Source organism: Silurus meridionalis, chromosome 23 (assembly GCF_014805685.1).
Source record: "Silurus meridionalis isolate SWU-2019-XX chromosome 23, ASM1480568v1, whole genome shotgun sequence".
Lineage (NCBI taxonomy): Eukaryota > Metazoa > Chordata > Actinopteri > Siluriformes > Siluridae > Silurus > Silurus meridionalis.
In genome coordinates this window covers 16928507-17049663 of record NC_060906.1, presented here as the reverse complement: position 1 = coordinate 17049663, position 121157 = coordinate 16928507, and the positions used below count along the sequence as shown (strand labels likewise).

The 121157-nt window shown below is 37.1% G+C and overlaps 5 protein-coding genes and 1 long non-coding RNA gene across 8 annotated transcripts; 5 read left to right on the top strand and 1 right to left on the bottom strand.

Moving 5' to 3' along the window:
- Nucleotides 1-41583: 41583 nt before the first annotated feature.
- On the bottom strand, nt 41584-42763 carry rps29 (ribosomal protein S29). The gene is made up of 3 exons (XM_046836466.1): nt 42607-42763; nt 42093-42192; nt 41584-41692 (listed from the first exon to the last, which is right to left on the bottom strand). Exons 1-3 carry the CDS (start codon nt 42666-42668, stop codon nt 41684-41686), a joined length of 171 nt encoding a protein of 56 aa, XP_046692422.1. The 5' UTR covers nt 42669-42763; the 3' UTR covers nt 41584-41683.
- Nucleotides 42764-51246: 8483 nt separating this feature from the next.
- LOC124377443 (alpha-1,6-mannosyl-glycoprotein 2-beta-N-acetylglucosaminyltransferase-like) lies at nt 51247-54833 on the top strand. Its single transcript, XM_046836928.1, is given in 3 exon segments — nt 51247-51468; nt 53115-54137; nt 54140-54833. Coding segments are annotated over 2 exon segments (1338 nt in total). The 5' UTR covers nt 51247-51468; nt 53115-53353; the 3' UTR covers nt 54694-54833.
- Nucleotides 54834-65612: 10779 nt separating this feature from the next.
- On the top strand, nt 65613-70133 carry hsp90aa1.1 (heat shock protein 90, alpha (cytosolic), class A member 1, tandem duplicate 1). Its single transcript, XM_046836882.1, has 11 exons — nt 65613-65764; nt 66798-66950; nt 67041-67407; nt 67527-67660; nt 67765-68064; nt 68159-68324; nt 68432-68622; nt 68739-68886; nt 68967-69235; nt 69331-69664; nt 69765-70133. The coding sequence occupies exons 2-11, from the start codon at nt 66798-66800 to the stop codon at nt 69872-69874; spliced, it is 2172 nt and encodes a 723-aa protein (XP_046692838.1). The 5' UTR covers nt 65613-65764; the 3' UTR covers nt 69875-70133.
- A 129-nt stretch (nt 70134-70262) lies between these two features.
- On the top strand, nt 70263-76516 carry hsp90aa1.2 (heat shock protein 90, alpha (cytosolic), class A member 1, tandem duplicate 2). Its single transcript, XM_046836881.1, has 11 exons — nt 70263-70477; nt 71588-71737; nt 72246-72612; nt 72808-72941; nt 73023-73349; nt 73452-73617; nt 73740-73930; nt 74382-74529; nt 74636-74904; nt 75035-75368; nt 75785-76516. The coding sequence occupies exons 2-11, from the start codon at nt 71588-71590 to the stop codon at nt 75892-75894; spliced, it is 2196 nt and encodes a 731-aa protein (XP_046692837.1). The 5' UTR covers nt 70263-70477; the 3' UTR covers nt 75895-76516.
- Nucleotides 76517-79702: 3186 nt separating this feature from the next.
- On the top strand, nt 79703-105323 carry ppp2r5cb (protein phosphatase 2, regulatory subunit B', gamma b). 3 transcript variants are annotated; one of them, XM_046835758.1, is made up of 16 exons: nt 79703-79897; nt 80611-80670; nt 82855-83017; nt 92115-92314; nt 97591-97701; nt 97812-97904; nt 97980-98110; nt 98200-98259; nt 98491-98599; nt 99175-99228; nt 99652-99822; nt 100218-100345; nt 101437-101538; nt 101627-101699; nt 102778-102894; nt 103203-103339. In XM_046835758.1, the coding sequence occupies exons 1-16, from the start codon at nt 79862-79864 to the stop codon at nt 103227-103229; spliced, it is 1635 nt and encodes a 544-aa protein (XP_046691714.1). In that variant the 5' UTR covers nt 79703-79861; the 3' UTR covers nt 103230-103339. The 3 variants fall into 3 exon arrangements, with proteins under 3 accessions (XP_046691714.1, XP_046691713.1, XP_046691715.1); XM_046835757.1 differs by having other exon boundaries at nt 79706-79897; nt 103230-105323; XM_046835759.1 differs by lacking the exons at nt 79703-79897; nt 80611-80670; nt 82855-83017 and adding an exon at nt 89164-89709 and having other exon boundaries at nt 103230-105323.
- Nucleotides 105324-111254: 5931 nt separating this feature from the next.
- Nucleotides 111255-112535, top strand: LOC124376592. The gene is made up of 2 exons (XR_006923859.1): nt 111255-112083; nt 112171-112535. It is a non-coding gene; the product is annotated as an uncharacterized LOC124376592 (long non-coding RNA).
- Nucleotides 112536-121157: the final 8622 nt, after the last annotated feature.

Genomic DNA, 121157 nt, shown 5'->3' with positions numbered 1-121157 from the left:
GGTGGATGGGGTACAACAGCGGAATACCACATTAGGTTTCAGTGGTCTTAGCCAATAACAAGAATCTGAGACTATCATAAGCACAGACTTAATGGAAGTGAAAAATTAAAGATTGGAAACGCAAAGGTGAACTGTCCCAGCAAAAACATTTACTTGCAAATGTTAATATGCACTCCAGTTTTGCAGAATCTGAAGTGGTTGTTGGATGCATGCACTGCATTATCACACCTAGTTTAAATACTTTTGCTGCATAAATCAGTTTTTGTTTGGTTCTGGTACCTTCGATGAGAACACCCAGGTAATTTTCAATATACATTTTTAACATAGTGCCCTCCCTCTTAGGCAGATGCTTCTATTAAGGCAATTTTTGTCAAATCTACACTATCACCTGCTTTGAGATACCTGATCTCTTTATAGATATGGACCTATTCTGTAGGGCACATTTCACTAAGGAATAAAGACCACAACGTTTCCCAACTTGTCATGTCAGTGTGCAGGAAATTGAATGAAATTTCACAGATTTTCATTTGATAAGAGAATTATTATATATGTGCTACTAGCTTGTCTCAGCACGGTAAAGGGTTTGTTCTCCACTACCAGACCAATGAATACGAGCGGTACCACTGGCTTACAGCCTCTGAGGAGCGGTACAAATAGAGTCTGCATCTCTGGTGAGTAGGTTGTATTTTATTTACAATTTAATGTTTTTGTCATGTTATTAGACAAATATTGATTCTGAACTGCTTCACATGATGTAGGTGCACAGTTGCGGTTGTAGTGTAGAGGTTTGGAGTCTTAACTGGGTTTCTTGCTTTAGTAAAATGGTACCCTTCATATGTGAAATTCCTCTCTCTCTGTAATGCCACGTTGTTATACTGCGTTTTTGTATAGTATTGATGGTTTCTATAATCGCGACGTGATAGTGGTGGTACTAAGAGGTGGATTAAGTCGGGTAAGTCCTCACTGAAGGCCCAGGTACCAAATGCACGGCCCGCCACTGATATACTGTATGTAGTGTGCGTATATATATATATATATATATATATATATATATATATATATATATATATATATATATATATATATATATATATATATATATATATGTGTGTATGTATATGTGTGTGTGTGATGTATATACAGCATATAATTGTGTGTGTGGATGTGTGTGTTACAAATACAAGGATAAACATCCTTTACCCATGTATTCTATATGTATATGCATATAAGTGGCATATATATGTATTTGTGAAAAAATACGTTACAAAAGTAAAAAAGTATAAAAGCAAGTATTATATATTTCTGTGAAATTCAAAATGAACATGCATGCTATATATGTGCTTTGCATATATTGCTATATATCAGATTTATGTATGGGTTTACTCTTTGCACAAAACTATGCACTGGATTCTACTGTGACTGTACATTTTACATGTTGGACTTCAGCCACAGATTGTTATTAATTTACTTTAATAATTTTTATTATAACATTTTTTATTATTAAATTGAATTTAAATTTAAGTACATTTTACTACATACTTGGGTTCCTCAATTTAAATAATACTTCCCTACAAGATGAATATGTACATAAATGTTACTGTATAGCTTATTTTTCTCATGAATGTGAAATTGGGAAGCAGTAGAACTTTATGAACAAAAGCTTATGGGATTTCTTTACTATAATAAATAAAGAACAAAAATTACATGTAGGCATAGAGACAAGCAGTCTATTTTCCAGGTGTGATTATAATTCAGTAAAAATAGGTCATGTCTAGTCCTAGTAGTACTAGTAAAATTTATTTTGTTTTCCTTCAGATATATGCATTATAACTTTAATGTTCATTTAATCAACTAGTATATATTGCAGATAAAAAAAAAAAAATAACGTTTGTGTGTGTGTGTGTGTGTGTGTGTGTGTGTGTGTGTGTGTGTGTGTGTGTGTGTGTGTGTGTGTGTGTGTGTGCGAGTGCGTGTGAGCAAGCATACACTGGTATGCATAGATTTGTATTCAGCTGTTCAGCCCAGCTCAGGCCCAACTCAGGTTGCTATTTGTGCATCTCCAGTTCCACAGAGGTAGAGAATGAACTCACTCCCCAAAGCAGATGGCTGAGTTCTGTTATGCACAGGAAAAACGTATCCCATTAGCTTCTGAAAATTAATGGGTTTTACATTTTAGTGAAGAGCCTTGAATAAACCTGACCAGCCTGCCGGGGATTTGGCATTACTTCGTCTTTAATCAGCACACCATTCTGTCAAACATCTCCCAAATGCCATTGTAGGCTCACACAATTCACACTCCTTCTCTTCAGCTCACTATTTTTTCAGAAGTAGCCCAAGATAAATGGCCCAAGATAAACAGATAAAATATTTAGAATAAAGGATTGATCCATGTCAAAGGGTTATATATATATATATATATATATATATATATATATATATATATATATATATATATATATATATATATATATATATATATATATATATATATATATATATATATATATATATATATATATATATATATATATATATATGTGTGTGTGTGTCAATCCCAATTCTGTTTTGCCAACTTCTTTCTCCTTATGCCCCTTATGCCCTCTTGCACTTCCTCATTCCACCACCACGTCTCTTTGTCTTCCTTTCTATTTCCAGATGTTACAACAAGTACCTTTCTAGCTGTCTCCCTTATCACTTCAGCAGTAGTTGCCCAATCATCCAGCACCTCCTCATCACCATTGAGCCCCTGTCTGACCTCTTCCCTGAATCTCACACTACAGTCTTCCACCTTCAGTTTCCACCATCTTATTCTTCTTTCACTCTTCACTCTCCCTCTCTTCTTTTTCACCTCCAAAACCATCCTACAGACCACCATCCGATGCTGTCTAGCTACACTGTCCCCTGCCAACACCTTACAGTCTCCAATCTCCTTCAGGTTGCATCTCCTACATAGAACATAGTCCCTGTGTGCACCTTCCTCCACTCTTATACGTCACCCTATGATCCTCCTTCTTCTTAAAATAAGTATTCACCACTGCCATTTCCATCCTTTTAGCAAAATCTACCATCATCTGCCCTTCCACATTACTCTCCTTTTACCCATCACCTCCTAATTAACTCTTTTCCCTTCACCTACATGCCCATTGAAATCGACCCCGATCACCAATCTTTCATTCCTAGGTACACCATCTACTATTTCATCCAACTCACTACAGAATTTTTCTTTCTTCTCTATCTTACAACCTACTTGTGGAGCATAAGCACTGATGACATCTATCATCAACGCTTTAAATTCCAGCTTCACGTTCATCACCCTATCAGAAACTCTCTTTACCTCCACTACATTCTTACTGTACTCTTCCTTTAGAATCACCCCTACACCATTTCTCTTTCCATCCACACCATGATAGAACAGTTTAAACCCACCTCCAATGTTCCTGGTCTTACTCCCTCTCCACTTGGTCTCCTGAACACACAACATATCTACCTTTCTCCTCTTCATCATATCAGCTAACTCTCTCCTTTTACCAGTCATAGTACCAACATTTAATGTAACAACCCGAACCTCCACCCTCCTACACTTCTCCTTTCCCTGCCATCTCTGTAATCGTCTTCCTCCTCTCCTTCTCCTCCTTAGGCCAACAGTAGCCCAATTTCCACCGGTACCTTGTAGGCTAACGATTTTTTTCTTAGGTAAAGCTTCTGATCATCATCACTGTACCCTCCAACTTTGTATATCTGCTATAAATGGATATTCAGTGCAACCCAGACGAGGATGGGTTCCCTCTTGAGTCTGGTTCCTTTTAAGGTTTCTTCCTTATTCCATCTCAGGGAGTTTTTTCTTGCCACAGTCCCACCGGCTCATCAGGGACAAACTTACTTATAAAGAACATCTTCACTTTTAATCACCACATTATTTGTGTAAAGCTGCTTTGAGACAATGTTCATTGTTAAAATGATATATTTATACAAATAAAAATGAATTGAATTGAATTGAACTGGCTTGTGCAACCCTAATGGCTGGGTTTGTATCTCTTTAAAAATAAAAATAACCAGATTTGATATGGTATTTACAGATATATTGATGCAGAAGTATGGGGTAGTATAGTGTAATTTGTTTATTATGTAACAAATTATAGTACATAATTTAGCAAAAAAGAGCAATTTGCACTATTGTAATGTATAAGCAGTATTTATGTATGTGGCGTGTGGATGAGCATGCACGCTGTGCGGCAATGTCCAACAACATCGATAAAAATGAGAGAAACAAGAGCAGAAACTGCACTTTGAAACACCCACAGCACAGAATAAAATACAGGGACATCTGAACTCTGTCAACTGGTGGCGAGAGAAAGGCATCTCACATGCATCCTGGCAGTGTCCCAACATTCGACACGTAATTCGACATCATCATCATCGTCATAAGGCTGTCTGTTTACAAATTAGGTTTATCTTGAATGCATTTCAGGGTTAAATTCTTTCACACTTTCTGATGTAAAGTTCTAATTCTACACTCTATCTAAACTATTTCATTTCCTTTCTTGCATCTGTTCTATGGATAATCCTACATACAACAGTTGCAGAGAGTTTAGAGCACTGCCTATCACTCCCTGTTAAGGCTTAAATGTTATTTCCCTGTACTATTTGAATAGGATTAATTTTCATTACAGAAAAGCCATAGCTCTCTTGTGCAAAGGTTAATATCTTTTTGTTCAAGTTCAGTAAACTGAGGTTTGATGTCACTGCTTTCAAGGTGCTGGCATAACGTTGCACTAGTTTTGCAAACCTATGAGGAATAGTTATTACAGCAAACAAAGTAGGCCTCAGCTGGGATTTCACTAGCATGTGTTCATTCCATACTTGAATGGAATGGTTGAATGAACCGTGGAAATGCTATAAAGTCATTTGAAACAGCTCCGATTAAATTATTTGTTACTAATGTTACATTTTTTATTCAGTGCTCAAATTGTTATGACTAGGCAAAAAATGCACATGCCTATGGGTTCAAGTGCACCACTGTCTTATCATGTTATCTGTACATCTGTGGTACGCATCACCCAGCCAGCCCTCTAGTGGAATGAAATCCTGATTGTCTGTAGAGCATCACTGCTTTTCAATGATGCCTGACCACTGTATTAGATAAAAGAGCTGTCTAGAGTGAGGGTTTTTTATTTGATATACCAATAGTCCATTTACTGGAGAACCAAAATAATTTTCACACAATAAATTTGTACATATAATTACAAACAAAAAAGGATGTATCATTAATAGCTACAAATACCAGTTCATTTTTAGAAAGGAATTTTATTGCAATGACCCAAAGCATACATTAAAAATAAAACAAAGAAATATCCTAACCAAAAGAAAATTTAAGTTTCAAATGATCTAGCCAGAGCTCAGACTGAAATAAAAATCCGTGGGTTGACTTGATGCAGGCTGTGCACAAGAGATACCCTTACAATTTGATGGATCCTGAATGTTTTTTGTAAGAAATAGTGGGGGAAATATTGCAAAGTAAAGATGAGCCATGCAGATAGATAAAGTGATGCAATAAAATCAAAATGTGCTTCAATAAAATATTAGTTTAGGGATGTTCAGACTTTTTCAACCAGGTTATTGTAACCTCTTATTTTTTCTTTTTTGAGGCCACATCATTTATAATTTAAATTCTAGATGGTTTAGAAATGCTCTCAGAAATTTGCAATTTGTAAGGAAGATTTCACACTCCAAGTACCATGGTGATAGTGAAGGAGTTACCAAAAGTTTTCAAGAGAGACATTGTTAAACATCACATAAATATTAAAAGGTACAGCGTATCATTGCCATTCCTCTACTTCATGCAATCCTCCTCAGAATGCATATCAAAAACTATTTAGACAAATCAGCACTCTGGTTATATTGAAAAGCACAATAAAATTTTGTTTTTAAAAACAGATAAAAAATAGAGTTCTTTCACCTAAAAAGTAAGCAAAGATTCTGTTTGTCATGTTTGTAGAATACAAAATAATACATATTGAAAAGATTTGTTTACAACAAGTAATCTGATGTCTGAAGTTAAAAATTCCGGTTTTATTTTGGAATTTGGTAGCAGCACTGCTGTGTTCTACTTGGACATGAAGCCTGCATCTGGCCTGGAAATGATGGTAGTTTTCAGTTCATCCAGGTTGCATCCTATCAGTGGATGCAACACATATTTTTGTCTGAAGAGGATATGCAAAACTGTTTTCAGCTACCACCATCTTTGTTGGTGAAGTACTTGGTGAGCCAATAACACCTCATTCTGGAGGCCTTATTCAGAAGCATGAAACTTGCAGGTGTATTTTATCTGTTCTGTAAGAGAGCACAGTGAATCAATTTATCTTCTGACTGACAGGGGGAACTGGTTGCTTCTGTAATGATATACTGTGTGTAACAAATGCTGCCTACTCAGATAGTGTTGGGAGGCAGGAAGGCATTCAGTCATGTCCAAATAAATGATTGGATATAGTGCAGTCTGATAAGATACTTCCAGCTGGCCAAATTTTGCAGGCAGTGTACTTGTAAGTATACATGTAGGATGTGCAGTAGCAAATCTGGAAGAACATGTGGTCAGAAAGAAAAGGCCTAGTTACAGAGAGGAAACAGATTGTATACAAACGCAAGTTATTTGAAGGTGTTTTCTATTTAGGATTTTATTTCTGATGGAAAAAAATATTTTTTTTAGCCACATCTCAACCTGCATGGGCCATACAATTTACAAGCAAATGAAAGCTTATTTCAGTATCTTGGCAAAGTTATTGCATAAACCATTTGTTTACACATACCTTTGTTCAAGTTTACACACAAATGCAGGGATTAGGGTACTAATGTGACTTATCTGGTTCAATATAGTTTGATTATATAGAAAACATTTACAGGGTTGCATTAGAGTTATATTACAGTGCAAGTCGAGTGTCTCCCCAAGGAACATGTCTGATCCACAGCACAAATTCCAAACGAGAGCACATATAGGAGAATAGCAACCTGATTAGCATTGTGTATCGAGCAGCCTTTGTATGGGAGTGGAAAATCAAAGATACATTAATTAATGGAAAATATATTTGCACAGATAAATACTGAATTTATCTAAATATACTGCAGGTAAGCAATTTTTGAGACTTTAGCCTTGAGATAAAGCAATTATTGTACATTGTATTGATCAGTCAGTTGCGCAGAGCTTAAGAGATGGCATAAGTATTTGAAATATTAAATTTTCTCTTACTGAGCTGCTTCCTCAATATTAAACATATTCCCTATTGGGCTAGCTCTACTGTAGTTAAAATTTTCAACTTTAAATTTTAGCTTCAATTGCTCTTCTTCATTTTAATCATATAATATCTGATTATATGATAATATCTCTTATTTTTAGGATACTATCTCCTAAGAAAGAAAACGCCTCTCAGAGTATTCTCCCCAAGTACATGCACAACATAATACACTGACTACCAAAATGGAGAGTATACACTTTCTTCCTTCTAGGAGGCCTAGGAAAAAGAGGAAAATGAAAAGATGACAGCAAAATAAGTGAGACAAATGAATTCATTTGAATCTCATGCAGTGACACTGGCAATGTCTGGGAATGAGAACGTATCACTGCAATTGCCAGTAAAGCGTTTCATCTCCAAACCTTTCCATGACAAAAATAAAGATAAAAGCCTTTCAAACAGCATACTTTGCTATACTAATTAAAATGATTAGCATCAAAAGGATGGGGAGCTTGGGCTTTGTTACCAGCATGCAACAGCTTCACTACCCCACAACATCACACATTATACCATTAGAAATCCCACTTATACATATGTTTTTCTATGTTGCCTGAAACATTTAGTTTCTGCTCATTTCAGTGTCTTCTGCTGACCCATTTTCCACTCCTCTTTTATGTCATCTTCTGACAGATAACCTTTAGACCCTCACACATAGACTATTTAAAGAACACTTGAAAGCCACAAATATAGTGCTGCTATATGCAGGAGTCATTTTTCTCTGTCAGTGAGTAAGTGCTGGGAAATATAAGAAAGTCTAGTAGGCTCTGCAGTAAGTTCATTTAATGAAAAGTACCAGATAGTTAGGCTGCCAAAAAATAAATTGACCTTAGTATAAAAAGATTCTATCTTAGTTAAGAATGAATGGAAGGAAAAGCTTTACAATACCAAAGTAAAGATCTTCCAGATCTGAAAACTACTGGTATTTCTTAACTGGGAAATTGCAATTATTTTGGTGCAAAATAAAACCCTAACCAAGTATAACTTTGACTTGTACACACAGTTTACTTCCTGATCATTAGAGTACGTCCAAACAGGAAAGGTGTTGAAAGAGTTTTTTTTTTTTTGGGGTTAGCAGCGACTGTGTGGAAGGTTATAAATGTTTATTATCCCAGAGATCATTCTGAAATTGCATTGTGAGTGGGGAAGATTCTCACAGCCCTGCAGGCTGAATATTAGATTTCTCAAAAAGTCAACAGAGAGCCTCATCATTAAAGTGAATAAATATTCTCGCCTCTCAAAGCTATTTCAAGTCCTGCTTGCTTAGCTGTGGCTTTTTTATTATCAACATTATATTGCTGACACACTATTTTTTGCCTCATGGTTTCTCGTATAGGACTGAACAGCAGAGAGCAAGTTAAGTTGCCAATAACACTGTAAAGACTTAATTGGACATGAACACCTTACTTTATATGTCTTCCTTAAGCATGCGGCTGTGAAAAAAAAAGGTTTGAAGCATGAGCAGTCAGAATCATATTAAAGGTATATTGTGGATGTCATCTGTGTTGTAATGAAGTAGGAAGAATTTTCAGTAGATTGAAATAAACAGGCATCAAAGAATGTGTAGCCAGTGAACTCCATTTTTTTCACTGGTTCAGTCAATTATTTCAGATTTTCCAGCAGTCAGCCATAATTCAACAATATTAATATGCTTCCCTGGATGTTTTTCTCATTAAACTCATCCTCAAAATTCAATTTTAAATCTTTAAAAATCTTGAAAATTAAATTAGTGATTCGATGAAATCTCACACCTTGAAATTATGTTTGTTTTACTCATCTATAGGATTGAACGAACAAATAAATAAATAAATGTTACTTTTAGTATATTATCAGTAGTAGTATTATCCCTTTTTTTTTTTCTTTTTTTTTTTTAACATTCATGGTTGTTTTACGGTTATATTTAGGAGGAAAAAGCAAGGATAGAGAAAGGTGAAAATGTTGAGAGAAAGCCAAGTTTTAAGATGAGTCTTTGAAAAGGAGCATGGAGAACAGTCCCAAATGTCTGCTGGGGACTGTGTTCCAAAGTCAGGGAGCTGTAGATGTAAAACTTCACTGATGTCTGTCAAGTCTTAGGCACCACCAATAGATCACTATGGAAATGTGGTGGGGTGTAGGGCTGTAGGAGCTCAGAGAGACAAGTCATTTATGTGTGAGAAGTAAAGGTTAATACTTGTCTTGCTGTAAAGCAGGTAGATGTTGCAGTATGCATGTAATTTGTGCTGAGCGCTGAGTAAGAGGAAGGAAGTCTGTCTAGCCTGAAGATGGACAAGCATCTCATTCATGGTGTACTCCTGCCTGTCTCACAGTGTTCCCTGGAGAGGCTAGATTTTCCTTAGCCAGGATTCATTGTGATCATTATAGATTAATGAATTAATAAATTAATTTCTATTTAAGATCTTAATATAAATGAGTGCATAATAGAGTATGTAAGTATGAGGTTCCAATTTTCCAATTTAAGTAATAGTCGAATTTATAAAAGCTGATATAGAGAAAGATCTGACATAGGGTTTGAAAGAAAGTGTGTTATTAACAATTATGTGAAAAATGAAAACATTTGTAAAGGGTTCAATGTGGTGCTTTCAATTTTCTTGGACTTGATGCCTTTATTTTCTCTTTCACTAATATGTAATCTGTGTTTCAATATCAACATAAGAACAACAAACAATCCAATTTCACCCTCTTATTTACACCTTGTATTTTTGTGCATTATCAACTTATCCCCTGCAACAAGCAAATAAGCCAGTAATCTTTTTATTTTATAGATTCTTAATGCCATTAATACAAGCAGCGATGGGTTGCTCACCGAAAATACAATGCATACAACTATCCGAGGACACAATTGTCTTACAATTGTCATTGATGACTTTTTCTTTTTTTTCTTCTTTCAGTTTCTCCCATTAGGGGTCACCACAGCAGATCATCCTTCGCCATACCCCCTGTCCTCTACATCTGCCTCTTTAAAATCAACTACCTGCATGTCTTCCCTCACCACAACCAAAAACCTTCTCCTTCTTCTTCCTCTTTTCCTCCTTCCTGGAGGCTCCATCCTCAGCATTCTCCTACTGATATACCCCATGTCCCTCCTCTGCACATGTCCAAACCATCTCAGTCTCACCTCCCTCACCTTGTCTCCAAAACGTCCTACATGCGCTGTCCCTCTAATAAACTCATTCCTAATCCTGTCCATCCTCATCACGTCCAACGAAAACCTCAACATCTTCAGCTCTGCTACCTCCAGCTCCACCTCCTGTCTTTTAAACAATGCCACTGTCTCTAAACCAAAGCAGGTCTCACCACAGTCCTATAAACTTTCCCTTTCACTCTTGCAGATACTCTTCTATCACAAATCACTCCTGCCACTCTTCTCCACACACTCCACCCTGCCTGCACTCTTTTCTTCACTTCTCTAACACACTCTCCATTACTTTGCACTGTTGACCCCAGGTACCTGAACTCATCCACTTTCACCACCTCTTCTCCCTGCTGCCACACCACTCCATTGCCCTCCCTCTCATTTACACACATGTACTCTGTCTTACTCCTACTGACATTCTTTCCCCTTCTCTCCAGAGCATACCTTCACATCTCCAGGCTCTTCTCAACCTGCTCCTGCTCTTATTTTCACTGCTTTCACACTGTCCTCATACATGTGATGCACCACCCTCAAATCCTTCTGTAACACACCTGACTTCCTCATACAATCTCTCAGCATCCTGCCATACACTTTCTCTAAATTCATAAACACAAAATACAACTCCTTCTGACTTTCTCTATACTTCTCTATCAACATTTTCAAAGCAAATAATGTGTCCGTAGTGCTTTTCCTCGGCTTCACCATCTACACATCATCCAACCTTCTCTCTCATTTTCCTCGTTTAATAGCTGCTCAAAATACTTTCCCCACCTTCTCAACAGACTCTCCTCGCTAGTCAACACACTTCCGTCTCCATCCTTTATAGCACATCTTTCCCAGCCTTTCAGTCCCTCTTCCTGGCCAATCTGTACAAATCCTTTTCTCCTCCCTTAGTATCCAACTTCTCTTACAGCTCCTCATATGCCTTTTCCTTTGCTTTAGCCACATCCCTCTTCACCTGCTGCTGCATCTTCTTGTACTCCTGCCTACTTTTCTCATCTCCTGTTATTCTGTTTTGCCAACCTATTTCTCCTTCAGCTTTCCTGTACTTTCTCATTCCACCACCACGTCTCTTTCTCTTTCTTTCTATTTTCAGATGTTAAACCAAATACCTTCCTAGCTATCTCCTTATCACTTCTGCAGAAGTTGCTCAATCATCCAGCACCTCTTCACCACCACCAATCCCCTGAACCTTACACTACACTTCCTCCTTCTGTTTACACCATATTATTGTTTTTTTCCTCACTCTCCTCCTCTTCTTCTTCACTTCTAAAGCCATTCTACAGACCACCATCTGAGGCTGTCCAGCTACACTGTCCCCTGTAAACACCTTACAGTCTTTAATCTCCTTTAGGTTGCATCTCCTACATAGAATATAGTCCACCTGTGTGCACCTTCCTCCACTCTTCCTCTATGTCACCCTATGATCCTCCTTCTTCTTAAAATAAGTATTTACCACTGCCATTTCCATCCTTTTAGCAAAATCTACCACCATCTGCCCTTCCACATTCCTCTCCATAAAGCTATACCTACCCATCATCTTCTCATCACCTCTGTTCCCTTCACCTATGTGCCCATTAAATTCTGCCCAAATCACTAATCTTTCTTACCTAAGTACACCTTCTACCACTTCATCTAATTCACTTCAGAATTTTTCTTTCTCCTCCATTTCACAACCCACTTGGGCCGCTTAGGCACTGATGACATTTATCATCACCCCTTCAACTTCCAGCTTCACGTTCACCACTCATCAAAAATTCCACTACACTCTTACTGTACTCTTCCCTCAGGATAACCTCTACACCATTTCTCTTTCTCTTTAAATCCACCTCCAATGTTCCTGGCCTTACTGCCATTCCACTTGGTGTCCTGAACACACAACATATTTACCTTTCTCCTGCCCATCATATCAGCTAACTCTCTTCCTTTACCAGTCATAGTACCAACATTTAAAGTACCCACCCAAACCTCCACTCTCCTTTACCTCATATTTTCTTGCTGTCTCTGTACATGTCTTCCTCCTCTCCTTTTCCTTCTACGGCCAACAGTATCCCTTTTTCCACCGGTACCCTGTTGGCTAACAATACCTGTATGAAATTTTGGTTCGTGATCCACATATTTGATTTGGCAAGTATTTATGCTGGATGCCCATCCTAACACAACCCAACCTTAATGACTGGGTTACAATTGTCATTTATGGCAATTGTACAATTTTCCTACAATGTTAGCACTGTCTCAACATACCTGTTGTCATGTCTAAAGAGGGTGTTTGTCCTACTCCTTGTTTGTTATCTTGACTGTTTATGTTGTTTACACAATGGACTTTGTGAGCTGATGTTGAAAGATGGCCAATGACACGATTGGGATTCATGTAAGGTGCTACATTATGTTGTGGTGAAAGCTTTGAGAAGCTATAGAGAGAATTTATTTCATCTCCTGCAGCCACCCTGCCAAGTCAAAGTTAATTAGTTTATTTATGAGGGGACTGGAGAGAGTGGCAAATGAAGACTTAGCATTGTTAGTTATACAAACAGAATAGCATCTCAGGCCGATTAAAGCAGCCTCTTCACTGCATCATTCACAGTGAATTAATTACCCAGGAGAGAGCACAAAGCGGATGTCCTGTTGTTACAGCAATCGGACAGATTCACTCTGACATGAACTCTGGGAAATCCAGCTGGAGTGGTTGTGCAATGGTTACCTGCGCTACACAACCAAACACTTCATTTTTGGTGCACAAAAGAGATGCCGAAATGTACTCCGAAATCCCATTCGGATAACAGTATATTGAATAAAAGCAAGGAGCGCTTCATTAAATTCTACTCTTCAATGCACATCATGGCTTCTTCTGAAGGAATATATTTTGAATGCATTATGTTTAGACTGCAAATGCTAGGAACCTCTTTGCATTACACAATTATAGTGTTTGTATTCTGAAAATTAAATGTCAAGAGAATTAAATGTTAAGAAGAGAAATGGGATTGATGGATGGATGGACGGATTGATGGATGGATTGATGGATGGATGGATGGATAGATGGATGGGTGGATGGATGGATGAAGGGATGGATGGATAGCTGGATAGATGGATGGATGAATGGATGGATGGATGGATGGATGAATGGATGGATGGATGGATGGATGGATGGATGGATGGATGGATGTTCCACTTAATTTAGGAGTTTGTGCTCATTCAGATACAAGGATGTTATTAAACTCAGGTGTCAATCTATATAGGGTAAAGAGGCCTAGGGTGCAGCCAGCATTCCAAATCATCCCAAATGTATTCATTAGTGTTAAAGTCAGAGCTCTGTGGCAATCAAGATCTTCTACTCCAATCCATGTAAACCATATCTTAATGGACCTACTGCATCCAAAGACATACTATACAATTGTGTGCCCCCAACATTGTAGTAAAGTTTGGGGAAAAAACACATACAGTATGCCTGGAAAACTCAGGTGTCCCAGTACTTTAGTCCATATAGTGTAGATCTATCATCAGCTTTTTTCACAGCAATATTTGATTTTACCAAAATATTATTATTTTTGCGCTTGCTTTGCAGTACTATAATACAATTTTGGATCAACATATCCTTGTCAACAGCAACTCGCTACTTAAGGTCAGTTGAATGTTACATTTGAGTCCACAATGCTTTCCTAATCAAGGATTCCAGACATCCTCTGTGTTGAGCTAGTCTTATCAAAGTGTAAACAATGCATCAAGCCCTCTCTTCTATTCACCTTTTAATCCACTTCATTAGTGAGCTCGGCAAACCAAGAGCAGTCTCACAGGTACACACATATGGGGGAGAAAAAGAAGCACAGAAGTTAAACATCTATCATTCACTGCAGGTTCAAAGGGCTTTTGAATCAATATCTCATACTTTGAACACCAGAGAGTGTGCCATTTGCCCCTAACAGCATGCCTTGCTTCCCTATTCTAACGCTCGCATTTCAGGATCATGTCCCAGCTGAACCATGTGCTGAAGACACGTGTCTTTATGAACGGGGAATGATGGAGTCCCTTTTAAAATACGGTTCAGCAGTAGAGGCAGCTGGTGGTTTCTAAAACAGATGAAGCTCAGAAGTCTATTATTGAAGTATAAATCTATATCTGTGTATGCTCTGTTTTAGATTTCTGTTCTGTTTCATCTTTCATCTATTAGTCTGTTCTCCTGTTTTAATTCTTAGTCTCTACTCATAAAATTGAGCATCAAAAAACTTTTCAGAATCCTAACAAGAGATTTTCTAGTGTCCGCCAGCTAAGCTGCTAACTAGCCTGTTAAATTTAAAAGAAAAATACATCTATAGACTTATAAATATCTAAATAACCAAACTTAACTTTATAAAAATATAACAAGGGTTTCAAATGTTCAGAAAGTCCTGGACAGAGACAAAGACTAATTGTGTGATTTGTAAAACGAAATGTATTTGTAATTTATAAAAGTGAGAGAAATACTATGACGCAACTAATGAAATACTAAATTTCTTTTTTTTAGTTTTTTGTGCGAAATGACAAAAAAATGATTTTCTTGTAAAGTGTTTTCTTGAACAAAGAAGACAGCTCTGTTGCATGTACAATTATTTATTGTTTTTATATTAAAACTGTGGTCGGATTGATAATCATACACACTTAACCCTAGTAGGATTAATCCTAATCCCATTTATGATAAAGGGGGCTATAATTCTAATTGTATCAAATAACGCAAATTCATTTTAACTGCACTAATTTTATTAATGTGCGATTAATGCAGCGTGCATTTCAGTTTGACCATTTATATTCAAAATATATAAATAAATATAAAAGAGAAGAAATGTAAAACATTCATAGCAACACACATTTATTCACAAACGTATATTTACTGTATATATAAAAATATATATTTATTTATATATATAACTCCACCGAAAAAAAATTGTTTTAATCACTAAACATTTGTTTTGCTATGCGCTGAGTTTCAAATCAAGCACCAAAATCATCAATAATGCACACATCTGGCAATTAAAATCATTTGTGTGGAAACAGCAAAAGTTGCATTTGGTGTCCTGATGATTTACGTAATTAAAACCACCCTTATTATTTTTAAAACATTTACAAGTATATTTTGTCTTCATGTTCTATGTTCAGTTTTATTTTACTAATAATAAACATTTGCAAAAGCATTCATATTTGTCCATAGACATGTGTATTATATGTATATGTTTATTAGAGTATTGAAAACTTGAAAAGTATTAATTTGAGGTAAACCCAAGAGAAACGGTATGAAATGAAGAGAAGCATATTCATGGATAAAAATATATAAAAACCTAAGTCAGTGAAGTTTAAGACAGTAGAGAATATCTTGCTGGCCTTGACAATCTCCCTGAGACAATATGAGGAAGAAACACCTTGACAGGAACAAGACTCAAAAGAGAACTGATCCCCATCTGGCTGGCATCTGATTATAAATACTTCAATTATAAATCATTTAATTCTATAACAGTATGGTCAGAACTAGCAGTTTTGTTACCAGGAAACTGTTTATGGTTTTAAAATAGTTTGTTTTCTTGACGTTATTGACCGTCAACCAATGGAGACTTGAGTACAAAATTAATTGCAGTTGCAGATCTAAAGCTATCATAGCAACTGTAACCCTTAACCATCAAAGAAAAAAAATTTCATTTCAATTGCTGTCCAAAGCCAACCCTATGGTTTCTGATTGTATCTTTAGGCTGTCTATATGGTTCCGTCCTCAGCAGCAAGTGGTTTTTTATCAATCATTTTCATTATTTATACACAATAATTTTTTTTTTGCTCAATTTATATGGTCTTTCTGAAACCCAATGTTGTGCCACAAAGTGCTGATTTAACACAAAGTAATGCCAAAAAAACAAGTGAACAAATCTAATTAACAATATTAAAATAGTATAGATAGTACGCCTTAATTAGTTGTAATAGTATTAGTAGTTTTAAGGTGTAGAAAATAAAAAGCAATATTGTGGAAAGAAATTTGATGGAAGCAAAAGCCACCCATGGAGGACAGTGTGGTGTGGAAAAGTGTAAGCTGTCTGCCGCCAGAGATTCAGAGTGTGTGAGATGGGATGTAAGGATGGAGAAATTCAGAAAGATATATGCAGGAGCAAGACCGGCTTTGAATTTAATGAATAGTAGTCTATTTTGAATGTGGGAAGAGACAGGAAATGAGTGTAACTGATACAGCAGGGGTGTGAAATGAGCAGATTGCCGATTGTGTGTTAGTACTCGAGCGGGTAAGTTTTAAATGTGGTGAAGTTTCATTTATTTACATTTACATTTATGACATTTGGCAGATGCTTTTATGCAGAGCCACTTATTAGAGTGCATTAAATGCTCTATCAATAAATACATTTTGAAACTGGTTCTGTACATTCTGCAACTATGAATGCTATCTGTCTAAAACTGTGTTAGGAAGGAAGACCAATTTAGCATCATTACTCTTTTGCAAAGGGCAACAATGTCAAGTCAAGTCCAGTTTTTCACGATGGACATTGTCTCAGGTAGCTTTATAGAATTTTTAAATGAAAGTGAACGATTTGTATTTATCCCTGATGAGCAGCCTGGGGCGACTGTGGCAAGGAAAAACCCCCTTTGATGTTATGAGGAAGAACCCTTGAGAGGAACCAGACTCAAAAGGGAAACCCATCCTCATTTGGGTGATATCAATGATATAACAATGTGCAGCGTGATGAAGGAGAAACTTGATTAAAAAAAATCTGATATGAGGAAAAGTGAACATGTAAAGAAGAATATCTATTTTCTGTGAGATTTAACAAATGCAGCATCTGTATGAAATTTTTTTTTTCAGATTTGTGGCCTATTAGCAATACAATAGCACAAATAGTAGTTGTCTTCATATTGTATACATATTAACATATAAGGGATAAACATAGGTACTAAACATATAAATTAAAATACTATAACCTTTTTATATCTATAAAGCTGCTTTGGGACAATATGCATTGTGAAAAAAAACTATACAAATAAAACTGAATTAAATTGAATTGATTTAAATAGAATAAAATGAATATAGTATTTTTATGAATATATAAAATTTAATACAAGATTAAAAATAAATAAATGAAACAATTTGCTACTTTGAATCAAATATGAATGTTTTTTATTAAGAGACGTAGTAGGGGGTGTAGATTTTTCTCTCCCATTTCTTTTTCACTGTATTGTTTCTGCCCTGATTCCTGCTGTTTCCTCAGTCTGTCTCTGTACAAAACATTACTAAAATATTAATAATGATATATCTCACAAAGATAAGGGTCAATTTAATTTATAATTCCAGACTGAATTGTTGAATAGCACAGAAAGCGCATTAAAATCTAAATACTGGATGTAATAAATATATGCTGCATGTACTTTGTAGCTATATTGTAAATTTTAAAGGCAAAGTGTGTGTGTGTGTGTGTGTGTGTGTGTGTGTGTGTGTGTGTGTGTGTTTCTTATTGTTAAATGCCATCTATCACTGTTTTGTGGACAAAATCTCAATATTCGTGTTATTTATATAAATCTTTTCACCACCACTACATACAGCTAAGATCACTGCAAATGGTGTGTGTGTGTGTGTGTGTGTGTGTGTGTGTGTGTGTGTGTGTATATATATATATATATATATATATATATATATATATATATATATATATATATATATATATATATATATATATATATATATATATATATATATATATATATATATATATATATATATATATATATATACACACACACACACAAGTGATAACAGCTGTATGTTGTTTAAACATGCAAAGCCATCATGTAGTCCTCTTCTAAAGCTGGTTTACAAGAAAGCCCATAAACAGTTTGCTGAAGATAACCTGTCCAAGGGCATGAATTACTGGAACCATCTCCTTGTTTGGTTCAGATGGTGTCCAGTATGTGTGTCAACACCCTGGTGAGAAGTACCAAGAAAATTATGTCTTGCCTACAGTCAAGCATGGTGGTGGCAGCATCATGGTTTGGGGATGCATCAGTGCTGCTGATACTGGGTAGCTGGGGTTCATTGAGAGAAACATATATTCCAACATGTACTGTTACCTTCCGAAGCAGAACATGATGGCATCCTTACAGAAACTGGGCCGAAAGGCAGTTTTCCCCCAAACACCAAAACCAAGATGACAACTGCCTTGCTTAGAAACTGAAGGTGAAGATGATGGAGTGGCCGAGTATGTCTCCATACTTGAACCATATTGAGCACCTGTTGGGCATGCTCATGCATAACATCCAGCAGCTCCATGATTATCATTATGGAGGTGTGGAAGAGGATCCCAGCAACAACCTGTGCAGCCATGTTGAATTGCATGCCAGGGAAGATTAAGGCAGTGCAGGATAACAATGGTGCTCACACAAAATATTGACTCTTTGAACACAGTTTTGACATGTTCACTTAGTCAGTTATTTTGACAGTAATTGGTGTATGTTGAGTTATTTTCAGAAGACATTAAATATGTACTGCTATGCAAGCTGCACATTGACTACTGTAAAGCATATCCAATTTCCATTTCTATAGTACTGTCCCTTGAGAAGATACTAGAATGTTTGCTTAAATGTGTACTTACCTTTGTGATATACTATATATATATATATATATATATATATATATATATATATATATATATATATATATATATATATAAAGAGAGAGAGAGATAGCGCGATAGAGAGAGACTGATATAGGGAATAAGTAAAACAAGTCAATTTACGGGATTTACTCAAAGCTCTAAGCACATATTCCGTTTGAGTCCACAAATTTTAAGCCAAGAGCAGCATTTTGTAGCACTATGATCATCTGTGACATTACTGAATTATTAAAAGCCAACAGAAATGTCACGGCATCTATTTGTAGGTTTGCCTGCAGAGCACCAGCATGATTAAGCTTGCTTGCTGCTTCTTGAATCACACATGCATGCTCAAACACACACTAACATACAAGGCAAATTACTTAAATAGCCGGTATGGGGTGCCCACACACAGCTTAATGGGGAACATTATAGTGGTGTGATAAAAGCTTCTCTGTGTGCACCCTGTTTGGGGAAAACACGGTTTTATGATAAACAATAATAAATGAGGAAAAATCAGAGCTGACATTTTGTAAGCCAAATATTATGTCAAGTTTGAGATGTCAGGATGCAAATCTTAGAGGTGCAATGTAAATTCCTTTCAAGAATGAAATGCCTCTGATTTGCACCTAAATGCCTTATGAGATTCATAGATGCATGTTTATAATTCTGTATGCATGCAGCTTCAGGGATCAGCCATGTCCTTCTCTACTATATTTCAGATATTCCGTTAAGATTGCACATTAAAAAAATAAAGGAAATCAGGGTACAAACATATAGTTGCTATTTTCAGCTCACTGTTGTATTAGATACTATTTATAGACTGTGTGTATTTGTGGGTGTGAGAGGGTATGTGAATACTGTACATTACGTAAAACCCCTGGCAAAAAGTATGGAATCACCCCTCTCAGATGATGTTCATTCAAATGTTTAATTGTGTGAACAAGCACATATGTACCACAAAACAATTTTCATTCAACAATCCAAACTTCTGGCTGTCTAAAACACTAAGAAAGATAACTAGAGCCAATTACAACTGTTTTTACAGATCAAACAGAGGAAAAAAACATGGAATCACACAAATCTGAGGAAAATTTTATGGAATCACCAAATAAAAACACTACTAGTACTTTGTTGCACGACCTTTAGCTATTATAACAGCTTGAATTCTCTGAGGCATGGATTTAACTAATGACAAACAGTATACTTCATCAATCTGTCTCCAGCTTTGTCTTATTGCAGTTGCCAGATCAGCTTTGCAGCCTTGCAGGTTAAAACACAGGGTTTTATACAGTTGGTAAATGCAAGAGCTCTCATAGATAAAAGCCCATGATGTTCATCAGATATGTATCAACACTTACATATTAAAGCCTCCTCTAGCAAGCAGGAGAAAAGCTTCAAATTGTGTGAGGCATCATAAATGGACATCTATATTATGAATGTAGGAAAATACCTAATTAAATCAAACTAATATTCACTGCAATATCCTGTGTTGTTGCTAACAATCTTCCATTGAAACGGGAGAATGCTCATGAGATTTTTCATTATTCACTGCTGTTTTCCAGCACCTTTCTCTCCCACACAGTAAGCAAAAGCGTTTCAATTCTTTAGTCGTTCTATTCAAGGAGCACTGCGTTTTGGGTTAAGTTAGCTGTGAAATGCTTAAGTAGTTGTAACATTTTGAGAACACGGTGCACAGAGTGACACTCTAGAGCTGCGAATATTTCTTCATATTTCTTCCATATTGCTTAATAAAGGTGTTTAACTGTCATCAGCACTAGTGTTGACCACCTTTGGGTGAACTACAGATCTGATAAAAAAAGAAATCCTTTGCCCTTTGCTTGCTGGCCAATATTTTAAAGTTTATATTGGTTTTAGCTCCTGTTTGTTTTGCCAAAGCACAACAACAACAACAACAACAACAACAACCTAACGTCTTTTTCTACAATTTATGTCAAGAAGAAACCAACAGCCCATTCTATCGATGCTCAATGATTGTACAATGTTTGAACATTAACATTCAGCATAGGCTCTGAAAATACAGTAGCTGACTCATTATATCTCTGCTGTTGACTCTGAAGGGAAATATCCTTAATTATATTTCTCTCTATTCGTTGTGCTATTCATCTCTCTATGGCAATGGGATGGGATGGGTGTCTCTTGTCTGCTCCTCCTTCAGCTCTGTTTTACTCGACATGCTGTGTTCCCTCATTTGCTTCATATAAAATGTTATTTTAGAACTCCTGCCCCATGCTTTAGGAATGTCCACATGTCTATTTCAACCTTGTCAGTCTATGTGACTGTGTTATGTTTGCTGCATGTGCTTTGGCTGTGCTTTGCAGCTTTGGGTTGAAATGTTTGTTTGTATATCTTGTGATTAACACACACCAACAACTACCTTTTTCTAAATAGTACAATGTATAATAGGCCAGTAGGAAGTCAGCACAATTTATGTTTAATCCATTTTCTCTTAGTTATGGACTTATCACTTCACTTTATGTATCGTTAGAGGAAATTTTGGTTTGGTTTTTTTAGCCTGATTGAGCTTTAAAGCTGAAAACCACATTGTAAAATAAAAAAAAACAAGAATAAAATACAAAGTAAACACGATCAATTCTTTATTCATATGTATGTTGCAGCTCAACCTAGACATAGTGTTTTAACAACAATTGGATCTGCAAAAGGCTGGTGTAGGTGTTTTGTTCATTCTAACTTTGGATCTTGGATTTCAATAGATAGAGGATTTGTGGTTAGAACCTGCACTCACAAGGACTCTTACTAAATAAGATTACATTTACATTTATGAAATTAAGAAGACACCTTTATCCGTAGCAAATTATCTAATATTTACAACTGACCAGTTGATTGTTAAGGGCCCAGAGCACCTAGGTGGTCTCAAAATTTGAACTCATGACCTATCAATTAGAAATGCAAGATAACCACTAAGCTAGCATTTCCCTTCCCCAACACATCCCTTATAGAAGGAGTTGAACTGAACGATATAGAAAACATAACCTGGTGTCAGTTATTAAGTTATTATTAAGTTAATAAATTTATTATTATTATTATTATTGTTATTATTATTGTCCTTGAAAATTTGGCAAAGTAACACACATACATTGTATATACTGTATAGAAAAACAGGTTTGACAAAAAAGTCGGTTTGTTCAACACATAGCACTTTCAGTTTTGCCCAAAAATCTCGATCTTGGATTTGCCCACAAAACCTTTTCGCACATCACAGCTGGGTCACATTCATGCTTTCTGGAAAACTCCACACCTGCTTTTAGTTGGAACTTTTTGAGCAACAGCTTCTTCCTTTACCATCCTCCCATACAATTCAGTGTTATGCAGTGCTTTTGAGGTGGTCAACTCGTGCACCATTATTCCACTCCCAGTCCCTGAACTCTGTAGCTCCTTCAAAGTGATAGTTGTACTCTCTGTGGCTTCTCTCACAAGTCTCCCTCTTGTTAGAGCTGTGAGGGTCAGCCTTTTCCTGGCTGTGCCTGGGAGGTGTGAATGAGCTTCCACTTCATTATTGATCTAACTGTGTCCACTGGGATATCCAAACACACACAAAAAATTTCTTTTCCCAATCTATACATTTGTATTACCTTTTCCTCTAACTTTTGTAAAATCTGCTTATTTTTTCTTCAGCAGTCCTCAACAAAAGGGTTTTTATATATAGAAAGTTTAATGGATCAGAGGTGGATGACATTGGTAAGGTAAATGTGTTGCCTTATGTTAGAGCAATTTCTTTCACTGGTGGAAACAAGGAACTACCAAAAGCACAGGGGCTGAATACTTGTGCAAACAAAATACAGTATTTTAGATTTCCTTCTTACCTTAAAAACATTTGGACACCAATCTAAGGTTACCTTACAATAATAGATTTAAAGTTTCAGTGTTTTACAATACATTAACATTATTGGCCTATTTGACTTTTGTTTTTCTTCTTTTTTGTTCCTCCAATTCCTTTAGGCACTTTACACTTGGTTGACAGTAAACCCAGAGACAAGGTGAGGCTATCTTGACTCCAGACAGGACAGATGCTTATTCAGCCTGACAGTAAATGATAAGCTCTTATAAAACCCACATGTGATCTACAGCTATGTGAAAGCGTTATCTAAGCAAAGACAATTCCTTGTGTTTTTCCCCCACTGTGTGCATTCATACACCTCAGTGAGCAGTCTGCTCCTTTGCCTTCCCTTTTTCTGTTTTGGGCATTTCCATTGTAGATCCTGAGGTTGAAAGAAGATGCTTTATATTACGTCCATATGACTTTCTTTACTGCCATTATCACTCTGCTTACCTTAATCTGGTGAAATATGAGAGCTAGTATAAATCAAATTAAACTAGCAGTGTGTGAACAGAGCAGAAATAAACTGGAAATGATGCAATCATTTGGAATTACTATGTTAGATATAGAAATGGCCCTGTTGTGTTGTTACTTCAATTATTTTGATCCTGTGATAAGAACTGAACAAATCTCGCATAATTAGTCACTAGGGCTTTTTTATTACTCTGTGCTGTTTTAATGGTGTGGGGGCGGCAATGCGCTACACAGACTGCCTTATCTACAAATCATTATTTACATTTTCCCAACGAATAGGACCAATGCAAATAACAAAGTCATTTTAAAGCACAGTGAAATGTTTTATATATACTGTATATATAGAAGGCCTCTAAATGTTTAACCTCTAAATGCAGCACCTGCTTAATGCAGCACTGTATTACTGACCTAATATATCATCCTATTCACTGATTACAGAATGACCTCTGCTGCTGTTTGCCATCATTTTAATGAATTCAAATATCCCTTGTTACTCTAGAATTATTATAAATGAGGAAAGCCTTGACAAGCATGCAAATTATGCCATTAGCACGTGTGTGTAATATATGTCAATTAATCATGTCAAGAGGATGCACAAGCAGCCTTCTGGCTAGCATTTAATCCTGAAAACGCAAAGCTTCTGTCCAAAGAGGATCGAGAGGGGCATGTTTAGCAATGCTATTCTGAGCATGGGATTTACAGACTTGCTGATCGGATTAGAAGATGCTTTTATGTGATCAAGATGGTAAATTAAAAACATTTCACTCAGTTTATGCCTATTAATCTGTCAAAAATATATCTAGTGCTGTAATTGCTGTTGAGGATCTAATCAGGCAAATGTGGATGGGTCATTTCATGTAATAACAGTTTGTTTTTCAGAATATTTTAAAAAGTACATTCTTTGACCAAAATTCAAATGAAAACATGTCTTTATTTAAGCCACTCGGAAATATTCAGGAGTTGAACATTTCGGGTATTCTTATTCATTCCATCACTATACAATGTCTTTGAATACCCAGTGACATGCGCCTAACATTTACAAATTAATTTTTTGTGCCTGTGTAAATGTTATCAGAGCTATGTTTGTGAAATCTTCACATTTTCTTCTGTTCAACCGTTCTGTGTATTGTACTTTGGAACGTGAGTAATTTCTTTCTCTGTGAATGTAACCATGAATGCAAAAGTAATTTATTTCATGACACACTAAAGCCTACATTTAGCCTGATGGACTACATTTATCCTTTCTTTCATCTACATCACATGACCCCATCCACATTAGCAGATGAAAAAGAGTTAAATGTGGGGAAAATTAAAATATGTCACAGCCATCGACTTCATCAGGCTTGTAAAATGGATTTTAAATTACTTCAAGCCGTCATAACATTTTTTATTCAATTTGTCATTGTAATTAGCTATTAAGCAGAAAAGATTTAGTTCTAATTTCTAGATAATTAACTAAACTGAATTGCTTTCATAGTTAAATATTTAAAATAAATCTAAATCAACAATTTTGCTACGTAGGCCACTGTTTTGAGGGTGTCTGCATAGGTAGGGCATGTCTCATGTTCCTCTTCGTCATAGTGACGCACGGGGACAAAACCATAAATAAAATGGCATTTATGAATATTACAGATATCTTGCAGATGCTCAGAAGATTAAACTACTTCTTTCTTTTTCTTCCAAACTGATTTCTTCAGCATTCTTTGGAAGGAGAAATAAATAATATAGTGTTGCATGTTAAGTGTGCCTCTATTAAATGACTCAACTAAAAGTTTTCCAAGGGCCCAGATGTTTTCATTTTCATATCCTTTTCCTATAGATTCAACTCAAGTGCATCTGAGTAACCAATGGCAAAAGGTTTTAATGTTAACACTCTGCTTGATCAAGTGTAATTAACACTATAACAGACAGACCACTTACCTGCTATCACACAAAAAAAAGAATGGTTGGAAATGATAATCTGCTGATACAAATCTCTCTATACCTGCCTGAGAGTCTGAAAATCAAAACATACTGAATCATTAATAAGAACTGAAAATATACTAATGAAATTATTATATCTGGTATCAAATTAAAAGTATAGGGCATATGTTTGCTTGTGTGTGTGTGTGTGTGTGTGTGTGTGTGTGTGTGTGTGTGTGTGTGTGTGTGTGTGTGTGTTTGTTTATGCACCTTAAAATTTCTAGCGGCTGATGATTTGCATTTAGAATAAGTTTGAACTGAGTTCTCAAACATTTCATGATATTAAACTAAGGAATTATGACTCATAGCCAAATCATGTCGAGAGAGGTGTGTGCGCTTGCTATAGTAGTCAGGATTATATTATATATGAGGTATGTTACATAAAGACTTAGGTCAGGTATTCTGCATTGTTAAAAGCCCAGTACAAGTAGTACAGTATATGCTGTGCTAATGGCACTCAAGGACAAGGTTTTTCAGAGCCCAGGGTTTTTATATTTTTTTTTTTGGACTGTCAAAATTTATGCGTTAAAAACATGTTAACAAAAATTCATTTTGATTGCACTAATTTTATTAATGCAGTGCGCATTTCTGTTTGAGCATTTTTATTGCAAATATAAATAAAAAAAAACAAGGTGAAATTAAACCTTTTATGCAAAACACATTTACTCACAACGTCCTTTCTTTGCTCAGATATAAAAAAAGATAAATAATTTTTAATCACTAATCATTTGTTTTGCTGATGCTCCAACTCTTAAATCAAGCACCAAAATCCACCATGATACACATCTGCCAATTAAAACATCGTAGCATACCTCCGTTTGGTGTCCTAATGATTTACGTAATTTAAAATACTTTACTTAATAATTACTTCAAAACATTTACAAGAATATTTTGTCTTCAAGCTCTATGTTGAGTTTGGTTTCACTAATAATAAACATACATTTGCATTGATGTGTATATACATAATGTGTATATTATTCTTAAGATAAGATAAGATAAACCTTTATTCTTCCCACAGTGGGGAAATTTCTATGTTACAGCAGCAAGACAAAGAAATAAAAATAGATGCTTCCTGACAGATGTTGTTCTAGGTTGGTTTTTTTGTGCAATATTTTAATTGTGCAATACAGTAGATCCTTAGTGGGATTGAGATCAGGACTTGGGGACTGGGCCACTGTAGGACATTTACCTTTTAGCTCTTGGTCCATTACATGCTGCTTTCAGAAATATTACTGTCCTATTGAATTTCCTTCCAGACTTCAGGTTTTAGCACACTGATGCAGTGTACAATATTCTACAATATATATAGTAATATTTTTCTTTAATTTGCTTAATCCATTCTTCCGTTAATTGTAACAAGATGCCTGGTCCCTGCTAATGAGAAACTCCAGCACAGCATGATGCTGCTGCCACCATACTTCACTGCATGGGAGGTTTTAGGTTTTGCTCCACACATAGTGTTTTGAGCTTTGGCCAAAAAGCTTTACCTTGCTCTCACAAAACACACAAAACCTTTTTCACATCGCAACTGCGTTGTTCACATGCTTTTTTTGCAAACTCTAGATGTGCTTCCAGATGGTATTTTCTGAGTACCTGCTTCTTTCTGGCCGCCCTCTCCCCACCCATACAAGCCAGTGTCAGGCAGTGCTCTTTATACAGTTGACTCAACTTTTAGTAATAATTGATAATTGAGTCTCTGTTATATTAAAACAAAATATCACAAAGCATGAAATGTCAATGAACCATTTACAATTCAGTAAAGGCAATAACATTTACTCCATCACAGTACAAAACATTCAACACTACTTTATATACAACAGATATTTCACAAACAACAATAAGGGCATGGATTTTATAGCCAATATTTCTTTAACAGATTGGTCACGGTACAATGAAGAAAGACATGCAAAGAAAAAAAAATCCAGTTCATATCAAGCAATACCATCTGAACCTGATTCAGCCTGACAGAGACAAAAGGCCAGAAGTGGTATTCCGGTCATTTTATTCCACCCACTTGAAACAAATGTGTTTTGCTTTTCTGTCATATGTTTCTGTCTCATACTTTTTTTTTGGCAGAATGCACCTTTATAAAGCAGCTGCTACTGCACCTGCCCCCTAAAGCTGGCAGATTTATTTCTTTTTCATGTAGCATCTCTGTGAAAATGTAGTCGGATAGTTGGGCTTTTAATACTGAGCATCCATTATAAATGTTGTGTAATAAATGAACACATATAATTATAGGTTTTGTCATTGTTATCTTAGCTATTTTGGATGCTTCATCCTTTATTCTGTTATTGTTACTGGCATGGATTTTGGCATATTTTGACACATATGTTCTTAATTCCATACTTTAGAGTGTGATCAAAATTCAGTTCAATAGGTTTGCCATTTATTCACTATCTGTTATGGTGTTAAACCAGTGGCTAAGTAGCAGTCCATTCACCTGATCGGCATTGATATATTCATGTGTATTCGATGCTACTGTTATTAACCGAAACATCTGATGAACCCATAAACAACAGAGAGTACATACGTGTCACCTTGTTTTACATTTTCGAGGTTTTTACATACAAGCAAACAAATAATACCGTATATGCAGACATTCACACATTCGAGATTTCAGTGGCCAATGGAGAGGGTTCATGTGAAGGATTTCCTCATGGTAAATCTTCCTCTCTGATGCCTTGTTCACTAGCCGTGCAGAACACTTCAAATGGCATGGAATATTTAATTAGCTCTGCCTCTGCTGATAGTGTTATCATGGCTGACTCTCAGCATAGGCCATTTGCATGTCTTTTTAACAGTGGGGTTGAGAAGCTTTCTTCAGGGGATAGATATAGTCAAGGACCTTAAGCTCGTTCTCCCCACATCTTCTAGCACCAGCCATCTACTCTATTAGCATGCCTTTAAATGCTTAGGCATATTTAAGTGATGCATAAGGACACCAAAGGACCAAAGGTATTGCTTCAGAATTGACAGCTAAAGATGAAAGTTGCAGAAACTTTCCAACATATTGTACATAGTACCTATACATTCATTTCCTACTCCAAAACTTCACTTTTTTAAGAGACCTCCTACAGGATTCCAGTTACCACTAACTTCAGGGATAAGTCAAGGCTATAAGGAAATATGAAAATAAAAATAGCTTTAGCAATGAGGCAAATTTGATAAAGTACAAACTGGGATTTGATGAATAGCAGCTCAAATGTCCATCCTCATATTTCACTAAATTTAGGAAATGGAAAGATAATACCAATAAGAGAGAAAGAAAGAATAGAGAAAGCTTGCAATTAAATTAAGCACTTACGGCTGCAGATTTAATGAAATATTTACAACATAGTTATTTGCATGTCTGGTCCTCGTTTATTCTGCAGGAAACATGTTTGCATGTTCTGATTCAGTAAAAAACACAGAAATGTAGACAAAGGTCAAGCCATGAGGGGGAGCTCAAAGGAAATAAGTGTATTTATATATATATATATATATATATATATATATATATATATATATATATATATATATATATATATGTGTGTGTGTGTGTGTGTGTGTGTGTGTGTGTGTGTGTGTGTGTGTGTGTGTGTGTGTGTGTGTGTGTGCTCTTAGAGGAAACAGAAGTGAGCAGGTACAAACCCTGTGAAGTGTTACCATGCCAACCAGGCAGGGAAGAACATTTGAAATGTGTTTATTTTGTAATCTTCAAAATAGATGGCAAGCAGTGAAATGTTCAAGAAAGCTGTGTGTCTGGAAGTCTAAATCAGGACTACAAAAGGGTCTGCATCACTCAGCTTCTAAGTCTGGTTTCCAGGATTTTTCAGGTATCCCTGTTCTGTAAATACAAATACCTTAGAAGTTTGTCATTTTAAACAATGATGTTGTAGTGTACTTCGAAAAAATTATATTTCAACATATTGTTTATAGGTTGTGCTTCGAACTGTATATTCTAAATGCTCCTTCCATACAAACACTTGTCTGTTGCAGGGTAATGAAACTTCAATATAGTAAATTTTATTTTTATAGCAGTTTTAACAGTGGACATTGCCTTAAAGCAGCTTTATAGAATGTAAGAATTATAGAAGAAAGTTTACTTGCATTAAGACTTGTCTGTATTTTTCCTGTTGAGCAGCCTGGGGCAACTGTGGCAAGATAAAACTTCCTTAGATGGTATGAGGAAGAAACCTTGAGAGGAACCAGAATCAAAAGAGGAACCCATCCTCATTTGGGTGACATCAAGAGTGTGATTATAAATAATTAAAATATTAAAACACCCATAACACTCTGTTAAAACAGTTTTATATCAGTTCCTGACAGTTGCACATAGGTTACCGCAGTAGTATGTTATTATAAAAAACGTCAGATGCTAAAGGCTAAAGAGTCATTATTAATTAATAGATGCCGAAGATTTCTTAAGATTTTGAAAAAATACCATCAGAGAAACAAGTATGAGGCTCAACCTGTACATAGAAACTGTACAATGCCTATATTGTGCAAAGAAAATCATTTTCATAATATTAGGTGAAAATGTCCTGACAATTGTTAAATGTATTTCGCATTTCTTATTATAAAAGAAAATAAGATTATTCAATCCATTTCCATACATTTCAGTCATTTAAATAAAGATTTAAAATGTTCTTCTTCCTATGTTTCTATGTTTGGACATTTTTACTGCTAAATAAATGCTTGAAATGAGCTAAACATTTAAAATTGGTTTTGTGCCATTTTATAATAGGAGATGCAAGATATATTTAAGCATATTCAAGATTTATCAGCTTGCTAAAATATGTTTACTGTGAAACAATAGATGGAAATGGAAATTCCATAGAAATGGAAAGTGGAAAACGTTATCCCTATTCTGGTTTTAAGGTAAGATTATAAATGTTTTAATTGCAAACATGCAAACAATTAGAAATCAGTTTTAAAAAAAGGTTTTGTATGAATTTTCTGGTTTATCCTGCTCTCAAAAAGCATTCCAGTAATTGGACTGGCTGAACTCAATTGTCTGTATGTTTTGTGAGTGTACATCTAAGTGTGTTTATGCCCTGTAATGAAGTGACCTTCAATCCAATTGTTAAAAGGATTGGCTCTGGATCCACCTCAACCCTGACCAGGAAAAGTGGTTACTAAAGATGAATACATTTATTTACTTTGAAAAATACTTATGGTATAGGAGACACATTGCTACTGACTCATTAATGTTTTATGGCTACAACGCTTTTCTTCCTTTATAAGTCAGGGTTTTATCACTCCCTCAGCACTCTGCGATGCTCCAGTCATGCATCTACCTTAATCGAATCAAAGCCTTTTTTTCTGAACATGTTGTGGTGCACAATAATGCAGTTTGGCCAATAATTTGGAAAAGAGCAGTGGCTGGATTTAAAGTGGCTCTGCTGGCTTTTATTTCATCTGTGTTAATGTTAGTGGACATGAATCCTGCCAGAACCCCTGGAGTGGTTGAGAGAGTTCTGTAATTGGTTTAGACTTTTAACGACATAAGGGCAATTTGGTAACAAGTCAATCGATAATAAATATGAATAATGACAGAATTTTGGTTCCTTCAACTACTTGCCTGTCTACAAAACGACACATATACACTGCCTGCATATTGCTTTATATCGTAATTTATTCACGCTGCAATACTACATTAAATTTAAATATGCAGTTTATGTGCATTTTAGATGTCTTTTAAATCGGGCAGCTATGCCTGAGGCAGTTTTTGCATTCAAGCCAATCAAATAGAAACAGTAAGGAACATTTTTCATATTTATAACTACCTATATATGTTTTCAATATACTCAAAAACATTCCATAGACCCCTCTGTAATCATGTCATAGACCACAAGAAGTCCACAGCCCCCCACTAAGTGAAAAACACTGCTAAAGCCTAATAGGCTATAGGTGGAGAAAAACCATGCAGGGAGGTTTAGTAGGTGTATAGCATTTTAAAACTCAAATTCACATCCAACTCATTCCACAATACTCAAACTGTGTGTTTTAGCAATATCTCCTTTCCATATAAAAATGCCAGAAGATCATAAGGTTAGGGATAGGTTGATAAAAGATACTGCATGTTTACTTTTCCTTTATCCCCTTTGTTTTGTCCGGTTGGTTACGCTTGCAGATTCTATCCATCCATTTTGAGCACCAGTTTCAGATTTTATCCTAAACGACCTATTACACAATGCATCTATTGTTTCATTTATTCATTTTCAGTAAATTGCTTCCTCCAGAAACACTAGGAGTAAAGGAGAGATTACACTCTGAATGGGACACTAGTTCTTTAAACAGCACCATGCACACATACATTCACACCTAGGGGCAATTTGATCCAATTCACCACTACCATGTTTTTTTGGAGGTGGGTGGAAACAAGAGAGAGACCCTACAGAAAAAAAAAAACATGAAAAACTTCACACAGATAGTAAACTGAGCTCAGAATCATACTGTGAACCTTGGAGCTATGAGGCGGTAATGCTACCCACTCCACCATCCTGCCACCCACATAGAAAACAATTGAAGCATAAAAGTGGTAAAGAAGCTGACAGCAATACGAGAACGCTCATACCAGGGTCAATGCTAATCATATCTTATTGCTATGAACTGATCATTTGGTGCTTCACGATGTGAGCAGCTCTTCATGGCTATTCTAAGCCACGTCATATAGTATATATGTCATGAGTCATATGACATAGTATTGAACGGTTAGTTTTACAGTGACCTTTTTTCTTTCACTGGGAAAAGGGATGTCTAGTCAGTTGCAAATAATACATATGCTCATTTTTACCCCAATGTATTTAAGATATGGAAGATTAGATATACAAGTGTTGAACACTAGTGCCATCTACTGTAGGGTTTTTGTGCGTTATTGCTTGCAGTGAGAATAATATTAATGGTGTTTATCTATTAACACCACACAAATTATAGTTATGAGGCATTTCCTATAAAACATATAGAGACATACATTAACCTAAGGACTATATATTTTTGGGATTTATTTATATATAATTTTTAACTAGGCCAATTTGATGTAGACACAAAAGCATTGGAAATCCTGCCGTCCAACGTCCTGACCATTGCACCTCATTTACTAAAAATGTTTATTGGGCTACATGTTGCAGTTCCCATGTTCACCACTAGTTACAGTAATGAATCTATGGAGTAAAATGAGTCAGAGCATGATTCCCTCACTCCATATTTAGAAAGGCATGTACATCAATGAAACAACATTATGTGACAAAGAGAAAAATCTCATTTTAAATCATTGTTCGCTCAAAAGAGGGAATTGGTATTTTAGGAGATTTTAAAATGTATGGGGTTGTGAATGAAGACTCCATTTAATTGAATGTTAGTAACTAAAAGGCTGATCTACTTGGTGGAGTTCTGGCACTCCTGACCCCCATGAAAAGTCACAGGTATCTGGTCTTCAGGTATCTTTAGTTCTTATTTCTAACCCTCCTTTTCCTGTTGCAAATCTTATACTCATCTCTCATGTTTTTTTTTTTTATCCAATAATCACCAATAAAACATTTAACGCGATGTTTTTTTAATCCTCCTCTTCCTTGTGATCATTTTTTTTTTATTTCCTTTGTAAAATCATTTGCATGTGGTTATGTCCTTATAACATCATCGTTTAGGGTGTGCAAAAACACTGATGGCTGATTTCATGTAATTCTGGCTTGAAATTGCTATAAACCACTTCATATCATTTAGGTCTAATTGTAAAACATAAAATGACAAACTAGTAGCAATAGATCTCTAAAAATATACAGTGTATCCGGAAAGTATTCAAAGCAATTCACTTTCTCCACATTCAAAGCTCAAATATTAATTAAGTACAATTTTAAAAGTTTTGTTCAAATTCAAAACATCTGATTTTACTCAATATGCTTTTATTACTGCACTATTAATAGTGTATATGTGCTGCTCTCAGAGCAATAAAGTGCTTGATTTTGACTGGGAAAGGTGTAAGAACCCAGTGTCAGTAGTACCCAACTTGTTCATAATAATGTTATTTTCATTGTAATATGTGCATTTACCAGGTCAGGCGTACAATTTTAAATTAAAATTTGTGTAATTTTTTCAGGAACAAAACAAGGAACAACTCATTACAAACAAAATGAATGGTAAGCATGAAAAATTATATTCTTCCTGTGTGTAACTTTTTTTTCTCTTTAGGGCTTCCTGAGACTTAATATATTTTGAATGTTTTCCTTATTCCTTTCTTAGGTGAGGTTCCAGGGAAAATTTTTAAACTCTTTGTCTAACTATATATAGTTAAAAATATGATGTTCAAATACACAAATGATACTTATTGTGTTTTAGTAATACACTTTTTCAACTGACAACTTTATGTATCAATTTCAACTGATATATTACATATAGCTTACCTATCAAGAGAGGTGAAATATAATGCTTAGTTTATTTTCTGTACCCATTTAATTCTACACCTTTTTGATTTCGGGAAAGTTAAGTTCTGATACCTGAAATGGGGAAATTGGGCCATATTCCCTGTATATGAGCAGCTTTCAGTCTCTTCTGGAAAACCAGGAACTTCCTGATGAGTTAAATAAAAATACATGATTTTTAGTACATTTCATAAATGTGTATCATATACATATATAGTTTTGTATTAATATATACAATTTGATCTTTTTACCATATTATTTGTTTGTTTGTTTATTTTTTTTATATTTTTGTGACTTGGTCAGATCATGGATGCTATCTTTCACCTGTTCAAGATGGTACTATAATGTTGTCTTGTCAAAGCACACATACTGAATTAAACTGTTTACTTTTACCTCGAATTTAATCTAAAATTTAAAAAAAATACAACATTTAATTTGTATTTTAGAAGAGAACTGGCTTAGTGGCAATCGATAGCCATACCTCAAACCATATTCTTGAAGGGAGGGTCGGGACAACAGGCCATATTTTTGTTAATGTAAGAATTACTTTTAAAGTGTTCTTTTCGTTGAGTGTGAATAAGATGTATTTTATAGCAAATATCAATAGCAGTGTGGTGGTTCTATTGCAGTGACGTAAAATTTATCAAAATTAGTTTTGCTATTTAAGATGGTGGTGTTTCATGTAGACTTTTCTTTCCATTGCAGAATAACATTCTTGAAAAAGCAGATGATATCATTGGTCCATACCTGGATGAAGGGAATCAGTGGACTTTCTTAACAAGTTCCTCTAGCTCTAAGCTGAGTATTCTATTCTATTGCACTTTATGTGGCGAGGACACTGGTCCTTTGCCCTGTGTGTTCTGTGATTGTTGTTTTATGAAGCACCAGGGTTCAGGAGGAACGTTGTTTCTTTTCACTGTGTAATGCGTCAGCTATATATGGTTGAAATGACAATAAAAGCTTCTTGACTTCTATTGCTCTTTTATGTATTCAAAAATTAGTATTGTGGTCATGAGTCATCTCGTCTTCACTCTGGACTACAACACCTGCAGATAGTAACAACTCCCATTCATCCTCTCCTGCAATAACTGTTTTCCATTTACCAGTCCCCTTTAAGGTCAAGTCAATCGATACATCAAAATGCAGCCTGCCAAATTCCTGCCGATCGCGCCAAGGTTGCTTTTTAGGTTGTGATGAAGTTAGTTCCAATTAGCCCCAGTCCAGACAGAATTACATACGTAATTAGGTGTTGAAGTATGGAAAGGGAGCCATGTTGGATCTGTTTGCTCAGGGGTGACTGTTTGCTCAGAGGTGGAGTGGTAACTTGGTGGTTAAGGTGTTGGGTTACTGCTCAGAAGTGCCACCCCGAGCCAACTGCAGGTCTCCACTGTGCTGAATCGGCACTGTACACTCAATTCAACTACAATTGTGATTCAATATATGTACTTTTACTCCACTAAATTTTTATTGACAATGACATTTAGCGATTACATTCTGCACCTCTGTTGAAAAAGCAGCTTTTGTTTAAGTTGAATAACAATAGTGACCATCTCTGAGACTGGGAGGTGTATTGAATCAGTCAGCTCTAAACAGTTGGTTTTACTTTATCTAAGATTAGTTACTTTATTTTTATTTGTCCATCGAATACTAATAGTTTGTCTACTTTGTGACATTAAACTGTACATTTATTTGCTAATTTAAGATACCTGTTTGAAAATTGCTTTATTACTTTGGCTTTTTTAAAGGACTTGTTTGGCCTACATTTAATATAAGTAAAATACTCAAGTACTGTTCAAATCACACACTCTACATTTTACTCGTCATACAGGACATACTTGGTGACATAACTTGTAATGAGTAAGTTTTGCAGTAAGGTATCAATACAGACAGAATTACATGGTGTTGAACTATGGAAAGGAAGCCATGTTGGTTCATTAGGTCCAGTGACTTTTTGCTCAGTGGTCAGAGGTGGCAAAAGTATACACATCGTTTACTTAAGTAGACGTACAGATACTCATGTTTTAAAAGACTCCAGTAAGAGTTGAAGTACTCACTACACCTTTTTACTCAAGTTAAAGTAAAGAGTTTTTGGGCTCTCTGTATATGCGTATAATACATACACAATACCTATAAATTACAGGACAATACATTTACATACATATAATACAGAAATATAAATTACAGAACAACTCTGAGAATGTCTTTATGTGGCCCAGACTTGAACCTGAATGAACATCTCTGGAGAGAATAGAAAATGGCTGTAAACCGACACTCCCTATTCAACCTGATGGACCTTGAGAGGTTCTGCAAGGAAGAATGTGAGAAACTGCCCAAATGTAGGTGTGCCAAGCTTGTAGCATCAAACTCAAAAAATTGGTGCTTCAACAAAGTATTGAGCAAAAGCTGTGAATACTTATTCAATTCAATTCAATTCATTTTTATTTGTATAGCGCTTTTAACAATGAACATTGTCTCAAAGCAGCTTTACACAGATAATGTGGTGATTAAACATAAATATGTTCTTTGTAAGTATGTTTGTCCCTGATGAGCAACTGTGGCAAGGAAAAACTCCCCGAGATGGCATAAGGAAGAAACCTTGAGAGGAACCAGACTCAAGAGGGAACCCATCCTCATCTGGGTTGCACCAAATGTCCATTTATACAATGTTGTGGGGTACAGTGATGATGATCAGAAGCAAACTGCACTCCCGAGTCAGTGCAGCAGACCGCCGACACCAACTACAGTCCAATCCGTCCTCAAAGCACCCGTTCTACTCCGGAATTAAGAGACCGTCCCGAGCTGCACAGAAGTGTGAAGATCCAAGGAGGAGAGGGGCAGGAACACTGGTCACTGGAGCCTCAGGAGCATGTTTAACTCGACCGAGAGAGAGAGAGAGAGAGAGAGAGAGAGAGAGAGAGAGAGAGAGAGAGAGAGAGAGGGTGACGGAAGAGAAGGATATGGATTATTAAGTGTAACTATTGGTGTATGAAAGTTAATGTCACTGTGCAGTTTGGACTCCGGCAAGACTCGCTATGGCAGCATAACTAAAAGGGAGAACCAGAAGGTAACACAGACATGAGGGATCTCTGGGATAAGAGACGACCCACCACACCACCGTCAACAAACCTGAGTGAACGTGTGAATGTGAGGGGCGACAGCATACAAATATACCAGTTCACCAAACACTCTATATCCATGTTCCCTCCAGATCTGTGCCTTTACCTAAGAGAAATCTACTGATAAAAGGCTTGACTAAATAAATACGTTTTCAACCTCGACTTGAACACTGAGACTGTGTCTGAGTCCCGAACACTGATTGGAAGGCTGTTCCATAACTGTGGGGCTTTATAAGAGAAAGATCTGCCCCCTGCTGTAGTCTTCATTATTTGAGGAACCAACAGATAGCCAGCACCTTTTGATCTAAGTAGGCGTGGAGGATCATACTGGTACAGAAGTTCACTCAGATACTGCGGTGCGAGACCATTGAGTGCTTTATACGTCAGTAGTAATATTTTATAATCAATGCGAGATTTGATTGGGAGCCAGTGTAGACTGATTAAAACAGGGGTGATGTGGTCATATTTCCTAGATCTAGTGAGGACCCTTGCTGCTGCATTCTGGACTAACTGAAGCTTATTTATGCACTTACTCGCACACCCAGACAGTAAAGCGTTACAGTAGTCTAATCTAGAAGTAACAAAAGCATGAACCAGTTTTTCTGCATCCTGTAACGACATCATATTTCTAATCTTAGCAATATTTCTAAGGTGAAAGAAGGCGATTCTGGTGATATTATTCACGTGAGACTCAAAGGAAAGACTCGGGTCAATAATCACACCAAGGTCTTTGACAGCCGTACATGCTGAAACAGAAACACCATCCAGAGATGCTACGTAATCGGAAAGTTTACTTCTAGCTGCATGTGGTCCTAGTAAAAGTACTTCCGTCTTATCTGAGTTGAGCAGAAGAAAGTTATTAAGCATCCACTGTCTAATGTCCTTTACACACTTCTCAACATTGTTAAGCTGATCTCTCTCATCTGGCTTTGCTGAAATATACAGCTGTGTGTCATCAGCATAGCAATGGAAGCGAATCCCATGTTTATGAATAATTTCACCAAGAGGCAGCATATATAAAGAGAAAAGCAGTGGGCCTAAGACAGATCCTTGAGGAACACCAAACTTTACCTCATAGAGCGTGGAGAACTCACCATTTACATCCACAAACTGATAGCGATCAGTCAAATAAGACCTGAGCCAAGAGAGAGCTGTTCCTTTATTCCTACAACATTCTCAAGTCTAGCAAGCAGTATAGTGTGATCAATGGTGTCAAAAGCTGCACTAAGGTCGAGCAAAACAAGTAAGGAGACAAAACCCTGATCAGAGGCCAATAACAGGTCATTTACCACCTTAACTAGCGCCGTCTCTGTGCTATGATGAGGCCGAAATCCTGACTGATACATTTCAAAATGTTATTCATAAGCAGATGTGAGCATAACTGCTGTGCTACAACCTTTTCTAAAATTTTGGATATAAAGGGGAGATTTGATATCGGTCTGTAGTTGGACAACTGACATGGGTCAAGGTCAGGTTTCTTAATAAGGGGTGGATAACTGCCAGTTTGAAGGATTTGGTACATAACCAGTGCTAATGGAAGAGTTAATTATTTTTAAAACAGGTTTGATTACCTCTGGAGCTATCTGTTTAAAGAAACTAGTAGGCAAGGGATCGAGAATACAGGTTGATGATTTTGATGAGGAGATTAATGAAATTAAGTCACTCTCATGAATAGTAGTGAAGCTTTGTAATTGATTGTCTGCTATAATGACACTGCTGTCTACAGGGTTACTTGTAAAATAATTTGGATTTATATTAACCGTCTGGATTTCTTGCCTGATGTTTTCAATTTTATTATTAAAAAAGTTCATGAAATCATTACTACCTATTGATGGTGTGCATGTTAGCAGTGCTTTTATTCCCTGTTAATTTTGCTACCGTGCTGAATAAAAATCTAGGATTATGCTTGTTATTTTCTATGAGGGTGGAGAAATATGCTGATCTGGCAGCACTAAGAGATTTTCTATAATTTAGGAGGCTCTCCTTCCATGCTATTTGAAATACTGTTAATTTTGTTTGACGCCATTTACGTTCTAGTTTTCGAGTGTTCTGTTTTAAGGTGCGCGTATGATCATTATACCACTGTGCTAATTTTTTCTCCCTGATCATTTTGGTCTTAAGGGGAGCTACATCATCTAGAGTGTAACGTAACGTTGTTTCTAGATGTTCAGTGGCCCAGTCGAGCTCTGCGGGGTCTGACGGAGATCTATCTAATATCGTAATATCGGAAGATTATTAATAAAACGCGCTGCTGTAGCTGACGTGAAAGTATGCTTAACACGGTAACGTGGTGACGTAGAAATGCAATGACTAAGGCAAATTTTAAACGAGATTAGATAATGGTCTGAAATAGCTTCAGACTGTGGAATTATGACTAAGTTTTTTATTTTTAATCCAAATGTTAACAACAAGTCGAGAGTGTGTCCACCACTATGAGTGGGTCCTATAACATTCTGATTAATTCCGACTGAATCTAGAATGGACACAACTGCTGCTCTTAAGGAGTCTTCCTGATTATCAAAATGAATATTAAAGTCTCCAACAATTAATGCTTTGTCTAAAGAAGTAGCTAGATTTGTAATGAAATCTGCAAATTCTATCAGAAAATCAGAGTAGGGCCCTGGGGTCTATAAATAATAATTAGTGGAATTAACTGACTTGACCTGCTTTCAGACACTGAATATTTTATGTTGGTGTAGAGAACTTCAAATGTTTTACATTTGTGTTTAGTCTTTTGTGTGACGTTTAGATTATTATTATAAATAGCTGCTACTCCGCCTCCTCTGCCATTTAGACGGGGTTGGTGTATGTAACTATACCCAGGAGGACTCGCCTCATTTAATGCTACATATTCATTCGATTTAATCCACGTTTCTGTCAAACACATTATATTAAACTCCTGGTCGGTAATAATTTCGTTTATAGTCAGCGCTTTTGGCGTGAGAGATCTAATATTCAACAATCCTATTTTTAGATCAGAGGTGCTGGCTGTGCGTTCAGTCCTATTTAATTTAATGTTAATCAGGTTACTTAAACAGACTTTCTGATAATTCCTATATTTTGGTTTTGCTCGGGGGACAGACACAGTCTCAATATGGTGGATCCTGAGTGACGACTCTGTGCAGCTAGCAGACGGTCGGTTTAGCCTGTCTGTCTGCTCCCTGGCCTTGGCTCTAGACAGTCACTTGTTAACTAGTGCTGTTCTGAGACTATGACCTATACTACAAGAAATGAGAGCAGCACCTTCCCGGGTGGGATGGACACCGTCCCGTCCTAACAGGCCAGCCTTGCCCTCAAAAATGCTCCAATTATTAATGAGTATAACTTATGTACATGTGATTTTTTTTAATAAAAAATTTGCAAAGATTTCAAACAAACTTCAAGTTGGCTGTCATTATGGGCTATTGTTTATAGGATTTTGAGGAAATTCATTAATCGAATCTATTTAGGAATAAGGCTGTAACATAAAATGTGGAAAGATGAAAGCACTGTGAATACTTTCCAGATGCACTGTATATATTTATATGAGTATTGAGTGTTTGAGTTGAACTGTTACAATCTGAACTTAAACACACTCAATACTCGTTTCACTCATACACATCCGTGTCGTCAGCACCACCCATAAATAATAACTGTTTACATCTTGTTTTGCACCACTTTATTGCTGCTCTTGCACAAAAATTTGCTCATTTTCAGATACACTCGTAATAGCTCTCTTTTGCTCATTGAAGTGATTAATCTTATACAGTAGGTTTACTAGTCAATGCTATTGTGTTTTTTGTGGTTAGGAGAACATAATCTGTAGCTGTTTTCTGTATGTAGCACTACCTTGTGTGCTGTGTCTTCATGTTGTTTTATGTAGCATTAGGGTCCTGGAGAAATTTTGTCTCATTTCACTGTGCACTGCATCAGCTTTATATTGCTGAAATAAAAGCTTCTTAGCATTTTGTTTATATTATACATGCCAGACAATGCTCTTAACTCAAAATCAGATGTTTTTTTTTTTTAAATAGCACCCACCATGAAATGAGAAAATTGAGAGAATATGCGAACATAACGTAGGTATTAAGTTGTGCCGCCAGACTCGGGTTTTTAATTCGGTGTTAAATTATAAATTAAGGGGTCATTTGTATCTTGACCGCTTCACAAATGAAGGTCTACAGTAACGATCTAAACATTTACCCCAAATATTGTGCATAAATGCACTTGCATCATCTCCATTATAAACAGTGCACCTGGATTGTAGAGGACCATCTCTCAACAATCTAACATCCCTCTCAGCATTAGATGCCATTACTATACAAAATGTGGATTACAAATTGTCCCATTACAACCAAATAAGTCAAATAGTTCAAGATCAATATATGGTAATAAATTCCATTGGGAAATTGTATTTAACTTTGTACTTGAACTGTGACTTTCTGTACCTTTCATCTAAGTGTGTAAGTGCAGCAAGAAACTTAACTTTTAACATTTAACTTTGTTAAACAGTAGAAAATGCTTGAATAGCCAAATCAGTATGTACAGTTTTTCTACAAAGCTTGATTATAAAACTAAGCTTTATTCAGAGCTCAGGGATCCTTCTGTCTGCTCGTGTTGTGAGAGTATGGGGATGCTCACTTTCTGCCGAATTGCTAAACATTTTCTCTTGCTTTTACACATCAAGTCCTGGGTTTTGAGATTTTCCACCACAAACCTACTCTTACATTTAAACTAAACTTGATACCTTTCACCCTCAAATGAAAAACAACAGATTTAACCAGAAAACGTGTTTATTTGCATTTCAGTTGACTTTACAGCGAATGCCTGGAAGGATGGTGTTTCCACATGGCTCTGGTGTAGTCGTCAACATCTTTAATCCAACTGAAGAACACAAAAAAGTACTGTTAAAGCATTAATCCCATAACGCATATTACCCAGTACAAATTAAATCATTTAAGAATCAGGTAACTAATCAAAGCTTTTCACATTTCCATGTCAGAAAAACAGAACAAAACGTCAATTGTGGTCTTTTTTGAAAACTTCCATTGGTATTTCATCCCAAAAGGCACATTTGATGAGCTCCAAATTAGACTTGGGGTGGAAATGAGTGCTTCAGAACAAAACCAAAACAAACCAAAAGCAGCAACTTTAAGATGCAACATTATTTTGGAAGAAGCCAGTGGATGTTTCTGAACTATAAAACATGATTATGAAGTCGTAAAAAGTAAGTCAGGTGCCTCCACAAGGCACACAAACATCATGGAGTAAAAGGAGTACTTGCCTTCACAAAGCCGATGTCTTTTGCGTATTGTCTGAAGCACTGGCGGCACATGTTAAGCCCATATTTGCGGATCAGACCATGTCTGTTTGAGCACACACGGCTGTGGGGAAAATAAAACAAGAGGTTCAGGCTTTTAGAAAATAAATACATAAAGATTATAGAAAGAAATGGCGCCGTAACTCTGACCAGGAACATGCACTTCAACATGCATGAAGCCGGACAAATAAATCAGTAGATTTCAGCAAATAACTTTAACGAGGTTCTAAATGCGCAACAAAACCCGGATGCATTGACATTTCTTGTTTGTGTAAACACATTAACACCCGATAGAATGCAGCTCAGTAGTAATCGGTCAAACCCAAACCAGCCCGAGCCGCCATGTTGGAATGAGCGCAACATCCATGCGGTCTAAACACGCTCTTTTTGTAATGTGATTAAGTCACTGTGGCCTACAGGGAAAACGCTAGAGCAACGAAAACTACTTAAAAATATGTAAAATATCAGATTTACTGACCAGGATCGAGATCCCTGACCGAATTTTCTAGGGTGACTCCAGTAGAGCTGCTGATGGCCCATCTTGTCTCTTTCGCTCGGGATGTCGAAAAGGAAGGAAATGAACTACGCATGCGCGAATAAGACGGTCCTTCTTCTGGGCAATCAATGCTGATTTTACAAACGGGAATGTGATTGCTGCCCCTTTTGGTCATTTCGGATATTGCAAGATTATTTTATAATCGTTCAATTGGTTTTGTTTCTTTGTTTGTTTGTTTGTTTGTTTGTTTGTTTGTTTGTTTGTTTGTTTGTTTGCCTTTAGTTCAATTCAATTGGTGCTTAACAAAAAAACAAGTTTATTATTTCATGCAGCAAAAGTATTTCAACAATTTGCAGTTGTATTTTCTCAGTTTATCAGTTGTTGTTTTTTTTTTTCAAAATTGATACATGCTATCTAATGACAGCTGTATAATATGATTGATAAATAACTTATGGGTATAATATACCCTTATATATAACTTATGGGTATAATAGTATACCCTTATGGGTATACCTTATGGGTAAAATATGGGTATTATCAAATTTTTAGCTAAGGATAATTTATTTTAATCCATCTTTTTTCCTAGTTCCAGATAGCCCTATAGCTTTATTGTTGTAGTTTAATAGATACTATAAATACAGGTGTTAAAAGTTAGTAAATATTTTAGTACACAGTCCCAGCTATTGCAGTTAAAAATCATCAGAACCAAATATAAATAATTTAGTGTTCATGTTCTTAGTTTTGGCAAAGTCATTTAGCTTGATGCCAGGCAGATGAGGACCGGAAATAGAGGAAAACAGAAAAACTGATCAATTTGAAACACAACAGAAGGGTGAAGGAAACACTCACTGCGTCCAGTTTACCTTCTTTCTGTATAATTAAATTGTACAGAAATTATTGCACCAAAAGCCCAACAAAAATGACAATTTCGCTATGATATAAATCACATGCTGTTTGATAAATGTCTATATTTGACCTCTTTTACATCATACATTAATTAATTAATTAATTAATTAATTAATTAATTTATTTATTTATTTATTTATTTATTTATTTATTTATTTTTGTTTTACCTTTTAATTATTTTACGCATCTTAGACAGGAGCAGTACCATTTCTTACCACCAGAGGACTCTATTGAGAACGTAAAATATATTTACTAATTAATTCTTAATATAAAATCATACATTTAATACAGTTAAAACGGTTCAATGCTTCAAGTATTTATCTATTTATCATTATTAAATACACTGTAGTTGTAATGCTGGAACATGTTCAGGTTTGTTAGTTCCAGGAAAATTAAAATGCAACTGTGGATGTGATTGTGAGGTGTCCACAAATCTTATTTATATTGCATAGCTTTAAATTCCTTTTATTTTTTTATTAAATATCAAAACCTTAAAAATTGCTAAATGGGAATAACTTGTTTTTAATAGAGAAACAGTGGTACATAAAAAACACTTGAATTAGACCCTTGAGAGTTCCTCCAGTAGGACAACCGAAGGATGCATAAGGGGAAATTGTTGTATTAAAAAGGTATAACCTATACTCTTTATAAGCACAGAATTTACACTGATATAAGTTTTATTTTTTAATTTATTTGAAAAGGAGCTCTAAAATACTGTAGCTTGAGGATGTAATCAAATCACAACCACACTGGCTGTCATGATATTTCACTTTAAATCTAGATTAGGTTTACTAATAATTATTAAGAGGTTAGCTATAAAGTTAGCTATAATAGTAATATTTAGTATACACACACACACACACACACACACACACACACACACACACACACACACACACATATATATATATATATATATATATATATATATATATATATATATATATATATATATATATATATATATATATATATATATATATATATATATATATATATATATATATATATATATATATATATATATATATTTATTACTATATATAGTAATATTTATTAGTTATCTTAAAATTCCATCTCTCATGTCTTTATTTTATCAAATTTGACAGGTTAAGTTTAAATCCAGGATACAAGTTATTGGTTTCATTGATAAATATATACAGTATAATATGTAATGATTGTTGGAGACAGACTGTAAAGTATTTGAAATGTAAAGTAACATACTCAGTGTAACATAATAATAACAACATTTTGAATCGATATGTCTAATGCAGGGGTGTCAAACTCAGGCCCGGTGTAATTATATTTGGTCCGCGAGATCATATCAAATGTGTATTAGAGCTGCCCGCCAGTATATAACGCATACACCGCTAATACTACAAATCCCAGAATGCTTTGTTAGTGCGTTGGCGCGTCAGTCGAGACCGCTGAAAAAATCCGCCTATTCAGCGCTGAATTTACACGGAGATTTACCGACTTTGAAGCCCAGAAATGCAGATTTGAACTGCTCAGTAATCCGTTTGTGGTTGACGTGGAAAGCGCACCAACCAACCTCCAAATGGATCTGATTGAACTCCAGTGTAGAGACACGCTCAAGTCAAAGTACGACTCTGTGTGTGCTGCACAGTTTCCATGTTTCCTCCTCGAAACACTGCTCCAACTCCGTGCCCAAGCTGCTCAAATCCTCTCTGTGTTCACCAGCACATATCTGTGTGTGTAACTGTTCTCTTTAATGAAGATGAACAAAACACCACTCAGGAGTCTCACTGATGAACACCTTCACTCAATCCTGAGGATCTCCTCAACTCAGAGCCTAAACTCAGACATTGATGCACATTGGCTTGAACCAATGTGCATCAGAGTAAATCAGAGTGTAAAAACTGAGCTTGAATGAATGATGTCTTTATGCACTTTTTCTACTCCAAGGCATGGACTGGTAATAGTTGAAAGATTGCTTTTTTTAAGTAAAGGAAATTATTATTTTTGGTTGTGTTGTTGGCCTGTATAAAAAAGATTTACATTATAAAGAAATTTGAAATCCTACAGAGAGAGGGAGACATAATAAGAAACAAATACCACTGATGTGTGTTTTATTTTAAATTTAATTTCTCATGTGTTCGTAATATTAAACTTTGGTTGTTCCAGATTCAATGTTTATGCAAAACTACAGTTTGTTTCCATATGAAAAGGTTCAACATTACACATCTGGAGAGACGGAAAACATGCACAATTGCAGTCAATTTTTCAAAAAATATTGAGTTTGGCCCCGTCCCAGGTTTTAATTTTGGCCCACTGTGAATTTGAGTTTGACACCCCTGACCTAATGGATTTATTTAATATTGCAACCCTGCAACCTTGGACTTATTTGGTGAATATTATTATTTGCACTGCCTAACTTTTATATATCCTGCACAAAGTGTATATTTAAAGTCTCTATCTGTATTATTTACTTTATAATTAAGTTTTATAGGTTTTTTTGTATTTTACAGCACCACCACAACATGACAAATTCCTTGTACTGTGCATGCAATCAATGACACTTGGCAATAAATGTGATTCTGATTTGGATTGGATTCAAACGTAGAACAGTTTGTACTATGTAGGTAAAAGAACTAAAGTAAATTTTTGTTAAGATAATATTAATGGAAACCCGTTTTGGCAGTAATGTCATATTAAATGACAATTGCTTGACAAATTCCCCTCACTACACTGGTACTTCACTTCACTGCCTGTTCTCTGCATTTTCATTTGTGTAACTATGTCAGAAATGTGCTGCTTTGTAACACAAACCCGGAGTTAGAGTGCACACGAACTCTTTATTTATGCATGGTGATCGTAAAAAGCAAATATTCTGGCCACTTTTAAGCTCACTTGCTGCTTTCACATTCACACATGCAAATCTCAATGCTCTGTACAACTTAATATCAAACCCGGGATCCTGGAGCTGTGAGGTGGCAATACTTCTTTTGCCCTCAAATGCATTCCTCAATTGCTCAACTAGTTGTAGCTTAATTTTTTCAAAGTATAGGTTTTAGTAAAATAATACGACTGTCCTTTTTGCTGCTCCTTCCCTACTGAACATGTTTACAGTAAAGATTTGCGGAGCAATCCTGAAGTATTGATACTTGCATTACTCAGGTGTTTAGCAGCAGATCGTACCCAGATACTTCTATCAAACCATTTCACTCCAATGGTTCCATATCTGTATTCATTTACACAGTGCTTATTACTTATATTTATTACTCATTTTGCTAAAAAAAATATACATTTGATTTTAAAGATCTTAAATAGTCTGTTTTTTATTACATGAATTTGCACAAGAAACACACTGATCTACAGTGAGTGAGCTTTTGTCCCAAAAATAAACGTGGAATTGGGCTCTAAGTGTGATAGAGTGAAAAGCATTAACTAATGTTTGTGAGTTGATTTGATATTTTAGTATAAAATCTTAAATACAGTTGAAATCCTAGAATCATATATTTACCTGCCAAGTCGAAGCATTTGATTCATAAGCATAATAAAGCGTGTGCTGGATTTGAACCTTTTAAATAAAAATATGTATAAGAAAAGGTGTAACGTGACCACGATATTCTGCATGGCAATGTGTGGTTATAATAATCAAAACCAAACCAGCCTTATGCTTCTTTAAGAAAACAAAATGGCTCGTCTAGGTAGGAACATTTATTATTTTATTAGCTCACATGTACTTCTATTGAAACTTTTTATAGACCTATTAAGTTTCATTCAGAGGATCTGATTTGGCTACGACATATATGCAGTAGTCAGCTATTTTATCTGGGTTTGTGTGTGTGTGTGTGTGTGTGTGTGTGTGTGTGTGTGTGTGTGTGTGTGTGTGTGTGTGTGTGTGTGTGTGTGTGTGTTCGTTTGTCTTTATGACTTCATATTTGAAGGTCCATTATGATCAAAGAACAGATTTTAGCCCACAACGTGTCTCATCTGTCTGTCTTTTAGCTATGTTGTGTACATTTGATTGCGTAATCGAACTGTCCTCCCGATTTTTAAACTCATGTTGATCATCTGATAAAGTTCAATGTACCCTCTTGACACAACTTGCTTCAACTTAGAATTTTAACGTCTTAATCAAATAGGGCCAAAGATATTCCAGATGTTGAATTTTTTCACAATTATTCAAATGTCCTGTCGCTGTGTTTGTTAAGTGTTTCAATTAGTGGCTTACTGTTCTGTAACATCAACTAGGACCCAAAAACTGCAAATACATAACATTAACTTTCTCTCATTTCTTCACAGAAGTTTCACTTGGGTTCCCTCACTGGTTATTACTGATACCACTCTTCTTAATTGTCTGTAGAATGAGAAGCAGTGTTTGAGTTTCTCAAAAATTCAATCCTAAAACAGAAGTGAGAAATGTTACTGGTTTTACATAGCAGACTGAAGATCACACGTCAGCCAGCATTATCTCAGTCATTCTTAAAGCGGGGCGTACACAAGACAGTGTTTTTGACATTGACATGCAACAGGAGAAGGAGTGCAAATGAGTCTAAATAAATGCATTTTTATTCCGTAATGTCAGTCACAGATGATTGTTGTTGTATGTGGTGTTTAAATCATATTTCAGGAAATAAAAAGAGTTACACAGAGTGTAGACTTTTTTATACAATTGTCTTATTTTGGTTGGTATATATCTAATCTAATGTATCTCAAATATATTCTCAGTGACTCTTGATTATACCATACAGATGCATTTTGAAGGAATTGACAAAGGCAGGAATTAGCCAGAGGGATGCAGAAGTAAAATCACTGGATGATCTGTTCAATCAGTATATGTTCATATATTTTGAATGGATGCCAGACAGTAGGAGCACTCATGGCATGAATTTGTTTTTTGCTCAATTAATATGTAATCTATTGTCAACCAATATTGTCGAATTAATATCACTGACATTACACTGTACTGACTGTTCAATTGAGAATAAGTTAGTGGGGGATGCATTTTCTCCAGAATCCTGTCTGGCTAGACCTGTTTTGTTTTACTATAGCAACTATGCAATTGAGCAAACAAAGCTAACGTTCATTTTGGCGAGAGGGTGGGACCAGGAGAGAAGGGGTGGGTGACAACTGTCAAGTCAAGTGGCTTCTATTGTCATTTCTACTACACACAGTGGTACACAGTAAAAACGAGACAACGTTCCTCCAGAACCCTGGTGCTAGACTAAACAACAACATAGAGCTACAACACAACACAAGCTATGTAAAGTGCATAGAGTGCAAACAGTGCAGATGATAAACAGTACAGACAGACAGACAGACAGACAACACAAGACACAAAACCCAAGATAGCGCCGACCAGTAAACCTACTGTATACTTCGATTAAACAGTACTGTGCGAGGAGAACTGTAAAAACTGGGAGTATATATAAACAGACACAATGCAGTGCAAAAAACAGCAGTAGCAGCAGTCAAGAGGTGCAAAAAAACAGCATGTAAAGTGTATAATACAGTCAAATTGTTTCTCCTTGCTATAACAAACTAATCTGTAGAGAGTTCCACAACAGTAGATGTAACAGAAACCATTAAACAGCATAATTTATCATTGAATAATAAATAGTAGGGGGTGGTAGAATAGTGTTTAAAGCTCTGATTTAGGTTTACTGATTAAGGTTTGGGTTCAAAGCTGAGCACTGCCAAGCTACCACTGTTGGGCCCTTAACCCTCCTTGCTCAAGGGATGCTGTATCATGGCTGACCCTTCACTCTGACCCCAACTTTCTAACAAGCTTGGAAATGTACTGTAATGTATGTATGACAAATAAAGGCTCTTATTCTTACTCACTTAAATCAAACCCATAATGTGTTTGCAGACGAATAAAACACTTGGTGAATGGGAAGACTCCAGGATGATACTGTGGTGCTTTTTACCTTTTAAAATGTACATAATTGTGTGTTTTTGTCATGCATTAAATATCATTTTGTGGTACACAGCCAATTCAAAGAGGTGCTGAATGTGTGATTAGATCCAGCACACACTTGTAGCAGCAATGAGCACAACTTTTTTCAAGTCTTTGTGTTGACTATGTTTTTAGTTCATGTCTGGCTATAATTCTTCTTGGCACCACAACCCTGAATCCTGTAAGTTTTTTTTTACCTGTTATTTTACCTTTGTTATTGGATTCGCTATTGATAAGAATTGGTCAAGACAGTACGAACATGAACACTCGGGCCAGGTTATCCCAGCTTCTCATTGATTGTTAACAAAATGCTCTGTAGTGTATCATTTATTCATTCGTTCATTGAAAACACATTCCAGAAATAGTACTGCACCTAATATATTGGTCCTACAAACCCACTACCATGCTGTTCCAGTGTCAGTCTTACTGCTTTAATGAGTATGATACAACACCCAAATAAGTGAGTGGAGCGACAGGTTGTGGATAGTAATGATGCCACGTGGCAGGAATAATTAAAATAAAATGGCCAGTGGGTGTAGCCATGCTCGGCGTGATCATGCTCGGTGTAAATCCAGGCTAAGTGTGACAAAGCTCAGTGTAAAGCCAGGCTCAGTGTGATCAGGCTCGGTGTGACCATGCTCGTTGTAAAGCCATACTTGGTGTGTGACCTTGTTTGGTGTATCCATGCTTGGTGTGACCATGCTTTTGTAAAGCCATGCTTAGTGTAGAACCAGGCTCAGACTGACCATGCTCGGTGTAAAGCTATGCTTGGTGTAGAGCCATTCTTGGTGTGCCCATGCTCAGTGTAGAGCTAGTTTCAGTGCTCATGGAGTTGAAAATTAGCATTTGCTATAAACTTTTTATGTAGCATTTCAGTGACAAGCTTGCTTTGACACTATGTATGTTGCATTGTCCCTGTCAAATAAATAAAATGAAATGAAATGAAATTAAATGAGTGTGACCATGCTTAGTGTAGAGCCAGGCTCAGTGTGACCATGCTCAGTGTAGAGCCAGGCTCAGTGTGACCATGCTCAATGTGACCATGTTTGGTGTAGAGCCAGGCTCAGTGTGACCATGCTCAATATGACCATGCTCGGTGTAGAGCCAGGCTCAATGTGACCATGCTCGGTGTGACCATGCTCGGTGTGAACATGCTCGGTGTAGGACCAGGCTCGGTGTAGGACCATGCTCGGTGTAGAACCAGGCTCGGTGTAGGACCATGCTCGGTGTGAACATGCTCGGTGTAGAACCAGGCTCGGTGTGGACCATGCTCGGTGTGAACATGCTCGGTGTAGGACCAGGCTCGGTGTAGGACCATGCTCGGTGTAGAGCCAGGCTCGGTGTAGGAACATGCTCGGTGTAGGACCAGGCTCGGTGTAGGACCATGCTCGGTGTAGAACCAGGCTCGGTGTAGGACCATGCTCGGTGTGAACATGCTCGGTGTAGAACCAGGCTCGGTGTAGGACCATGCTCGGTGTGAACATGCTCGGTGTAGGACCAGGCTCGGTGTAGGACCATGCTCGGTGTAGAGCCAGGCTCGGTGTAGGACCATGCTTGGTGTAGAACCAGGCTCGGTGTAGGACCATGCTCGGTGTAGAACCAGGCTCGGTGTAGGACCATGCTCGGTGTGAACATGCTCAGTGTAGGACCAGGCTCGGTGTAGGACCATGCTCGGTGTAGGACCATGCTCGGTGTAGAGCCAGGCTTGGTATAGCCACACTCAGTGTACTGATGCGGATCAAGTGGCCCTCCAGTGTGAATTTGAGCTTGGCTCTGACATCACCGCTGTCATAACACAGAAAGCCGCCTCCGGAGGTGTGATGCATTATGGGAAAGAGATAGTCAGCGAGTACGGTTTTACCAAGCTCATGTCTATGATCCAGCCCGGGTGTATGTTTTATTACCTTCACCGAAGCTGAAGGAACAGGAAAAAGATCGCAGAAATGGACTGAAAATAAACGACCAGCTCCATCTCGCTGCTATGACAGCCGCAGTGCACAACCACGTCAGCTGTAAGTAACACACACACACACACACAAAAGCGGAGGGAGAGGACGTGGACGTGTATGTGTGTGTGTGCATAAGTGTGTGTGTCGAAATGCAGAACTGGTTGCGACACATTTTTTTCTCCATGAGACTTGTTCTTCCTGCTTCGTTGCTTCCTGTCTATAGCTATAGCGTTACCTCGCGGTGCACATCTGCTCACCGAACTACCGAGATGCTAATGATCTCATTAGCTCGCTCGTGTCCCTGTTCACGTCGTAATTAAAGAGTAGCCCAAAAAAACAAGAATATCTCGATCTTATTAAATGAATGCACGTTTGCTGTGTAAAACGGAATGGGCGGCTGTGCTGTATAACGTCGGCTTTAATGACATTCAACCAGTTTAGCACGCTAGCTCGCTAACTTCCTGGTTAGTTGAGGCAGCTGGACTCGACGCTGGTCCTCCGTGAACAGGTCAGTGTGCTCCTCAATCAGCTTCTCTTCACCATATTTAACAAGTCTTCAGCTTTCTCTTTATTTTACTGTGTCTCGTTTTATATATACATTCATACAGTACATGTCAAAAGTTTTGGGAACGCCTTCACCTTCTAATGTTTTTGTTGTACTTTACAGTGTACATTAATGCTGAAGACATTCAAACCATTACAGAACACAAGGAATGATGTAGTAAACAAACTCATGGCATAGGGAAAGGTTCTCCAAAAAAATCTTGAGAAGTTGCATGTTGACTGCTTTTCCTTTACACTGCAGTGCAACTCATTCCAGAGCATTTCAACTGTAGATCAGGTGATTGTGGAGACCAGTTCATCTGATTCAGCACTTTATCATTGTCCATGTATAAGATATATACAGACATACATACATATATAATGCTAGTGTATGTCGTTGTTAGTGTTTCGCTCACACGCATCTGTTGCCTTTGAATCCTTTGGGTCTCAATGCTTTAGGTTTCTGTGTCTGAGTTTTACAGACACCCATATGGGAAGGCAGGAACATTGTAAAATAATTTTTCAACCCCCGGCACAGGTTATGGGTTGTTGCTTTTCAGGCTTTACCTTTCAACACACTAACTTTTTTCAACTGTCGCATGGTTACGGATAAATTATTAAAATGTATTCACTTTATACAATGAATTCTTCGCTGTTCTGTATGTAGCTGGTTTACTAAGCTACTATTATGTTTGTGTATCTCAATCAATGATGATCGGTCTATAATAAGTTATAGTTATATATGATAATATAATTGTCTATAATAAGAATTGATCTTTCTATTAAGCTCATCATCAGAGATCATTAATGTGTAACATTCTCATAACATGTTTGTAAGAACTCAGTAACTTACCCCTGAAAGCGTTGTTTCTCTCACATGGCACTTTTTAAATGTAGTCTGTCTTTTTCCAAGCTTCAAAACCAGTACTTGGTTTTATTTTAATTTGGATTATATTATTCAGATGTAACGTTAATTAAATTTATTAACAATTGCGATATCGGTTGCATAGTTCAATCAGTGTAATGCGTTCATTTAACTTCAAAATGTTTAATCAGCTGTTAGTTATGAGTTTGATTAATTTGCTCCCTTGTTTTTGTTAAACTGGGAAAGTAAATCTGGTGTCACTGAAATTAAAATAGCCTCTTGTGTTATTTCTGCTCCACAGATTTTAAGATGCAACTATCCTGCCACTGAGCACAATGCCTTGTGGAATTCCTCCTCGGCAACTCTGATATCTCATGGTAGCATTCCAAAATTAGAGACCTTCGGATAAATGTTAATTTTTCGGCAAAAGGATTGCTAGTCAATCTGGAGCACATACCATTTTTGAACAACAAATCTACCATCCAGGTTTTTTTTTTAACAGTCATTGATTTTTAATATCCCACCGGGTGAAAGCTTATCATGAGATTCCGAATTTACAAGAGGAAAGTGGTGATCCTGACTCTGGTGGTCCTAATCTGCGGATTTGCCGTTTGGAGCAGTGGGAAACAGAAAAGAGGAAATCCTGTTTTTCCTAAAGAAGTGGAGGCTGTAAAGAAAAGCAGCATTAGTAGTCTGGCACAGGTCACAGCGTCAGTAACCCGGAAACCAGGCAATGACACGCTTCCAGAAAAACAAGTTTTACTCAAACCTTTGACAGATAATTCCACTCTGGTGTACCGGGGGATTGTGTTCCAAATCAACTTTGACCAGACCTTAAGGAATGAGGAGAAGTTCAAGTCAAAACGCCAGAAGGACGACCTGGTAGTAGTAATTCAGGTTCACAATCGACCAGAGTACCTGAGGTTGCTTGTAGAAAGCTTGAGAAAGGCAAAAGGCATTGAGAATGTCCTACTTATATTCAGCCATGACTTCTGGTCGCCAGAGATTAACAGTATAGTTTCATCGATCGACTTCTGCCTTGTCCTTCAGATATTCTTTCCTTTTAGCATCCAGCTGTATCCTCAAGAGTTTCCAGGGAATGACCCTAGAGACTGCCCTAGAGACATTTCCAAGAAAGACGCCTTAAAACTCGGCTGCATAAATGCAGAGTACCCTGACTCTTTTGGCCATTACCGTGAGGCGAAATTTTCCCAAACAAAACACCATTGGTGGTGGAAATTACATTTCGTCTGGGAGAGGGTCCGTGCGCTGAAGGATCACAAAGGATTGGTGCTTCTTATCGAGGAGGACCACTACTTAGCCCCAGATTTTACCATCTTCTCAAGCTGATGACCTCTCTAAAGAAGGAGCAGTGTGCTGACTGTGACATTATTTCGTTAGGGAGTTACGGGCACATCGGTTATGCCAGCAAAGCCAACCGCGTTGAGGTGAAGGTCTGGAAATCCACAGAGCACAACATGGGCATGGCCATGGACAGGGACACATACCAAAAACTCATCCGGTGCACAGAAGCCTTCTGCACCTACGATGATTACAACTGGGACTGGTCCCTTCAGCATCTAACTGTGAACTGTCTGCCCACTTTCTGGAAGGTCATGGTGAGTGAAGCTCCCCGTATCTTTCACGCTGGGGATTGTGGCATGCACCATAAGAAGTCCACATGTATGCCCATTAATCAAAAGAGAAAGGTAGAAAGTATACTTCAGAGCAGCACAAACCAGCTGTTCCCAAAAAATCTGCTCATCACAAAGAGACTGCCTGCATCTGGGGCTGGTGGAGTTGCCCCTCATGTCAAAAATGGAGGATGGGGTGATATCAGGGACCATGAACTCTGCAAGAGCTATCTTCGGTTACAGTGACCTTATATTGTTTTTTGTTTGTTGGTTTGTTTTTCATTTTCTTTTGCATCCTCTAATGAAAGCCTTTACAAATTCTTAATGGACTACTTCTTTATATTGCCTGTTTTGTTGAAATATTCCAAATAAAAAGGTATATGGGATTGGAGTTTGGTGATTTGTTTAAGCACAAGAAAAGAAAACTGGTGCTGATAGAACAAATTAGTGAACAAATGAATATCTTTGCAGCTGACTTGTTTAAGAACACAATATGTAGTTAATGGACACACTGCTTAACACATGTAGAAGGCAATTTTGAAAGACAAACATTTCCAATAATGGAGGTGAACCTACATGTATTTTGTCACCTCTTGGGTTCGACATCATCTTTATAACAGCACACCAGCTCATATTTCCATCAAGGCGGCAGATACTTGCATAATTCTGGCCTATTTAAATCCCTTGGCTTTTTCTTGCAACTAAATGAGGTCCTTTGAGACACCCTGTCCCATTTCCGTGAGCTACAGCTTAGCCATGTTATAGTTCTTCATGTCCTCATTGTTCTAGTTATGTGTGAAAAAGGCAGCCAATTACTTTCCAATTAATATGTTATACTACAGTGCAATAGGGTTGATTTTTGTCCCACAGTTGTGAGGACCTAAATAATTAAAACAAAGTTTTCCTACTCCAGTCTGAGCGTAGTACCAGAGTATTGAGTTTTTTTTTTTCTATTAAAACCTTCCAACATTTCAAAGTCCAAATTGCTTCATTGCAGGTTTTGTGGACTGAATGCCGTATGGGCGAAGGTCAACCCAGTGAGCACATGTTACCTGTAACATATTTACATGCTGAGACTTGCTTTTTTTTTCTATATCATTGTACAATGAGGATTTTTATTGTTGGCATCTTGTGGTACAATCTGAACAAGAATATTGCATGCAATGTTATTGCAGATTTAATTTGTGTTTTTTATTAGCAGTTCTTAGGCATCTTTCTTAAATGATTTATCTGTTGCCTAGCTCTATGTTTGTCACTTTGGTGGCTAACTGACAAGATTATAATTGTGTGTGTGTGTGTGTGTGTGTGTGTGTGTGTGTGTGTGTGTGTGTGTGTGTGTGTGTGTGTGTGTGTGTGTGTGGCACTTACACTTAGTGGGCACATTTGGTGGTATGATTTAAATAGCTGCATTCACAAGAACAGTTGAGTCACGTACACAGCCTTGTGGGTTGTAACGGATAAAGGGGTGTATTATCACAAGTAGAACTTGCACTATTCTCTGATAAGTAAAAATGTTTATAGAACAAATTTAACAATTGAAAAATAATTTTAAGGTCAGTATTTATAAAATAATAAATATTTGATAATATTTGGTACAACTAAAACGTTTGAACAATGTTCCTTCACAGTGTTGGTGTCACATCAGTAGGTACACTGGTAATAGTTTGAGCTATGAAGTGCGATAATGAAATTCATAATCTTGACGTATTCTGGAAGTTGCTTGTAGGATAAAAGCGTATAAAATGGTAAAGTATACTAAAGGTTATCGCATCACAGATCTCAAGAATAATAGAACAAGAACAGACAAGTCACATCACTGCAATTCCTTTGAGCTTATGGTTAGCGAACACTTTTGGAAATGGAATTTGAGATTAGTGCAAAGATTTCAATGAGGTAACATGACTTTTTTTTATTGATTCAGTCTGAAATTTAGATAACCGATGTCCTTTTTTTGAACTCAGTTGTTCAGTTGAGCCCTTTGTTATGAATCGTGTGGTTTACTCTTTCAAGGGAATAAACCTCAGGATAAAGAAGTCCACCTGTCTCCATCGATACACAGCAGTCTTAACACGGTTCCTTTATTGGGGTTGCCCTGTCCCTTTATCCTTTCACATATTCATGCACCAATCACTTTAATGGGAACATCTTTACATCTGCTAATCATGTGCAGCATGAAATGTATGAAATGCTGCTGAGACAAGTCAAGAGCTTCAATTACTGTGCGTATCGTGTATCACAATAGGGGAAAGGTGTCTGAGTGTTTCTGATTTTACTGTTGCTTGGTTGTTGGTGCCTGACAGGCTGGGTGTGAATATCACAGAAACTGCTGACGTCTTGAGATTCTCATGTAAAGCATTAGAATTTGCATAGCTTGGGGGTGTTGGGGGTGGGGGGTGAGTATCAGGTGCAGGTGAAAAAGCTTTGTGGTCAGAAAAGACTGGCCACACTGTTTGGAGTTGGCAGAAAAGCTATGGTAACTTAAATAAGCACACTGTTTTGTTTAAAAGAATGTATATGTATATATTATTTGGTCATGTCAGCCAAAAACAGGAGGCCAAAATATAATCTGGACTGTGTCTCTCAACAGACACCCAAAAGTGTTAAACACAGATATTTGAGGAAAAAATTAGATATGTAAACTGCTCATTGTTTTGGACATGCTGTATTGGAAAAAAGACACAACAGGCCCTCAGGCATCCTTGGCAATCCAGACAGGTAGGTTAGTATAATTCATTTGAAAGTTGACTGCCAGAAAAGATGACGTACATTTTAGCACAGCAAAAATCTTTCCATATTCTAGATTATAAAAATGTTAAGGTCTGCTATAATACAGCAACCTCGGACTAGAGATTTCAAAGCCGCACTCAAGAGCCCAACAGAGGCAGCATTGTTATTAGTTCTCACTCTCTGGTGTTTTGTATTGTTTTATAGAGTATAATCACACTGATGATGTCACCCAAATGAGGATGGGTTCCCCTTTTAAGTCTGGTTCCTCTCAAGGTTTCTTCCTCATAACATCTAATTGCCACAGTCGCCATGGCTGCTCATCAGGGATAAATACACATTGTTCACCTTAACTGTTAAATTCTGTAAAGCTGCTTTGAGACAATGTCTGTTGTGAAAAGCGCTATAGAAATAAACTTCACTTGACTTGATTGTAGTGGTGAGGCTTGAACCCTCAGCCTTGTGATCCGTAACCCAGAGGCTTAACTTTGGCAGCTTTTATAAGATATATATAAAATATATTATATTTATATATACTGTATATAGTATTGATTATGTCATGCCGAAAGAAGTTGCCTTTGCTTGTGCCTGTAACAGGTTTAGAGATTTTTCCCACTCAGTATGGGTGTATTCAAATTCACATTTTATTTATAACATACACATTTATACAGAGTATGACGTATAGTGAAATGCTTTTTACAACTGTCCAACTTGTAGACATGAAAGAAATACAGTATAAGAAAAAAAAAGTAAGTAATGTAAAAAAAAAATAATAATTAAAAACTATATAAAAAATGTCCACCTTGGTGCCTGAGTATCTGCTGCTTAAGAAATGAAAAAGACATGGGAAACCAGTGTAACATACACACATGCACAGGTGCAACACAAATAAAGGACAAAACACCAAATTTCATTATACTTCTACATATTGCCTAAAATAGAGACCAGAATGAATAATGGCCAGAATTATTAATGTGTTGAATTTTGTGTTCATCAAATACCCACAAAAGCACTTATCCAGAGCAAAGATTATTTTATGATTGATACCATGATTAAGTGCATAGCAGTGAAAAGCGTTAGATATGTATGCGTGTGTTGAGATGTTTCGGGCTGCCGTTAGCCTTCTGATGCCTTATTATGCATTCTGTATATCTGAGTTACCAGAAGGAGAAAACATTGGGTCACCGTGTTTTGTCGATAAGGCCTGTTAGGGTAAAGAAGCAGAGACTCTGAGATACGTTTGACCCTGAGTGGTGCCTATAAGGATAACACTGGGAAGGATGTGCAGGGAGAACACTGTGAACATTGTGAGTAGGAGCTGCATTAGGAAAAGAATGTCTTTTGTAACTAATAGATAATTATGTAAATTGTGTGGAGCGCAAATAACTCAGTACTATATTTAGAAAGCTGGAATATTTATGGATTTGCTTCCAAACTATCATGAATAAAGAAGAAGCCTCATGAAGAGATTCTGTCTCCAGCTCTCTCTTTTATTAAAGACTGCCAAACAGTTATCAGATACTTTAATTAAGCTTGTTATTTTAATAATTAATATATTACCCAGTCCTCTACACGATACAAGTTCAATCTTAAATCAATAGTTCAATAATTTACAATTCCTCAGAATCTGCTGATACTCCACAGTACAATTCAATTCAGTAGCCTCTAAATATGTGACTAGTTTTGATGATGTCGAAAAGGACTGTTTTATGTATGAGAACTATGTGCAAATTATTCTGCTAGGATATGAAAAATGTATAGATTAGATTGAAATATGAATGATTTAATTCTATACAGATTGTATACATTCACTTCAAAAACTCAGGTACACACAAGTGGATAAATTTCATGTGTGCGTATCCCAAAGTCACCGCTAGAGGGTGTGCGATACATAGTGTGCAATAGCATAGTAATTATTGTTTTAATGATATGCAAAATCATTTTTTTTAGAATGTCACTCGTTTTCATTAACCAGTCATAATGCTGCATGAAGTGTTCACCTAATACACACCAGCAATCTCCAAATCCATGCAAGAATTCATTCCTGGACATGGATCGTAATCACTAGGTTCGAGGTGGCTTGGTTTTAAAAGGTCAGATGTTAGTCAAAAGATGACCGATCCCTTTCACCACCTTCAAACTTTTCACTATACTAAATATAAGGATTATGAAAAGCTTCGGCTGAACACAACGTGCCTGCAGCAGACAGGGTGATGTTAAAAAGAATAAAATTTAACTTTGGCATTATTTAGCAAGAAAGTTCCATCTGAAAGAAAAAAAGCGACAGATGGCAAGATAACAAATGCTGTCACTAATTACATTGCCAGGTATTTGGTACCAGTTCAAGTTTTTAAGAGAGATGCCTGGGAGAAAATACTTCAGTGAAACAGAGCTGGCTAAATTGTGCGAGTCGTGTCGCCAAACTCTTGTGCACCAGGTGCAAAAGGTTTTGCATTTTGCTCGTTTTTCGTACTGCACAGTTTACTTTAGTGATTTTTGTTGGTATTTAAATGCTTCAGTTTTAAATAAAAAATACACTGTCCTTCAATACACCAACCAGGCATACCATTATGACATTAAAACATTATGACCGGTGAGTAAAAAAACAAGGATTATCTCTTCATCATGGCACCTGTTAGTGGGTGGGATATATATCAAAATAAATATATATATCAAAATAAATATTTTGTCCTTAAAATTGATGTGTTAGAAGCAGGGCCAAATTGTGATGTCTAGACGACTGGGTTAGAGCATCTCCAAAACTGCAGCTCTTGTGGGATGTTTCTGGTCTGCAGTGATCAGTATCTAACAAAAGTGCTCCAATGAAGGAACAGTGGTGAACCGGCGACAGGGTCATGGGCGGCGTGGGGAGCGAAGGCTGGCTAGTTGAATTTTAAGCTTCAGTTTTACATTTTGCATATCATTTGCATGTAATTTGCAAAAATGTAAAACAGCTTACAAACAAACCAAAGTGCTTAGACTGAATGTAGTTTGTGTGGCTGCAGGATGAGGCTCCAGTATGAGATTGTAAAACCTCTCACCTAACCCTTGCTAATACTCAACAGCTGAATCTTCCAGCACCTTAGTGAACAAACCTCATTCTGTCATGATATACCATTACAGTATATTTGCTGTAAATCTAAAAAATATCAGTGATTGTACTCCACTGATCTAGTGTTGTACATGCATATGAATTTGTGTCTGGAGAGTGTTGTGTATTTTATTACTGTTTGTAGAGTCCAATAATTCCCAAAGCCAACATGTAAACAGACTTCATTATGGCATCAGATGAGGCAAATCAGCCCATCAACCATCAAATATGTTGGAAGAGAAATCTGAAAGTAAAAATAAAATGCCCTTTTAAAACCTACAACACAAGGTAAATGATGCAAATATAATTTCAATCTTGCCACTGTCTTTCAATTTCAAGTCAAATCAAAGATCTTCTGAAGCCAATTGCTGTTTAATGCATGAAGTGAAAAGTAATGTACAGTCAGCATTGTAGTACTTAAGTCCGGTGTTTAAATATCTGTACTTCTTTTTTTTATTCTACATAATACTTTTGACTTGATTTACTCCAAAATAAAAAAGAAAAATCGAGTAAATTTAGTTACAAGTAATAAGAAGGCTTTAAATAAAGTAATAAAGTAATAAGTCGGCTTTTAATATCAGACAGCTTCAAGAAATTGAGGTAAATTCCTAAGAGTCAGATTTGACAGAAAAAACAAGATCCATCTCACTCTAATCTATTTGCTGTCACATACAGTATGAATTTTTTATCAGGCCAGCTTCTATTGTGTCAGCTGGGTCTGTTTGCGTTTCCACAGTATTCATACTGAGCGCATAGGAATAAAGCTGTTGTCAGCCAACTGCCCAGAGATGATGTTTTATTGACATCGTTATTGCTGCTTAACCATAATATTAAATGGGAGGACTACAATCTAATAATAAACATTAAGTGGGTGTCTGACCAGTACTTCATGGCAGAGCATTATTTTTTTTCTCTTTGATCAGACACAACCCCAACAACAGCATCTGCTTTTCCTCAGCAGGTTCAAGCATCCACACTACATATCCATATATTTCTACAATGTGTTTCCCCCTGCTAAAGTCCTACAAGTATTTCAGTTTTGCAGGTTAATCGGCTCATCAGCTAAATTAACAAGGTGGAACGTGACTGAACTGAGTGTGGTAGAATAGGTAAATGTTAAACTTTAAACTAAAGTTATACAAAACAGGGGCATTCAATGGCAATGACCAGAAAAAAACCCTTGTCTATGTCTAATGGCAAAATGATGCATGCTTCATATGTTCGTACCAGTAACAATACCAGAGTGTTAGCTCAGTAGTTACGATGGCAAGCCAAACCCTCAACTGCTCAGCTGTATAAAATGAAATGATTGTCGGTCTGGATAAGGGTGTCTGCTAAATGCAATGTAAATGTACCTACCAGAGAACTAAACAAAAGCATTATGCATGTTTATATATATGCTGAATCAAATGTGGAGGGAATGTGGTTGTGTATTCAGATATTGAATATTTCCTCCCACCACATGAAAAAAAAAGAGCTGTTGAATTAAAGAAGAAGAAGCCTGGGGCTACTTTCCACTAGACTGAGCTGTTAGTGTAAAAAACAAAAGGAAATTACATCACCACTTCTGTCTGTCTGTCTGTCTGTCTGTCTGTCTGTCTGTCTGTCTGTCTATCTATCTATCTATCTATCTATCTATCTATCTATCTATCTATCTATCTATCTATCTATCTATCTATCTATCTATCTATCTATCTATCTATCTATCTATCTATCTATCTGTCTATCTATCTATCTATCTATCTAGTAGTATATAGTGGTAGGATATGTTGCTGCCATCTACTGTGCACATGTGTGTTTTGCATGAATGAGGAATCCTAATTGTGTAGTAAAACTCTATGTAATGGTACGGTGGCCAAGAAGTGCAACAAATCAGAAAACACAATTAAAAAAAATCCATGAAAAAACTAGCAAATTATGGTCACGATGAGTAATAAAAACCAAAATAAAAAAAAATAAGAAAGCACAACGACAAATCAGATAAATCTGAAAAGGTATAGTTTGCGAATGGAATTCTTACCGCTGATTGGACGAGACACCTGTCACTCAGGACATACAGGGCGTGTAAGATAAACAGAAATTGTGCATCTAATTTTGTTTCTTGTGTGATTTTGTGCTTACTTCAAAACCATTTTCCCAATATTGTAACTTAAATGTAAAATAAATAAACGTTTCCATTCACACACGAATCGACTTTCTACTTCCTGTATGTCTTGAGTGACAGATGTCTCGTCCAATCAGCGGTAAGTGTTTCGGGGGATTATAGCTGCCTTTTCTCTATTTGTTGTAGTTATTATTTTCTCAACAAGATTTTGGAAAGGGAGAGGATGCCTGAGGAATGGAGAAGGAGTATGCTGGTACAGATTTTAAAAAATTAGGGAGATGTGCAGACCTGCAGTAACTACAGGGAAATAAAGCTGATCAGTCACACCATGAAGTTATGGGAAAGAGTAGTGGAAGCCTGGCTGAGAGAAGAGGTGACCATCTGTGAGCAACAGTATGGTTTTATACCGAGGAAGAGCACTACAGACGCAATGTTTTCTTTGAGAATGTTGATGGAGAAGTATAGAGAAGGTCAGAAGGAGTTGCATTGTGTGTTTGTGGATTTCGAGAAAGCGTACGACAGGGTGCCGAGAGAGGAGTTGTGGTATTGTAAGAGGAAATCAGGTGTGTCAGAGAACTATGTGAGGGTGGTCCAGGACATGTATGAGGACAGTGTAACAGAAGTGAAGTGTGCAGTAGGAATGACAGACTGGTTTAAGGTGGAGGTTGGACTGCATCAAGGATCAGCTTTGAGCCCTTTCCTGTTTGCAGCGGTGATGGACAGGTTGACGGACGAGGTCAGACAAGTGTCTTCGTGGACTATGATGTTTGGGGAAGATATTGTGATTAGTGGTGAGAGTATAGAGCAGGTGGAGAAGAGCCTGGAGAGGTACGCACTGGAAATGGGAATGAAAGTCAGTAGGAGTGTGTGAATGAGATGGAGGGCAGTGGAGTGGCACAGTTGCAGGGAGAAGAGGAGGTGAAGGTGGATGAGTCTAGGTATCTGGGATCAACAGTGCACAGTAATGGAGAGTGTGTTAGAGAAGTAAAGAAAAGAGAGAAATCAAATTTCATTAACAATTACTGTATTGAAATTCTATGATTGATTTCTCACAGCAGAAAGTTATAATAACACGTTATTAAACATATTACATATTAAATGATCATAACTGAAAGACATTGCTAAAATGAATGTAAATTTGGTGTATTTTAACATTGTATATGAAATGTTTTAATGTATTTTATACTTGTACGTTAAACATAGGTTGGGTTGAGTTTCAAAGAGTGTAATTGTTGTTCCAATTTTTTACAGGCGATAGGAAATCCCCTTTAATACCGCTTTTTATTATTATTCTTGCTCACTTCCCTTTAATGCCCCGCGCATGCGCTGTCTCTCGGGGTAGCAACACGGAAAAAATCTGCTTCGTATGTGCAATTTTATTCATAGTTCGTGATTTTGTATTTCGCCATACTAAACAACAACTCAATCCAACAAACAGATCACCTGTGTTTTCAGTGTGGACATAATCTTCTATCTGCTTTTTCCACGTGGTTTATTCCTCTTAAGCCTTCGAGTTCCCGGATGTTTGCTGCAAACTGCACAGTGCTCCTTGTTGGATTTTAAGGTGAAATCGTCACCGAGTTTGAGTAGATCAGCTGCTGTTTATAAAAAGAAACGAAAAGAAAAAAGAAAGAAGGATGAGAGTCACCATTCATAGTACAATGATAAAGAAAAGAGGAGACCGCGTTCGCCATTGAGCTTTAAAACAGTGCACAGTCTTGGGTTCAGGTGATTATTTAGGAGAAGAGCATGCTCAGAATTTCCCGTTTTCTTCACCGAGATTTCCAGAACATTACAAAGTGTACTAGAAGTTCTGGAAACGCCGATATCCAGTTTGCATAAGGAAACATTACCCAGCAGTTGTGCGCATGCGCGAATTACTGCTCTGATCATGATGGAGCATGCTGGACTTTTCTGGAAACTTGAAGAACAAAATGATTACAGGAGAATGTGCTGTGATGAAATCTTTAATAAAAACACATATTACAGGTTTCTATCATTCTTACTCTGTACCAATATGTTCATTTCTATTCACTTGTAGTTGTTTTCAAAGTTAGTTCTTCTCACACTTACATTATAAGAGATATAAACAGTCATCCCCCAAAATGTCCTGTGTCCTAATAAATATGGTCTCGTGTCAATATCATATCTCTGATTTCATCAATATCAAAACGAACTCTTTGATATATACCTGGAAGTCTGTCCAAGTAGTGCAGCTATAAAACTTTAATCTGAAATGAAAAATGAAATATTAAATGGGACTAATAATGTCTTATGATATTTATATTATGTTTTGTAGAAAACTTTGGTTGTCAAAATAACTGTTATGACAAAACTTGACAGGAAATGCCAATAATGAACATGTAGTAAACTTGAAAGGAAATGTTTATGATGAACATATGTATATAGGTAAATAGGTTACCATCAAATGTGTGTGTGTGTGTGTGTGTGTGTGTGTGTGTGTGTGTGTGTGTGTGTGTGTGTGTGATTTAGTGAGAAAGAGACAAATTGAGACAGCAATATCTTTCCTATAATATTATAAAAGTATACAAAATAATTTTGTATTTCAAAACATTTCATAATTTCTTATTATATGAAGGCTGCATTTAGTGTTTTGTATTCTTAGAACAATAAAAAATTTATTTTGCGTAAAAAAATTATATTTTATAATCCTTGCTTTTAAAATGTTTTCATTGTTGACTCATTGAATAAAGATGATGAAAAATATTCTAAACTGTGTGACTGATAAGAGTTTAGAATCTTGAGCAAAACAGGACCTCAGCAACATTTACCCTTTGCAAGTGTTTAAACAATACTATTAAATAATATTGTATAAATACTATTTACAATACTATAATGTTACTTTTCAAAATTAAAGATAAAACCATGAGGCCTGTCGCTGGCATTTGTTTGGACTGTAAATATCTGCACTTTGAATTTAACTATGTGACAACTGAGTTAAGATTGCAGCAGTTTGACTAAAATGTGGCCACTCTACATTTGTAAAATAAGCTCTGCTCACAGCTGTGCCACTTACAGGCCCCATGTGCCACAGACTGTCAGAATGGTGCTTGCTGTGACTGACAGACACCTCCTGTAACTGCTTGACCCTAAATGGACACATGGTTTATGGACAAAGACCTCCCCCGAACTAAAACTCTTCCGTGCATTGCATATCTACCAGGGGGGGTATTCCTTCTGGAACATTCGGGATAGGAGTTTCGAGAAAGGTGTCCTCATAGTATAAAAAGACTGAAGTGGGCCTTCAGAACGGCAGATAGCATTCACGAGAGAGCACACAACAGACAAGACATTGCAAGACTCGCCACGAGCTGAGTAAACCTTCATATGCAAGAAGATTCATAAATCAATTGATATAGAAGACATTTTATAAAAAGGTAAGTGGCTAAAGCAATTTAAACTGCAGACCTCTGCTGAGGTTTTAAAGTTACTTTACAGTTCATTTGATGAATATGAATATAAAAATGAATAATTTTAACTTCTATAGATTTGTAATACATACATAGTTGGTAATTATGTTTTACAATATTTTTATTAAATTACCCATTGTATATTTTTTTAGATTAATTTTACTTGGTATTTCATAGCTTTCAAGGATTTTAATCACACTTTTATAAAAATAGACGTTTTCTATATAACTACAGTGCGTGCTATGTTTTCAATGAAATGGCAATGCAATGTTTTTAGCTTTATTATTTGAATGAGTAAGGTCAGTCAGAGAGCACATGGCACAGACCATATGGCAATATGGCTGCCTGGCAGCTGCTGCCAGTATTTAAAAGTCCACAGGCTATAAAATGCAAATAATTAAAAATAGACAGATTGAATTGCAGCAACTTAGAACATTTCAATAAGTGGTGTTTTACATCATTTATAACATTATAATTATAAGATGGGTTTTGGACACAAAAAAAAACTTCACATGCAGTTGGTGTCATATTTCTGGAGGAATTTTGACAGCTGCCACTTTATGTCTCATTTGCCTGATCCTTCAACTATTTAAGACAGGAATTTAATTCAGAAACGGTTTGATTGAAATGTTTTCTTCTTTAAAATCATTGAAAAAAAAGATTCTTCAAAAAGAATCTACAAAAAGAAACTACAAACTTTTTACGTCCACTAACATCGATTAATAAATACTTTAGTAGCAATATTAAGTATAATAGTAACATATTTTATGTCATAAATGTCATATATATATATATATATATATATATATATATATATATGCAAATATATTAATTAAACATTTTTTTTTATTAAATAAGACTAATGAAAATAAGCATTTTTTTATAGCATTATTTTATAATAAAAGGTGTCAAACATACAAATACTATGAAAATAAATTACTTCAATGTGTGAGAATTTTTATAGTTACTTTTTGTAAATTTTTCCGTTGTATTAACACAGATGCCCGAGAAAGCTGCTCAGCCCATGATGGAGGAGGATGTGGAGACCTTTGCCTTTCAGGCAGAAATTGCTCAGTTGATGTCTCTGATCATCAACACCTTCTATTCTAACAAGGAAATCTTCCTCAGAGAGCTGATCTCCAACTCATCTGATGTAAGTTTTACACTCAGAGATAACAGATGAAACAGACTGGATTTAGTGGGAACATGGTTGTCTGAATTAATCAAAACCTCATCTGTACAGGCTTTGGACAAGATCAGATATGAGAGCTTGACAGATCCAAGCAAACTTGATTCCTGCAAGGATCTAAAGATTGAAATCATTCCTGACCAGAAGGCGCGTACCTTGACCATCATCGACACTGGCATTGGCATGACCAAAGCCGATCTCATCAACAATTTGGGAACCATCGCCAAGTCTGGAACCAAAGCATTCATGGAGGCTCTGCAGGCTGGAGCTGACATCTCCATGATTGGTCAGTTTGGTGTGGGTTTTTACTCAGCCTACCTGGTAGCTGAAAAAGTCACAGTCTTTACTAAACACAACGATGATGAACAGTATGTCTGGGAGTCAGCAGCAGGGGGTTCCTTTACAGTGAAGCTGGACAACGGTAGGACTTCATGCACACATACGTAAAAAAAAATAAAGAATATTATAATTATATATTTTTCAAGGTTGTGATATAACAATATTCCATTACGTTATATGCTGCTTTCTTCATATATACAGGTGAGCCTCTTGGTCGTGGCACAAAGGTGATTCTTCATCTGAAGGAGGACCAGTCAGAATATATTGAGGAGAAACGTATCAAGGAGGTTGTTAAGAAGCACTCTCAATTCATTGGCTACCCCATCACTCTCTTTGTAAGTGCTTCTACATGCTATAACAGCGTATTTCTTCTTGGTGTGCCTCTCTTCACTTTTTACATGGATTTAATGTTGATTTGTTCAAATGATCTGTTTCTTAGATTGAGAAGCAGAGAGAAAAGGAAGTTGATCTAGAAGAAGGAGAGAAGGAAGAGGAGGCTGCAGCTGGTGATGACCAGGATAAGCCCAAGATTGAGGATGTAGGATCTGATGAGGATGAGGACAGCAAAGATGGCAAAAACAAAAGGAAGAAGAAGGTCAAGGAAAAGTACATTGATGCCCAGGAGCTGAACAAGACCAAGCCTATCTGGACTCGTAACCCTGATGACATCACCAATGAGGAATATGGAGAGTTCTACAAAAGCCTTACTAATGACTGGGAAGATCACCTTGCTGTCAAGGTTAGTTAATATAAATGACTTAAAATTAACTGAATTGGGTGTATTCTTTGTATGGTTAGTTACAGTTTTACAATTATCGGTTATTTGAATATAGCATTTCTCAGTGGAGGGCCAGCTCGAGTTTCGTGCTTTGATGTTTGTCCCACGAAGAGCAGCTTTTGACCTCTTTGAGAACAAGAAGAAAAGAAACAACATCAAACTCTATGTGCGCAGAGTCTTCATTATGGATAACTGTGAAGAGCTGATGCCTGAATATCTTAGTAAGTGTGCCAAATTATCACTTGTCATTTTGTCCAAATTAGCACTAGAAAAATACATTAAAAATAGTATCATGGGCTATTTAATTATTTATTTATTTTATTATTAGATTTTATGAAGGGTGTGGTGGACTCTGAGGATCTGCCACTAAACATTTCCAGAGAGATGCTACAACAGAGCAAGATCCTCAAAGTCATCAGAAAGAACCTGGTCAAGAAGTGTCTTGAGCTCTTTACTGAACTTTCTGAGGACAAGGACAACTACAAGAAGTACTATGAGCAGTTCTCCAAAAATATCAAGGTAGATTTACATTCCTACTGTATTAAAGTATATTTAATTAACATTCTGGACCCATTTACAAAAAGTAGGCTTAAAGCATGTACCAAAATTAGCTCACATTTTCTGTTCTTTTTCAGCTCGGTATCCATGAAGATTCTCAGAACCGCAAAAAGCTCTCAGAGCTTTTGCGCTACTATACTTCCAACTCTGCAGATGAGATGGTGTCTCTCAATGACTATGTCTCTCGCATGAAGGACAACCAAAAGCATATCTACTACATCACTGGTTAGTAATGGACTCTGTTTCACATATATAACACATACACACTGTATCTCAAATCCAACTAATTTTGCCACTTCCCTAAGGTGAAACAAAGGAACAGGTGGCCAACTCTGCCTTTGTTGAACGACTGCGCAAAGCTGGCCTGGAGGTGATCTACATGATTGAGCCCATTGATGAGTACTGTGTTCAGCAGCTGAAAGAATATGATGGCAAAACTCTGGTGTCAGTGACCAAGGAGGGTTTGGAGCTGCCTGAAGATGAAGAAGAAAAGAAGAAACAGGAAGAGCTTAAAACTAAATTTGAGAACCTTTGCAAGATCATGAAGGACATTTTAGATAAAAAGATTGAAAAGGTAAAAAAAAAGAATAGTGAATACTTTTTAACAACTTTAAATATACGGGTCATTATTCAAATGTTTTAATAATGCATCTTTTTTCTCCTAACAAGGTTGTGGTATCCAACCGCCTGGTTGCCTCTCCCTGCTGCATTGTGACCAGTACATATGGCTGGACAGCCAACATGGAGAGGATCATGAAGTCTCAGGCACTGAGAGATAATTCCACCATGGGCTATATGACGGCCAAGAAACACCTGGAGATCAACCCCATGCACCCGATTATCGAGACCCTTAGAGAGAAGGCAGAGGCTGACAAGAACGACAAAGCTGTAAAAGACCTCGTGATCCTGCTCTTTGAGACCGCCTTGCTGTCTTCTGGATTTACCCTGGAGGACCCACAGACCCATGCTAACCGTATCTACAGGATGATCAAACTTGGTCTTGGTAAGTTATAATACTTAATTCGTTTTTTAAAATAATTTTCTATTAGTATTGTTTAGATTAAAAGACAATTTTCTTATACACTCTTCATGCTCTTTTGAAGGTGTTGATGATGACGATTCAGCTGTGGAGGATATAATTCAGCCTGGTGAGGAGGACATGCCAGTTCTGGAGGGTGATGATGACACGTCCCGAATGGAGGAAGTTGACTAGGCCTAGCTGTAGCACAAATAAATGTAAATGTATTTATCTGGAAACACATTCATATGCTAGTTCAGCTTTCCAACATGGGATAATAAGTTTGTAACTAGTTTATTTATTGTTGTTTATTTGTTTTTTATTTTATTTTATTTGTTTTAATATTTTGTGACTTAGTTTGAATTCTCTGTTTGTAACTTTAACCACTTTTTTTTAAGAAAAGAAACATGGAACTCAATATTTCTAATAAAAGATAATTTTATAAAGCAACAAAGCCAAGAGTCCAAGTGAAATAAATGAGTTCTTCAAGTTTATTCCAAGATGTCCACCTTGACACACAGTGCGATGGTTTCGCCTCGCGCGCGCGCGCGCTCCCGCGCACCATACGAAATGCGCTGCGAAGGTTCGAGACGCTGCGCGTGCAGGCCCCTACTTTCTGGAACACTCCGTGGAATCGCGCTATATAAAGGCGCCGCGCGCGCTGCTTCTCCATCACAGTGCACGTAGAGTGAAAGAGGCAGAGAGAGAGGAAGAGAGAGAAAGACATCACAGAACCGGCTAGCGTTGCGCTTAAACTCCTCAGCTGTTTCATAGCGAAAAACTCTTCGACCACACAAGGTAAGGCGCTGAGCTTCTTGAGAAACCTTCTCTGATACTTTCTATCAACTCCGAGATCATTTGTGGAGCGCACTTTCAGCTGTACACACACGAGCTGAGGTGACTTCCAGGTCTGCTAATGATACCAGTAAGATGTTTAGCCAGTACTGAACTGTGAGGAAGCGGTTTTCTAGGAAAATTTCGAGCTCCGGTTTGACTGAACACCCCTAACCACAGGGCTGAATACAGAATAGGAAAACTAGAAAAACGTGAACCAGATCCCATGCAGTGCTACCTAATGCAATGCCATTGCCTGCTATATTACACTCCAATGGTGGAAAGAAATGGGGGAACTAAGTAGAGAATGTGAATGAACAGAACATCTTATAAATGATTTTAAATAGATCTTTATTCTCCTGTAGATGATTATAAAGTGTAACTTCAGGACAGACAAGTGCCCGAGTTTAATTCTTATAGTGGGATTAGTGTTTAGTAAGGTGTTAATAAAAATAAATCGTCTGATTATGTGGAACAGCTGTGGTGTTAGACTGTAGGATTGCTTGAGTTGACTATCCTGGAGTAGAAGGTCTGCTCTGCGGGTCATCGTGGTTGACAGATGTGCTCAGATCCTGATTATGATCCATGTGCTCGGTGCGGTTCATGGCGCTGTTGGCAAATGAAAAGAGACAGTGGAGCTTTCTAGAAGGCTGCAGTTAGCCGCGGAAGCCGGAAGGGGGCGTCAGGAAGCCATGTGCTCAGATTTTTCCAGAAAATGATCCACACACACACACACACACACACACACACACACACACACATGAAAAGTTAATACATGTTAAAATTCGAAACCTTCAGCAAGTTTTCATTGTCTCCAACAGCGAAACAAAAGCAAGCAATGGGTTCAATCCCCTGCTTCAAAATATATAATTAAGCTGGTTAGTTACTTATACAAACATTTTTAAAGCAGAGTGAATCCCAGTTTAACTCGTACCATACATTCATGCACAACAGCTTATAATGCAGAACATACGCTCTGCTTCGAAATCTTAATTCACATACATTGTCCTAACATACATTATAAAATGTATTCAGTTGTGTATTGCATCTCATCTGTTCTCCTGTCTCATACAGATGCCAGAAGCACATGACCAGCCAATGGAGGAAGAGGCAGAGACCTTTGCCTTCCAGGCAGAAATTGCTCAGCTGATGTCTCTGATCATCAACACCTTCTATTCGAACAAAGAAATCTTTCTCAGGGAGCTGATCTCTAATTCCTCTGATGTAAGCAATGATGTCCAAATATGTAATTTCATTACACGTTACACATGTCATAATTGTAAAATGAAATGCAGAATAGTTCTATAGAGTATCTCACAAAAGCGAGTTCACCCCTCACATTTCAGCAACTATTTTATTGTATCTTCTCAAGGGACAATATTATAGGAATGAAACTTGTATATAGTTTAGAGTAGTGCAGCTTGTATAGCAGTGCAGATTTACTGTCCTCTGAAAATAACTCAACATACAGACATTCTTGTCTAAATAACTGGCAACAATGGATTAAGGCAGTGCTAGATAACAATGGTATTCACTTTTGCGAGATACTGTATATAACTGTATAGTTATATAGTCCACTATATAGAATAGCGTAAAGTGTGCAGACTGATACATTTGCCCTTTTAATGTTGATGTTTATGCCAAAAGTAAAAATAGAAGTTGTACATAGCAAATACACACATTTTTCATTTTGTTAATTCCTTTTTTTTTTTTTTTTTTTGTATTAAATTAGGCATTGGACAAAATCCGATACGAAAGTCTGACTGATCCAAGTAAACTAGATTCGGGAAAAGACCTAAAAATTGAAATCATTCCCAACAAAGAGGATCGCACCCTGACCATCATCGACACTGGCATTGGCATGACTAAGGCTGATCTCATCAACAATTTGGGAACCATCGCCAAGTCCGGGACCAAGGCATTCATGGAGGCTCTGCAGGCTGGAGCCGACATCTCTATGATTGGTCAGTTTGGTGTTGGGTTCTACTCAGCCTACCTGGTAGCTGAGAAAGTCACGGTGATCACCAAACACAATGATGATGAGCAGTATGCCTGGGAATCATCTGCTGGAGGCTCATTCACAGTAAAGGTGGATACCTGTAAGTATATCATAGCAATGTAATTTTTCATTTAATGTTTTTTTCCGTAATTTAGGTTTAAGACAAGGTGAAAAAAATTCATATTAGTAGCATTTAGTTGTAGTTACAATGATATAACACGTTTATAAATGATTATGTGATTGCAAGCTCAGTTTTTTAATTACACATTATTATAATATATATCTGTTCATACAGCTGAATTATTTAAGCGTGGCACAAAGGTGATTCTTCATTTGAAGGAGGATCAGACCGAATACATCGAAGAGAAGCGAATTAAGGAGATTGTGAAGAAGCACTCACAGTTCATTGGCTATCCTATCACCTTATATGTAAGTAGCTATTAAAATGAAATTGTATTTTTAAAGTAGTTTCATTTACACTTACACTTACCAATGTTTCCTAATGTGAAGGTGGAAAAAGAACGTGACAAGGAGGTGAGTGATGACGAGGTTGAGGAAGAGAAAGAGAAGGAAAAAGATGAGGAGGAGGAGGAGGAGGAGGGAGAAAAAGATGTTGATAAACCAGAGATTGAAGATGTCGGCTCAGACGACGAGGACCATGACAAGAGCGCCGATAAGAAGAAGAAGAAGAAAATTAAGGAGAAGTATATTGACCACGAAGAGCTAAATAAGACTAAGCCTTTGTGGACCAGAAACCCTGATGACATCACTAACGAGGAGTATGGAGAGTTCTACAAGAGCCTGACGAACGATTGGGAGGATCACCTTGCTGTTAAAGTGAGTCTACAAAACTGACCTTTGCCATACTCTGCCAGTATGTTTCTTGAAATCAGTAATTATGATGATTAACAGCACTAACTTCCTGCTTGTTCTTCTTAGCATTTCTCAGTGGAAGGGCAGCTGGAGTTCCGTGCTCTGCTCTTTGTACCACGAAGAGCTCCTTTCGATCTATTTGAGAACAAGAAAAAGAAAAACAACATCAAGCTCTATGTTCGTAGAGTCTTCATCATGGACAACTGTGATGAGCTCATTCCAGAGTATCTGAGTGAGTGAATCAATAATATCAAATAAATTGTACATATACACTATAAAATGCCCACAACACACCCTACAAAAGTACAAAGATTTAGAATTAAACATTAAAAAGTTTTGCTCTTTTTTTTTTAGACTTCATAAAGGGTGTGGTGGACTCTGAGGACCTGCCTCTGAACATCTCCAGAGAGATGCTGCAGCAGAGTAAGATCCTGAAAGTCATTCGGAAAAACCTCGTCAAGAAGTGCCTTGAGCTCTTCACTGAACTTGCAGAGGACAAGGATAACTATAAGAAGTATTATGAGCAGTTCTCCAAAAATATCAAGGTATCAAATGCATCTGGTTTAAATAGTTGGATTTTTTTTCTATGCCACATTTTATATCCAAGTATTAAAATGTGAATCACTGTAAATAGTTTCCTATTTAAAATCAATGTGCCCCATAGTCAAAATCAAGCATTTAATCTAATGGCACTGCAGTGCCATGGTTAGTTTATTGACTACGACTTTTCAAAGTATATATACAAAGTTCTTCAATAGGTGTAATAGAAATAGATTGTGAACTGAACACTGAATCTTTAGAACTGTAATTGGAGAAGGCCACCATATGCCCTACTCATTGCATGTCATCTTATTGCCATCTGCTTCCTGGTTTGATCCTGTAAACCTGCCCAAAGCTGATTATTGTTCATGCAGACTTTTAATACACTGTGCAAACTGCATTAGCATTTAAAAATGTTTAGTTATTTACTTTTTGTGTACTTTCTATCACCAACAGCTTGGTATCCATGAGGACTCTCAGAATAGGAAAAAGCTCTCTGAGCTGCTGCGCTACTACACCTCTGCCTCCGGGGATGAGATGATGTCCCTCAAAGATTACGTCACTCGCATGAAGGACACCCAGAAGCACATCTACTACATTACTGGTAAGTATAGTAATACTATAAATGAAATTATTGTACTTAGATCGGGAACTTCTGGTGGACATGTTCAGGGTTTTATTTAACATTTTTGGTATGAAATTTGTTGCAGGTGAGACAAAGGAACAGGTGGCCAACTCTGCTTTTGTGGAAAGGCTGCGCAAAGCTGGCCTTGAGGTTATCTACATGATCGAGCCCATCGATGAGTACTGTGTTCAGCAGCTAAAAGAATTTGAGGGCAAAAACCTTGTGTCTGTGACCAAGGAGGGTCTGGAGCTGCCTGAGGATGAGGACGAAAAGAAGAAGCAGGAGGAGAAGAAGACACAGTTTGAGAACCTTTGCAAGATCATGAAGGATATTCTAGAAAAGAAGGTTGAGAAGGTAAGAAAATTAATTAAAAAATTAATTTAAAAAATTAATAGCGTTTAAAAGAGTTTTTATTGATTGCTGCAATATGTAGAACTTGAATTAGTTGACTTCTTTTGACATTCTTTTAATTTTTCCTTACAAGGTTACTGTCTCCAATCGCCTTGTTTCCTCCCCATGCTGCATTGTGACCAGTACATACGGCTGGACAGCCAACATGGAGAGAATCATGAAGGCCCAGGCACTGAGGGACAATTCCACCATGGGCTACATGGCTGCTAAGAAACACCTAGAGATCAACCCTGATCACCCTATCATCGAAACCCTGCGACAAAAAGCAGAGGCTGACAAGAATGACAAGTCTGTAAAGGATCTGGTCATCTTGTTATTTGAAACTGCACTTCTCTCATCAGGCTTCAGTCTTGATGATCCTCAGACACACTCGAACCGCATCTACAGGATGATCAAACTGGGCTTGGGTAAGTGTTTAGCTCATGTCAAATGCACCAGCTTGTTTTCTAGGGAACATTAAAACAATTAGTCGATAGTAACTGAAAAATACTATCATTATACAATCATTTGCGGTTTGGAACTCGCGGTATGGAAAATTTGCGGGTTCTCACTTGGAACATAACTAACAGCAATTTGCGGATTATATTAAAATTCAGCAGGACCGAATGTTCAGGAACGTTAGGAACAACATTTTAAACTATGTTTTCACTAACAAAATTTCAAAACGCATTATTCTATTAAAGCGACATAATGTCTAGATGAATTCACTAAGGTACCATAGGGGGTGCTTCCAAAATTCGTGGATTTTCAGAACTCGTTCTATGACGTAAGGGAAATATTTGGAATATAGCATATTCAAGATTCTGTTTTCCATCTGTTTTAGGCATTGATGAGGATGACCTGTCGACTGAAGAGCCCAGCTCTGCCCCCATCGAGGACATGCCCCCTCTGGAAGGGGATGACGACACATCCCGCATGGAGGAGGTTGATTAATACTGCATTGTTTGTCAGTTCATAGTTCTGTAAAATTTGTACAGGTTTAAATTGGTGGGTTCGAGATGCACCTGGGTGACCGCCGTTGCATAAGTGACAACCGCATGAGTTCCCTTGTGTAAAAAGATGCATGTGTTTTTCACTAAGGCTGTATCAAAACAAGTAAAGATAAAGCCAACATTTTCCAGATACTGTTGTTCTGTTATTGCACTAAGTGGAAAACTTGCCAGACCTAACCTGTGTCTGGAAATGTGTAGATCATCATATGAAGAATGAGTTAGTGATGAATAAATGCAACATTAATACTAGAAATACAATTCTATGTTTGAGATTGCCACTCGATTGTGCAGCCATACCTGGCTAGGTACCTGGGTGCTAACTGAGCCCACTTGGTATTAATTTTGGATATTGATGTTCTTGCCTTTTTATTACTGGTTTCAAATCAGGATTGTGGAAGTGTAGCTTTTCCCTTTATTTTCTTTATTTTTCCTTTTTTATTTTGATTTGTGTGCATTTTTTTTTTTATTTACATTCCACAAGTCTTTCTTCAGCAAGAGAAATACAGTGTATCTGATATTGTAAGTTAATGTTACAATTACAAAATAAATTTCATTTAAAATGATTAGTGACTGACTCTGAATTCATGTTAAATCCTGTACATTATGTTTGGATGAAATAAATGATAATTTATCATGGCTACACAATCTGTTATTGCTTCACCAAGCACTAAAAAGTGGTCATTTAATGATGATTCTTACCATTAATAGACAGTGTAGAGTGGGATTTAGTCTTGTGAGCCATGTTAGAGGTGTTTCACTGGGCAGAGTATCCGAGGCTTAGACTGGAGGGGGCTGACACATGCTGCCTAACAGATGGGCTACATTCAGTACATTGTATGTATATGACAAAGTCTGCTGAGATGTCCGCCTGATCAAACAAAAAAAATGATGCAGGTGTAAACCACATATATGGACCTAATAAACTTCCAAATGACTGTATGTGCCATGTCTAACTAAAGATTAGATTTTTTACATCCGTGTCAGGATTCTAAACACTTATTCGATTCTTAATTTAAGCAGCAGGTGGCACTATAACGCACAACCTTTATTTTATTTATTTTTATAAGATAATTTAATGCAGTATCCACAGAGCTTTTGTTAGACTTTTTGCAGACACTTTTAACTAAAATAAATTTTACAGGTCGTACAGCACTTTTTTAATATTTGAAATTCATGAACATTAATTTTGAACATTATTTAAATGTGTACAATATTTTGTATAATAACTATAGCTGTAAATCATTAGGTCGAGGGTGGACTACCTGCGTGTTTTTGGAATAATGATTTGTATACATTTATTACTAGTTACAATTAAGAAAAACAATATTAATGCTTGTGATTTCTGCAAGTGTAACTAAATTTTACCGTCCAAACAGAATGTTAGTGTTGTGATAAAGAACATATCCTGTAGCTTCACACTAGGATAGCATTCAATCATTGAGAAATGAGTGTTGGGAGGATTAGTTTAAGGTTTTTATCAAAATGATTACAATTATGAAATCACTAGCAACCCAGCCATTCAATATTGTTATTTCATTATTCCTGTGGTTCTTGGGTTTTACCCTGACCAGGATAAAGATTCAAGATTTTTATTTGTCACAAACATAGGTGTATACAGAATACAACTTGTAGTGAAATGTAAAGAAAAAAATAAAAGAGCTCAGAAAATTGTGCATTAAATAAAAAAATCTATAAGATCAAATCTATTTGCTAAAGATAAACTATTAGTTAATTATAATTTATATATATGCATATATATATATAGTTAATTCGGTTATAGTTAATAGTACTTTTTCATTTTTTAACTGAGTTTCAGCTGCCCAAATTTACATTTTCTGGCTATTTAGCAGTTTTTTTTTATATTTAAGCAATATGTAGTCTGTCATACAAACCATAATCAAACTGTCTCAAAGTTTTTGAATTCCTTCTCCTTTATACATTTCTATGAAGAAACAAGAGAATGTTGACATTTGTCCCCTTGAGCCAGTTAATTTTGACTGTGAACAACTCCTGCTTTCCAAAAAACATTTCTCAGAAAATAGAGATGCAGCGATCCCAAGATATATCACTGAGTGACTGAACGCTGACTTATGTTGAAAGTACCAAAAGAAGGAGATATATTCCTGTTCATGATAAGTAAAATCAAATTGTTTTAAAAAAATCCCAGATAGGATAGATATTTTAATGTAAGAATGGATTCACACCAATACAGCAACAGCAGCATTAAAAGTATCGATATTTTAGGTTCAATCGTCCCGTCCTTAACACACACACCAATCCCTATCTCACCTACTGACGTTCTTTGGAGATAGAAGCAAACCAGAGAACCGTGAACACACAGTCAAGATTGCATATATATCTCCTCTCTGCATATACTCCCAAAAAGACTCAATGATCATGAGATCAGGTCTCTGTAGTGCCTGAATCATCAATTTCAGGACTCCTTGTTCTTCTTTACGCTAAAGATTGTTCTTATTGACATTGACTGTAATGTTTAGGGTAATTGTCCTGCTGATTTAGGGTTAATTAATCAAGACTTGGGGCCCATCAAATGCATCCCTGATGGTATTGCACAGTGGAAGTATCTATCTGTATTTCTTAGCTTTGTAAACAGAATTAATGCTGACCAATTCTCCAACTCTGCAGAAATGCAGCCCCAAACTTGCAGGAAACCTCCACCATGCTTCACTGTCACCAGCTCTCTCACTCACTCATTATTGTACCGATCTCTAGCCCCCCTTTGGCAAACAATTTGCTTCCTGCTAAAGCTAAATGTTTACAATTTTAACTCATCAGTGCAGAGCACCTGCTGCCATTCTGCATCATAGTTCCTCCAGGTGCTAAGCCTAGTTTCCATGTCAGAGGTATGGCTTTTTGACGACAGTTCTTCAATAAAAACACTTCTGGCCAGACTTCTACATACAGTAAATAGATGTATCTGGGTCCCACTGGTTTCCACCAGTTCTTTGCTGATGGCACTTCTGGACATCTTTCTGATATTGAAGAGAAGTAAGCATGATGCGTCTCTAATCTGCTGCATTAAGTTTCCTTGGCCAACCACTACACTCCTTAACCTGGCCTGATTCTTTGTGATTCTTCAAAATATCTTGAACAAGACATCTTGAAACCTCAGTCTGCTTTGAAACCTTGGTGTGGGAGAGACTTTGCTGATGCAGTATAACTGCTTTGTATCTTGTAGCTGTGCTCAGTCGTGGTGACATGACCTATGACATGAAACTGTCTTCCACAACCCCACCTTATTAGCAGAGTTTGGCTGCTTCTCAAGCCAGGTGTTTCTGTTTCAGTTAATTACTGGGTTTCAACCTACATATGAAATTGTTGATCATTAGCTTCTTTTGGGTATCATTAGTTAATTATACATCTCAAGTCAAGTCAAGTCATCTGATCCTACACTAATCCTACAAAATTCCTGACTTTGCGCAAGTGTAAGAAAATTGACAAAAATGAACAGCATGCTTTTAATACACACACACACACACACATATAATGTATATATAGAATCTGCAGCAGATGCACTAAACATAAATAGTCCTTTTTTTAAATCTAAGTAGGGAAAATAAGATAGAACGTTTTTAAATTATTATTTTGATTAAATGTCCTCTTTGAACAATAGTTTAATACATGAACACAGCATGAGGACTAACATAAGAGCACAATAAAAACTTGTTTTAGGTTATAGGAACCACAGGATTGCTTGATGAATATGAAATAGTGTGAGTGGCATTGGTGTGTGTGTGTGTGTATAGGTGCACTGACAGTCTGACATGAAGATCTGAGGAAGAAAGCGGAAAGTGTGTGTGTATGTGTGTGAATAAGTGTGTGTGTGAAAGTGTGTGTGTAGCTCCAGTCGGGGAGTGGGCTCTGAGTCTCAGGCTTGAGTCGGACATATGAGTGCGATGCCGAACAAAACAAAAAAAGACAAGGTAATGTGCATTTCTTCTTCACAGGTTCACGCTCGATCGCAAGCTAGATTTCTTCTCTTTAACAAGATCTTAGATGAGTCAGAAATAATAATAATAAAAATACCCCAAAGCCTCACTTGTAACTATAAGCTAAGCTTCCTCTTCTTAATTCGGTGGACTATGCTAATGCAGGCTAACCGCTCAACGCTAGCGAGACTCTTTCACTTTATCCTTACGGTTTTTTTTACACAACATTAATTTATTACTATTGAACGTAACATTTTCCACCCAGTTGTTAAAATCTAAAACAATTAGTAGTTTGCCTTAAAGGCTAGTTTAGAAATGCAGGGTAGCTAGTTCGCTAGTTAGCTTGCACCAAGACGGCTACATTTGTTTTCTCAAGTGGCTGCTATTAAATTATTAGCTACTGATGGTTAGCTATATAAACTGTTGTGTTTTATTCTTTATTTTTTTGCAAGTTAACTTGTATAATCACTTAAAATAACCCAGTTTCCGCCTTCTAACTACCCTCAGTATCTGGTAAGAGCCAGTCGTGTAAGTTCCTGACTAGCCGGCTTAGTTATGCTAAGCGTCTGAGAGACAGTACCGCTCTTTACCATCAAGTCTCTGTTTAATTTTAACTTTATATTTAATGTTTAAATGTGTCTTGTGGCTACGTTGTTGAATAATGTAATATATAGCAGCGACACTTTCTCACTTGTGTTCTTTATTAGGAGTCACCGAAGTCTGGAAAAGTCAGTAAAACGACAGGACAAGAAAATTCAGATCATGAGGTAACGTAAAAGATGAGTAATATTCAAAATTGTATAGAAAACTAATTGTGTTTGTGTGTGTGTGTGTGTGTGTGTGTGAGAGAGAGAGAGAGAGAGAGACACAACTAGAATAAAAAGCACATACCCATAACAAGGGATATTGTACATCTAATGAACCCTCTCCCTGTATTCTCTATGAAATCCTATATATTGTGAATAGGAACATCTTTGCTTTAGTGTGCAGCTGTAACTCCTGCACTCTTCCTCTTCTTCTTCTTCCTCCATCATTTTTCAGTCTTCTTTCCTAAAGCCACAGTCACACCAGACATTCAGCAGCGGAGATATTTTCAGATATCTGCTGTAGAAAATCAGTTGTAGTTTTCCAAGGTGGTCCCATCGTCGTGTTGATCTCCTATCACCTTCTTTCCGGCTTCATGTTATACGTATTCGCAGGTTAGAGTTTGGCGGAAAAGTCGGAAATTCGACTTGCGTCACGTCAAACCTGGCCCTGACACTCCGGCACGTGTAACTCCGTTTACAATGGATGTCATTTCCAGCATGAGTTTGGATGGTTTAAGTAGAGCTTCTCCTATCACATAGAAGTAATGACTAAGAATCATGGTGCTGCGTTTGAGTGTCACTGAGATTGGACATCAGATGCTGTAGCATGTCTAGGAGAAAAGTGATTTTAAGGACGCTCGTGTTTTTATAGCTCGTCGTTACCTCCAGGATTTTTCTGTTTGATGTCTTGTTTTTCTAAATCTATACTTCATCAGTAGGATGCTCTGCGTTAGCAGCTTGTCAGCAGTGATGGTTCACTGGTGCGCCTTTGACTGTGGTTCCTCCTGCGCAGGTGCATTTTCTGAGAAATGTTTCATTCAAAGAGGATAGAATGTGAGCAATGACTTATGATTTTTTAATCTCACTCCCACTTATGTCTTCAGAAGTAAATATTTCAACACGTTGAGCCGCATCGTGTCAGACAGACAAGAGAAGGAGTAAAATGTAATGCCTGAGAACGCCAGCTCAATATATCTATACAATAAACTACACAGCAGGCACTAAGCTGCACGACAAAAAGAACTATCGTACAGTAGTGATTTGATCTTGTACATATAATGCATCTTGTGTAAAGTGAATGAGCACAGTGGATGGAGTAGGTAAGGTGACAGTGACAAGGTGACCATTAGGCTGATCTGCTTAGGAGTCCAGTGGGACGTGGCTGTTCGTGAAACTGGACTCGGCCCAGATCTGCAATAGACTTCTTCCTGTGAACAGTTGGAGGAGTGTGAAAAGTCTATGGAAGGGGCGAGTGAGATTCTTCCTTTTGTTTTTCTTTACTCTGCTCAGTCTAGATGTTCTCAGTAGCAGGAGTATGTGACCCTGGGATAGGCTTGTCAGTCTTTACTACCTGCTGTAGTGTTTTCCGGTCTGAAGTTTCCCTAACAGATAGTGATTCTACAGGTTGGAATGCTCTTTGAGGCTCTTGTGGAAACAGGTGAAGTTTGGCATATGCCAAGCTCTTCAGGAAGTAGTGTTGCTTTTGTGCTTTCTTCACAAATGTTAATGTTTTGGGGGCCTGTGTAAAGTGATCAGTGCACTTCCTGAAGATTCCCTATGAACAAACTGCTCACTGTTTCTACTGTCACACCAACGACGTGTAGAGGAGTGTCAGCTATTTGGGGTGTGAGCTTACTCATTTCTGTTAGTTTTGTTGTCCACTGATTAATCATTGATTCTCAGATATTAAGAGAACATTCTTTTTTTTCGTTTGTTTTTATTTTACACCGTTTTAATACAATCGCGGGGATGAAATGAGTCATCTTGGAAGGTTGTATATGGAAATTGATGAATCAAAAGGGGATATTTAGATTGTTACTTATGGTGTTTTATTTCCAGCATAGGCGTATTATGATGAATAAATGGGATTATGTGTGGGCGCTCTGGATGAAGCGATGCTGAACTCTTAGTAGCTTATGATCTGTGAAATGTAAAATTGGCTAGATGCGAGTGAGTGATTTTTGTCTTCTGACAGGTCAGGTGTTTAACACATCAGATTTGAACATAAGAGATAAAATAAGTTCGATTTTGACTCATTTGGAATAGAAATAAGCTTACCCTCAATCTCAAACATTGCACAAGGTGAATTTGATGTGCAAATGCTGAATAAGTTTATATACAAGTGAGCTTTTCTCTTCCCTTCAGGGATCTAACAGGAAGGGCAGTAATAGCGTGCCGCCCACCACACAGCTGCTGAAGGGGAAACAGTCTGGATCTCAAGCCCCTGTCAAAAAGGAGAAGAGGCAAAGCTCATCTCGCTTTAGCCTCAGTAATAACCGCGAGCTCCAGAAACTTCCCGCCTTTAAAGGTACGTATGTGGATCCGCTTCAGTTTACGCAAACTAGAAGTGTAACCATCAAATACTGTAATATATATTTACCCCAAAAAATGTCAATTTAAGCATTTTTAGAGCGACTTCAATTCTATATCCCAGATTTAAACTTTTCCAAATGTTTATACACATTATAAAGTTTTCCACTTTTGTTTCTATAGTTTAGTTTTTTTTTTTTTTTTTTTTTAAACTAGAGCACTAATCTAAAATAAATTTAACTGAGAGAGTGGTTACAATTCTCCAGTCTAGAACAGGATATTAACAACTTTTCTGACTTTTTGTGAGGGGGGGAAAAAAATAAAATTGATTTAACTACACTTATTTTCAATGATTGTTATAATCTTATAATCTATAGAAACGAATGTTCAGTGTTCTTCAGTGGTGGACAAGTCATAAATCCAGTAGCAAGCCCACAGAGCAGTTAAAAGCTCCACTGTGCTGCCCAGTCACATGTTTTGGTTGCCTGGGAACCTAATTGATTAGGCCAAAATGTGGCAGCTCATGTAATTCAATAATATATGATGATCTAGTAGATTACGAGGCACATGATAGTGTGACCTGAAGGAAATAAAACTGTTTGGTTTATGAGTTGTGATGCAGGCAGATCTGTCTGTGTACCACCATTTCTTTTAAATATGTTTAACTGAATGAATGTTGTAAAAGCAGAGTGCTACATTTTAGCTCTGCACTGCACTTTGCTTCCACTTTCTTTGCCTGTGTGTTTCTAAATCTGAAATTATATCTGACCTCAACCACTTCTTACCTTATCCAACGATGATATTTTATTAGATTATTGGTACACGTAGAGAATAGGGTACAGCATAACACCACACACCATATACCAAAAGGAAAACTTTATTTATTCAAATTTCATTACTTTTTTTTTTTTTAAGTAATTGTTTTTTTTTTCTTCTGCATACCGAACCTAGATTACACTATGTTTCTACTCTTGTCACACACCTTTGTAAAATGTACTGGCTATTGAGCATCAATGCTTAGAGTAATGCTGTTATTAGATGGCCCATTAATAACCCAGCTGTAGTGACAGTTTTATTTTTTATGCATTCTATATGCAACACACGATACTGAAAGAATATTGCATCATTGCCTTTGTTAATCTCAGATTAGACTGAGACATTTTCCCCAGTTTGTCATTTAAGACTGTTTGTCTATTGCTGCCCGGCAACCAAAAACAAAACACCAATCAGCCATTACATTAAAACCACTTGCCTAATATTCTGCAAGTCTCCCTTGTGCTGGCAGAACAGCCCTGACCTGTCCAGCATGGACTCCACTAGACCTTTGAAGTTGTGCTTTGCTTTCTGGCACTAAGACACCATTAGTGTATACTGTGATTTTTTTTATCGTGTACACAAAGTCTGGACCCAAGGTTTCCCAGCAGAGCACTGCCTAGAGCACCGCTTAGAGCACCACACTTCCTCCTTTAGATCTTCTTGTTCCCATTGTGCATTCTGGTACCATTTCTTCTACAGGTAAAGTAAGCTAAGCACGCAGACCCAGCCATCATAAAGACAACCTGATTCGCCAGACTAGATATTGTTCATTGATCAAATGTTATTGCAGGGTCTAGTCCTGATACTCATGGGCTCATCATAAGGACTTTCAGTAATGGACAGTCTATTCATTTAACCATTTGGTCCAAGTTACACAGATCTGTGCACTTGCTCATTTTTCCCGCTTCTGATGCATCAACTTTGAGAACTGATCGTTCACACATTAAGAGGTGCCACTGATAGTGGTTTTAATGTTATGGCTGATTGGTCTGGACTTCTCAATAAGTATGCAGTTGTACAAGTTTTGTGCTAAAATTTGAAGCTAGTTTTTGATCCTGCAAGTGGTAAATTGGTAGAAATGTTAGCAAATAGGAACGCTATTGTCTCAGTTAGTAAAATGCTGCTTTAACTTAATGAAGGTTTTGCCGTTCACTCAATGGCAATGAAGTTTTAAATCATTTATATAAAATAGATTTTTTTTTCAAAGAATTGTCTTATATGCAGTATTCATTTTTAACACCAAACTGCTCTACATACTTCTAATGGCATGTTTGGCAGTTTGTGTGGACAGAGGTACTTGACCATGACTTGTATTTAAAGCATTATTTTTTTTTTCTGGTGGGAAAAGAACTCTGTCCTGATTTCAGCTGAAGTTTTCACTGAAAGGCACATTTTGCCTGCTTTATAACTGCTGTTTATTTTCCCACTCTTTTGGCAGAGAAATATGTTTGGAACTCTTTAAATGAGCCTGTTTATATAAAGTGAGTTTCTGTAGTGGGCAACTACAGAACAGTGATTAATAAAGGCATCTGTGCCTTGGAAATATTTTGTCTTATCTCCAAATGTGAACCTTGGTGAAGATTTTAATGACTCACAGAGCTGTAAGCATGATCAATTTCATGTATGCATGCTCAATACAGACTTGTGATGTTGAGTATTTAATGTTTTTGTTTTTTTTGCAATAAGTGAATTATATAAAAAGTCAATTTTGTTTATTTAAAGAAAACTTCGTATCGTGGAGCTATTTGCCCACCTCCCTCAAATTGTTCGATCCAGTTTGTCTCAGAGCAGCTTGTTTGGTTAAAGTGTGGTCAGGCATTAAATGTAGCACTTCTCTTTATCTATCCCCAGTTATCTTTTTCATAAGTATAATTGTCCCCAAATGTTTAAAGGGAAGTGGATTTTTAAAGGAATGTTATTGGAAAAGGACATGTTTAATAGCACTACATAACTAATAACCTATTAAATACAGGTGACAAAACATGAAATGCAATACTTGTTAGCAGGTTGTCTTGTGTATTTGATTTGAGTCTGTGTTGTTTGTAATAAAGTTAAAATCAGTTAAAACATTTTAATAAATTTTTTGCGTTTAGATCCTGCTCACAATTTTTTTGCAAAAATGATTTACTACAGTACGCTCATGTTTTACTTTGAAATTGTGACAAGCAACACCTTTTACCTATTTGTGATTCCAGGTATGTTGCACACTTGGAGAGTAGCTCAATGCAGCTATTCTGCAGCTAGTATGGTTTAAGAAAGAATATAGAGAGCACGATGATTATACAGTATTGCGTGATGGGTATTATATCATAGTGAACGATCACACTGATGTTAAAGCAGAATTTGAATGAACGAGTTTGGTATTTTTGTAGTTTGGCTCATTTTTCATTCACGTTCTCACAAATACAGCTGTTCTAAATCTTTGATACTGAGCACCAAATTGTCCTGTGCCTCACTGATGATTGTTCATGTTTCCAAACCCTGAGGCTGAAAAATGCAAAACTTTACAAAAAAAAAAAAAAAACGACAAATAGCAGATGTTCGAAGGAGATTTCCAGCATAAAATTGGTGCACATTGATTGCTGCCTGATTTGAATAAGCTTTGCAGAGTCTTGCTTTATTTCTGAGAATTTGACCCGATGAGCAGAACATCCAAGGCTTCAAGTCAAAAGGCTTTTAAGAGCAAGCAGTTCATGACTGTAGAGAGGTGCTTCGAATAACAAAAGCTCTTTTAGACTGAAGCACAGCTTAGCCAAGAGGGCTTTTTACACAATTTCTAAATATCTTTACCCAGGGTAGCATCTTTCTCTTTCTACAGCATTATGATCAGGTCATGTGCTCTAATAAAGATCAGTGTTCTTTTTTTATTTTTAACTACACCCCTCTTAGTATTCCTTTTAGTGTTAAAGGGAAAGCAGATTGGAATCAAACCTTGATGATAATGATGTCACAGAGTCCCTTTGTTTCAATAGATTTTTTTTTGCCACTAACAAATTAACTAATATTTCATATATGTATGTATGTGTATACAGTATCTCAAAAGTGTGTTCACCCCTCACATTTCAGCAACCATTTTAGTAAACCTCCTCAGGGACAATACCACAGAAATGAAACTTTGCTATATTTCAGAGTAGTCAATGTGCAGCTTGGGTAGCAGTACAGATTTACTATCCTCTGAAAATAACTCAACATAGACATTATTGTCAACATAGCAAACAAAGTGAGTACAAGTGATAACGGCTGTACATAATTTAACTCTGCAAAGCCACATGTCCTATTCATCATGTTCGTTTTTTCCGGCTTGACAGGACCATACAAAGTTGTTTATCTTCTATTAAAGCAGTTTCAATCTGGTGTTTTGAGTACAATTCTTTTGTACTGAACACTGGATGTTCAACATGGCACCTCATGACAATTCACCAACACCCTGAAACTACAGTGTTACAGTACAGTGGCCAGGGTCATACAGAGGATTTCCAACACAGGTTCCACTTGGAACAGACCTCACAAGAGTCGATCTAAGAAGTTGAGTGCTCGTGCTGTGCGTCAGATGCAGAAGCTGGCTTTATAAACATGCATGAGTGCTGCAGCATTTCTTTAGAGGTTGCAGAAGTGGACCGTCTGCCTGTCAGTGCTCAGACCATACGCCGAACACTGCAACGAGATGGTTTGCATGATTCCAGAAGGAAACTTCTTCTAAAGCTGGCTCACAAGAAAGCCCTCAAACAGTTTGCTGGAGACAACCTGTCCAAGAGCATGAATAACTGGAACCATGTCCTGTGGCCTGGTGAGACTTAGGTGAACTTGTTTGGTTCAGATGGTGTCCAGCATGTGTGACAACACCCTGTTGAGTAGAACCAAGAAAATTTTTCTTGCCTACAGTCAAAGATGGTGGTGCATCATGGTCTGGGGCTGCATGAGTGCTGCTGGTACTGGGGAGCTGTGGTTCATTATAGGGAAACATGGATTCCAACATGTACTGTGACCTTCTGAAGCAGTTATTTTAGAGCAGTGGTCCCCAACCCCTGGGCCGTGGACCGGCACCGGTCCGTGGGTCAATTGGTACCGGGCCGCACAGAAAGAATACATAACTTGCATTATTTCCGTTTTATTTATTATCTGATTCTGAACGATGTTTTATTTTGGAAAATTACCGGATTCTGTCTGCCACATCTGTCTAGGACTCATTTTTTATGCATGTCATGATCCCTCAGTCACATGTCTTACCTCCATCCTCTACCTTCTTAAAGGGGCTGCTCCGGCCGCTAATACATTACAGCTAAATTTAAACCCCCAAGCGAGAAAAATAAACAAAAAAACAACACAGTGGATTCACGTTTATTATTATATGTAGAAAATAACAGTTTCAATGCCGGTCATATCATTTTTATTTTGTTGTATTTATCCGCCACACCTTAAAGGCCGGTCTGTGAAAATATTGTCGCACATTAATCCGGTCCGTGGCGTAAAAAAGGTTGGGGACCACTGTTTTAGAGGACCTTTAATCTGTACTGATATTTAAGATGCACACTGACTACTATAATAAAGTATATCCAATTTAATTTCTAAAGAAGTGTGCCTTGAGAACATACAATAAAATTCTTGCTGAATGTGAAGGGTGTACTTACTTTTGTGAGATACTGTTTAAGTATTAGTTCATTTGTTAGTATCAAAAAACCAGTCAATTGATACAAAGGAAATATCATATATTTTATTTATATATTTTAGAAATCCTGACTAAATCCTTACCTCTTTTATTACAGTTTCAGGTTTAAACATTTGATTTATTCAAATTTTTGACTTCTCATAATATAGTCTGTCTCCTTCTAGATACATCTTCTATAAACCTTTTGTTTTGGAGCTTTAAGCTAAATTCTCCTTTGTCTTAGTGATGACAATTGGGCGTGTTCCTGTTCTATCGGATCATCTGTGTCTGTTCAGCCGAAGATTCGCTGCACCGACTGAGCTGCTGATGATGCGGTTTCCTGTCAGCACTTTACTGCTTCTGTGTGGTTGCTTGTTTATCGTGCATGTGATAAAAATGTGTCAGGGTTGCACCCTGGCAGAAATCTTAAGTCATTCTTTTTCTTTCACGTTCCTTTCACCAGTAAAAGTGGTCGAGCTAATTTTGGCTGAAAAGCTGACACTTATGTAAGTGTGTCCTGTCTAGTCATGACTGGTTCTGTCTTAAAAAGCTACATAACACGCATGATCTGTTACTGGTTCAAAATTGTATCCTGAGTAATTCAGTTCTGTTGGTAATGTCATGAATGAGCTGAATAAATGGATGTGGTTTAGCTTTAATAGCAGCAGTGATTAATAGAAGTCCCTGCTGTGTTTGTCAGGCAGAGTTTGCGTGTGTATCTTACATTTCCTTCAGATGTGTGGGGATCGATGCAGCTGTTAAATATTGTTGTTCATTAGGCACAAATATTTCAATAGCTGGAGAACGTTTACAGATAACGATCTGTGCTTTTCTTTGAAATCTGACGGTCTTCACCGTGTAGTCAATATCCCGCCCTGCTTCAAACTTGGCAGCCAATTGCAAGCCGTTTCAGCTTGCAGTCGTGAGGTCCGGTCATGTGATTTTTGACAGCCAATGGCGAGTGGTTCTTTGTAGATGACATCACTAGCGAGCTGTTTCCCTCCAGCTTGCAGTGGAGCTTCATTTTCTGCTGAGAGTGCTGGTGCTGAAATGGAGGCTAGCTCAGATCGCTGTAGGTGATCCGCCTTCTCCCTCCTACCCTCCAAAACTCCCTCCCTCTTGGACGGACAGATAGGTGTTGACATGCTCTGAGGAGGGGAGCAAGATGGTTTTGGACACTCCAAGCTCAAATGGGCCTTTTCAGCCTTTGCCCCTCACGTATTTCAGAGGTGAGCCGTTCCGCTTCATTGTCTGTGGATGGGGGTAGGGATGAGACTGTGCCTCTTCAGAATGCAGCGTCTGTGTTTGCTGTGGTAAAAAGGAGGTTTTGCTAAAGGATCTAAAAAAAAAAAAAATTTGTGATTAGGTTTTAAGAGATATTTTGCCTTGTCCCATTTTCCTGCTGTTGTTTTATAATTTTTTTGTTTTTTTCTCAAGAAGGGACTGTTGCATGTTGCAAAATATTTAGATAAATACAGCTCTGTTGTAACGCTGTTAAAAGTGTAAGCAAAAAGGTAGCAAGGAGAGGAGGGGGTTGGAGCAGTTTTACTGTCTTCTGCCTCTCCCATCCCCCACTGAGACTGTTGATGTCAAAGGAAGTGAGGTCACAGCTTGGGGAAGTGAAGCTGGAACGCTATAGGATTTTGCAAAGAGAAAAATGCCTCTTTCCTGTGTCAACAGCATCTCGAAATCTCTGACCATTCATCTTGAAATTTCCTGTTGCTTTTATTATTTTGGGCTTCTCTGCTTTATTTTGTAGTGATGAATATATTTCTCTCTCATTATTAGTTAATATGCTCAAGCTTTGGTGACCGCAGCTCAGGATTGCTTAATGGTTTTTATAATACCAGTTGTTTTGATGCGCTGTTCATTCATCGGTTATATATTTTTCTTATTCCATTGTTAAACAATCTCAGCAGAACGGTGAGCTCTTGTCACTGACGTATTCAATTCTTCTGGTAGTTTGGTATGTAGCCCACACCCTGCAGTAGTTTGTAACTAGACCCCTTCATCAGTCCTGCAATCCTGCACAAAACATGCGAAAACAAGCCCGGCTGCTGTACAGAGGTGAGGTGAGCAGTCAGGCATGTTCACCAGGTAGAAGTGTTATTTCTAATAAGCTTGTAATCCTTCAGGTAATCCTCTGATATGCAAAATATTAGATGAAACAGAACTAGAGTGTGAGGAACGGCCCTGTTTTATTTATTGATTTCATTATTTAAATTTCAACAAATAAATAATGGAAGTTCAAGTATGAATGCAGCATTGTGTACAATGAACTGCAGTGAAAAATTGCGAAAGGTAAAAAGGGCACCTGGGGGGGGGAATTCCTTTTGGGACAGCAACTTGGAAATAATTCCAGATGTACTCGAACATCTCAGTTTCTGAACTCTTAACCAACCAATGTTCTTGGAATTTCAGTGTCACATTTGCATCAAGTCACACTACAGTACATTTCAGGATAAAAATGACCGAATTGAGCTCACACAATGTCATCCAGGTTTCAAACTCGCAGCATTTCTGGGTTTTTTAGTACTTGAATAAATAGAAATAGATAGAAATTCTAGCACTTAAGGCACTTTTGTATGAACCTAGGAGCTAGTTCCAATTAAACTGTTTCAGATAATCTAGTGTTTCGGTTCCAGGTTTATATACTGGAGTATTTCAGCAGAATAGAAATTCACTGCTTATTTATTTAGATTTAAAGCCTTCTGTGACTATGGCATATATCTGGTGGTGTAAACAGCCTTTTAAAGGCTGTCACACCCTGCTATATCATCCACATGATTGAGTGTGCCGCTATGTAAATCCATCAGTACGGAAGAGCATGAATTTTTGAGTTCAATAGGATCGAGTTAGAAACGGCAGTAGTGTTTTTACTTGGTGTCATGGTGTGCAATCGGGTGGTTAGGTCACCAGTGATGAAATACAGTTCCCGTTTATTACTGTCTACTGGTTTGTTATTTTTCTGATTGTGTGTTCCTGGTTCTCATGACCTATGTGTCTTAATGTGACTATTTTTAAAACTTTACCACAAAAGAATTAACCTTTTTCTCTTCAGAAAATCACACGGCAGCTCCCATTGCGTCTAGATGCAGGAAATAGACTGTGTAAAAAAAATGTTTTGGCTGTGTAATACATGTTACATTTCCTGATTTAAGCTCCAGGGCTGGAGTGTGGGGTCATTTCCATATTTATTTATTTATTTACATATTAATTTTTTTACTTCATGAGGGTAAGTCAGGGGAGAGATGGTGTGTGCATTTTATTTAACAGCCAATTGCTATTGATGCACAAAAAGTGGATGAAGAGAGAAAAAGTAAATAACAGAAACAGGAGACACACCACTCTAATCTGGCTTGCTGCTACATACAAAGCACATTCTTACCATGATACCCACGTACTTAGCGCTTAACTCGTTACCCTGTACTGTCCACTGCTGTCGACATGTTATTCCACCTTTGCTAATACTCAGATGATTGCAATGCTAGAGTGTTTGTAAATGTATCAAACCTGAGTGCTATGAAAAGCACAAAAAAACCTGGCACAGTCATGTTTTGCATAAGCAGTGCTGCGTTTATTTTTTTCCCCCTAATTTGACGCTCACCTGTACCTTTCTGCACTGTTGGTGTAGATGTGCCCCCAGCAGAGCAGGAGAATCTGTTTTTGCAGAAGCTGCGCCAGTGCTGTGTGCTCTTTGACTTTGTATCCGACCCGCTGAGCGATCTGAAATGGAAGGAGGTGAAGCGGGCGGCACTCAGTGAGATGGTGGAATACATCACACACAACAGGAATGTCATCACTGAACCCATCTACCCAGAGGTGGTGCACATGGTGAGTTTTACATTTTGTGATCAATACCATGAAGGAACCAGATTTAGAAGGAAAGTTTTATTCATATTGAAAGAGTTTTGTTAATGAACCTGATATATGTATATGATAACTAAACAAAGGTCTATTCATGTATTTGATAAATTGGTAATGTCATCGGTTTCAGCAGCTTGCTTGGCTTTAAAGATGTCCAGTCTTCACTGTCCCTTTTTTGGATGGACTTGACTCTGATTACTTTACATTTTTGACTAATGGGATATTTGCCAGTTGTGGCTACTTCATGGTTAAACAGACAAAAAAAGGCACACAATCCATACTAAAACCATGTTTATATTTGTAACGCATACACAGATGTGCTACATAAAAAGGAGCATTCACTTTGAGATAATGACTTTATAATTTCTATAATAGCTGCAATGATCTGTAAGGGTGTAATGATGCACTCTGGTCATGATTAGATTCGGGATGCTTGCTTCACATTTTTGGCTGTTTTGTGTCATTATAATAAACTGAGTGCAGTTTTGTCTGAACTATTTTAAAAAGTATATATATTATTTCACAAGCTTGAGGAAAATGGTGGATTGAAACATCAGCTCAGTAGCAACAATTGAGGAAAAGGTGTCCGATCTCCACAGCCTTATTTTCAGGCACTGTAGAGTGCAGCATTTCGAAACCTCCTGCTGATCTCTTCAACATTACAATATGGACATGTTTCTGTATAGTGCATGTTTGTTTTTAGCAATTTGGAGCTACAGGTGAGGATTCTCCCTGTACATGGTATTTTTATGCATTGTGCAGATTTGGGACCTCTAGTGTTCAAACATTGCTGTTGCATTAAATGCATAATTAATACAACGCTGGTGTGAATCGCACATTCCCACATTGCATATTGTCTAATTTTTTTGCATGAATCTGCATCGTGTTAAATGTATCATTACGCATACCTAGTGTGACGTTAATACAAGCGATCGGTTCAGCACAGATCTATTGTGATTTTAATAAACCTCATTTCGTTTGTGATTAATGGTGGAAATACTCGACCTTGGCAGAAAGCCAGGAGCTGTTAGTTTTCTGCTCCTATAATGCATCAGAAAGTGAAATAAAAACTGTTTTAGAAAAATGTTGGATTGTAACCAGTTATTCTAAACATATTTTTTTAGTTACACGGTTACACAAGGTTGTATACTGTAGCAGTCATTATTATCTCAATGATAAATACACAGACGCGTCATAATTACAAGTACCCGTGTGTTCGACTTTCCCCGAGTGAGATGTAATTTAAACAGGCAGACAATAAACCCCCATTTCAGGTAATTGCTACTTTTCGGCATGTAAGACACTTAGTCGGAGATTAATCCCAGTTATCACCACAAAACACAATTTGTTATTCATTCGTTCTTCTTCAGTAACTTCTTTGTCTTTGTCTGGGTAGCTGGGTCTAGAGACTGTCCAAGAAACAACGTGCACACACGTTCACACAAGAGTACACACCTAGGGATTGTTTGGTATACACTTGTTTGATGTGTGGAAAAAAACCTCTGAGAATGTGTAGAAGGTGAGTTTAAAATAAAACCAGGAGGCTGCAAGCTGAAAACACTAGTATGATTGTATTCGAAGGAGCCATGCTGATATTAGTTGTATAGTTGTATATTAGTAGTTGTATATAGTCATATATAATGTGGACGACAGCAGTAATCTGCTCGCTGTAACTTTGTTGCACACTGTATCTTTCTCAGGTACTTAAAAAGCTGAAGAGAATCATACTCTCTGTAGTCATGCATTATATATAAATCTGTATATCCTTGCTGGTTTTAATAGTCTGATGATGATGATGATGATGATGATAGTGCATCAGTGAAGCTTAAAATAATGATATCTTATTTGAAGTAGTTTTTGAACCGGGATTGTTAGTTCAGCTGGAGTGCACGGGGTTGACCTAGCCACAGCTCTGTGGGGCCAGCATTAACGGTTTCAGTGCTGTATTACATCTCTTTGATATTTATCAAACACTGGCCTACATGTTAAGCAGGAAACCACTTTTAATCGAAGTGCAAATTGAATCATTCCTCTTATTCTGCTTCAATTTAATCCTTGTAGCACACAAAAAAAACAGTCAAGCTTCCAGAATCAGCATGATAATATACTCGTACACTAGAGTTCCCTTATCCGCTTTAGAACACGGACACTTTGAAGTTCATCGCTTTTATCATCAAAGTATTAAGATGAGTCTGAACACTGAAGAGTGCCAGTCTTCTGTTTATCGTCTTTGTGGCTCCACTGTGTTGCCTTTGTCTGACCAGATAGTAATTAGGGCTCGGTTTAATGGAAAAGAAGCCATTTATTAAGCACGAGGTCAAATGACTTGTTTGTCCATTATGTGCATACTGAGATTGCATAGGAAAATAATGATGCTGTGGACTAGCATTTGAATTTGTGAAGCTGGAGAAAAATAATTAGGTGCTTTTGCAGGTGTTTTCTGATGTCAGAAAACTAGATAAGTGCTAATGTCCTTTGTAAGAAATGTTGTTTGGTATAACGTACAAAATACAAGCACACATGTATTTCAGGTCCTAAATTAGAACTCGGAAATATAATCTCACCACGATTCTCATGATGTGCATCATGCTATGTTTGATCACAGACATGTTGCATGTTTAAGTAAATGATAAATTATTCTAAATAATGTATTTGTTTACTATTAATCAAATTTAAAATATAAATGTTTATCAACACGTTACGTAAGTCTTACATATGGTAATACACTGAACAAGCATAACTTTATGGTCAGCGATCAGCCATAACGTTATGACCACCTGCCTAAACTTGTGTTGGTCCACCTTTTTGCTGAAGGAAACAGTTCTGACCTGTCAAACATTAACATCATTAACTTCTTCAGCAATTTGTGAGCTACAGAATCTCGTCTGTTGGATCGGACCACACGGGCGAGCCTTCACTGTCCACGTGCATCAGTGTTATTCACTTCACCTGTCGTAATTTTAGGCCTGCTTTTAAAGATTTATTATAATTATAACACGTGTGAAATTCTAAAAAAACGAAAGAATTTGATTTGAAAAAATCCATGATGTTTTGTATAATTTCATTCCCTATTCATAGTTAATCTTTATATATTTTTCATTCTATAGTTAATTGTGTACAGTGGAAACATTAATCTTAACAACTAGATTTTTTAATTTTCTTTTTAAAAAACAAACCTTTTTATACACAATTGAAATTTTTTTTTCCAAGCAATTCACAATTTATTCAACATTATTAAAAGAGGTAGAAAAGCAGGCATCCAGAATATCAAACAGGCAGTGTGACAAAACTTAGTGCTCTAAAATGCACACTTCAGCAATTCCCATGAAGTAATGAGTAGCAGAGCAAACACTGCTGCCTGAACCTGCACAATGTTCTGGTTTACAGAACTCTGAATGCCATATTCTAAAGGTCATGCATTGTTTTTGTGGTTGCGGGTTTTGACGTTGATGACACAAGCGCTACAAAGCGCACAAGGAACTGTATGCCCTCTGTTTCCAGTTGCAGCCTATAGTTTCTGGGCAGATGTTTCACATAGAAAGTGAATTTGCATACTTGTGTTTTTAGGTGCTTTCTTTATGTCCAGCGTAGTCCTTTTTATATTGTACATCCTTCAACAAGCCCTGTTTTTGAATAGACACAGGGGACAATATAATAATATTTCCACCTATAAGATTTATCGTTGTAATTACAATCTTATTTATGTTAGATTAGCTGTAAGGTGCATTTTAGTTGCTGTCCTAAGATGATGAGGAATGAAAGAGGTGTTCAGGCCCTGCTGTGTATGCTTTTTGAAGCAGAGTTTGTGGTAGTGAAGTAAAAACTGTGACACAGTGCTAAAATGGATTGACTAATCTAGACAAAAAGTTTTTAGGATCACCTGACTGCCCCCTTATTCATGTAAAATAAAGAACAAACATGTAGTGAATGTCAGTTCTATGGAAATGAAAGGAATTGCCTTTTTTCGGTGTGAGAGGGTGAACAGAGAATGGCCAGACTGGTTAGAGCTGACAGAAAGCCTACAGTAATTCACAAGTACAATTGTGGTGAGCAGGAAAGCGTCACAAAATGCACAACTTGTCGAACAATGAGGTGGAACGACTACGACAGCAGACAACCACGTCAGGTTTCCCTTCTGTCAGCCAAGAACAGGAGGCAGTTGGTACTCATCAAAACTGGACAGTTGAAGGGTGGGAAAAACTTTGCCCTGACTGACGAATCTCGATTTCTGTCATACAGATGGTCAGGTCAGAATTTGGTGCTAACAGCATGAAATGCTTTTGTTAAGTATAAGTCTGCCTGTGTCAATAGTCCTGGCTGGTGGGGGTGGTGTAATGTTTTTATGACTACGTTTGGGAGTGTAAATGCAAAAAAAAAAAAAAAAAAAAAAACCTTGAAACCACAGCTTATTTGACTCATTACAGTCAGTTCTTCAGTGGTTTTCTCCAATCTGGATCTGACTCCAGGAGAGCCCTGCTGGGATGTGGTACAATGAGGGATTTGCAGCATGAAATTGCACCCATAATCTATAGGAATTGCGTTGCCAACATGGATTAGAATCTCATTGGAAAATCTCCAGCATCTTGACAATGAACTGGAGCTGTCTTTAGTGCAAATAGAGACTCTACCTAGTATTAGTATAGTCTGCTTAATAATTCAGTTCAATTTAGTTTTTGTAGCACTTTGAGAGGAACCAGAGTCAAAAGGGTGAACTGAGTAATACAGAATGTCCATTCATAAGTTTAATAATTTTTTATTTTAATTCATCTCTTGTTCACTGATGGCCACTTGAATGTGTTCATGCCAAACGTAGTCCTTGGCCACTGTAGCAAACTGTTTTTATATTAAATACAGTCCAACTTCTTCTTCATGGTTAAGTACTTTGTGGGAAGATTATTTTTACGATGCCTGCTGTCTTAAACTAAAATACATCACTTTGTGGAGCATTACTCATTATACAAGGAGGAGAAATAAAAACTTATTGCTCTCAGTGTAAACCTTATATAATAATTCTTAAATAATTGATCTGGCTTGTTATAAATGGGTTAAAACCATACATTAAAATGTAGGCTGTAATGTTGCAGTGCAGTTCTTACTGATGCTAGTGTTAAATTTACAGTATGATATAGATAGATAGATAGATAGATAGATAGATAGATAGATAGATAGATAGATCGATCATTTAATAAATAAATAGATAATTTAGCTATGGCCTACTTAACCTGTTACTACTTTCTCTTTAGTTTGCAGTCAACATGTTCAGGACATTACCGCCCTCGTCCAACCCGACAGGGGCAGAATTTGACCCAGAGGAGGATGAGCCCACGTTAGAGGCTGCCTGGCCGCATTTGCAGGTACACGCACATTACACACGTTACATTTCCCGCATTACATACATTATACTCAACATGTGTCTTTGCTACGTGGCTCCTTTTAATTCTGTATTTCTTTTTTTCCTCCTCAGCTCGTCTATGAATTCTTCCTGCGTTTTTTAGAGTCTTCAGACTTCCAACCAAACATAGCCAAAAAGTACATTGACCAGAGATTTGTCATGCAGGTATGACCCGTCAGCAAATATTGTCAAAAGAGAGTTGCTAAAATGTAAGTCTTATAATTATGGGTTTATTTTCAGCTCTTAGAACTCTTTGACAGTGAAGACCCTCGAGAAAGAGACTTCCTGAAAACCACTCTGCATCGCATTTATGGCAAATTTCTAGGCCTCAGGGCCTACATCAGGAAGCAGATTAATAACATATTCTATAGGTGAGTGTTGTACCAATACATTAGTAACACTCCTTGTATTTTATATTTATGTCCAGTAATGCTACTGATTTTTTTACATTTTATTTCAGGTTCATTTACGAAACAGAGCATCATAATGGAATAGCAGAGTTACTTGAAATATTAGGAAGGTACGTGCTTTTATTTATTTATTTATTTATTTATTTATTTATTTATTTTCTTTTAAAAGAGAATTCTTTCAATGAGAGATTGGCTGCTAGTCTAGTCTTCTTTCAGGCTTCTCTTTTGTTTTTGCTTTTTTTAATGTCTGTGAATCGTGAAAGGTCTGTGAACTACTACGTTCCACTATGCTGGTTTATCCAGTGTGTGTGTGTGTGTGTGTGTGTGTGCCTCTTTTTCAGCATAATCAACGGGTTTGCCTTACCACTGAAAGAAGAGCACAAAATATTCTTGTTGAAGGTTTTGTTGCCTTTGCATAAAGTCAAGTCTCTCAGTGTTTACCACCCGCAGGTATGTGTCATCCTTTTTCCTACGCTTTTTTGTTTTGTTTGTGAGATATGCACTCATATTAGTGCTTGACAGGAATAGCCTTTTAAAAAAGATATTTTCCTAGAATTGTTTAAAATATTATCCCACATGATTGGATTCTTAGCTTATACATTTAACAAGGCAATTCCTTTGAGTCCGGCAATAAAGCAACATTTGTAAGTTTTTATACGGCAGACAAAAACAGTACAGACTTAATTGACAAATATACCTGTAATATGTTCAGAACCATATTAATGATAGCGTGATGCTTATTACTACAGTTTTTAGTATAACACCATGTTTTAACAATATTATGTCCTTTACTTCTAGTTCCTGAAATAAACTGTATTAATAAGAAATACTTAACTGTAATAATAATTGTTATTTATTTATTTTTTATTTTTTTTGTGTGGAGGGTCCACACCAACAATATATATGGAGACATGTCTGTTTGCAAAAAAGGAAAAAGTCTCCTGGTTTTGCATTGAGAAAGGATAACTATAATTATGCTTATTCACAGCACTAAACGTGTTTTTTCATTCTTGTGCATTTTGTAGCTGGCTTACTGTGTGGTACAGTTCTTAGAGAAGGACAGCACTCTCACAGAGCCGGTATGTTCCACCTCCTTTCTGACACTTGCTTAAAAAAAAAATAGGCAGCAAAACATTACTTGTCTGTAGACAGACACTCCTACACACAAAGGCATATTTATGGAATGCTCAAACTTAATGACATGGCACAACACTTGCTTATGCAGTTTAACCTCCTTAATTTTGTGCTGCCTCATAGCTCTTAGCACATTGGTTCGTTTTTATTTTTTCTTACCTGGAGTTAGGTAAATATGACATTCATATAGGACCTGATGCAATTTAGGTCACATGTGGCAGACATTCTTAGTTATTTATTGAAGACTGCACCCTTTTTGCTGCCAGCTTGATCCCATTTTTTTGTACTGTATTTTAACCTCATTCTGGATGATGTTTTTCACCCTATTGAAGACATGTTTTTAAATCTCTGGATTGAAATGTCAACAGGTGGTCATGGCTCTTCTAAAGTACTGGCCGAAGACCCATAGCCCAAAGGAGGTGATGTTCCTCAACGAGCTTGAGGAGATCCTGGATGTAATTGAGCCCTCTGAGTTTGTCAAAGTCATGGAGCCTCTCTTCAGACAGTTGGCAAAATGTGTCTCCAGTCCACACTTTCAGGTCAGTCTGCACTGCTTGAAAAGTTTTAAATAAAGGGAAATTACTGTCGATAAATGCAATACAGTTTGTTTCATTTATCTAATTATTGCTTTGTCCAGGTTTACCAAAGTCTCTGCTAACGAAAGGCTTTGAAACCGATTGTTCAGTGTATCTGCAATGAGCAATATTCGACATTTGTACAGTAACTTACAGAAACTTCTCAAGTCTCAGCAGATTTATGAGGCAACATTACAATAACATCAAGTTGTAATATTAAACTCTTTGAATATGATTAACAATCAAAAAAAAAAATCCAAATGTAATAATCTAAAAAATGTTAACTGGGACCACCAGAGTAAATTTTTTGTGGTTGTGTAATTATTTTTGAAATACATTAACTGTCTGATTTCAAACAGGTTGCAGAGAGAGCCCTGTATTACTGGAACAACGAGTACATCATGAGTCTGATCAGTGACAATGCAGCCAGAATTTTGCCCATCATGTTTCCGTCCCTTTACCGCAACTCGAAAACCCACTGGAACAAGTGAGTCACATTTCGGTTTTAGTAGACTTTTTCTGACCTCTTTCTATTAAATTCCCCTTTGAGTTGTGTGTAGTGAACACAAAGTAGTGAAGTACATGCATGGTGGAAAACGTTTGCTTTGTCGGTTTTAATCTACAATCTCAAAGTGTACTTGTATAAGATTTTCTGTATGTTTGGTTTTTTTTGACGTACTACTCTTAATTCCACTTTATTTAAACAAGTATCGTAATTTTCGGACTATTAAGCGCACCCAAATATAACACTGAACTTGACAAAGATTTTTATTTTGAACATAAATAAGCCGCACCTGTCTATAAGCTCTTCTACATTGAAACAAATGAACTTTACACAGGCTTTAATGAAAGACAGTGTCTGTAACACGGCTTGTATCTAAACAGCAGCCTACCAAGAAAGTCATTGTTCACTGTCTTCCTCCTTCCTTTCACAACAATTTTTCTCGAGAGTTTTTCTTTTGGCATCGTCGTGCGTTTAAAAATCACCATCGGTGAATCTTTTCTCCCGATGCCGTGCAGCTCAGAACACAGGTGAAGTGCGTTTTTTCATGCCCGGTTGTTTTCAGCGTGACGAATGATTCGCATTTCCTGTAGACAGTCCGAGTGAGCGGCAGGTCAAACGTCAGAGGAACATCATCCATATTTATGATGTGGTGCGGCCCGATTCAGTGGGAGCGCATCTGATTTAATATAAAGAGTTTCATTGGTTCACCTGAACCCGTTCCGCAATTTCGTTGGTCTAATGTTATGGGGCTCATTTTTTTTTTGGTTTGAAGTTTGTGACACCGGGAAAACCCAGGAAAAATCCATAAATTAGCCGCTTCACTGTTTAAGCCGCAGGGTTCAAAGCGCGGGGAAAAAAGTAGCGGCTTATAGTCCGGAAAATACGGTAAAAAAGGTTTGGTAAATGCACAGTGGCTAAACTGCTTAAGATGTGCTTACTTTTTTCACATTGTGTATATTGATAGATTAAAAATGATGCTTATGTTGTGTTGTATGCAGTTGTGTGCAGTTTCTTTTGATACTACTTTTTAAGCCTGGATAGACATAAAATAATCTTGTCTTCCTTTCCTCCAGAACAATCCATGGTTTGATCTACAACGCTTTAAAGCTCTTCATGGAGATGAATCAGAAACTCTTTGATGACTGTACACAACAGTTCAGAGCAGAGAAAAATAAGTATGAATGTCCATCAGTTTATCATTGTTTTTTTTGTTTTTTTGTTGTTGCTCATTTGCACTCAAAACTCCTTTCTGTTGTCTTTTAGAGAGAAGCTAAAGTGGAAAGAGCGTGAGGAAGCCTGGATAAAAATAGAAAACCTTGCGAAGTCGAACCCCCAGGTGAGTGACTTCTCTTTATGTTCCTCATTTGTAAATACAAAATGCATAGCAGTGATGCGGTTCCTCACAGGGGAGGAACCGCATACTTAAGAGTTCTATCTCAAATTAGACGTATTTCCACACCAGTAAATTACAGTGCTGACTTTTTTTGCACAAAATTTGTACAGTGATTTCTGATGCTTTTGGAACACTCAAATGCTATTGCTTAAATAGAAAACAATGCCCTAGAAATTATGTTACAGTATAATAGCTTTATTTCAAAGGGTTTACACCTGAATTTGCTAAAACACAACATAAGCACTCTTGTGCTTTTACAGAACTAATATAAAATGCACATTTTGTCCAAACCACAGTTAACAAAACCCTTATCTTTGGCAATTTGCATTAAAGTATTACAAAGTACTAGATATAATAAATGGTATTGGTTTGGTCATTTAAGTGGACTTTGACTTAAAGTAAAAGTTCTTCCTCTTCTTCTTCTTCTTTCGGCTTCTCCCATTAGGGGTCGCCACAGCGGATCATCAGTCTCCATACCCCCTGTCCTCTACATCTGCCTCTTTCAACCCAACTACCTGCATGTCTTCCTTCACCACATCCATAAACCTCCTCTTTGGTCTTCCTCTTTTCCTCCTTCCTGGTGGCTCCATCCTCAGCATTCTCCTACCAATATACCCCATGTCCCTCCTCTGCACATGTCCAAACCATCTCAATCTCGCCTCTCTCACCTTGTCTCCAATACGTCCTACATGGACTGTCCCTCTGATAAACTCTTTTCTAATCCTCTCCATCGTCGTCACTCCCAAAGAAAACCCTCAACATTTTCAACTCTGCTACCTCCAGCTCCGCCTCCTGTCTTTTACTCAATGCCACTGTCTCTAAACCATACAACATCGCAGGTCTCAAAACAGTATACAATATATACAATATTCTGCACTGTGACTTCACCTGAGCTATTTTGTCAAATAGGCCTGAAATCACCACACTAGTGAGATATAGGAAATTAGGCCTCCAAAAAAAAAAAAAAAAAAAAAATTTGTTGGCTTATTCTTGTTTGTGTTGATTAAAATTTTTATTGCAGTTCCTCTTGTATATTGACTCGACCGGTTTGAGTAGCCCAATGGAAATTGAAACGGACAGCGTAGGAATGGATGATGTCACCGCGCTCAAAAAGGCAGTAGAAGAAGAAGCTGTGCAGGTAAATAGCACCATTTTATAAAAATATAAAACTTTAAAATGTAAAAATATAAAATGTCTATTTTTTTTAAATTGTTACTCATTTCTTGATAACATCAATCACCTACTCTAATCTTTGCTGAGATGATGACAAAGAAATTAAGAAAAGCTTGATATTTGAAATGTAAACCCATTTTTCAGCACTGTACTAATGCGAGCTGTTTGATTTTAAAGAGTTAGTAGTTAATGATTTCCTGTATTACTGTTAAGTACTGATGTCACACTTAACCTAGGCATTATAAATCAATAATATACTTCTTTGTCACTTAGACAAACCTGCTTGTGTTTGTGCTGTAGCTTCAGAGGGAGCAGCGAAGAGAGCGACCCCTAATGCGTCGCAAATCGGAGCTTCCTCACGACATGTCCACAGTAAAGGCCCTAGAAACCCACCGGCGTGCGGATGACATGATAACCAGCCGTGATGGCCACTAAAGGAGCGGAGCAGCTCAGAGGCAGAGGCCAAGAACAGCGCGCCCGGTGCACAGCAGCAGAGGCAGCAGCAGCACAGGATGGCCTGGTGTGACCCGGAAACCTGGACACACATTTAGCTCTGCTCCCATAAAGAGCCACAGTGACCCTCCCTCGGCCAGTGCCCCTACGCTGGAGTTTTTATTTTAGACCTTCTCAGGTGTACTCTTTTGTTTGTTTGTTCGTTCGTTTTTTGTGTGTGGTCTTGTTTCCACAAATCTCTTCCTTTCTTGTCACATGCATCTGCACTGACTTTCCTTCCATCACTTACCGTTAATTTCATTAAGGGAGTAGGTGCTAGGGTGAAAACCGTGAGCGGGTTGTTTTTCAGCACAGGAGCACTTGCAGTTTGACTGCTGACCATTGTGTTTTAATTGAGCAAAAGCCTCTCAACCTACATGAAGACGGGAGAGTGCAGATTTTGGGTGAAAATGTGTATTCATCTCTTATCTTTTTGTTTTCTCCACTTAATGCTAGGACATAGCTGCTATTGCCTCCAGCTTTGTGCCTCAGTCTGGTAGTTTCATGTCAGTTTGTGTGTGATTGTTTGTTTGTTTGTTTAATGTGTGATCTGGTCCAGCAATGGGGACTGTCAGCCAAGTGTCACTGTTTGGCAAAAGGAGCAGATTTATGGTATCTATTTTACTTTTAAAATATGCTCGCCAGACATTGGAAAGCTCCTAACCTTGATGAATATCTAAAGGAAAATATTCCTCTGTAGAAATTAGGTCCTGTGCCAATTTATTTTGTTGTAATATATTTTTAGATGCTATTCAGTACACCTGGCTATAAATACACCCAGACTGTGTGGATGTTCAAACAATGGTAAATGATTCGATGCATTTGCGTCCATATTTCCTTGACTCTGATGGCTGTTTCATGGTGGTGGAAGAACTGCCTGGAACTGCCCTCACAGTGGGAAAGCACCTAGGACACGGGTTATACGGCGCTTTTTTTTTTTTGTAAAGCATTATTAATTTTGCTATGTTGAGCCCTTTTAGGGGTTTCATAACATCATTTTCAAGTTTACTCTAATGAACTTAGAACAAGCTGCACACATCAATTGTTTGGTCTGTATCCACTGAGTGGCAGTTTACGAATATGTGGAAGCACCAGATTGTTAAAAAATAAAAAGCCTTTATTTACATTGAGTGCCTTTTAGCGAATAGGAAAAACCTTTTATTAAATGCTATAAGCATATAAAAGTTATAAAGGCAACGAGGTTTTCTAAATAAGTTTTCTGTTACAAAATGCTACCGAATTAGAGGAAAGATGCGATTATAATTATATCCAGTGACCTTTTGATAAAAACGTACACTGTGGGTAAACTTGGTCTGCTTAACCAGTTGTCTAGAGGAGTCACCATGTGACTTCGGATGGTGGAGTAACCTAACGAACAGTAGAAATCAGACCACGTTTAAATCGTATGGTCCATATTGTGTCCCATAGAGGATAAAAGGTTTAGGTGTTTTATTTCTTCATCTCTCTTGTTGGGTTTGTAAGGTTAAAGACCTGGGCCATTGTTTGAACTTCCATTAGGTGCTGAGGCGTGAGAGGCTCATAACATTCTGAGGGTCTTGTATGTCTTTGGGAATTGTTTGAAATTATAAAAAAAAAATATATATTGTTTGTTTTTGCTTGCATTAGCTTGTTCGATATGAATGTGCAAGTTTGTAAATAGGACTACAGTGATCAGTCTTTTTAATTGTCAAAGAATAGCAATCACCAATAATTTGTTCCACACATCTGGTATGTTTAGCTGTTTCTAAAGGCCACCACATTTATTTTTCTTTCACCATCAATAGGCTAGTGCTTTACAAGAGGTAAGTAGTGCATCAGCTCACTACTACAGTGTGTGTGTGTGTGTCATCCTTTCCGCTGCAAACCGGAGCTTGTTTTCAGCATTAAATGGCTTTAAATGAACATCTCTGGAGGCTTTTTCTCTTGATAAAACAGAACCATTGCAAAAGTGTCCTTTAGTATCCACCCCTGCTCAAAGGCTTCATTTAATATTGTACATATTATGTACTATTATTTTATCTTCTATCTATTATTAAATGGTAGATCTCTTACTTTGTACAAATTCTCATGTACAGATGAAAACGTTATTAGCAACTACATGCAGTTGATAAAGTGGCACAAACATCTGTACATGTTGCTATTTGCATTAGAAATGTTTAGAGTTGAAATGCTATTTTTATCAATTTGTAATTCAGAACTTTTTATTTCTGTCATCTGTGATGCGACTTGTCATACATTAGCCTTTGTGTGTGCTCTTAAACATTCTCAACTGGTGTACATCTAGTAAATAAAGAAAATTGGTGAGTTTTATATTTTCATGCAGAGAGCAAATTGCAATTGTTTATACTTGTCATTGTTCTGTGTGTGTACGTGAGAGAGCACGTGAGTTCTTATAGTGCAGCAGCTCAATGCAGCAATTGCTTTTGGCCCCAAACACAGGGGTGTTTAATCTTATCCATAAAGGGCTGGTGTGGTGGCAGGTTTTTGTTCCAATCAAGCAAAAGCCAAACCTGCTTCCACTTGTTGAATCATTTGATTTTGACTTTCAGCAGACTGAAGGGTGTCTTCTGCTTGTTTAGAATGAAATTCTGCACTCACAATGGCTTTTTTTGATAGGATTAGAATCTCTATGATTAGAATGGGATTGTGACTGGCTGATGAACTGGATATCTTTTGAAATTGATCCAGACATTGTCAAGGTCACCACAAAGTCAATTGTCGGGAAGGACCAGCAGCAAAGGGACCCCCATATGATGCTGTTCACATGGCAACTTGTAGACACGATAGGAATAAAATAACAACCATTTTTCTGACTTTATTTATATGTGCGCAACTTCAGATCCAAATGATTCACTCCTGTGAGACAAAAGATACAAAACTGTATTCTAGGGATGTGAGATTGTGGTTTGACCCAAAATGTAATAAAAATCTTGTGTATTGAACCTACTAGATAATTTTAAACCAATGACCCAGGGCTCTGAAAAATGCTATCGGCCAATATGGGATAAGTCCAACCTCAATGCAATAAAAAATTGAGCAGTTATGATGGTATAATGGAGCTGCCATAACTTCTCAAGAATAGATCTATACGTCCGAGTTAATTCCAAGGTTCGATCCGTTCTGTCACTCAACCATAGCTGTCAGTTTTGAACTCAAATGTCTTGTAGATGTGGCTGTTTTTCTTCCTCAAAACTATTATGCAATTAAATAACTTTTAGCCTTTTATGGGTCATGAGCCACTGGAAGACACTCAGTCAGAAGAAGTGTCTCTGTGCAGATGATTTTGTTTGGGGTGCTTGCAGAAGAGCTGGAGACGGTTAGGAATATTCAGCACATGGACACCTCCGTTCACACATGAATAATTGCATTCAAACATTCTAAATTTAGGTAAAAATGTAATTACCTTGAATAAATATTAAACGAAAAACAGGTATATCTTCAAATTCTTTACTAAAGTAAATATGTATAAAACTCTTTAGTTTGCTTACAAGAAGCTTACAAGAATTACACACTTGTACATTTTCCCATGGACCAGACTAATAACAGATTAATGCCTAATCTCTCCACTGTTGGCTAGCAGAATAACCTGCTATTCAAAATGTCTACAAGTAGAAGTGCCTGGTCTCTTTCTTGCTGTAAATTCTGTTTAGGAATTACATTCTTGGAAAGTATTTAATGCTAAAGTGATTATGATCTTATCAAGAAATTAGGTGTTTCTTTCGAAATATGTTAAAGGTTTCAGGTGGCTTAAAACTCGTAAAGCAGACTTAAGTACTTCCCACTTCGCCTCTGAGAAACTCAAGCGTGATTATATCTGCAGTGACCTTAGGAACGTCACGGCAGCCTAAGCAGAACACTACAGTACGGAAGGTGCTCGAGTATCCAGCCGTCGAAGCTCTGACCTCAATCCTTCTGAGAAGTTTAATCCTCTAACGGTCTGCTTTCAGTGCACCTAAGTCTAATTGATTTACCTACGATTCGTTTTGTGAGGACCGAAGGGTATGTGTGGTGGTCGAAATTGTATAGCACATGAATGATGTATGGAGTTGTTAAAGTATCTAACAGATACACACCACACTTGCTCCAAGAAACAAGGATCAGATGACAGTACGGAGAGAAGAAACATTTAAACACACATTTAAAAGAAAAGTAAATGCAGAGCCTCGGGCAACAAGGCCTTTTAGCAAATGAGAACTCACCCAGATAGGCATGGACATTCACTCAGAGGGAGTGCACCGAGGCTCTTTCTGCACTATAACTGACCATTAATAATTGACTTCTATCTGTAATGTCGGATAACTTCAGCTTGCTCTGCTGATCTTAAAGGTACTTTTCTGTTCTGTCAGTCTGCTTTGGATACTCTGGTGCCTTCTCTATACAGAAGTAGTTAGAGACATGGATGCACTTTAGAAGATTAGAATCAATATGATTATGATCATCAATAGGTCTATACTCCAGGTTTTAATAACTACCAAGGTAGAAAAGCTCATTACTAAAGATTCAAAGGACATGTTCATGATGATACAGAAGGATGTGCTGGAAAATTGTGTGTGTGTGTGTGTGTGTGTGTGTGTGTGTGTGTGTGTGTGTTTGGTTCTATACTGCCATCCAGTGGTCTTCATTATTCTATTTTTCTTGCCCGCTCATTGACACTGCATTGCCATGCATAAGCATTGCCATGCTTAATTTTAAAGGGGGCAATTCAGCAAACAGATGTTATAAGTTAGAGATTCTGGGGTGATGATGATAATAATAATAATAAAAATAATGTGGAGGTGTCAGGAAAATAAATGCGAGTGGACACAAGCGCTTGATGAAACACGGAGAGGAAGAGCTTTTTGCTTTTTCCAGCTCAGATTTGTTTTTACTTGCAAATGTATAGATTGTATAGATTGTAAAATCTCCTATTTGTTCCTAATTTGTCCTTTCATTTAAAAAATCAACTCACACTGTATGCTTTTTTCTTCTTCATTTTTGTTCATATCATTTGCCTATTGTGTTATAGATGTCATTGTATTCTCTGAATAGGATGCCAGTGAATCACAGGGCAACACACACACACACACACACACACACACACACACACTCATTCTCTTATAGATGCAATTTAGAGAAGCCAATCCAGTAACCAGCATGGAAACAGGAGAACTCAGAGCAACCCAAGTCAGTTTACATGTATTGTGTGGAATGATTAAAGTTTGGCCTGAAAGTTTATCCCCAGCTAAAAGATTGGCTTCATGAGGCAAAGGAAAAACACTTCAATAAGAAGAAAACTGCAGTCACTGTTTACTGAAGTGATTGCTGATGATAAACATCACCAGCTAAATGTTTTTGAACATTCTGTAGTGTTTTATGTGGAAAACTCAGAATTAGAAAATCTGAAAAACTAATATATAAAATATTACATTTGACTGATAACAACAACAATAATAATAATAATTATAATAGAAAGAAGAAGAAGCGGAAGATTAAGAAGATATTAAATAAGATAAGAAAAAATAACTTTCAATACATTTCCCCTATTTACATATTTCAGATCCTTCTATAAACTGAAACATCTGGCTAGCTTATGAAATGTGTGTATAATTGTTTACCTTATACAGTAGTAAAAAAATATAACACAATACAAACCCGACATTTGTTTAAATGTACGTTAAAAAAAAACGTGTATGCTCTCTCTAGGACAATCAATACTATCAATTCTATTAATAATAGACATTTATCCTAATTAAAATAATATGTAGTCAATTTACTACATACACTAATTAATAATCAATAATCTTAATTATTTTATACATATGACCTTAAGCTACATGCAAAACTACACTGGAAAGAGTCTTCCCCTACAATGAGGAACACGGTTCTTCAAAAGGGAATTTAACCCAAATTCAATAATCATTGTGGTGTGACTCAAAACCCAATAACCTGCACAGTGTTCTGTATTTAGTGTTCAGTGCTGCACTTGTTTCAGTGTGAACTGTATTTCATACTGGTTGCATTGTTTGCACTTTATGTAGACCAGTAGCCTGATAGTGTATATTATACAGTAGTCTCGGAGGTACAATAATTCTCCCTATTCTATTGTATATGAGTGTATATGCATAACATATAGGCAATACTAATTATTTTGTAATATATACTATACAAAACAGTAGATTTGCTGTTTAACGTTGTGCAAACTTGGATTTTGTTTCACTGGGATTTTACTGAGATACAGAGATGCAAAGCCTATGCACAAATGATATCAGATAAAATACAGTACAGACCAAAAGTTTGGACACACCTGCTCATTCAAAGAGTTTTCTTTATTTTCATGACTATGAAAATTGTAGAGTCACACTGAAGGCATCAAAACTATGAATTAACACGTGAAATTATATACATAACAAAAAAGTGTGAAACAACTGAAAATATGTCATATTGTAGGTTCTTCAAAGTAGCCACCTTTTGCTTAGATTACTGCTTTGCACACTCTTGGCATTCTCTTGATGCCTACTTTGAAGAACCTACAATATGACATATTTTCAGTTCACTTTTTTGTTATGTATATAATTCCACATGTGTTAATTCATAGTTTTGATGCCTTCAGTGTGACTCTACAATTTTCATAGTCATGAAAATAAAGAAAACTCTTTGAATGAGAGAACTAGTCTTTGGTCTGTACTGTATATATAATATATACAGTACAGACCAAAGGTTTGGACACACAAGTTGTGTTCAATATACACAGTACTTTTAATACCCACTTTATGTTTTATCAGGGTGAAAGTGGATCCTAATACTTTCCCAGGAAGTTGTATGGGATAAACACTGAATGAGGAAACCACACATACACACACTCGCACCTAAGGGCAATTAATCTTATCCAATCGATATACTAGCATGTTTTGGGGAGAAAACTGGAGAACCAGGAGAAAAATGGACTAAAACACTACACAAAGACAGTAACCTGGTTTCTGCATCTGCGCTATACATATTTATCTCATATATTTCATTATGGGATTACAGAAAACAAATGTCTAGACATTTTCAGGTTTGGAACTTCCTCCTTCTAAAGGCTGACATTATTATTTTCTTTTTTCCTTTTGAATATAAACGTTTAATCCGATGCACAATTATCTGCCAAAGAAAAAGATTTCGAACTTATTTAGAAGATCTGTTCGCAGATCCACCCCATGATAAAATCCTGGTTCTTTTCAATAGATAAATGCATTAGAGAACATGTTTACACTTATTATGTGTAGAGATGTCTTCACATGCAAGGGACAGTTTAAAAGCAAAATGGATAACATTCCCTACAAACAAGGTGGTTAAAAATTTTTTTTTGCATGAATAGATTAACAGATTATTCACACACTTTTAAATCCTTTTAAGATTTTGTCCTCAATAAATGACATTACACATAATTATGTGCAAGATAAAGACTTGCTTTTGTGACAAAAAATGGATGCCACTCAGAGACAGAGAGAGAGAGAGAGAGAGAGAGAGAAAACGAGGTCATATGAGTTTAAGTGCGTATCTTCTGTATAGTCTTCCACTCTCTTTTATGTTTTATTCTGTGACTGTCTTTTCTCTTCTTCTTTTGTAACAATATGCACTTGTTAAATACACATCCTGACATCTAAAATGTTTTTTCACCATTTTATTTCCACACGTTATTTCCACACACACACACACACACACACACACACACACACACACACACACACACACACACATATATATATATATATATATATATATATATATATATATATATATATATATATATATATTATATTATATATTGATATATTTTTTGTTGTTTGCTTCTGGTTCAGTGCTATTGCAACCGAAAGCCTCATGCCCTCTGGATCCAAAAAATACCAGAAAAGGATGGTGTCAGCTCTTATTTCCATGGCAACAAGCTTCAGAACTTTTAAGCTTCAACCTCACTATGAACATGTCCAATCATTTTGAAGCAAAAAACAAAATCCACCAACACATATCAGCTGTTTGGGTTTTTCTCTCTCTCTCTCTCTCTCTCTCTCTCTCCACCCCCACCGTTCTGTGACTCAGCTTCTTGCATATCCGGATGAAACAGAAAGGGTAGGGAGAAGTGGAGGGAGGGCTTTCACTCCCCCGAGAGGAAAAAAGCAGAGTAGGAGAATAGAGACGAGATGAGCAGAAGAGAGAGCAAAGGGATTCTGAGTCACACTCACCCTGGGGTAGGCACCAGCATGGCCATATCTCTACCTCATTCTCCTTTTTCATCTCTACCCATCTCTTCACACATACACACACTTGTCTCATGAGGTCCGGACCTACACAGCTACCAGCAGCTGCTCTTCTACCAGACCATGTGCCTCACATCCAGTTCAGTTCACGCTGGCCTACTTTCTGCTTGTTGCTTATGTAATAAGTCTCCTAGATTAGGTTATTTGGGCCCGACACTGACGCAGTTCTTCTGAGGTGAATGCAGCGAGGGAAGGAGGAGGGAGAGGAACACGAAGAAAGCAAGTGACTTTTCTGAAAGAGCAAGCCAACAAGCTGCTGCCACAATATTCTCGCATCGACTTGCAAAATGTTGCACAGATATTTTATGCCTGATATCAGACATTTTGGATTTAATGTTTGATCATTCCCTTTTAACTACCGCACTGCACTTCATCACAAATACAATGTATGTTCTCTTTGTCTATGTTTGTATTATTCCCAATAATGTAATTATACTGCTAAATACTGCTAACATTTGTTCATTTTTTTCCAGGACCCCCTGGATGTATTAACTCAAATGAATAAGGTGAATATAAAATGCCGCTCATGCTTACAATAACCATAGCAAAAGGCTGCAAAGTTATTCTTAACCAGAAAACCTGCAGGACACAACAGCTCGCAGACTGGACTCCCACACACCACTTGGTTTCTTTCCTCCTGATAAGAAGGAAACAATTGTCAATTCCATTTATGACAAATAGTGTTGATGCTAAAATAAATTGTTTATAAAGAGTTGGATAAATAATATCGATTTTTCAGCAATGTCCATTTTTACGTTAACATGTATACATTATATAATTATTGCATGAAATGTTATAACATTTAAATATGTAATAAATAAAAAAATAGTATAACAAATTCAGTTGTATTTTTTATAGAACCGATTCATTGGTATGTATACACATTTTTTTAAGAAAAGGGAGTATGCATTAAAAAAAAAAAAAGGATGTGACCAGTTGTGTTTTCAAATCAAGGTCTGTTTTACTGCTAGATTTTGAACTTCAGCCCCAGAAATGTCATAGCCAGATGACTTACTGGTGATTCAGTTGAGGCCAGGAATGGCTAACTGCTGGCAAGGTAGAAGAGATAAAAATATGGAGGCTCCTTACCTAATTGAATCAAGGTTGGAGCATTCAAGTTAGGCCAAGTAAAAGAAAACTAAGGACACAGACACTTAGTTTTGTCCAATAATAGTACAAATGAACAGCTTTTTTTTTGAGGTAGCTGTTACATATTTTGGGGAGACCAAAAGGACCTAACTAGTTTGGGAAATGTTGATTGTATTTTCATCCTAATTTTGATTGGAATATTTTAATCAGTTTTAGAAGAGAACAACAAGCGCAATTAATTGAATGTCGTGTCAGGAACATCATTTGCACACAAGCTTTATTTACTCAATTTCACTCTCCTCCTTTATTAAACAGGACAACAGATGCTATTCAGATGACAGTTAAATTTTAGAGGGAAGCCAATATTAAAGGCTGATCTTCAGGTTAGTGTAAGAGAATGTGTTCACAGATGTAACAGATCTAAACAATATTCCAAGTTCATGTATTCATGCATTTGGATGAATACATGAATGGTCTCATTCCATATCAGAAAAGGATGATATGACTACAGGCCTGAGCTCACTCTCATTTTGTGGTACATATTTTCCCTAATATAATGCATGTGAGACAGCTGTGGTAACATGTTTGCTATTGATGCTTGTGTCATGTCATCAGTGGTCTCACAAGATGAATTACATATGTCAGCATAGCCAGACTGACCACACTTTTGCAGCTGGTTTGCAACCCAAGCTTTTCTAGACTAAATCCCTTGTTGAAATCTTACACCAACAAAGTTATTGGTCTGTTTCTAAACCTTTCTTTTATTAAAGCAAACCACACAATTCATTAGCATATGGCTAGATTATATTTTATGATAGAATATATTGTTTAGCTGTGGCCCGGGTTCGATTCCTGGTCAGGGAACCAACCCCAGCCATTAGGGTTGCACAAGCCAGTGCACTCTTAGTGCCGGTCCCAAGCCCGGATAAATGGGGAGGGTTGCGTTAGGAAGGGCATCCAGAGTAAAAACATGTGCCAAATCAAACATGCAGATCATAAATACGGATGATCCGCTGTGGCAACCCCTAATGGAAGAAACCGAAAGAAAGAAAGTTTTATATTGTTTAGTTTAAACCATTTAAAAAGAACTGAAGACAGTAGTCATGCCAGTGATCCCCCTGCAGTTGGACCCAGAATTGCCCGAGACAGAAATGTGTCCTGTCTCTAACAAAAGGAGTCCTGTTGGGATCAGTGCCTCATTAGGAAGGGATAATCACAGTGGTGACCTTCCTTGCAGGTTGAAAAGTAGGGTGATGCCACAGAGGTACAAAGGGGTTTGTGGCTCATTGATGTTGGGTCAGAACACATCAAGCTAGAATTGTCAGCCAGTCCCTTGTCAGGACTGTGACACTGCAGTCTAGGAAACCATTTAGAACAAAAAACCCTCAGCCACAAACCATAGTGTGGGCTTTTACAGGAAAAGGGATAAGACGCATTTCTATCCAGCATCATATCTTAGATACACTATATTGCAAAAGATTTGCGGACACCTGGTCATAAGTATTGTTTGCGCATCTTTTTGAGCATCACATTACACATTTAGTTCCAATTTGCTCTCATAATTCCCTTCACTCTTCTGGAAAGATGTTCTACTAGATTTTGGAGTGTGCTTGCTGAGATTTGTGCTCATTCAGACACAAGAGTTTTAGTAAATTCAGGTACTGATGTAGGTGAGGTGAGAAGGTCTGTGGTGCAGTAGGTGTACCATCCCAAAGGTGTTCAATAGGTGCCACCATGGAAGAAAGACATTGCTGCTGTCTGGTCTAAACAGAATGACCCTCAGAATGGTCGATAATATCAACACGGCATATAAATAAACCGGGCACTCAGTCCCTACAATGATATATCATACCTATGTGGAGCATTCCATTGGTGTTATTCAGTGATATGGCACTTAAGGTATTGTTTGATACTGTTGCTTGGGCAGCAACATGCATATTCCCAAAGTTCTACAAAGTCACTGCATGTATATCTGTGTTCATCTCTAACCCCTGTGGTTCTTTGCCATTTGGAACAAGTGCTGAGTTTGCAGCAATGTTTAGGAAAAGAAGGTTGTATGATGGAAATTCGATGTAAGTATAAATGATTTGTGAAGTAGAATGACTTGCATATTCAGATTGTTGTTTTTGTAAAATAATCGAGTTAAAAATAAATGAGTTATCCTCAGCTAAGAGTAGCTGAGAGAACAGCTACAAATCACCAGAGGCACAGGATAATGTCCAGGGCATGCCAGGTAAGCTCATTTTCTTTAACACTCTCTTCTACTTGGTGGAGAACAAACACGTGAAAGATAATGTGACCTCAAACTTGAACGCAGTGTTAATTGATTGGAATTTGCTGTAAATAATCACTGACTGTATCTAAAAATTAGTTATATGGACTTTTCTAATAACAAAATAATAAAAAAAAATTATAATACTATTAATAATTAATTAATAATTATTAAAATAAAATAAAGGACCATCTATACATTTGTACATTTATCCCATCAGTCGATGCATAAAACTATGCAAACTATACTCTAACTATAAATATATACTATACATTTTTACATCAAATTGAAATAGTGGAAAGATGTGAGTCAGTGACTTGACCATAGCATAGTAAAGCTGATTAGAGTATTTCTGAACCTGGCAATATGCTGGGATTTTAACACAGGTTTTAAATGAATGGTGCAACCAAACAAACTAAAAACATTCAGCTGTTCTATTGTTAAAAATGCCTTATTGATAAGAGTTCAGAGGAGAATGAACAGACTGGTATGAGCTGACAGGCTAACTGGCTAATTTAAATAACAAATCTTTCCAACCATGATGAATAGAAAAGTGTCTCAAAACACATCAAATATGTGCACACTATATACAAACCAGTGGCAGCTTGTGTTTTTTTAATAGGGAAAATACAGAGGTCTGCTATCAAAGATTATATTTGTGTGTATTTTTTGTTGTTGTTAGTCTGGCCTTCTGTTTCATTTTCAGTCTTTCCTGATAAGTCAGAGCAACAATAATCGAAAACTATAGAGAAGCTAAGCTGCTAACTAGATACATTTGACTGAAGATGAGAAATATATATAGAGAAAACTAGCGAACTGTACAGTTAATAAACAAACCAAAAGTTTGGTCTGTCAAGGCATCAAGATGTTTTTTAAAAACTAAATAATAATAATAATAAAAAAACTAATCGAGAGTGCAAACATAAAAAAAAAGCAAAAAAAGAACTGCATTGAATATTCTAGCAACGAAAAGGAAGGCTGCAGGAAAAAGTAGAATAATTAAGGACACACTTGAGTTCAAGGCAAACCTTCCTAATTTCACAGCAGACCATTGCCTTAATGAGAAGTTCAGCTGCAATAGAGTAAAGAAACGCACCAATGCTGAAGAAACACAGAGTTATACACTTTCTTACTGGCTTTAATTTGCCAAGTATTGTATGAAATATAATTTACACAGTAATATAATTGTGTGCTGCTATTCTGCACTACAATAGACTACATAAATAATAGCATAAATATGCCTTAATATTATTATAGCAGCTGAATTAATGCTTGTTTTTCAAATGCATCAAATTAAATTACATAGTAAAATATGTTAATATTCTCTACTGTGTTAACTATTGAATTTCATTCCTTGATATAGATAAAGCTTATTAGGTCAAACAATGTACAATATAATACCATGCAAATTCATTAAATAATTCCTTTTGTGAGTTAAAACCTGTGGTCTCAGCATGCTTCTAATCTGACTGAATATAATCACCTTTGTGACCAGAGATGGCTGAACAACTTAAAAAAAAATCTTCAAATGTGAGGGGTGCTATGATGCACATCTAATAAGTAACTGTTGTTATACATCATTGTCTTTAACAAAAGTAAAAAAATAAGAATATAGTAGCGTATCTTTCAAGCTGCAAGAAATAATCCAAAATAAGACATAATGTGCATAATAAATCATATTTCATAAAAGCCACAGTGAGGAATAAATCTTTCTGCAGCTGAGAAATAAAAAAATGAAAGGGAATAAAAGCAAGTACCACTAACCAGACTCACTGCCACCCACTGCTTTCACAAAGGCACTCAGTGCCATCCACGGTGGCACAAATAGATTGATCTCATAGCAACATGGTCCCCATGGCAACATGAGATGCAGATGTCAGACCAGAGTGGTCCAGAAGGGATTAGATGCCTGTTGGGCAGTCTCTCTCTTGCTCTCGATCTCCCCCTCTTTCTCTTCACAGCCACCCTTACCTTTTGTAGAATAAGGAAAGAATACTTGATAGTTAAGAGTTAACAATATGGAAGGCAATGCCATGGATTTGAAACAGGAATATGAATTCCAATTGTCTTAAAACAATTTACTGATTGCCAGTTTCTCCACTGAGTGCAGACTAGTCCCAGAAGTATAAAAGAAGTATTGTTGCATATCGGTTTTCTAGTTGTTCTTTAAAAACTTGCTTCAGTACAGGCATGGAGCACTCGGAAATACTTCAATGTGCTTAAAAGAGAACAGTGTTTGATCTGAATGCTTGTTTGGTGCCAGAGTGGAGAGATTCCAAATACAATCTTAAGCACCTCATGGCACTGCTTAGACTCAAATCTCAATCCTGTTAATGGGGACTCATTATTCCAAACATAATAAACCACTGACAAAACATATCATAATGAAGTAATTATAGGGACAATTTGTGCTGATTGTAAGATTTTTACAGTCATTAAGTTTTCGGTCCTTCGTTTTACAGTAGTGATGGCACTGTCACTTGTGCCATGTAGTTCAAGTAGATCATAACCTAGCAGAATGCAGCTGGCATTAGCCAGTACGTAGCTAGCTGTAGTCATTTGTTCAGCAAAAATATCCTTTTGCTTATGTCTCAGGTAAGGATACATCTTCCAGACAACAAACCCTGCACATCTAATCTCTGTGCACTCCAGTCCACTCCTATAAGTATGTTCATTCGTTCTACAGGCAGACCTCCACATCATAAAAAAGGTGGTCGCAAGAAACAGGGATTAGTCATTGTAGAACACTTACTTCAGTCATTTATTCTTAATACCCCAAGCGTTTAAGAATTTGAAATCTCTATAGAGTGAAACAATAGGTGTTATGGTCTTTTATTATTATTATTATTATTATTATTATTATTATTATTATTATTATTATTATCCCTGTTAATGCTAATGCTCTGGTGCAATCTTCAACGGAAGCTACCAGCTACCATTTACATTTGCGGCATTAAGCAGACGCCCTTGTCCAGAGCGACGTACAAATGTGCTTTGAGTCTCTATCAATGAATAAATCTACACTGGTACACTAGATTACAAACTTATGATAAATGGGACTACAACTCTTAATTGTTTACAAAGCAAACTAGGAAAGTCCTCATTTATGTGTTTCAGGAAGAGGCAGGCCTTCAACTTAAATATAGCCAGGGACTCCGCTGTTCAGACATCTAGGGGAAAAACATTCCACCACCTCTGTGCCAGAACAAAGAAGAGCCTTGAAGTATACTTACCTCTTATTCTGAGAGAAGGTGGTACCAGTCTAGCAGTGTTGGAGGATCTCAGACAGCATGGTCCCCTACTCCTTCGTTGTCAAGCTTCTCAACCTTAACAGAAGATGAGATACTGCAAGTCATCCAATCTTGCAATCCCACCACCTGCCCTCTGGATCCAATCCTTTCAACTACGCTTTAGACCATCTCACAAGATCTCCTGCCCTTTATGTCCACAATCATCAATGGTCCTTAACATCTTTCTATGTGCCAACTACCTTCAAGCAAGCAAGGGTCATTCTCATTTTAAATAAACCTGCTCTGAAACCATTAGACATCATCAACTACAGACCGGTATCACTTCTCTCCTTTCTTACTAAATCTCTGAACACACTGTTTTTAACCAACTGTCTGTCTATCTCTCACAGAACAACCTCCAAGATCCAAACCAGTCTGGTTTTAAAGCGGCACATTCCACAGAGACGGCCCTTTTGGCTGTTTCTGAGAAACTGTATGCTGCTTGATCAGCCATTCTGTCATCTGTACTTATCCTCCTGGACCTTTCAGCAGCATTCAACACAATCAACCACAAAACTCTCTTGTCTACCTTCAGGAGCCTCTGTATCCACGAAACAGCATGTGGATGGTTTGCTTCCTACATGGTTGCTCATACCAGGTAACATGGAGGGGATCCACATCTGCCCCATGCAGACTCACCACTGCTGTCCCACAAGGCTCGGTATGTGGTCCCCTCCTTTTTTTTCCCTCTATACCCACTACATTGGTGAAGTTATATCCTCACATGGGTTTTCTTACAACTGCTATGCAGATGACTCTCAACCAGTGTTGTGCTATTAAGTGTATTAAGAAATAGTAACTAGTTACAGTTACTACAGGCAGTTGTCGACTTACAACCTATGCAACTTATGACCATTTAACATTACGACCACAATCGCTAGCCGCGGTGTCGTCGTGCATTTAAAAATCGGTGAAGCTTTTCTCCCATTGCCGTGCAGCTCAGAACACAGGTGCAGTGCGTTTTTTCATGCCCGGTTGTTTTCAGCGTGACGAATGATTTGCATTTCCTGTTGCCAGTCCGAGTGAGCGGCAGGTCAAACGTCAGAGAAACCTCATCCATATTTATGATGTGGTGCGGCCCGATTCAGAGGGAGCGCATCTGATTCAATATAAAGAGTTTCATTGGTTCACCTGAACCCGTTCGGCAATTTCATTGGTCTAATGTTATGGGGCTCAGTGTTTTGGCTTGAAGCTTGTGAAACCAGGAAAACCCACGGAAAAATCCATAAATTAGCCGCTTCATTGTATAAGCCGTGGGGTTCAAAACGTGGGAACAAAGTAGTGGCTTATAGTCCGGAAAATACGGTACTTAAAGATTTTTATAACATCACTTCACAGTACTGTACATATGGCCTACTCTACTTACGACCAAATTGTGTTACGACCGGTCTGTCGGAACCAATCGTGGTCGTAAGTCGACGACTACCTGTAGTTACTTCATTCAAAATGTAACTCAGTTACTTTGTTGATTACTTACACCAAAAAGTAATGCGTTACTGTTAAAAGTAACTTTTTAGTTACTTTTTTAAAGAATGTTCTTCAATGTTCCCATTAATGCCCTTTTATGCATTATGGTCTATACAAACACAAAACTGACTTAAACACAAAGTAATTTTTAAACACTATTTTATTTAAGTCAGACCAGCACAAACGGAATATATCACAAGGATTTCTGAAATAAATAACAAAACAAGCTGAATAATATATTCAGAATCAAAAACTAAAGTGGCTTCTGCATCATAAAAGCTGTTGTGTTGAGCCCTTAAAAATGTTCCTTTCACAGCTTAAGTATGAAAACTATCAACAATGTACAACAGAACACCGGGTTAGCTTCTAGCTTCGTCGAAGTATGGAGTTCCTGGAGGAGCTTCGACTGGTTGGAGTTGCTGCTATCGCAGTAGATACGACCTTCAAACCAGAAAGACACAACTTATATTTGACTAAAACGTTTTTGTCTTTATGCTCAACTAAAGTGAAATAATGAGCATATTACTGCCGCACATACTTAAATAAATAGAAACACGCCCACAGTGCGTCTTCTTCGTGTTTATAGTGGTTCTCATCCACCAATCCTACAATGCGTCGCTGCAGTAAACAGGTTAGGCTGTAGGTTACACCTCATGAATTCATTTAAAAAAGTACACCATACGGTAATAGTAACAATGTTACTTTATTTAAAAAGTAATGCATTACAGTATTAGTTACTGTCAAAAGTAACTGCTTTACAGTAACGCGTTACTAGTAACGTTATCGCCCAACACTGCTCTCAACTCATCTTTTCTTCCCCTCCCTCCGATACCACAACTTCCACTCAGATCTCGTCATGCTTGACAGACATATCTTCATGGATGAGTGCTCATCAATTAAAACTTAATCCCAGCAAAATAGAACTGATGGTCATCCCAGGTGATTCATCTCCAGGTCAAGATCTCCAAATAACTCTTCATGTTTTTCTGCTTTTTGGATCATTTGCAGTAGACTAATAGCATTCAGAGGAAGACCTGCCAGCAGAAAGTTGCAGTAGTCCAGTCGCAAAATGACAAGAGATTAAACAAGCACCTGGGCAGCCTGTGTGGATAGAAATGGTTGAATCCTTTGGAGGGAGGGAAAGAAAAGATGAGTTGAGTGTCATCTGCATAGCAGTGGTAAGAAAACCAATTTGTGGATATGACTTCACCAATGGAGTGGGTATAGAGGGAGAAAAGGAGGGGACCAAGTACCAAACCTTGTGGGACACCAGTGGTGAGTCTGCAAAGGGCAGATGTGGACCCCTTTTATGTTACCTGGTATGAGCAACCTTCCAGGTAGG

What these genes read in the sequence shown, in the direction of transcription:
- rps29 (XM_046836466.1), bottom strand. Translation starts at nt 42,668, where the DNA reads ATGGGCCATCAGCAGCTCTACTGGAGTCACCCTAGAAAATTCGGTCAG. An exon ending in GGTCAGGGATCTCGATCCTG is followed by an intron (nt 42,193 to 42,606) that starts GTCAGTAAATCT and finishes TTTTCCCCACAG; the next exon opens with CCGTGTGTGCTCAAACAGAC.
- hsp90aa1.1 (XM_046836882.1), top strand. Translation starts at nt 66,798, where the DNA reads ATGCCCGAGAAAGCTGCTCAGCCCATGATGGAGGAGGATGTGGAGACC. An exon ending in GCTACCCCATCACTCTCTTT is followed by an intron (nt 67,661 to 67,764) that starts GTAAGTGCTTCT and finishes TCTGTTTCTTAG; the next exon opens with ATTGAGAAGCAGAGAGAAAA. An exon ending in GCTGATGCCTGAATATCTTA is followed by an intron (nt 68,325 to 68,431) that starts GTAAGTGTGCCA and finishes TTTTATTATTAG; the next exon opens with ATTTTATGAAGGGTGTGGTG.
- hsp90aa1.2 (XM_046836881.1), top strand. Translation starts at nt 71,588, where the DNA reads ATGCCAGAAGCACATGACCAGCCAATGGAGGAAGAGGCAGAGACCTTT. An exon ending in AGTTCTCCAAAAATATCAAG is followed by an intron (nt 73,931 to 74,381) that starts GTATCAAATGCA and finishes TATCACCAACAG; the next exon opens with CTTGGTATCCATGAGGACTC. An exon ending in GCACATCTACTACATTACTG is followed by an intron (nt 74,530 to 74,635) that starts GTAAGTATAGTA and finishes AATTTGTTGCAG; the next exon opens with GTGAGACAAAGGAACAGGTG.
- ppp2r5cb (XM_046835757.1), top strand. Translation starts at nt 79,862, where the DNA reads ATGAGTGCGATGCCGAACAAAACAAAAAAAGACAAG. An exon ending in GAAACTTCCCGCCTTTAAAG is followed by an intron (nt 83,018 to 92,114) that starts GTACGTATGTGG and finishes CTGTTGGTGTAG; the next exon opens with ATGTGCCCCCAGCAGAGCAG. An exon ending in ACCCAGAGGTGGTGCACATG is followed by an intron (nt 92,315 to 97,590) that starts GTGAGTTTTACA and finishes CTTTCTCTTTAG; the next exon opens with TTTGCAGTCAACATGTTCAG.